Source organism: Pleurodeles waltl, chromosome 9, assembly GCF_031143425.1.
Source record: "Pleurodeles waltl isolate 20211129_DDA chromosome 9, aPleWal1.hap1.20221129, whole genome shotgun sequence".
NCBI classification, from domain to species: domain Eukaryota; kingdom Metazoa; phylum Chordata; class Amphibia; order Caudata; family Salamandridae; genus Pleurodeles; species Pleurodeles waltl.
This window is the reverse complement of record NC_090448.1, coordinates 947,731,144-947,875,322: the sequence shown is the minus strand read 5'-3', so window position 1 is coordinate 947,875,322 and position 144,179 is coordinate 947,731,144.

The window sequence follows — 144,179 nt, the reverse complement described above, 5'->3', positions numbered from 1 at the left end:
GTAGTCAAATCAAAAAAAGCTTTATAACTACCTATCAGTGACCACCGGTAGGTAATATATATATATATATATATATATATATATATATATATATTTGCTCACCAAAGATAAATCATCGCACTCCGAGAAGTTCCTCTATTTTAGCTTTTAATTATTTTGTGAAAAGTGCTTCCACCACTTAACGCGTTTCAACCTAAACAGGTCTTGATCACAGGTAACAACAATCTACATCCGCCACACTTATATAGTCCCTATAACATGTTTATAGCAAGAAGAACAATATAATAAGAAAATATCATGCTTTCTGGACTAAGAGCTACCTTCCTGCCAAATTTGGTGTAATTCCATTCAGCAGTTCAAGCTGCAGTCATGTCTAAATTCTCCATAGGAATTAACAAGCGAAACACACTTTATTTGACCCTCCCTTTTTCTCAGCCCCCTCTTAATGGCTCTCCCCAAATCTTTCCATGCACAACAAGACTGAACAAGGCATCTTTTTTGGAAAATTTTATAAAGATTCAATAATATGGCACCAAAGATGTACCCAGGTTAAAAAACTTTTTTCCTAGTGAAATTCGGTCCTAACTATACCTACTTACCTAGGTCGTTATAGTTAGGACCTAGTTAGTATATAGACTTGGACAACAGAGGGTAGGGAGGGGTTGGATTGGGCAGCAAGCTAACAGTTCACGCCAGGCAGGAAGTGTAGTGACTCCTATATATATATATATATATATATATATATATATATATATATATATACATCAAACCAAAGCCCTTTCAGGGTTAGAGTGATGCATAAATTATGCAAAAAACAAAGGAGAACTCTGGGAAGTTCCCAATTTTAGGTGGAGAGCTGCTCTAGTAAGGAGCACCCTGCAACACCAGTGACACTCTAGATTTATATATATGTATAGCAGATAGCAGGCGCCAGTAGGTAGTTATAGCTAAGACCAAAGGAAAAGCGTTTTTTGTTTTGCCACTAACTTTGTCGCTGTTCACAAATTTTTCAAAATTAGTATGTCAGTCAGTTCAGCTGCTGTCTTGAAAGTTTTGTGGTGATCTGTCAATCTGGGACCAAGAAAAAGGGGGGTCCCAATGTGCTCTTTCCCCATGCAATTTCCAAGAGGGATTTTGAACACAACTACAGTCCAAAACACTGGACAGAATAAAACAAATTTGTCAGGAAGGTAGCTCTTTGTTCTGAAAAGTGACCTCTTTGTTATTTTGTGTAAATCTGTTCAGTAGTTTTTGAGATATTAAAAGGAAACCAAATTTGTATACATAAGGTGAGAAACCTTTGCATGTTCTTCCGATCTTGTGCAGAGAACCGATTGGCTGCCAACACAGTCAATTTGGGACTTGGCCTAAGCCGAGTCCTCAACAAAGGATAAAAAATAAAAGGTGCACGGTGTAAAGACCCTGTCTCCTTAGTGTTGGTGCTGGGGTCCCCATGGGACCCTCCCAGGCCAAAAAATATTTTTTTAAACATTTTGACACATATTTGTTGAACAATACGCATGGGCTCCATGCTTGTTTTCTACAAAGCCCCTGGGTGAGTCGGTGGCATGCTGAATTATTCAGAAATACAGGCTCTAATGAACCCCAGGGACTACCATCTCTCTGGGGCTTCAATTAAGAAAAGGAGAGGGGCCATGCGGACACCCTCCTATGGGCTGAAATATGCCCCAGGGACCACCACCTCCACAGGGCTCAGACAATGTTTAATCTGGGGGGGCATGGACCCCCTGGGCCCTGGGGAACACCATCTCCCAGGGCAATGCATAATTTAAAGAGGGAGGGCCCATCTCCTGCCTATATAGGGCACACTTTTTGGGAAAATGTTGTGAAGATTTGTCAACCGACGCAAAAGATATAGGCAAATCAAAAAAGCTTTTCCTATGGAAACTATGGATCTGATTAATTTCAGGAGGGAGTACTCTGTCACAAATGAGATGGATATCCCGTCTACTGTATTACAATCTCCATAGGAAATAATGGGATCGTAATAGAGCAGACGTAATATCTTTTACATTTGTGATGGAGTAACCCTCTCCGCCAGGATCTAAATCTGGGTCTATAACTACCAACTGCACCCGATAAAAGGCAATATATATATATATATATATATATATATATATATATATATATATATCAATTGTAAAGCTCGCTTATCGTCTGAGCCCTGACACAGCAAGCCTTGGTGGGGTTACAAACCCTAGAAATCGATACCATGCTTCTCCACTCAGAGGCATTAGTAATCACCAGTCCCCCGAGGAGGAAAACTGCTGTGGCCTCAGTCATCTTGGGTCAAACAAATGTTTTAGTCATATGCCAACATCCACACCCAAAGAGTTTTGAAAAACTTTGTTTCCTTGTTCAGGGGTACTCAAAATGACCAATAATTCGCTTATTTTACATCATCATGATTCAATGCATGACAAACAATGTAAACAATGGACTTACAAAACTTGCTCAACTGTTCCAAGATGTGTCTGCTATCTTTGAACATGTTTTTTAACTATGTCCCATATCACCTAAGCCATTAACCCACCGATTATCTAAAAAATTACTACCAAATCATATGATTTCAACCTCATTCATATGTTACTCCTATCATTCGGAATAATTCTAGCCACAGTGGATTATATCGATTCCGCTCTACTTTTCATAGTTAACATCAAAAATGGACTATTCCATTTCTTCCGAGATCGTGTGGTACAACAATCCCATGTATTGAATCCTCATTAAATTTAAAACTGATCCAAGTGGATTCCATTACTTCAATTTCATCAAACATCCTATTGCCTAACATCATACTTTTTAATCAGCTTATCCATTCTTTTTATAGGAAATCAGCCATACTAGGGTAACATCGCACTCATTAATCAAATATTAATACTATTTGTAATAACTTATTCCCTAGCATTTTATAGCCACTGTCATACCCAAGTGGGTTCTATTACTGGGCCATTCCCTTCCTACATTTACCCATTGTTTATATATTAAACATCATTATATAATGTTACGCTATGCATGTTATTACATTTATTTGTGTTTTTTGTTTTTCACTCAAATACTGTCCAAGTGGGCTGAAAAAGGATATAATAGCTCTTTTACTTTTTATCTTTTCAGTCCACTTGTACAACAAAAGCAGTTTGTAAAGTCCATCCAACCTTAGTGCATCCCACCTGTAAAAAAAACATTAAAATCCGTAAGCTATACTTAATTGTCCATAGTTTTAATTAGTTTCAAAGAACGTGTTCTTATAGCTATACTCTAGAGACAGCTATTAATATGATGGATGAATTGCTAGTTCCTCATCTTTATTCAGTCCTACAGGATGTAGGGTATTCAAACCAATAATCAATCAATAGTCTAATGTCCTTAATTCCAAGGTTCTGTTCCCCACCTCATTCAAAAGAATCCTATCTAGAACTACAAATTTCAACCTGTTGACATTCTGCCCATGATACTGCTTGAAATGTCTTGCTACTGGATATGATTTATTGTTATGTGTGATAGCTCTCATGTTTTCCAATATTCTTTTTTTTGCTATGTGAATGGAGCTACTCACGTAGAATTTATTGCAAGGGTATTCCAAATCATATACGCTGTAATCCGAATTGCACGTTACATGTTTCCTGATCATAAATTGTTCAGAACTTCATGGAAACTTGACTTCCTTGCAATTGTCACTATATTTGAAGGCCTTGTAATTCCTGCAAATGAAAAAATCATTAATAGGTTTGTTACTTTCCACCCTTGGCAATAAGAATTGGCTCAAAGGCTCTTTTAGAGACTTAGGGGGTTATTCTAACTTTGGAGGAGTGTTAATCCGTCCCAAAAGTGACGGTAAAGTGACGGATATACCACCAGCCGTATTACGAGTTCCATAGGATATAATGGACTCGTAATACGGCTGGTGGTAAATCCGTCACTTTTCCGTCACTTTTGGGACGGATTAACACCTCCTCCAAAGTTAGAATAACCCCCTTGATGCATCTAAAAGTAAAGACACTAGCTATGGTTTCATCTATCTGTAAGACTGGCCAAAACTTCTTAAATATCCTTTTTATTTCTCCTGTCTTGTTATGGAAAGTTGTAATAAATCTCATAGATTCATCACTCTTCATATATTTTTTTACATCCTTCTTATTTGTTACCAGTAAATCATCTGTATTGATTTGCTTCACTAATGCCAGTGCTTTCTCAACAGTCATTACAGTTTATCTGCTTTCTTTGAATCGCTTGATCATAATCTCAGTCTCTTTCTCAAAAGCATTATCAGAACAACAGTTTATCCTTGCTAACAATAATTCCCCATCTGGGATACTCTGTATCAAATTCTTTGGGTGATTGCTCTTTGTATGAAGTAAACTATTTCCCGCTGTTTTCTTTCTATATGGAACACTCTCCATTTTACCATTCATAATACTGATCTTTAAAAGTGAATTTCCCTGGTGAATTTCAAATAAAGGGAATTATCATTCAGGGCAATCACAAATTGAACCGCTTACTCAATGCTGCCTTTCCAAATACAGAAAATAGCATCAATGTACCTAACTCAAAGGAATACGTTCCGGACCACCTGTTCCTCCCACCAACCAAGGCATAAACCAGCGTAGCTGGGGGCAAAACAAGTGACCATCGCAGGCCCCTGGGTTTGGCGGTACATTGTCTTGTCAAAAATTAAGAAATTGTTAGTCAAACAGATATAAATCATATCCAGCAACATCAGTGTTATACCATGGAATTGGGTATACATGGATACAAGCTGTTAACATCTAAACTCATCAAAAGGAAATCCTCCTCCCACCTGACCCAATTGATGATCCTCAAAAAATCCCTTGTACCTCTGATATATGAGGGCAGTGCCTCCACAAAAGGACATAGGAAGAAATCAACATATTTCAAGGTATTCTTGATTAAGCTGCCTATGGATGACCCACTAGGTCTTCCCGGAGGATTATTTCCTTCTTAATGCAGTTTTGTTCAAAGATAGATAGCTGTAGTTTTAGGAAATTCCACTTTCAGGAATTGATATTCCTCCCATTCAATTAGTTACATATCTCTCCATTCATCCAATTTCCCAAAAAACTCAAGTTCAGCCCACAACACCTCACTTCTATTGGAAACTGCATAACTATTGTCATCCTGTAGTTGTCTTAACCCTTCCTTTAGATGCATTTCCCTAGATTGCACAACCACATTGCTACTCTTATCTGATTTTTTTTATCACAATAGTCTTAATATTTTGCAATGATTTAATTGCCTCTCTGTGTTGTAATTGAAGATTATCAAATAGGGCCCTCTTTGTGTACCTTAATCTTTTCATTTCTTTAATGATGCCCCTCTCAAAAATATTTATGCCAACATTATTAACAAGGGGCAGAAAAATCGCCTTATGTTTAAATCCACTTGGACAGCCTATTTCCGTATTTATTCCCATATCCATTAAATTAAAAACAGGATCAGAGATTACATCTACTCTATCGTTGAACTCACACATAGGCGGTCATTCTGACCCTGGCGGTCAAAGACCGCCAGGGCGGAGGACCGCGGGAGCACCGCCGACAGGCCGGCGGTGCTCCAATGGGGATTCCGACCGCGGCGGTAAAGCCGCGGTCGGACCGGCACCACTGGCGGGCTCCCGCCAGTGTACCGCCGCCCCATTGAATCCTCCAAGGCGGCGCAGCTTGCTGCGCCGCCGAGGGGATTCCGACCCCCCCTACCGCCATCCAGATCCCGGCGGTCCGACCGGTAGGGGGGGTCGCGGGGCCACTGGCATGGGCATTGCAGGGGCCCCCGTAAGAGGGCCCCTACATGTATTTCACTGTCTGCTGTGCAGACAGTGAAATACGCGACGGGTGCAACTGCACCCGTCGCACAGCTTCCACTCCGCCGGCTCGATTCCGAGCCGGCTTCATCGTGGAAGCCTCTTTCCCGCTGGGCTGGCGGTCGGTCTGAAGGCGACCGCCCGCCAGCCCAGCGGGAAAGTCAGAATTACCGCCGCGGTCTTTCGACCGCGGAACGGTAACCTGACGGCGGGACTTTGGCGGGCGGCCTCCGCCGCCCGCCAAGGTCAGAATGAGGGGCATAGTGTGTAATACTGCTACGTCCCCTATCTATAAGACAGAAGGTGCAAACGTTTTACATTTTTGCATTTCCCTTGTTTGAGTGGCAAACCAATTTTTCAGTCTTAATTTCCTGCTAAAGCAGAACAAATCAATCCAACTTTGTTTATAATCAAATTGTGCCATTGGACAGAAAGATAGTCCCAAAGATAGTACCTCTATCTCTGGTTCCATTAAACAAACGCCAGAGAGATTAACCACAGTCACTTTATCCATCATTTTGATGTCAAATGGCCCCTAGTTTGCATTCCCATTGGGCCTCCTTTTAAGTCTCTCATTCCTCCTCTTGTTTTTCTTCCTCTTTCGGGACCGCGATGAGCCTTGGTTCCTCTTCCTAGTTGCCCTGATAGTTTTCCTTGGTCTATGAGGTCGAATTCCTTTAAAATTATGTCTTTTACTCCACCCATATCAGATTGTATAGATGCATCACTTTCACTGTCCTCACTTTCTCTCAGATCTTTTACTGAGTCGTCTCGTACCACTTCATTATCCATAGTCATTGCAGCACTTTGTTCATTCATCAATTTATTAGTTACCATTCTTCCAAATGATTTCTTTCTAAACTGATTGTATTTTCTTCCAAATTTGAGATCTGTGCCTTTTCATAATCCTTCTGATCCCTCTGAAATTTCTGTTGCTTTTTTGATTTCAATATTTCTTCCGCCTTGTAGGAAAGTCCTCGTTTTTGCCCTGGTTACCCCTAAACTTTTTGTGCAGACGCTGTTGGTTACTGGCTCTTGGCTGTGCCCTCATTGTAAAGTGAATATGCAAATTAGGCTAATTGTAAAGGGCAGTAATAACCTACCTATAAGTCCTGAGTATATGGTAGGGCATGTAAGTTTAGGGGCCCCAGCATAGGTGGTGCACCCTTAGGTGCACTGCTGAGGTGCCCAGTGTCATTTTAAAGGCAGGCCTGCCTTGCTGGCTGCTTTTAAACTAAATGTATATGCAAATTCGACTTTGGAATAAAAATACTTCCAAAGTCTTCAACTACCTTATTTTTACATATGTCACACCTAAGGTGTGCCAGATGTGCCCCTAGGGTTGGGTGCCATGTAACTATAAGCAGAGACTTTACAAAAAATGTTTTATACGCCCTGGTGAGGTAAAATAACCAAATTCATTTTTCCCTCACTGTAGTGAATGGCCTCCATAGGCTAAAATGGGGAGACTTTATTTTAATCAACAAAGTCCCCTTAAGTGTCAGATAACTCGAGCTTTGTATCAAATTAATTGTTATAATTAATCCCACAATTTACAATTGTTGGATTTAATATAACTTGTTCAGCTAAAGAGTTTTAAACTCTACCTAAAAAGTTGCCAACTTCAGCCCTGCAGTGCTCTGCTCTGATTGGCCAGCCTCTGGCAGCCTGGCCAGGCTGCATTGATGAGGTGTGAAGTAGCCTGGGCTGAACCCAGAGATGTGCCTGTGGGAGGAGTACTTCCTTCAACAGATGAAAAGCAGAAAGGGGCTGCCAATCTGGTCTACAAAAGCAGGAAAGGACATTTGGAGTAGCCCAGCACCTCCCTCACACCCTGCAAACCCAATTAGGTGCCCCCCTGATTAGATTAGGACAAGTCAGGAGCAGGGTGTGTTTATGGTTTTTAGCCACACCAGTGGATGGGCTCAGCCAGATGTAACCTCCAAAAATAATTTTCAGCCATGATGGATTTTTGAAGAATGTTGTTCCCTGAGCTCCATCCACACCTCAGATCCCTACAAGGAAGAACTGCAGGAGAAGGGCTGCCCTGCTGGGCCCCTGACCTGCACCTGGACACTGCACTCTGAAGGACTGCACGAGCTGCACACTTGGGCCTCATCACAAGAAGGACTTTGGCTGGCTTCAACTGCTTCAAGGAGGGACTCCCTGTTTGCTACAGGTGAAAAATTGCTACCCAGAGACCCCTGCACCACCTCCTGAAGAAACTGACCAGCTGACCACTGTCCAGTGGCCGTTTTGGCCTTTGCACCAGGTGCATTCTGAGAGTTGTAGTCTACACCCTCAAGGAGCATCTCAGAGCTTCCGGAACCTTGGGGTGGGCTGTGTTCCTCAAAAGGACCTTAACAGAACATCTGGAAGAAGACCCAGAAGTTTGGAGAACTTTGGAGAACGTTTGGAAAAAAGCTCCATAAAGGAACCGACCCGCTGCAACAACTTTAGCCAGCTTGCCTCAACCACAGCCTGGCCTGACTTGCAGGTTCGTCCCGGTGAAGAAAATCTCCAAAAAAGTGACTAAGTCCGAACTTAGAAAGTTGACCGGGACCTCCCATGAAGTGTATCCGAAGAGGGCTCCAGGGACGTCAGATCAAGATTCAGGGTTCCCCGGGATGAAGGATTTTCATCTAGAAAAAACAACTAAGTCTGAAGGTAAAAATCTCCACTGAGGGCTCCGGTAACGTGTATAAGAGGAAGAGTTCCAGGAGGTCTGATTGGACTGGCGAGTTGGTCTCGCTGAAGAAAATCTTCAAGAAAATGACTAAGTCCGAAGGTAAACTTTTTACTGATGCCCCTTGCGGGCTATAGCCGAGCAGGGCTCCATCGTCGCTAGCCTTAAATTTTGACTTTGCCCCGGTGGAGGTGCAACCAGATGACCAGGTTGGTGCTTTTTGTTTCTATGCTCTAGACAATAGTAATTCTTTAAAATTAATATCTCTGGTTCCCCTTATCTGAGTGTAATCATTTTGGTGTCATATTAAAGATGAAAATATAATCTATTGTTATAATTTGGTGTTGGATTTTTATTGTATTTTGTGTTTTACTTATTTACTGTTTTATGACATTTAAAAGCTTTACACATTTGTCTCTTAAGTTAAGCCTTGTTGTGGTTGCCAAGCTACCATGGGTTGAAGTGGGTTTAATTTATTGAGAACTAACTGGACCTAGGTGGAGGTTAGTGGCCCATTGCTAAGTGTAGGTACTTACCTGCCCTTACCACTAATCTATTTTCCAACATCTCTCAAGTAAAATATTTGGACATTTTTAGTGTTAAATTCTGCACACAGCTCTAGTTGTTTTGATTAAGATGATTTCAGTTGAAAAATGTTGTTATTGTGATCTTATGAATTGTTTTCTATGATCACGTGGTGGGTTTCAATTGAGTAAGGGAAATGGTGTCATCAAGTATGTTGACAAAGGCTCTCTGTGACAAAACACGTGCTGTGCTGTTAACATTTTAATAAGACTTTACCTTGGTGCCCACCATACAGAGTGCCTGTCTTCTCTATATATGAGGGAAGAAAGTGAGTACACATATATGTATTATATATATGTATGTATATATCTCTATATTTATGTTTATATTACCATCCAAAACACAACGCCTACTCTTCCTCAATACTGGATAAGTAGACAACGTCCAGAAGCTGCAATAATTTGGCAAGTGTTCTTTTATTATTACAATGGCAGAACAACTAAACTCAACTCAACGCGTTTCGCAGCGGCAGCAATCAGAGCGGTCCAGTAAAACATCAAAGGTAGTTCAGTGCGCCCGGGAGTGGTGAGACGCAAAGTTAAACGGACATCAATTTGGCTGACATAGCAGAAGGAAATAGAGCAAATTTAATTGGAGCAACGAGGACTGAAGCAGCAGCTATCAGAGGTAAGCGTTAGCCCCCTCAATTAATTTTCAAGGGTTAAACGTTATACCTGATTAATGGTGCGATTACGCTGCTGCTCGCGTCATGCTTTGCCGAATCAGCTGAGTAACTGGTCGGCGTGTGGGTGCAATGTTAATTAGATTGAATTACATTAAAGAAAGGACCCCACTCCTCTCAGCCGGTAGAAGATAATGGATAAAGGTTAGAGTACCTTTACTTTCACGTCCACAAGGAGGGTTTCGTTGGGAGCTTTTGAAGTCCTTTCAGGACTTTGTGATCGTATTTCTCCAAGACAGTGATGAGGTGGCAAGCGGCAAAGGACTTCTTTGAATGGAAGTCCGGTGGATAGGCAAGTGAAAATTTCAATTGATCATATTTATGAGTAACTAAAATTTAAATAAATAAGAGTGAAAGTAGTGGAATTTCAAATGGCAGCCAGTAGAGAGAATAGAAGGACGGAAGCAGCACAAAAACTTTTTGTAGGCCTTGGTAACAAACAGTCACTTAAAAGTGGTAATGATTATAAAGAGGAGCAAGCAATAAAACAGCTATGGGACAATTTGTGGAACGTTTCGAAAAGGGAACAAGCAAAGTGGTGGGAAGCCACCACGCTTCAGAAATATGTTGAGTGCAATCGTATCCCTAGAGGTTTGAGGATTTTTACTTTACCCAATACAACAAAACCTGACCCTGAGATGATAGAGGAATGGATGACGAATAATCATAATTGCTCCATAGAAATGTTGAAAATATTGATTAAATAAACCCACAAAGATGTGGAGAAATTAGCAGCACAAATTGATATAAATATTTAGACATTGAAAGAGAAGTACACTCCTGAAGTGTATGAGCAAGAAACACTAAGATTAAATAAACGCCTCACCAAATTGGAAGAGGAAACAATGGCTAAAAAACAACGTAAATTTCAAAGAGATGAGGCGGATTACGAACAGGGTCAGATCTTGACTTTTGGATGCAGATTCGACCATTTGAGGTGTAGCAGTGTGCTACAAGAAGTGAGACAACAATCAGTGAGACATCAAAGCATTACTCCAGGGGGTGCACAGGCATTGACGGTTGGAAGTGAAATGCAGTGCAGTGAAAGTGACACAGGGGAAAGTGATGTGTTGAATCAATCTGAAGTAGAATCGGTAAAATTCAACATTTTAAAGGAGTTCGACCTCATGGCACAAGGAAGATTGAATACTCAGAGAGGCCGAGGTGCACAAGAGTACAGAGGTCAAGGAAGAGGAGTAAGAGGAGAAAACAAAAACAAAAGAGGTGGCAGAAAACAAGGAGAGATCACGAGTTTCATGGGAATGCGTACAAGAGGACAAAATGCATCCAACCAAGTAACAAATTGACAGTTGTCTATTTATCGGTTATAATTCTTACCCAAAATCATGAAGAAGTTTTGGCACTGGGTTGGTCATTTTGCCCTACCGCGAATTTTGATTATACTCAAAGTAGAATTGACTTATTTCATTTTATAAGGAAATTGAAACTCAGATATTGGTATGCCACCAAGTCACCCAGTGAATTGGAAAATGTGAATCTGGAACCATCCAACTTACTTATAAGTGAATTGGATGTTTTACAAACAATGGGAGAACTAGAGGGTGACTTTGGGTGGAGTGATGATCCTGTAAAAAGTCTTTCTAAGGAAGGATTGAGAACAGATCTGAGGTGTGATACCATTGTTAAATTTCAACCTAAATCTAAATTTTGTCCACAGGTGTCACAAGGATCTATAGAATTGTTTGAGAAATGTATGCTATTTGAGTTCCAGAGAATTTACAAAAATAGAAATGCTGGTCATAGAAATCTTAGAAATTAGCAAATAAAATCTATTAAGGATTTGAGCGACATGAAAGACATTGTCATAAAACAATCAGATAAAAGGGGCAATGTAGTAATCTGGCCCTTAGACAAGTATTTAGAGGAAGGTTTGAGACAACTGAGAAGTCGTGGTCAATATGAGGTGACTACTAGACATCATTATATACAAACTCTGAATAGTTACAGAGAGAGATTGTGTGAATGGAAAGAGAAGACATTAATCACTAATGAAGAATATTATTTCTTAAAATGTGATTTCCCGAAAATACCTGTGTTGTCTTTATTACCTAAATTACATAAAGACTCTAAGAACCCTCCAGGGAGACCAATAGTGTCTTCAAGGGACAGTGCCCTTGAGAAAACCTCTAGATAGGTGGACTATTTTCTTCGACCATTTGTGCAGTTGTTATCATCATACATTAGAGATACTAGCGATTTTCTAACTAGAATTGGAGGCATAACATGGGAGAAACAATACTTATTAGTAAGTTTGGATGTTGAAAGTTTGTATACCTCCATTCCACACAAGTTAGAAATCCAAGCTAGTCAATATTTTTTGAGAGCCAGATCACTGTCATATTTACAACATACGGAAATGTTATTAGACATGATGGATGTTTGTTTAATGAATAATTTTTTAATCTTTGATGACCAGATTTCTAGACAAACCCAAGGAACAGCAATGGGAACCTGTTTCGCTCCCAGTTACGCAGGTCTACACCTGGGCTGGTGGGAGGAACACGTGGTATATAATATTCATCAGTTTGAAGAACATGTGGACCTGTGGGTACGTTTTATTGACAATATATTTTGTATTTGGAATGGAAGTAAAGTGCAGGCTATGCATTTATAGAAGAGTTGAATCAAAATCATTTGAACTTATGGTATACAGCACATATTCATGCCACTCAAATAGAGTTTTTAGATCTTAAATTAGAGGTGAGAGGCTCTAAGTTTGTGAGCTTGCTGTTTCGCAAGAAGACAGCATGTAATAGTTTATTGCATGCTAGAAGTTGTCATCCAAAAAAGCTAATAGAGAGCATACCATATGGAGAGTTATTAAGAGCAAGGAGAAATTGTAGTGAACAGGAAGATTTTTTGGAGGAAATCAAGATTATGAGAAGCAGATTTTTAGAAAGGGGCTACTCTAACAAAACCATTGAGAGTGCATGTGATAAGGTTTTGTCAACCAATCGAGAGGAAGCATTAATTCCACAGACTAAGAAAGGTTTTGATCAGTTAGATTTATTAAAGATTTTCACAATCAATCATGGGAATTAAGAAAAAGTTTAAATAAATATTGGAATATATTACGGGAAGATGAAGCATTTAGTAAGTTTGTGGATGAAAAAGCTCAAATAACGTTTAGAAGCCCCTCTTTGAAAGATCAGTTGTGTAGAAATTTAGTTCAATCTCGAAAGGCTTGTCAAAGCTCAAAACAGGGCTTTTATACCTGTGGAACTTGCAAAGCTTGCAGATATAGCACAAATTGCAGAGAAATAGTACTGAACAAAGAAATTAAACCATTTGTAAGAAGGAAACACCTAACCTGTAATACTGAATATTCAATTTATGCGTTGTATTGCCCGTATGATTTAGTTTACATAGGCAGTACAATCCATAGAGCAAAGAAACGGATACTAGAACATTTTCGGGCAGTTAAGAATGAAGATAAACAATATCCAGTGGCCAGATATTGTGCTAGATACCACGATAAGAAAATACATTTGTTGAAATTCTGTGTATTGGATAGTATTCCTGTTAATATTAGAGGTGGGAACAGAGAACAAGAATTACGCAGACTGGAATCGAAACTTATTATCAAGTACAGGACATTACAACCGAAAGGATTGAACATGGACGAGGAATTGGCAGCCCATTTAGGTTAAGATAGTATTAGGAAGCAATAGCAGGATTTCACTAAGTTTATAGTTTAATGGAATTATATTTTTTGGTACAGATGATATGAGATGGAGTTCAGAATGCACAGAATACTAAAAATGTATGTAAATGTTGTATTTTATTGACAGAGTGATTTGGGCCGGCAGCCTTGTATGATGGAAGCAGGAGAGCTATTATATCTTTTCCCGTATCCTGTACCTGAAAAAGTCACAAGTAATACACAGTTTATATATATATATAATTTTTACAGAAAGTCTTCGAATTTGTTTATTTATTTATTTGCATGTAAACACCTCTTTTCAAGGTTGGGGAGGATTCGGAATCTTTAAGAATTTCTTTTTTTCAAAATGTTGTTTTCAGTTACAATTTTTATTTAATTTTTATGGGGTTTATTTTCCATGTGCAGTGTTTACATATTTTGACATTCTCTTGTAAGTAAAACAGGATTTCAAGTGAGATTTTAGAATGAATTGGATCGCGCAGTAGTAGAATAATGGCAATATTATGAGGAAAATAGGTTTAAAGCACACTGTTTTAAAATGGCGACAGATTTAATCTGTGATTACATTTGGTCTGAAAATGTAGGCCTTCTACTATTGTCATGTATAGGTTTGTTATGGAAGTACTAGAAAAAGGACAACTGCAATAGGTTAAGATTTCAAACTCGTGAACAAGGAACAGGAGCTCCGAAACGCGTCGAGTTGAGTTTAGTTGTTCTGCCATTGTAATAATAAAAGAACACTTGCCAAATTATTGCAGCTTGTGGACGTTGTCTACTTATCCAGTATTGAGGAAGAGTAGGCGTCGTGTTTTGGATGGTAATGTTTGGGGTTCGCCACCCCTCCAGGAGCCAGCCGCACTGTGGGCGTTGATACGGCAACAATTGGTAGTTTGGATTTAAAGTATATATATATATATATATATATATATATATATATATATATATATATATATACACATGAATATATGTAGATATATATATATATATATATATTTATATGTATATATATATATGTGTATATATGTATATATGTATGTATATATAAATGTATATATATGTATATATATGTATATGTATGTATATATGTATATATATATATATATATGTATATATAAATGTACAGGGAGTGCAGAATTATTAGGCAAGTTGTATTTTTGAGGATTAATTTTATTATTGAACAACAACCATGTTCTCAATGAACCCAAAAAACTCATTAATATCAAAGCTGAATATTTTTGGAAGTAGTTTTTAGTTTGTTTTTAGTTTTAGCTATGTTAGGGGGATATCTGTGTGTGCAGGTGACTATTACTGTGCATAATTATTAGGCAACTCAACAAAAAAAAATATATACCCATTTCAATGATTTATTATTACCAGTGAAACCAATATAACATCTCAATATTCACAAATATACATTTCTGACATTCAAAAACAAAACAAAAACAAATCAGTGACCAATATAGCCACCTTTCTTTGCAAGGACACTCAAAAGCCTGCCATCCATGGATTCTGTCAGTGTTTTGATCTGTTCACCATCAACATTGCGTGCAGCAGCAACCACAGCCTCCCAGACACTGTTCAGAGAGGTGTACTGTTTTCCCTCCTTGTAAATCTCACATTTGATGATGGACCACAGGTTCTCAATGGGGTTCAGATCAGGTGAACAAGGAGGCCATGTCATTAGATTTCCTTCTTTTATACCCTTTCTTGCCAGCCACGCTGTGGAGTACTTGGACGCGTGTGATGGAGCATTGTCCTTCATGAAAATCATGTTTTTCTTGAAGGATGCAGACTTCTTCCTGTACCACTGCTTGAAGAAGGTGTCTTCCAGGAACTGGCAGTAGGACTGGGAGTTGAGCTTGACTCCATCCTCAACCCGAAAAGGCCCCACAAGCTCATCTTTGATGATACCAGCCCAAACCAGTACTCCACCTCCACCTTGCTGGCGTCTGAGTCGGACTGGAGCTCTCTGCCCTTTACCAATCCAGCCACGGGCCCATCCATCTGGCCCATCAAGACTCACTCTCATTTCATCAGTCCATAAAACCTTAGAAAAATCAGTCTTGAGCTATTTCTTGGCCCAGTCTTGACGTTTCAGCTTGTGTGTCTTGTTCAGTGGTGGTCGTCTTTCAGCCTTTCTTACCTTGGCCATGTCTCTGAGTATTGCACACCTTGTGCTTTTGGGCACTCCAGTGATGTTGCAGCTCTGAAATATGGCCAAACTGGTGGCAAGTGGCATCGTGGCAGCTGCACGCTTGACTTTTTTCAGTTCATGGGCAGTTATTTTGCGCCTTGGTTTTTCCACACGCTTCTTGCGACCCTGTTGACTATTTTGAATGAAACGCTTGATTGTTCGATGATCACGCTTCAGAAGCTTTGCAATTTTAAGAGTGCTGCATCCCTCTGCAAGATATCTCACTATTTTTGACTTTTCTGAGCCTGTCAAGTCCTTCTTTTGACCCATTTTGCCAAAGGAAAGGAAGTTGCCTAATAATTATGCACACCTGATATTGGGTGTTGATGTCATTAGACCACACCCCTTCTCATTACAGAGATGCACATCACCTAATATGCTTAATTGGTAGTAGGCTTTCGAGCCTATACAGCTTGGAGTAAGACAACATGCATAAAGAGGATGATGTGGTCAAAATACTCATTTGCCTAATAATTCTGCACTCCCTGTATATATGTATGTATATATATATATATGTACATAAATATGTGTGTGTATGTAATGTATATGTGTGTATATATATGTATATATTTATGTGTATACATATTTATATAGATATGTATATCTATATAGTCTTCTTTATCCAAGTTTTACCAATATTTATACTCCAATGTATGTCAGTAGCTCCCCCCCAATGCAATGTTTAATAATAGTGATTATAATAAAACATATTTAATACAGTTTTAATATAAAAAAAAAATTGAGTCTTTCCTTTAACATAGTTTTTATTATTGCATTTTGTGAGGTGAGAAATGTTAAAAGAAAGACTCAGACATAGTGTTCCTTTTTAAAAATAAAACCAACATGTCCTGTTAGCCTTAAAAACCTCCTCAGGTGGGCCAGGGCCAGGGCCCAGAGGGTGGTGCAAAATTGTTTTTGGGCAAGGCTTTGTGGCTCTTATCCCTGAGCCTCTCAGAGGCCCTGGGGACCCCATTCGCCGGAGCCCTTGTGGACAATTAAGGGCTGGGGTGTGCTGCCCCTCCTCCTTGACACTTAATAAGCTAAAGGTACCCCGTGGGCTGAATTGCATGGAAAGGGGAGGGAGGCAGTGCAGCCCCACCATCCATGAGCCTTAATAGCTCCCTGCGACACCATTCTCCAGGGCTGAATGCTATAGTAAAGGGAAGGGGGCACACGGCCACCCTCCCTGAGCTTTAATAGGCCTCCTTGACCCCATCCCTCTGGGCCGAATTGCATAAAAAAGGAGAAGGAGGCCATACAGCCTCTCACCTGGAGCCTCCATATCTTCGGCGCAATGGTCATGCTGGAGACATCCATAGCACTAATGCTCAGGTGCTATGAATGGCTCCAGCATGTCATAGCACCTGCAGCAGAAAATCTGTTATTGCTACAAGGTGTGGGGGCAGCCCACCTACACATTGGACCTAACCTCCACCTCCAATTAGCTCCCAACAGCTTATCTGCTCCCCAGAGGGCAGAAAAGAGGTCCCCAACTTCAGTGTGCCATTCTGGGGGGGGCAGAAAGTCCACTGAATACCAGAGAGTGTTTCTCCATGCCATATAGAAATGAACTTGGGGGTTGTTTACCAAAAATCTGCCCCAGGGGAGTCAGAAAAGCTGTTCTATACTGGGGCAAGTTATGATGCATGGGTGAGCTGCCCCACCACTTTATTTTCATGGAAGGCCATCATATTCACCTGATCTATGCAGAATCATTGTCATGTCTGCCTTTTAATATAGATATCTCGAGACCTTACCTTTGTAGGACATGTGATAAAGTCAAGTTCTTCAATTAATGACATAGATACATTATCTCACGCAACATTCGTCTGGGTCAAATGTCTACTCCACATCACATATAGGTTAAATAAGAACATAAGCAGATGCACAACCAAAATATGTAGTTTAAATTGACATCCTGTTGGCTTCTATGAGTATAAGGAAACATCTGGGACTGATACCTTGATGCACATTGATGCAGGGAGGCGCGTTTGGACAGCGGAAGGAGGAGGGACTGCCCAGGACGCCCTTGAAATTCGACACACGCGCTCCCGCTCTACGGGAGGCGCGTTTGGACAGCAGAAGGAGGAGGGGCTGCCCAGGAGGCCCTTGAAATTCGGCACACGCGCTCCTGCTCACGGGACGCGCGCGGGCGAAGCCCAGCCCAAGGGCGGGTCCGTCCTTGCCCGACATTGCCAGGAAGAGGCAGGGCAGGGCCCCCCTCTGGCATCTCCACTAAGGCCCTTGGATCTGGTGATACACAGGCATGTGGCTGCCAGGAGGTACTCTTTTAGTGTCTTTTTCTTTCTCTTATTTTTCTGCTGCTCATATGGCTGAGTTTAACTTTTAGACTACGTAAAGCAAATCAAAGAGCAGTACTTAGTTACTGTCACTGGGGCAGGCTCAAATCTTTACATATTTGACGCTGTGCTTATATTACAAAGCTGGTTTTATCTGTGAGTGCTGGAGGTAGGACTGGGCCCCTACAAAGTTTAATTTGAGCATTTAAAAGACCGGATTCGGCACGTGGGTGCTGGGGGTGGGATCCACCACCCATAAACCAGGTTTGAGTTCTCTTGTGTTTTTTCACCTCGTTATTTGACCTGAGGGACTTTTATAACTCGCCGGGATGGGGAAAAGGAAAGCCAGTGGTAACCCTACTGGGTTGGGAGGGGCGAAGAAAGTACCTCGACATGCTGCCGAAAACTGTACATTGACTCAAATTGATGATCTGATAGAGGAAGTAGAAAGTTTACTAGCTACTAAGCCCTCTAAGTCCCTTAAGAAAGGGATTACTGCTGCTACCAATGACATAAAATCCTTTTTCCCCCTGTGAATAGAGAGCTGCCGTTACCCTCAACACAAGGATCTAACTTAGAACTCTTTACGCCAGAAGCTTCGACCAATCCAACAGAGAGTCCCAAACTGAGTTTGCCTAGTCAGCAGGGTAGTGTTTTACCCCTTATAAATTGTTCTAATCGTTTTTTACCTCTTGCCTCCCTGGCGCCCTCTGGCCCAGAGAGGAGTGTGTTAAGGGAAACTGAGGAGCCACCGACGCATTTAACTATTCAGGGGGAACACCCTGTCGAGGCACAGTTAGTACAAATAAGAGCTAAAATTCTGAGCCTCAGAGTTTATCTCACATCTTTCAGCCACATGATACATGAGAAGCTGGACAGCATATCTGCTGTCTTTGGGGGTATAAGGAAATCCTTGTTAAAACCTGAGCCTAATCCTCTATCTAAGCAAATCCAACAAGTTGAAACATTTATGGCAGGAACACATAGGGGAAAGAGGGCTGGAGTGGCAACACAAAATTCCCATGGGGAAGAAAGTGTACTTCCTGTTGTGACCGGCTCAAATAAATGTGACACAAACTGGAGTAAAAGGGCAAGTTGGGTGGTGTATAGAAATTAATCTTTAGATAATAGTATTATAGACCCTCCACTAAGTGTCCCAACAAGCCAGACTAAGCACAGCCAGTACGATGTATATATGACAAACGTCCCTAAGCTAAATTATGGACTAAAGGAACAAGGGGATTCCCTCAAGAATAAAGTAACCCACTGGATAAGGTGGGTAAAGAAGTGTAGGTCCATTATAAGGGATGACATAGTAACTGTCCAGAGATACTCAAGAGAAAGCTCAGGAACAGACCTCATAGGGCTGACACTGAGCAGCCAGAGCCTAGCAAAGATTCTCTTGGCACTTGATCAAAGATCGAGACCTGGTACCTCATCCCAGGTGTCACTTGCTCAAACAATCCCCCAATCATTGGTTCATTTGTTTTTTAAAGAGAGACATAACATCCCAATGCCCCCCAGCACATGTACCTCAAGATGAGATTATAGGAGCAGTCCAACTTCAACCATGGATTGACGTGAAGCCCCCATAGTGAAGGATGGGAGAGACGACATACCCAGCAAAATGATTTTGGACCCCCGTATGTCAAGCAACCAGACATTGGGTACCTTGGGAGTAGAGCCAAGAGTATATTGTAGCGATCAAGCAGAGGAGATGGACTGTGGAGTAACGCCTTACTTAAGTGAGAATAAAAAGAAGCTGCAAGATATGGGGGATGGAACTGATTTACTAATTAAGCTTCTATCTTGGAATGTGGCAGGTGTGCTTAAAAAAATAACTAACCCTGATTGGTGCAGCCTCATAGACCAACATCATATTATTTTATTGCAGGAGACATGGGCCTCTTCTGCGATTAATAGAGCAGGTTATTGGACCTTTCAGAAGGCTGCTCTTCCATCACCATCTGGTAGGGCATCAGGGGGCTTGGTAATCTGGCTAAAACATGATTTGTTCCCAAAGGCAAAGGAGCTATTAACCCCCACTAGGGACATTCTAGCTGTTGAGATTGAACTCAGCAGTCCAAGGGGGCCTGTTCGCATAGTATTTGTGAATATATATGTTAGACCTGGCCCCCAAAGGTCTCAGATCGCTTTGATTAATATGCTTACAGACCTCTTGAATTGTTTACCAGGGGGGCAGGGCATAATTGTTGCAGGAGATTATAATATGCAACTGAACTGTAAAGACGACCACCAGCAAAAAGGAACCCAGTTTGCAGATCCATGGGACAGATCTGGGCCGGCCCAGGCCATAACTAAGAAAGTAGGGGGAGCATTGGATCTACTAGAGGATCTAATAAAAGCAAAGGGGTTAAGAATAGTAAATGGGAGCACGAAGTCAGACACCCCGGCATCGCCTACATACAGGAGAGGTCCATACTCGAGCCATCTAGATTATGTTTTAGTAGATGATGTGCTCTGGAAATCTCTTATTGATATGGTTGTTCTTCCACGTGATGACAGTGACCACCAAGCTCTGTGTACCTCCTTTTATACTACCTTATTTAATTGTAAAACATTGACAAAGTGGGCTAAGGGCAATGCCCTAACTATGACAAATGACTATAAAAATGTGAAATGGGAACTGGTGAAAGATGATGCAAACTTCCAGTTATTAATTTATAAAATAGTCACATCAACACTCTTCCCCTTGAAACATATTGATCTCGTACCGGTGGATCTGGTTAATTTGCACAGCATTTTGATCAATCGGTTAAGACCACATTTTCAGGTAGTAAGGAGGCGGGTAGAAACTGGGGTCAGAACATTGAGGTGGTTTTCTAACCCCTGACATCAGGCCAAAATAAAGCTATTGGGAGCACTGAAGGCAGGGAACTGTCGAGAGATAAGAGCAACCAGGGCTGCATACAAAACAGTATTAAAAAATGGTAAAAAAGAGTGGGAAACCAAACATTGGAACGGGTTGGTAGATTCACTTTATGAGAAGGATTTTAAACTGTTTTGGAAATTAGTGACAGATAAAGGTTGCTCCCAAACCGTGGAGACCTACCCTGTAATTCAGCCAGAAACTTGTGTGTCACATTTCAAAAACCTATACAGAGTGGCTCAAACTAGTAACATTACTGTTCCTCTATTAAAATGCAATGGGCCCTTTATCTCCTATACACCAACTGTTGGGATAGCTACACTACCTAAATTTGACTTGGATCTCTTTTCTTTAAAAGAAACAACTTTGGCTCTCCAATCAGTACATAAAGGGAAGGCCCCAAGGGCTAGATGGTATTCCGGGCGATTTATACTTGTCTCAACCGACAACTTGGTCTTTATATTTAAATGCGCTCAGTAATGAGATACTGAGGGGTGGTGGACTTCCCCCTACGTGGCAAGGAGCAATTATAGCCCCTATTTTTAAAGAAAGGGCCAAGGGAAGAACCAACTAACTATAGGCCAATAAGTTTAATTGATGTTAGCCAAAAAACAGGTTCTGAACAGACTACAGACATGGATAGAGGATTCCCATATCCTTTCCGACTTCCAGGCAGGATTTAGGAAAGGCGTGAGCACAATAGATCAGGCGTTCAGGTTCAATCTTCTTTGCTGGAAATACCTGTCACTCAGTAAGAGCCACTTGTATGTGGCTTTTATTGACCTAAAAGCTACCTTTTATATGGTCCCACATGACTTATTGTGGAATGTTCTGGAGAGCTACCAACTCGATAATGAATTACTAAGATTGATTAGGTATCTACACGAGGGGACTTATGCTCAGGTACGTTGGTCTCAAAGTGGTGACTTAACAGAAGCTATACCTGTTGATAGGGGGGTCAGGCAGGGGTGTGTCATGGCCCCCACACTGTTCAATCTTTTTATCAATGGTGCGGTGGACCAGCTGATGCACTGTAACTATGATGCTCCAAAGTTAGCAGGAGTCTCTGTCCCCATTTTAATGTTTGCTGATGATACTTTATTAATTTCAAGAACTCCAATGGGCTTACAAAATTAACTTGATGCTTTTTTAAATATTTGTTTCAGGAGAGGACTCAAAATAAATCCAACTAATCAAAGTTCATGGCTTTTAATCCACACAAATCATTTAGGGGGACAATGACTATAGCAGGCCATACGGTAGAGAAAGTCAGCCAATTTGACTATCTGGGGATTAGGTTAGCAGATGACCAACAGTGGTTGGCACAGATTGGGAAGAGTTTGTCAGTTCTTAGACAGTGGTCAGCAGTGATAGGGAGGGAAATTGCTAATATCTCGGAGGGGGAGATCTCACTTGCTATTACAGTTTCCAAAGCAGCGGCAGTGGCAGCTTCAACTTATGGCGGCGAGCTTTTGGGGCACTCTAACTCGAGGTGTTTGACGACAGTAGAAAACCACTTTATACGTAATTTTTTGCGGCTGCCGATGAGCACCCCTCTCATACCCCTTGGATTTCATTTAGCCTTAAACGAGGTTCATAACAAAATTGCTCTAAGACCTCGTAGTATTGGGTCCATCTCTGGACTTCTCTGAATATCTGTCCACCTACCAAGCAGCAACAGATGAGTTTCTAGTGGGCGATTGTGCATCAAAAAATTCTCTGGCTTAAATATATCAGAGACATGTGTAAACTCCTTAAAATGGAGGAGGTGTGGAGATATCCTCGAAATTTGACCAAGGAAGTAAAAGTGCGCATAACAAGGTGCTACTGGGAGACTATTCTGGTGCACATTTGGTCTAAAAAAAAACAAGGTAGCCGGACCCTACAGTTTCTGGATCATAAATGTAGCCCTAAATTTGAGGCCTATATGGATAATGTAAATCCTCCTTACATAAAAACCCTCTTTATTAAATTTAGATTGGGGATTCTCCCACTTAAGACATTTACTGCGAGATGGAGTAAGGAGGATTGCAATCTGACCTCTTGTCACCATTGCCAGGAGAAGCCAGAGTCACTCGCACACTTTATGTTTTTTTGTCCTAAATATCTGGTCCCGAGGAAGAAGTGGATTATCCAACTATGCAGGTCAATGGGGATAAGGGAATGCAATACATCTTTACGCATTTTGGCAACTGATACAACCGATAAGATAGTCTTCTCAGTTGCAAGATACTTGCAAAATGCATGGGCTATAATAACCAGAGAATTGTTATAATTGTGTATCTTAATAAATTGATTTTAGATTAGAATTATTTAACGTAGCAGCAGATTACTGATTGGAGTCAAGATGCAATGGCCCATTATATTTTAATATCTTAATATTTGAATATTTTAGGATTTTAAGATTTTAAGATTGATGTTTGTTTTGCACTGTTTTAACAACTATGTGATTTTATAATTTACTCAGTGTCTCTTAATGTATTATGTGCTCCTCTTTGTCTATTTCTTCCTCATAACTGCTTTTTTGTATAATTATGATATGGTGTTTATTGTATACTTTTATGGCTTTTAGCCGAAATAAAGTTATTATTGATTGATTGATTGATGCACATAATCTATGTCGGACATTCCTAAACTAATGTCAGAAATTCCAGTTTCTGATAAGATTTAGAATATAAGGACTACTACTTGACGGTTTGTCAGGAGAGTTAATTCGTACAGATTATTGCCCAAGATACTGCCAGAGATGGCCTTGCCTGCTGCCAGTGCGGACTGTAGATAATACATCTCCCCTGAAGACTGAAGCTGACAAAGCCAAATCTTGAAGAAAGACTGACTAATTGCTACTGAAGTGGGTGTTGGCCCTTTGCGTGGAACACTGTCCTCACGCCTCTGCTGATAAACAGAGCATTTGCTGTCAACAAGGTATACGCCGTGTTTCTTCATCCTAAGAAACTCTAGATTGCAAGTTGTTCTGCCTTTCATACTCTCATATAAAAGCACATAGATATATGTGTTTTGCTGTTAGGTTTTAGATAATATGTTTAATGACATTTTAACAATGATAGAAATGTTCATTTTATTCTTATTACTTATAACATGTCTTGTTACAAGTCTGATGCATTGAAACTGGTTTCGATCTCATTGTACAATACTCTCACAATACCCAAAACTGGGTCTTTTAGATTCACACAAATAAATCCCTAGTTTAGTCCAGGTATTGTGGCACATAGCACTCCAGCTTAACCAGAGGAACATGTGCTAAGCATCTAACAAGAATCATAAGTAAATAATATGACAAAAAAAAGCTGACATCAATTTAAAAGAATTGAGCACATTTTATATAAATTTAGACACCACAACAAACACAATTGTATCAGTATAATCGGAGTTATTGATTTTAGAAGGAAAAATAAATCAATGCTCTTCACTACGGTCAAGCTTTAATATTGCAGTCAATGGAGAAAACAACTAGAGCCAATCGGTTACTTGTAGGTTGAGTCCTGTGGAAACCAGATCCCACTGGGGTTTAAGGTGATGCGGGTCCCAGGACCATGGTTCACCAGCCAGTACAATTTCTAGACTCATAAGGCTGAAAGCTGGAGCCAGGGGTGCTTTAAAAACACACTAGAGGCCCTCGGTCCTTTGAAGATTGAGTTCAGGGTAACCCACTGGAGTTTAAGAAGTTGTGGGTCCCTGGACCAAGGTTCATCAGACAACTTTGCCTGGTTTGTAGGGTCTAAGTGCTGAGTAATCCTTGCTGTTCCTGGTGCTGAACGCAGGAGCTGTGGGTGCTGGTTTTACCACCTAGACAGTGCTGGTGAAAAACAAAAGCAAAAAATCGACCACTGAGGTGGATGGCTGAAGATGCTACAGAGTTCCCTTGAAGTACAGTATAGAACACATGTAGTGATAGCCTGACTATCAGCAAGCCTTGGCAGCGGCAAACCCAGCGTATGGTTACTTTGCCATCCTGGAGTATGGGTGGAAAAAAATAGCCACCTGAAACTTGCTGGTGGTCAGGACCACATTTCCCACAATGCACTAGATGATTTACTTTTGGGCAATCCCTCAGTAGGCCCAATGTTCAGTGATTCTTTGGTTCTGGGAGCATGTGTTTACCTGCAGCTGCAGGGGACTAGTACCTTTAGTCCAAGGGAGTTCTGGAGTTGCCTTGGGTGCTCAAGGAAGTTCGTCTTGCCTTCGGAGCCAGTCTCTGGTCCGGGACGAATCACAATTGAGCAGTTGCATGGTAGTTGCGACAGGTGCAGAGTATCATGCCTTTGCCTGGTGCAGGTCCTAAAGTCACAGACATGGGACTCTTTGTTGTCCTTGGTTGCAAGTTGAATCAGATTTGAAGTTCTGGTGCTAGGAGTGCCCCTTAATCCCACATGTATGGGCGTTAAGGGTGTGGTTTCAAGTAGCCGATGGACTAATAGCCCCTGCGGCTAATCTTCCACTAAGGTGGAGACATCCTCTATTTCAACACGTTTCGAAATGGCAGAACCCATCATTAGCTGTACCGCAGATAGTCCACCCTAGTAGTGTGACCAGCCTTCTGCAGGTGTACGCCTCCTGACTAACTAATTTCATCACATGGATGCAAATGTGACTGAGGTGAGGGCGTGGTTTTGTCCTGCTCTGCAGGACATTCTACTTGCATATCAGAGGTGTTGTGGGCTTTGAAGTTCACCTCCTTGATTTTGTTGCTTGAACGAGAAGTTACCTTAAAAAACAAAAGACAAGAGGCATCTGACAAAACAAGTATGCTTTCTTTAATTATACATTATGGCCTGGATAGCAGCTACAGAATCGGGGTCTGAGGACTGTCTGTTAATGTACATCGGATTGAAACACGTTTTATACTCTCTGAGTGCAATAAAACCATATAAGACATCTTTTCTTGGTAAAAAATGTGAACAGTTGCAAAGAGCAAATATACTTCCAGATAGTGGATGCAGATGGGCCTCAACCTTGTGTAGACACAATGTGGGTCAGTGATTAGGTGTCCAGATGCCTGACCTGAGGGGTGAGTGGTCACTGGCGTGCTGTGTGTCCTGTCTCCTGATTGGTTAAGTGTACCTAACTTCATGTGATATCTAACTATATGATGTTTTTGGGAATGCATGCATCCCTCTGACCAATCTCCGGAAACCATTGAGGTGTTGGTGCCTAAATGTGGGATCTGATGTAAGTTGTTCCTGTTTGTGCATTTGACTGCCAGCTAAATGTTACCAAATCTGTGACCTGCCAGTTATAAACCTCAGGCCTAGGTCTCAGAGCCTGTCTGACCACATAACTACGTACTAGAGTTGATGGAGAGTTCACAACGGGGGAATCTCATAATGGTGAAGTGACTTTGTGCATGAAAACATATCGCTGTGCACATTGACACGGATTAATCTGATATTAACAATGTGCCATATCAATAGCCATTCTGTCAGGGAGGGAGGTGATATCTCCTAGCCAGGCAGGCCTTTGTTTCAGACTAGGGGTGAATGGCACATATTAACAATAGTGCTTTGACCTTGCCACACATGGTGAGGGCGAAGTGAAATTGGATCTGTGTGAACTGTTCCCACAGTCTGCAATGGCAGACCTGCTATCATTGGTTTACTTGTGTCATTTAGGGTGGCAATAACAATGCATCAGGCCATGGTGACCCTTTAACTCCCATGTCCTGGGAGCCACTGGTACCATTTATCAGGGACTAATAAGGGGGGTATATCTTGCAGGGGATACTAATTCAGATGCTTCATTTTTATGGAGAGAGCAATGGCACTGGGCCTGGTTAGCAGGCTCCAGTGCTCCATCAGAGTCAAAAAACAACAGTTCGTAGTACAAATGAGGGTAGAAAGTGAAGGAAAGCCTGCATAAAGCCCATTTTCCTATGCTCTTTTTGTAATATTATCTGTAGTTGTTTTAGATTTACTAAGAAACAGATTGTCCCTGTAGTAAAAAATACTTTTTCCTTAAAAGTGTCCATTCTTCTTAATACAATGTGTGTGGTATTGTGAATACGGTTGTTGCTGTTTCCACAGTACCGCTGATCCTACTAGGGGATCTTTAATAAAGCAAAAACAATATTTCTATGTCGGTTACCCACTGAATAATGTCTTGCATGCTACAATAATTTCTCTTTCACATTGATGGCTGGTGCATTGAACCACGTTCAACTGTGACACCTGTGGGTGGAAAAGCACTCCTTGTAGAGTTACACCAAAGTCATAAGTCCTTCAGGAAAACCTTGAGGGTTTACACAGACAACCCCTTGCTGAACGTAGAATGTTGTCTACTTTTTATAGATCCATGGCTTTCTAGGATCACCCATGTGTTTTATCCTGGTTTCCACAACAAACTGGCAGTTGGTTAAAAGCACAAAAAATACTAAAAATGGTCTACTCGTTAAAAAATGCCAAAACTGTGGTAAAAAAAGGCATGTTTGATTCAGCTCTGCATGTTCCTGGACACTGGGGAGATGATGATTTTAGCACAAGAAACCTTTCATTGATGCCATTTTCGGGGAAATAACCAAACTTCTTTTGGGGAGCACTTTTTTCCTCTTTTTCTCAAACAAACAAAAATATACTTATATATTGCCTATTTTCTCTGTCCCCTCCAGGGTCATCCACAAACCCTGTGAACCTTTAGAATCCCCGGATCTGGGGAAAAAAGGAGGACATTTGGTGTAGATACCTTATGTAGAAAAAATGTTATGAAGACCTAAGCGCGAACTATCCCAAATAGGCAGAAAATGGCTTAGCATTCTAGGGAGAAACACCAAGTAGCGAAAGGGCCAATAGGACATGAGTACCCCTTTGCCCAGGGCCAAATAACCTGAAAGAAAATGGAGGTTATATGACCCACACCCAAACCTTAACAGACCCCAGGGACCCCATCCCCTAGAGATTCATGTAAAAAGATACAGCCCAAATGGCTGAACAGAACTACACCGAATTTGGCAGAAAGCAAGATCTTGGTCCAGAAAGTGCGCTTTTTGTCATTTAGTGTAATTCCATTCAGTAATTTTAGAGAAATTAAGTTTCAAAATGTATAAATAATCCACACCACACAGGATTTGTGGAAGTGACAGAATTCAAGAGGAGAGCTGATTTACTGCCATCATGTTGGAAAATGGGTTATTGGTAGGGCAGGTAGGTACCTACACCTAGCAACAAGCCACTAACCTCCACATAGGTACAGTTAGGTCTCAGTAAATTAATCCCAGCTCAACCCTTGGTAGCTTGGCAACGAGCGTCAAGGCTTAACTTAGGAGACAAAGTGTAAAGCATTCAAATATCACAAAACAGTAATTAAATAAAACACAGGAAACAGTTTAAAAATCCAAAACCAATTTATTAAAATAGTTTATATTTTTATCTTTAAAATGACACAAAAACGATTAAAATCGGTTCAGGGGAACCGGAGATATGAATTTTTAAAGAATTATTACTTTTCTAGCGCTTAGAAACAAAAAGCGCCAATCGGGTCATCTGGTTGCACCTCGACCGGGGCAAAGTCAAACTTTCAGGCCGACCGCGATGGAGCCCTGCTCGGCTACAGGTCGCGGGAGGCCTCGGTTAAAAAGTTACCTTCTGACTTAGTCTTTATTTTGAAGTTTTTCTTCACCGGGACGAACCTGCCAGTTGAATCCGACCTCCTGGAGCCCTTGTCCGGATACGCAATGTGGGTTTCCTCGGTGGAGACTTTTACCTTCGGACTTAGTCGTTTTTTCGAGATGAAAATCCTTCGACCGGGGTAAACCTGGATCTTGATCCGACGTCCATGGAGCCCTTCTCGGATACGATGGCTGGGAGGTCCCGGTCAACTTTTTACGTTCGGACTTAGTCTCTTTTTTGGATGTTTTTCTTTACCGGGACGAACCACGAAGTCAGGCCGGGTCGCGGTTGAGGCAAGCCGGCTAGAATTTCCGCAGCGGGTCGGTCCCTCTCTGGAGCTTTTTTTCCAAAAATTCTCAAATTTATTCCAAGCTTCTGGGGCTTCACCCAGATGTTCTTTTAAGGTTCTTTTGGGGTCCACAGCTCACCCCAAGGGTCCAGAAGTTCTGTGATGGTCCTTGGGGGTGCGGACTTCAACTCCCAGAATGCACCTGGCGCAAACTCCTTTTTGGCCACTGGACAGTGGTCAGCTGGTCGCTTTCTTCAGGAGTTGGTGCAGGGGACTCTGGTTTAGCAATTTTTCACCTGTAGCAAACAGGGAGTCCCTCCTTGAACCAGTTGAAGCCAGGCAAAGTCCTTCTTGTGGTGAAGCCCAAGTGTGCAGCTGGTGCAGTCCTTCTGAGTGCAGGGTCCAGGTGCAGGCCAGGGGTCCAGCAGGGCAGTCCTTCTTCTTCTTTAGTTCCTTTCTTGTTGAATTCTGGAGGGGATCTGAGGCGTGGGTGCAGGTCTGCCAGTTTTATCCTTGCTCCTGGGTGAAAAGCAGGGGGGCCCTGGTTCTCCAATCAGGGACAGGGTCGTCCCCCTGTGATGACCACTTCCTGGGAAGTGTGGCAAAAATCCATCCCAGAAGGCAACAGTCTCTAAAAATCCAAAATGGATGAATCTGATTTTTGGAGGAGAGATCTGGCTGAGCCCACCCACTGGTGTGGCTAAAAATCATAAACACACCCCTCTCCTGCCCTCTCCTAATCTAATCAAGGGGGCACCTAGCTGTCTGGGGTTGCAGGATGTGGGGATGTTGCTGGGTGCTCCAGATGTCCTTCTCTGCCTTTGAAGACCAGTTTGGCAGCCCTCCCCCTTCCTGCCTCACCATCTGCTGAGGGGAGATTCTCTCCCCCAAGCACATTCCTTTGTGTGAAGCCAGGCCACTTCACACCTCATTAAAGTAGCCTGGCAGAAGCTGCTGCAGGCTGGCCAATCAGAGCACAGCAGCAAAAGCAATGCAGAGCTGAAATTGGCAACTTTTTAGGTAAAGTCTAAACTTTTTACCTGAACTGGTTATATTAAATCCAACAACTGGAAGTTGTGGGATTTATTATAACAATCAATGTGATACCAAATTCTTGGTATGTAACATTTAAGGAGACTTTAAAATTTAAAATAAAGTCTGCCCATTCTAGCCTATGAAGGCCATTTACTTCAATGAGGGAAAAACGAATTTGGCTGTTTTTACCTCACCAGGGCTTATAAATCTATTTTTTTAAAGTCCCTGCTTATAGTTACATGGCACCCAGCCCTAGGGGCACATAGGGCACACCTTAGGGGTGACTTATATGTAAAAATAAGGTAGTTTAAGACTTTGGAAGTACCTTTAATTCCAAAGTCGAATTTGCATATAACTTTAATTTAAAAGCAGCCAGCAAGGCAGGCTTGCTTTTTAAATGACACTGGGCACCTCAGCAATGCACCTAGGTGTGCACCACCTATGCTGTGGCCCCTAAACCTACATGCCCTACCATATACTAGGGACTTATAGGTAGGTTAACTTAGCCAATTATAATTAGCCTAATTTGCATATCCATTTTACACAGAGCACAGGCCCTGGGACTGGTTAGCAGTACCCAGGGCACCTTTAAAGTCAGGAAAACACCAGCAAAAAGTGGAAAATGGGGGCAAAAAGTTATGGGGCCTCTGCAATCAGCCCTGTTTTCTCACACATCACATCAACAAAGATGTGATGACAGCCATTACAGGACTCTGGGACTCAACTGAAAAAAGTTTAAAAACCATACAAGTCTCCCATCTTTTTTTAATAACAGGCTAAGGTGGCCCATGGCTGAGGGAGGATAGCAAATTGTTTTTTTTTTAATGGGGATGGTGCATGCCGTCGCCCATCCTGATCCTTCATTAGGCTCCAGGGTCCCCCTGCCCCGGGCTAGTATTTTATAAATGGAGAAGCGACCACCTCCTTGAGCCTCATAGAGGCCCCAGGACCCACTCCCTGGGGCTGGCATTTTAAAATCAGGTATGGTGGTGCATGGCCCGCCTCTCTATGCCATGGTATGGCCGCAGAGGCCCCATCCCCTGAGTCCGGCTCAGGTACTGTCCTGTGGATCCCATCCCCTTTTCCGTGCTGGGCAAAGAAGTCTTCTTGTGCTCCCATCCCAGCAGAAAGCTTCTCTCTGGATGGGAGTACAAAACCTTTTTCCTGTTTGCACTCCTGAGCAGGAAAACACAGAATTGACCCGCTCAGCATGAGTAAACGAAAAGCTTCTCCCATCAGGTCGGAGCAATTCTGGCTTTTGTCACACCAGTGATGAGTGTTCGCAGGGCAGCTGCCAGGGCTGCAGAGGCCTTGGGGCTCCCCAGCAACCCCAAATGTGGAAAATGCTCTGGGGTGCCGAAGTCCGTGCACAGCTTCTGGTAGTCTGCTCATAGCAGTTGGATGTGGCTAACCGCATGCCATGCACAGCCAAAGGCATTATGGCCAAGATTTAGGAGAGTCTAGCACCTCCTTGCGCCACATTATCAGATCTGTTTATGACGCTAATGTGGCCCACTGAGGCCAAGTTCACCATGCAATATTTACAAAATGGTGCAATGCATGCATTCCGCCACTTTATAACCCCTTGTGCCACATTATACCTGTGCCAGACATAATGGATGTAAGGGAGGGGGGGCGTTTCCCCTTTAGGGCTACCGCAGAAATGGTACAGTGGAATCTAAGAGATTCCACTATGCTGTTTTTAGCAGTTATTTTCTGCGCCTGCACACAGCTGCCGTTAAAAGTGGGCATACCATTGTTTTCCATGGGCCCCTATGTACTTTGCAGGATTAGTGCCAAAATGTTGACACTATTTCCCCTACACTTCACCATGGTGTGCCATATATTAAATACAGTGCACACATGGTGGCGATGGGTAGGCGCTAAGGGGTGGAAGAAAAGTGGTGCTGCTTTGGATGCCATTTCAGATGTTGCAGTGATGTTATCAATGCTAATTTATGTTCTGTCCTTCTGATAAAGGTCTACAATATCACCTGTTTAACAAGTGTTCCCATTTTTAAGCTTCTTCTTAGTCAACTAATCTCTTAATTGTAAATATTTTAAAAAGGCACACATGGGAGGCAAAAGACATGGATCAAACATTTGAAAGTAGGGTTTAAAATATGTTCTCTCCAATAAATCACCCAATGACTTAAAGACTATGTGGATCCACCCTCTTGTAATTCTTACCCAATATCATAATGGTTCCAGATGGGAGGTAATTTATAGGCCTTAGAAATGTTAAATATTTTTTAAAATCTCCCATATATTCATATATAGGGCCTGATTTAGATCTTGGCTGTATTACCGACATGCTGCATCAGCTGCGGCCCCGGAAGACAGTCCGGTCGGCGGTATTTGGTACGCCATATTTAGATGTAACTGTCTAGCAGGAGGAGTACTAGTGGTAGTTTGCTGACAATGTAAGGTGGCGGCGAGACTCAATGAACTGTATACAATGGCAGTGACTACGGGAGAGAGGTAAGTGACACACACACACACTGTCCCTTAGCCACAGGTGCACTTTCATACTACACACTAAACAACACAACAGATACACACAATTACCCATTGCCAGTCTGACAAACCACAACCAGTACATGCCGAAAAGACACATTGACACACATCCATAACACAACATACACACACCACTGATACTGCACCCCCACTACCACAGCAAACAAGACACAAACACACTCATACATACCTGCACCTCACCTGGCCTATCGCATAGCATATACACATAGACAAACTGACTCACACACACAAACCTCAGCACAACATGACGGGTGCCATGGCAATGTGCACACATGGACACAGTTGACAGGTGTGAATGTAACATCATTATGGTGCCAGCATTCATTTGGCAATGAATACTGGTACCATAATGACAGTTGTGTATGTGTGCGATCTGTGCTGTGCACCAGTGTGCCCCCACCCATGTCTAACCCATTCGTGTCCCCGATATATTCATGTCACAGTAATTAAAAAAATTACTGTGACATGTATGTCTCCAGGAGTCCCCACCTCCCGCGCAGTGCCCACATACATTTCCTGGCAATGTGACATCCCTACTTTGTAGTTCATTGACATAGGGAGTTGTGTTTTCTCTGTGATTAGGTGGCAGCAACGATGGTACTTGTTGTCCTGTTGTGTCCAGTCAAAGATAGGGGGGAAAGTGATAAAAAGGTGAGTTTTCACCTCCTTTTCCCCCAGTTCACCAACTAAGGAGTGGAGGTTGGACCACTGCTTTTTCCTTGGCTTTTAGGCAGGCTACCGCTATGGTTTTCATGGCATTGCTAACACCATGAAAACCATGGTGGTAGGCAGGCTCATAATGCTGCAAGCGGTACTATGCTGGCCACCAGGCTAGAGATTGACCTCTTCAGCCCGGCGGCTGATACCGCCATGGCGGTATGAGTGGAGAAGTAGTGAGTTGGCTGCAGCCAACCTACCATTCTCAAAATGTAGCGCTATGTACTGCCAGCTTGATGGCGGAACTACCACCACATTTCCACTCACCGCCGGGGTCATAATAACCCCCTTAATGTCCTCATGCCTAAAAAAAATTTGAATTTGTCCTTGTGTAACCAGTACTCATGTATAGCTCTCAATAACTTAGGGCTAAAAGAAAAAAGTTTAGTTAATATAATTTACCCAGATTGTTCATTACATGAATCCTTTGATTTTAAACTTCCTCATTGAACCTGATCCTGTTGAAAGGGAGTGATAAATTATCTTTCCTCTGACCAACTGAAAGCAGTTCTCTTTTTAAATGATTCAATTTATATCTGGTTGCTAGAGAAATTGTTGATTAACATTTAATGCCCTCACCATATTTTTCGTCTAGATTGAAGTATAAAATAACATCATTAGTGTATAATTTAATCTTACAACATTGGGAGGCAGCTCAAACATGACATCATATTTTTAGAGTAAAAGCTTATATGTTTAAAGCTGGTAACTGTGAAGGGATATTTAACTTCCTGAGAATTGTCCTAAATGAAGTTCTAATTCATCAGGTCAAACACATTTTCTGAGCCTAAAAAATACTTAGTCCTGGTATCTTCTCTTTCTTTAACTAGCATATTGCTTCTATTAAAAAACAGAACCAAACTGCTAATTTATGTACAGATATAAAACCAGTTTGGTCCAAATCCACCAACTTCCACAAACCAGAGCTGACCTATTCCCTGGTACTTTCATGAAGATCTTATAGTCAGTGTTTAGGAGAGTGATGAGGCAATATAAACTACATTGTTTAATGATTTTATTTGGTTTAAAATCAGAGAACACCGTTCTTGAACAAATTAAGTGGTTCACAGCTGTACTTCTCTGAGCTGTTGTGGCACATGACTGAAACATTTCCATACCTCAATGGCATTTGTTATTCCTGTAAAAGCTTAATATTCTTTCCTATGTTATATGCACCTATGATAGTATACCAATGAGCGTTTTTGTGTCTCTTTGAAAAGGAAAATATTTATCGATATTTTCTGGGATTATTCAGCCTATTCACTTCATGATCAAGATCCAGATCACATTTCTAGACTTAGGGCCTCTTTACGAGTTTGGCAGTCAATTCCCTGCCATGGCAGAGGTCAGACCACCATCGGTTTGGTAGTCGGACCACTGTATTATGAATGATGCGGTCCCGCCGGCACCACCAGGCAGGATAAAAAGGCCAGCAGAGCCTGTATTTCTCCTGGACACATTAGGAGGTTGCACACCTCCAATGTGACTATAGTGGTCCAACCACCACACCTTAGCATGTGGAAATGGGTAATATAAAGGGAGCAACTCACCCAAAGGCAGAGTTACATGTTCTGTACCGCTATGGAGCCCATCACACGTCCTGCCACTGCTCACCAAAGGTGCACAAAATCCACACCACCCTGGACACAACAGACCATAAGTACACACACACCTACCTGTGTCACTAACCTTAAACACAGATCGGTGCGCCCTCATCCACATTATATGGGGGTCACGCAACAGGCATCAAGTACACTTGTCACTGTGTAGAAAGTCGAAGTCATTTACAAAGAAGGACACATTCACAACCATTAAACGTCCCCTTTGGGCAGGTCACTCACTGCACCTCAACACTACACAAAAACATGTCTGCACATCTGAGGCAGAGGGACAGTGAAGTATACACAACATTGTGTCACAAAACACCAACACTGCAACATCACATCTACCAATACAACTGACACCCTCACATTGCACACATGCCATAGACTGTCGTCAAATTCAAAACACATAAGAATGGATGTGTCATGGAACACAAACACCACTCCCATTTAAACTTACTGGTATTTACACACACATCACCCATATTGCTGTACAATGGAAGGACAATGGGATGCACAATACTCAAAGAAACAAATATAGATAGCTCACTATGCAAACAATACCTGCACAATGGTGATGGGGACATCAGGAGCACTCGTGTAAGGATACTGCACTAGAACACATCACACTTTGCACATGCCCCTAAAAAACATTTGCACAGGAACTGGACCCACAAACAATACTAGAGCCAAGTGAAATGCCTATCTGGAGAATATGGAAGTGCAAGTCAACAAAGCATATACATCTGCAACTGCATGGGACATACATTTAGATGAAGTAGCTGCAAGGTACACACATTCAAATTAACACAGGCACAGTGGACTGCAAACAAAGGTAGCACAATTGAACACCCTCCATGTCTGAACAAACGAAACTCAAGCAATCACACATGAGACTACTCTGAAATCCATATCAGGGGGACAAGTCTAACACCATATCTGTTGACATTGAACTACACAAAATGAAATACTTACCATATCAAATATTACACAATGTAATGATACCACAATTGCATTAACAAACGCATACCCATTCAGTCAACATCTACCTTTCTCTTGAGTGACAACAGCACTGCCCACAAAGTCAGATTTTCATAACATCAAATGGAAAAGCAATCAGGTTGAACCACACAACTGTAGGCAGACAACACAATTTACTTTGGAACAACATAAAGGTAGAAAAGGAAATCAGGACAAATATGTACCCCAAATTACAACACTTTGAGTTTATTAAACCAAAACTAATATGATCAAACACCATTGGACAGTAAATCTTAAAGTCTTTGCATAGTACTGTGCCCACACTTTACTCCTTTTACTCCCAGAGAACCTCCACAGGAAGGCACCTCAGGGATCATCCGGGGGGGGGGAGGGCAGATTTGGGACGGGTGGGTTTGGTTTTCGGCGGGATGAACTCTTTCTTAGAAGAGGGGGGCTTCTTCTTTTGGGGAGGTGTTGGAAAATGGATTATTGGTAAGGGCAGGTAAGTACCTACATTTAGCAATAGGCCACTAACCTCCAAGTAGGTCAAGTTAGGTCTTTATAAATTAAACCCAGCTTAAGCCTTGGTAGCCTGGCAAAGAGCGACAAGGATTAACTTAGAAGACAAATGTGTAAAGCATTTAAAAATCACATAACATGAATAAGTAAATCACAAAATATAATAAAAATCCAACACCAATTTATAAATATAGGTTATATTTTTATCTTTAAAATGGCACCAACACAATCAAAATTGGATAAGGGGAACTGGAGATATGAAGTTTTAAAGAATTACTGTTTTCTAGCGTACCTCGACCAGGGCAAAGTCAAAGTTTAAGGCTGACCGCAATGGAGCCCTGCTCAGCTATAGCCCGCGGAAGGCCTCAGTCAAAAGTTTACCTTCGGACTTAGTCATTTTCTTGAGGATTTTCTTCAGCGGGACCAGCCGCCAGTCCAATCCGACCTCCTGGAACTCTTCCTCTTATCAGCCTCGCGTGGGCCCTCAGTGGAGATTTTTACCTTTGGACTTAGTCATTTTTTCGAGGTTAAAATCCTTCGACTGGGGAAAACCTGAATCTTGATCTAACATCCCTTGAGCCCTCTTCGTATACACTGCCTGGGATGTCCCTGGTCAACTTTCTACATTCGGACTTAGGGCCATATGTACGAACACTTTTTCCCATAGACACAGAATGGGTAAAAACCTTTGATACATCTGGCCCCTAGTCACTTTTTCAGAGATTTTTTTCACCGGGATGAACCTGCAAGTCAGGCTGGGCCACGGTTGAGGTAAGCTGGCTATAGTTGCTGTGGCGGGTCGGTCCTTTATGGAGCTTTTTTCAAAATGTTCTCCAAAGAACTCCCAGAATGCACCTGGTGCAAACTCCAAACTGGCCACTGGACAGTGGTCAGCTGGTCAGTTTCTTCAGGAGTTGCTGCAGGCAACTCTTCTTAGCAATTTTTCCCCTGTGGCAAACGGAGTCCCTCCTTGACCTAGGCAAAGTCCTTCTTGTGGTGAAGCCCAAGTGTGCAGCTGGTGCAGTATTCCAGAGTGCAGTGTCCAGGTGCAGGTCAGGGGTCCAGCGGGGCAGTCCTTCTTCTCCTGTTGTTCTTCCTTGTAGGGATCTGGTAGGGATCTGACGTGTGGGTGCAGCTCTGCCAGTTTTATCCTTGCTCCTGGGTGGTAAACAGGGGGTCCTGGTTCTCCAATCAGGTGCAGGGTCCTTCCCCCTGTGATGACCAATTCCAGGGAAATGTGGCAAAAATCAATCCCAGGAAGCAACTTTCCTCAAAAATCCATCATGGCTGAGCCCACCCACTGGTGTGGCTATAAATCTTAAACACACCCTTCTCCTGCCCTCTCCTAATCTAATTAGGGCACCTAATTGTCTGGGTTTGCAGGAGTTGAGTGAGGTGCTGGGTTGCTCCAAATGTCCTTCCCTGCCTTTGAAGACCAGTTTGACAGCCCTCCCCTCTTCCTGTCTCACCATCTGCTGAGGGAAGTTCTCCTCCCCAGGCACATTCTTTTGTGCTGAGCCCAAGCTACTTCACATCTCATCAAGGCAACCTGGACAGGCTGCCAGAGGCTGGCCAATCAGAGCAGAGCACTGCAGGGCTGAAGTTGGTGACTTTTTAGGTAGAGTTTAAAACTCTTTACCTGCACAAGTTATATTAAATCTGTTGGAAAATGGGTTATTGGTAAGGGCAGGTAGGCACCTACACTTAGCAATAGGCCGCTAACCTCCACTTAGGTCTAGTTAGGTCTCAGTAAATTAAACTCAGCTCAACCCTTGGTAGCTTGGCAACGAGCATCAAGGCTTAGCTTAGGAGACAGAGTGTAAAGCATTCAAATATCACAAAACAGTAATTAAATAAAACATAGGAAACAGTTTAAAAATCCAAAACCAATTTATAAGAATAGGTTATATTTGTATCTTTAAAATGACACAAAAACGAATACATTCGGATAAGGGGAACCGGAGATATGAATTTTTAAAGAATTATTGGGTTTTTTAGCGCCTAGAAACAAAAAGCGCTAATCGGGTCATCTGGTTTCACCTAGACCGGGGCAAAGTCAAAGTTTAAGGCCGACCACAATAGAGCCGGTGGAGATTTTTACCTTCGGACGTAATAATTTTTTCAAGGTGAAAATCCTTCGACTGGGGTAAACCTGGATCTTGATCCGACGTCCTTCGAGCCCTCCTCGGATACGCTGGCTGGGAGGTCCCGGTCAACTTTGTACGTTCGGACTTAGTCTCTTTTTTGGAGATTTTCTTCACCGGTACGAACCTGCAAATCAGGTCGGGTCGCGGTTGAGGCAAGCCGGCTAGAGTTGCCGCAGCGAGTCGGTCCCTTTATGGAGCTTTTTTTCAAAAGTTCTCCAAACTTCTCCAAACATCTGAATCTTCTCCCAGATGAACTTTTATGGTTCTTTTGGGGTCCACAGCTCACCCCAAGGGTCCAGAAGCTCTGAGATGATCCTTGGGAGGTGTGGACTACAACTCACAGAATGCACCTGGCGCAAACTCCTTCTGGACAGTGGTCAGCTGGTTGATTTCTTCAGGAGTTGGTGCAGGGAACTCTGGTTCGCAATTTTTCACCTGTAGCAAACAGGGCGTCCCTCCTTGAACCAGTTGAAGCTTGGCAAAATCCTTCTTGTGGTGAAGCCAAAGTGTGCAGCTGGTGCAGTCCTTCTAAGTGCAGGTTCCAGGTGCAGGCCAGGGGTCCAGCAGGGCAGTCCTTCTTCTCCTTTGGTTCTTCCTTTTTGGAATCTGATGGGGATCTGAGGTGTGGGTGCAGGTCTGCCAGTTTTATCCTTGCCCCTGGGTGAAAAACAGGGGGTCCTGATTCTCCAATCAGGTGCAGGTTCCTTCCCCCTGTGATGACCACTTCCTTGGAAGTGTGGCAAAAATCAATCCTAGGAGGCAACATTCTTCAAAAATCCATCATGGCTGAAAATGATTTTTGAGGTTACATCTCGCTCAGCCCACTCACTGGTGTGGCTAAAAATCATAAACACACCCCTCTCCTGCCCTCTCCTAATCTAATCAAGGGGGCACCTAGTTGTCTGGGGTTGCAGGATGTGGGGGTGTTGCTGGGTTGCTCCAAATGTCCATCTCTACCTTTGAAGACCAGTTTGGCAGCCCTCCCCCTTCCTGCTTCACCATCTGCTGAGGGGAGATTCCCTCCCACAGGCACAGCCTGACCAGGGAGCCAGACGCTGGCCAATCAGAGCCCAGCACCAAAAACAATGCAGGGCTGAAAATGGCAACTTTTCAGGTAAAGTTTAAAATTATTTACCTGAACAAGTTATATTAAATCCAACAACTGGAAGTTTTGGGAATTATTATAACAATTAATTTGATACCAAACTCTTTGTATCCGTCATGTAAGGGGACTTTTAAAATCAAAATAAAGACTCCCCAGGAAAAACTAATTTGGCTGTTTTTACCTCACCAGGGCTCATAAAACTACTTTTATAAGGTCCCTGCTTATAGTTACATGGCACCCAGCACTATGGGCACATAGGGCACACCTTAGGGGTGACCTATATGTAAAAATAAGGTAGTTTAAGACTTTGGAACTACTTTTAATTCCAAAGTCGAATTTGCATATAACTTTAATTTAAAAGCAGCCAGCAAGGCAGGCCTGCCTTTAAAATAACACTGGGCAGCTCAGCAGTGCAAATATGGGTGCACCACCTATGCTGGGGTCCCTAAACCTACATGCCCTACCATATACTAGGGACTTATAGGTGGGTTGCCTTAGCCAATTATAATTAGCCTAATTTGCATACTCATTTTAAACAGAGCACAGACCCTGGAACTGGTTAGCAGTACCCAGAGAACCATCAGAGTCAGGAAACCACCAGCAACAAGTGAAAAATGGGGTCAAAAAGTTAGGGGGCCTCTGCAATCAGCCCTGTTTTCTCACAGGAGGGGCATGGATGCTTGCAGGGGGAAGGTGTGTCATATGAGGACCTAGATGTGGAAGGAATGGGTTGGGATGTGGGCCGGGCCTCTTGGATTTGGGATGGGTAGAGTGGAAGGAATGGGTTGGGATGTGGGCCGGGCCTCTTGGATTTGGGATGGGTAGAGGGAATAAGGGAAAGGGCAACCTCAAAAAGGAAACTCTCCTTCAGAAAATGGGGATGGTCATAAGAAGGGGTTGGGATTTGAAGGTTGAGGGAGTGGTCGCCTTGTGTGGGTGTAGATGTCTTGGGTGTGTGCGTGTGTAAGGTGAGCTTATGTTTGGGTGGTGTCTGTGGTATTTGCGAGTGTGGGTGTTTGTGTGTCTTAGGGGCTGGGAGGTGGATATCTTGGGTGATGGAGTTGTGGATTTTTGTGTGCCTGTTGGTGTAGTGTCTGCAGGTATTATGGATATGGTGGATGTGTATGTCTATTGGGGTAGTGTCTGCAAGTATGATGGCTGTGGTGGATGTCTGTATGTCTGTTGAGGTGGTGTCCGTGGGTATGATGGGTGTGGTGGCTGATGTTGTGCTTTTGGGGGTATGTTGAGTACCTCCATGCCGGTGTGTCTTGTGGTGTTTGTGTTTATGTGTGCTGCTTGTGTGTTGAGGTGCTTTTGATGTTGTGCTTTTGGGGGTATGTTGAGTACCTCCATGCCGGTGTGTCTTGTGGTGTTTGTGTTTATGTGTGCTGCTTGTGTGTTGAGGTGGGTGCGTGCGGATGTGCCTGTGTGCTTGGGATAGGTAGGGGAATGGGGACTGTGGATTGGGAAGAGGGAGGTGGAGGGGGTGGAATGTGAGGGGTGACTTGTTGACGTCAGTGAGGAGGCCAGAGCCTGAAAAGATCTCTGTAGGACACACTTGGCACTATGAATGCCTTCCAGGATAGCATTGTTCTGCTGAAGTTGGTTGGCCAACACTAGATAGCATTCACAAAGGCAGTCTGACCCACAGAGATGTTCCTCAGGAGGTCAATAACCTCCTCATTCATGGCAGCAGGGGTTGGGGCAGAGGTGCCTGTGGCAAAGGAGATTCCCACTCTCTTAGGTGAGCGGGCATGGCCTACTGGGTGGGGAGCCACAGGGAGGTTGGCAATAAAACTGGGGGTGGTGGACAAAGACGGTACAGGACTAGGTCCCGATGGGTCCGCCACCACTAGAGAGTGGCCACTAGAGGTTAGATCTGATGATGAGAATGTGGAACCAGTCTCCTCTATGGCACTCTGGTCACCCTCCGGGCCACTGGGACCCTTTGTGCCAGTTGGTCTTGACCGGAGGTACTGTGGCCAGATGCTTCCCCACTTGGTTGTACCCTGTCTCCTTCGCTTGCCTGGGCTGATGCTGAAAATACAAGGAGAAAAAGGGTCACCACATATTCCTGGTCACACTTGAACAACTGGTGTCATTAGCAAACCTTCCCATGATGTCAAGTAGACGCCACCAACAAACACTACCAAAGTGGCCTCTACACGTACCATACCATATGCATGCATTTCATCTGAACTGTCAACAGTTGCCCACAGGAAAATCCGAATCTCAGACAACTGCAATTCCATGGCTGAAGTTCTGCAATAACAGTAACTTTTGAACAAGTAGAAGATCACATCAACTTCAATTCTTTGCCTCACGGAGTATACCTCAGTTACATGTTGTCATACAATAGTAGGCCAATGCCAACTTCATTCCCACATATCCCACACAAGGTCATGCAGATGTATTTGTCACATACACTATAACACAATGTGAAATGATGCTCCCAGAACATGCCATGTTGCTGACAACAGTACAGTAGTCTGGAGAATGTGACATGGAATTACTCATGTCACACTGGAAGCATATTAACAATTCACACTTCACCAAGTGAAATTTGTCCCTATGGTAGTACCAGTGTTGCTCTGATATGGCAAACATTTGACAACTTGTGCAAATTGACAGGTAGATATCTCCCTAAAATCCACAACACAACGAATCAGCTAGTCCCAGGGAAATGCCACCAATGTCTGGCACCCTTACAATTACATACTCTGATTGCATCAATAGACACCATTAGTCCTTTGTATTTTAGGGAGGCCTGGAGATCTGCAAGCACCTGTAGAAGGTCCTCAACATGGTGCCCAGTGAGAAGCTACATCACTGTCTCCATTTTGGTCCTACAAACCCAGATGTCTGTGGATGAATGGTTGTACCCAACCACATGATCTTTCAACATAACTGTAAGTCACTCCATGATGCATGCCAACGGTTAGGTTACAGACCTTCCCCATTAAATCTAGTCATACATGCCTTGTCTCTCGTTGCTACTGCAGTTGAACATGCCTAATGACATGCAATGATGGCTGAGAGTATATGTCAACCAGCAATCAATGGTGACATACTGCGGTCTGTGGCACCACGTGAAATGTACCCCAATGCAAATGTCCTGTGCCACACTTACGCTGGCATGCACATATATGTGAGGGAATACAGAAATCATCCCATGAACACAGGCAGACCATGCATGAAACAGCAGCGTACACATGTCAAAATAGAAATGGACATATGCTAACAAGTAGGCACAAGAAATGTTGCCAACTGTTACGGCACACAAATCATGTCAATGGACATTCCCCACTTACCAAGGGAAAGATTGATCCATTGCTGACCCAAAGAATAATGTGTTCTCTGTCACATGCATGATGGTCTCTCCACATTACAGATGGCAGTGAGGCACAAGCACTCATCACAAGCTGAAGACAAGTAGCCTCTCGGTGGAAGATGCCAATATACTAATTTGGCTAGACACATGGATGAGAACAGTGATCCATCACTTCCTCTCCTTTGGCCTGCAACACTGAGGAGTAATGGTATGTTGCATTGAATTTACACCCACTACAAACAGTACTTGATTGATCAGTGTACACAGCCATATGTGGTCTCTGGAGAGCAAATTGTTTGCTGATTGAAAACAGTTGTGTTCTAGGTCCCTAAGTCAATAGGCAAGGCACATTAGTATGCACAACATGACATGTCTACACAAACAGTCACTCATCTACTGTGTCACACATGGCACATCCCTAATCGATGTGACAGGCCAGAATATGCCCTGTACTCACCACCTTATGGCTGCTGTGCTCCTCTTAAATGCCAATCAAGGTCTGTGGAGGTCACCACCAGAATGCAGGCAATTACGGGGTTCATGGTCCGAAGTGTGCTCCACCCCCGGTGGGAGGACATCCCCAGTTGGACCTCAGCGATCTTCTTCCCCCCAAACTAGAAATGTTCTATTTGTTAATACAACACAAGAGTAAAGCATGCAAGCCAATAAATACAGGGACATGGCTCCAGAGATACATATGCATGTGGAGACTAATCGACTACCCTGCTCAGGGCCTAAAATGACTAAGCAGGCCTACAGAAATCAGGGTCCCACGCTCCAGCAACATGTACTGTAACAGAGCCACAATGAAATACTACATACATATGTGACTTTGATGGGTAAACTCTTTAGGCCTGAATAAATCAACACATTCACACTCTGCGAGATTGACTCACTGCATATAGTCCCTACAGACAATTGCCATAGTAAAGACTTCATCATTACACTTGAGAGACAATGAAGGGGCTGACATGGTGGGTACCGAATATGTCTTCCTTGTGCATGTGTGGACATGTGGCCTACCAAATGCTGACTCATGCCACTTCAGGGGATGAGTTCTGTGGTATGTACCAGAACCACAGAACACTCCTTTGGGTATCCGTGTCTATCCTACAGAGACTGCATCCAACATACAAACACAGGCATTGTACAACTTCTGGTATGTGGTCAAGGTAATGACTCACATATCATGGCCTCCCAGTAATCAAAACACTGTCTGCACTGTGTGGCTCTCTTTTGTGCAAAACATATCTGTAGGACAAATATGACTTTTGTGAAGGTGACAAAAGAGCTGTGGTGGTAAGGGACCTGTCATTAATCAAAGGTACACATTGACAATGATGCATAAAGCACATTTGGACTACTTCTGGGATGTATCTCAGTGCACATTCCAATTTCAGTCAATAAACTGAGCGTCACATTGTCCACATGGCAGGATCTGCTGGTGTACAGGATGAGGGCACAGTGGCACAGTTGCATAGCCACAGTGACTCTACCCCAGCCTGGACTATGTCCCATATTGGGAGCTACATTTCACAGGCCCTGGTCTCTGCAGGCTGAGCATACAGAACCTACATGTCACTTCATTTCCATCACTTCCATGGATGACGGTACGGTCAAGTGTGGCAAGTAACTATGGCATTGGGTGTATTGACATGACGTGTGAAGCATGCCAATTCATGTTGACTCAAACTGCCGCTATAATGTGCAGATCATTTGCACTTGTGAGGATGGCCTGAAAATGACATCTTGCCACCACTGCAGGTAAAACAGTGGCTAGACAGAAACATATGGCTTTGCACATTTGCAGTCTTAGTTGAGCTTGATGCTGGCAAACTCAGGACTCTGCTGTATATGTAACTGGAGTGATCATGTGCACAGTGCATTATGGATGTGTCTGCTAGCAATGCCAATCTGGTGAGGCATCTTCAGACCCTATGAATACTTGTATATACACTCAGTATGGTGTCATTTCTGTCCTCAAATATTCAATTCAGAGTTAGCAAGTCAAGATGAGGCTTTGTTGACAGATACGTCTCTGATTTGGGAATGATCTGTGCTTGATCACTCCCAGGTGAGTATACTTCAGTTGAGAGTTGACAAACAAAGGAATTTGGGCAAGTGGCCACTGTGCTGGTGGCTAGAGTTAGAGTAACAGGGCCCATTGGGCTTTACTGTCATGTCAGTCCCTCTACCTCCCAACACTTAGCAAATGGTATCCTCCCAGGTGTGTACACTTCAATGGAGAGTAAACAAACAGGGTTCTTTGGACAAGGGAACTCTGGTCTGGTGTTTGGAGGTAGAGAAACAGTGCCTCCTGGTAGTTGCAGTCAGGTCATTCCCTCTACTTCACACATTTGACAAATAGTATCCTCTTAGGTGAGTAAACGTCAATTGGGAGTTGCCAAACTGGGGTCTTTGGACAAGTGTACCCTGGTCTAGTGGTTGGAGATAAAGACACATGGCCTCCTGGGAGTTAGTCATGTCACTCCCTCTACCACACAACTATACAGATGGTATCCTCCCAGGTGAGTGCACTTCAATTGAGAGTTGAGTAACAGGGGTATTTGGACAAGTGAACACTGGGCTGGTGGTTGGAATTATAGATACAAAGCCTATTGGCCTCAGCAGTCATGTCACTCCCTGTACTACACACACTTTGTAAATGGTATCCTCCGAGGTGAGTATACTTCATTTGTGAGTTACCAAACAATGGCATTTGGATAAGAAAACGGTGGGCTGGTGAGTGGAGTTACACTAACATAGCCTCCTGGCCTTAGCAGTCATGTGTGCTACATGACTGTGCTACACACACTATAAAAATGTTATCCTCCCAAGTGAGTACACTTAATTTGTGAGTTACCAAACAATGATATTTGGATAAAAGGACACTGGGCTGGAAAGTGACGTAACAGTAACAGATCCTCCTGGCCTTAGCAGTCATGTCACTCCCCGTACTACACACACTTTTCAAATGTTAGCCCCTCCCAGGTGAGTACACTTCAATTGAGAGATTACAAAAAGGATATTTGGACAATTGACCACTGTTCTGGTGTTTGGAGATAAACATGGCATCCTAGGAGTTGTAGTCAGGTCACCCCCTGTACTACACACACAATACTAATGTTATCCTCCCAGGTGTGTCCACTTCAATTGAAAGTTAAGAAACAGATGTATTGGGGCATGTGACCACAGAGCTGGTAGTTGGAGTTACAGTAAACAGGGCCTACTGGGAGTTGCAGGCATGTCACTCCCTGTACTGCACACACTAAACAAATGTTATCTCTTCAGGTGAGTCAACTTAATCTGTGAGTTACCAAACAGTAGTATATGGACAAGTGACCACTGGTGTGGTGTTTTGAGTTAGAAAAACAGTGCCTCCTGTGAGATGCACCAAGGTAACTCTCTCACCTATACACACAATATGTGAGAGGATGCCTCTTTTTGCATGGTTAGCCCCCCACTTTCTGCCTGATGTTGATGTGCCCTAGAAGTTGTAGTGCCCAGGGCCCCTGCTTACCAGGTTTCATTGGGCCAGAGCTCTTTTCCTCAATCTGTTGTGATGATTGGCACAATTGGATACACTCTTAAACATCACTGTAGGTTCCCTGATAAATGGGTACACCAGTACCCAGGGCATGGGATATTAACGGTAGCCCCCCGAGGGCGGCAGCACTGATTGTGGCACCCTCTAGGGATCTGCACCCAGATGCACCTAGTACTGCTATTTCAGGCTGAGTGTACTGGGGCAAACCTAAAAAGGAAAACTCGACATGGCACAATCCCTGTGTGCCCTGTCCACTCTACGCTGCATATGTTATGGGTAAGCCACCATTCTCGCAGGCCTTCCAGCCACAAGACAGGGTTCACCATATTATATGTGAGGGCATAGCTGCATGTGCAATATGCCCCCACAGTGCCCTTGCCAAACCAGGGACATAGTGAGTGAAGAGAGCAGCCATTTTAAGTACATATACTGGACATTTGTCAAACAAGAGTTCCCCAGCTACATGATGGCCACTCTGCTCCCTGGATCATTTGGTATCAAACAACTCAGGATGATAAATCCAAACTGGTACAGTATTGGATTTATCACTAAATGTACCCAGGGGTCACCTTAGAGATGCCCCCCCTGCAAAAACTAACCTAACTGGCATGGTTGCTGACTGGTTCCATCGGGCCTTCCACCTCCAGACAGCCAATATACAAACATGGGAAGAGCCCTGGCTCTCCCTTTTGTAAGACAATGCCCTTACTGGGTGGAGGAGCTGACACCCCCTCCTTCAGGAATGTGCACTCTCCTGGCTACCACCCTTGAAACTCGAGCTCCCAGGCCTGCTGCTAGCAGCATATGGCTTCCCCCTTTGTCAACCCCTGCTTTTGGAGGGAGCAAAGGCAGAAAACCACACAAGGAGTAGGAGGAGGGGTCTCACTGAGCATTCACCACCCCTAGGGTCTTGCAGGCAAAGTGGACCCCCCATTTCATTTCCCTCCATGTTGGACGGCAGGAAAATAGCCAATGAGGTTTAGGGTAGTGACCCGTCCCACAGGAAGTGGTCACTGTACTGGGTGTAGCCACCCAAGGGTAAATGTCCCACCAGGGATACCAGGTTCCCCCTAAAACACCCACTAAATTCAGTATTTAGTGGGCTCTCCTAGACCAAGAAATCAGATTATTCAGGAGGAAAAGAAAGCACCAAAGAACCCAACAGGACGAGAACAGAGCACCTGCTGCACCAGAAGAGACTCCAAGACCCCTGCTTGTTGGACCAGAGTCACGACAATCGCTGCTGTGGAGGAGCTGATCACTGGACTGTCTTCAAAAGTCCCAGAGGACCTCCAGGATTCACCTGAGATCTCCCTCCTGAGTGGAGGCACCACTCAAGAAGCAAAAATACCCAGCAAGAACCAGCAAACTGGTGAGGGTCACTACACGAACCGGACGATATCTCCACAACTGGAAGTCACAGCCGGACCCATCAACACACCAGGAACAGCCTGGATAAGACCTACAAGTGTACCATTCTTGATGGCACTGGTCCTTCCCATGTCCAAGTTGTGCCAATACTCCAGGTACTGGTCAGTGTACGTTGAACAGCAATAAAAACAGCTCACCCAGAGCTGCAACTGGGCCAGGAGGAAGCCCCAGTCGAGGGACTTCAGAAACACCCTGGACCTTCCTCCAAAGCGTCCCTGGCATCCCGCAAGGCCCCAGAAAGAAGACTTAGCTCCAATGGGTTCCATTGCGCACAGCATCCAAGACCTTCAGCTTACCCTGCATCCAGCCACCCTCCGCCCTGCATCACGGAGCCTGCTACGTGCCCTGGTCCTTAACCCCTTGTGACCTCAACAGCCTAAGGGGCCCCAAAGGCACCACCTTTAAACCTGAAGACAAGCTCATTTTTCAGGTAGCCCCTCCAAGTGGCCCTGTGCTGTGCCAAGAGACTTCGCAGCACTGCTTCCACCGGAAACGGGAGCCACCTGAGACTCTCCAGCTGGCACGGGTGCCCACCAACTTCATCCACCACCCTGCAAAAGAAGAGACTGGTAAGTCACCTGTGTGATTTTATATGCATTCCTATGTTGCGTAGTTACACACAGAAAGACTAACCTTATTAAAACTTTGAAAAATCATAACTAGAAAAGGATTTAATGTATCTGAACAATTTTGGTCTTTAAAACTATATAAAAGTCTGAAATATTTTTATAAATACTGGTCTGGCGTTATTCATTGAGTGAGTGTGGTGCATGATTGGATTTGTGAGTAAAACAAATGCTTAGCACATCTCCTGGATTAGCCTAACTGCTCAACCAGCTACCTTAAAAATTGGAGCATTAGGTGGTCTCCTTTTTCCCTCTGGAAACCAACGTGTGGTTGCCTGGATCCCTGCACAGTGTGCCTAGTTTTGCACACTACATAGAGGGCCAGCCTCCTGCACTATACACACGGTATCCTCCCAGGTGAGTACACTTCAATTGAGATTTAAAAAACAGGGGTATTTTGGCAAGGGTTCGCTAGGCCAATAGTTGGAATTACAGAAACAGGGCCTCCTGGCCTTAGCAGTCATGTCACTCCATCTACTTCCCACACTTGACAAATGGTATCCTCCCAGGTGGGTAAAACTCAATTGAGAGTTACCAAACTGGGGTATTTGGGCAAGTGAACACTAGTCTGGTGTTTGGAGCTATAGAAACAGTGCATACTGGGAGTTGCAGTCCGTTAACTCACTGTACTAAGAACACTATACAAATGTTGGGTTTTATATATCTGTATCCAAACTGCATTTAGGCTGGGGGATACACTTACCTTTGGGACATAGCATGAGTCCTGGGATTATTTTTGTATATTGAAAGACTTACAGGCTCCATTTGGGCATACAGCATGTGATGGACCTTAGTGGCTGTGATGTTGGGTCCAACAATACAGATTGACAGTGTCTACACCCAGACACTCTTGGTATTGAAAGTTTGTGGGTTACACTTACCGGAATCCACTCCCCCTGTCAAGCCGTCAGGATGCAGGATGTCCAAGACCTTCTCCTACCAGGAAAAGAGATGTAATAGGGCCCTGGGAGGGCCACTGTCAGCCTTCTTGGCTTGCAGCTGGTGCCTGGAGACTAGGGAACACTGTGCCCCGGAGGTAGTTCCACCTCTTCCTAATGTCCTCCCTTGTGCGCTGGGTGATACCTACAGCATTCACTCTGTCAACAATCATGTCCCACATTTCTATTTTCCTAGTGAGAGTATGTTGGACTTGGGCTCCAAACAATTGTGGCCCTACTCTCATGATTTCATCCACCATGACTCTTAACTCATCTTCTGTAAAATGTGGATTTTCAGAACGTGACATGCTGGAACAAAAAAAATAGGTGACAGTGACTTACTAAACACCAGAAGTGCAAAAGGGTGTGAATGGACAAAAGTGTGTGCAGGGTGTTCTATGGGATGTTAAAAAAGGAGTGCTTAATAAATGTACTCTGTTGGAAAAGGTTCTGGCTACTGTGTCTTGCTGTGTAAATGCAAACAATTGTGGTCTGTGAAGGGGTGTATTTTATGCAGGTGTGCCCACTGTGGCAATGTGTGTCAGCTGTGTTGTTTTCAAATTCATCCAACGTGCAGTTGTCTATTACTTTGCTGACTGCAAACTGCTGTGGTACAGACGGTCATTTGCTGACCACCATGATGGGATCGCCACGGTGACTGTGTGCTTGTAATATGCTCTGTGGTTGGTCGCAGTGCTGTTGGCTGTGGAGGTTGCACCGCCTATTTCCAGGCAGCCACGTTGCTGGCGGTCTGCCATTTTGGCTTGGCGGTCGGCATTCCTGTCTGTGTAACTTGTAATAGGGCAGTCTGAAAGACCGCCAACATAGGGGTCTGGCAGTCTGACCACGACACTTGTAAGGAGGCCCTTAAATCTATGGATAGTTAATACTGTGATAATTTTTTTTGCCTGAAACTGTTGATGAAAGGTTAAAAAAAACAAATGTCATCACACGACATGCATTCAAAATAATATCAATTGCACAAAAAGAGCTCTACTTTTAGGCATTGCCACGTCCTAAATTAGTGAAATGTTAAAACATATTGTGGAGCGATACTTGGAGGGTGTCTCGGTTGAGAGTGCAACTATAACATGCCATCAACTTAAAAACATACAAAAAACATGTCAATACCATGATGATGTTTCCTATGTGTTCCCCACTCCCCTTTCCCCCTCCCTATTTACTCCTATCTCTCCTCTTCTAAGTGACATGAACTCCCAGGCATTGAGATGGACAAAGCAAACCCTTCCCTTCTTGCTGACAGTGATGCAAATGTTAGCATTCCAGAATGAGTCCATTCTTGCAGTGGCAGCTGGCTCGTATTTACAACGGGGGTCAAGAGGCGGGGGTGAAATAATAATGACATTTTAAAAAAAGGTACTAACTTGAGTACGATCTTCTCTCCTCTCATCAGGAAACTGCACTGGCCAATCCTGGAACTGCTTTCAACCGGCATGAAAGGAGCATCAGGATTGGTGTTAACAGGCTCTCTCAGCGCTTACAAGAGCACTGGAGGCCTGTGCTTTCTCTAAAGAAGTTTAAAGTGCAGGTCAGGCTGGCCTTCACAACACAGCAGACCAAAAGGACATGGCACTTTTAAACAAGTGCAGAGCTCGCTGCTGCCACTCGACAGCAATTGCCCCGCCCCAACCTGCCCTGACGCTCGGTTCAGGATGTGGGGTGCTGTAAAATAAAATGGTAGTAAAGAAAGTTTATTACCATTTTATTTTCCGTTCTGGGGGCAATTTCTTTTAGCAGGGCGACGATCCTCCCCTCTCGTGGAGGAGGCACCCTTGCATCCTTGTTTTGCGCCTAGAAAGCAGTTCTCTCCATTTATTGTTCTCCTCCTTGGTATTCACATTTCTACCTTATTCTTTGTTTAAAGCATCCAAAAATCCTTGAATTTTTAGCAGATTATCTAAAGTTTCGTTTTTCTTCTGCTTTCCACAAAAAGACCGTTAGACCAGCCAGGCAACTTTTCAGTCTCAGAGGGCAACAGAAGAGAATGGGATGCCTATTTCTTTCAGCTCGTTCTGATATGCTCTCATGTCTTTCAGTCGTTTATTAGTGCTGAAAAAAATATTCTGGAGATTTTACAGAAATTAAACCCATTTCAGTTTTACAATAATTCTTCTTCCATGATCGAGACAATATGTTTTCCTCTCAATAAAAAAAGTTCAGAAAAAGACAATTACATCTTAGGGGGATTAAGTTTTTTGTGGGTTGAAAAGGCAACTGGGGATTGACAACATTTATAGATATAGATCGCTCGCAATCTGTAAAACGTCTTCTAACAATGTTGGTATCCATTTAATCATACGACCTTTTTTTTACTCCCTTCGGATCCATTTGATAATATTACTGTTTGAATGTTTGACCTTCGGTTTTCCGTTTCTGTGCAGTTGCATTCCAGATTTTTGAATCGTAAATTCAGTTGTGTAGTCTCCTCCATAACTTTAGCTTCTGATTTCACGACTTGATCTTCATTCTGAGCAATAGTTTCTCTGATCTTTCCAACGTTTTCAGATAACTCTTCCACTTTCTCGTTCTTTAACCCCACATTTTCCATGAGTTTGCATTGGGTAAGTTTGATTCCAGTTTTTTATTTACGAATTGTTTTCAATAAAGCTTTGGCTGAGTTTTCATTTTGTTCAACAAATTGTTCTATAGACATTCAGCCTAACTCATCGACTTTGCTTGCTTTCTTCATTGTGTCCACCCTCAATGTATTTATGGCTTTGCCTTCCTTTTTCTTTCTGTCCTAAACGTTATTTTGCAGCACTCCACCTTCAGTGACGTTCATAATTGTGAGACAAACTCTCAGGTGCTATATGCATTGAACTCTGCAATAGTTAATTACATTTTATTCTTGATACCTGCTACAATGTATAGAATATTGAATAGTCGTTAGTTTCTCTGCCCGGGAATCTATTTCCTTTATCCCCAGGGTGCTTGCTTACATCCAATTTCCTTCTCCTCGTCTAAAGGCTATAGTTTGAGAGTGGGCTAATTTTCATTGTCGGTTTCATTAATGTGTATGTGGCTGTGTGCGCACTTTTCTAAACTACGTACACAACTGAGTGGTAACAGGAGTCACTATGTGAGTGAGCGTGCTGCCTCTACAAAAGATTATCTGAAAGGGAACACCTCTTTCATTTTTGTACAAAATAGTTAAAAGGTAAATTGTAAATATTATTCGAGTTAAATTGGCTAAAATGTAAAACAAAATCAGAGAAAGTTCTGAATAGGGGTGTTAGGGTTCATACTATGATCCAGTACTTCAAGAGCTGCCACCTCCCTAACAGGAAAATGTATGTATGCAGACCTAGATTTTACAGCCATTACACTGTAGTAAATCCCCAGCACAGCTGGAGGCAATTTTACCAGTCCTGGTGCAACAGTAGAGGATTTAGAAGCAATTCATAAATCCTGTCTAAGGGAATTCCCCATCCACAGTCTTGTGGTGCACAATCAGAATAGTAAAAAACTCATTAGTCTTTGATGGATCTGGACATTTGGTCAGTAACTGTGCATTACATTGCAGCGTGAAAGAACTTTGTTACTCTCAAGTATGGCCTCGTAGCAAGTGAGAAAAGAATGACAGCAACACAGACCAATCATGTTGAAATTTACAGGTCAAATCCCAAGAGCAATTTCAAACATTCTAGGGGTGGCAGGGTTTGTCCTGGTTTTTATGCCTTTTAATACCGTTTTAGAACTGTACCGGCCTGAAAGAGTCAAACTTGCAACACACCCTTAGACATCCTTGAACATTCCTGAAAACAAGTCCACTACCTTTAATAGGCTATGAACCTTGATCAGTGTCGGGTATTGATGAGATTCAAAAACAGACCAAGTGGCATTTAAGTCTGAAGCACTTTTATTCATTATAAAAGACTTGAAAAGACTCATCCTATTGGACCTTTCCAAAACTTCTAATACATTTAAATACTAAATAAAAGAGGAATATAGATTATAACCCAAAACTGGATTCAAATAGAATCCAAGTGGTGCCCTTTTCTCCATACCTATCATCACCATTCTTGCAAAAGAGTGGGACACACAAACCAAAAGGATCAATACTTTCTTTTTGAAAATCTAATTGACTTTGGTTCTACGTTTATGAACTTTGCTGAACACACCTGTTACAAGTTTGAGGATAACACCCAGACTATCCTTCAACTGAAAAGACTGTCAGTTCTTGAGAGTTTGGAATTAAGAAAATGCCTAGAGGCAATTGGTTGGTAACAAATCTGAAACCTCAAACTTGCCCAAGAAAACTAGAGCTCCTCTAACTACGTCAACAGCAGTAAATTACTTTGAAAGACAGGCATGAACTCTAATCTCTCAAAGAAAAGACAGATGAATCACTTTCTAGCAAAGCACCTCCAACAGCACTAGAAACTTACAATCAATATTCCTCCACCTAGGCTACCTCCACTCGGTCCAAGCTTCAACAGCCCTGCTGCTTCCACATCTAAACTATTGCCAACAGACTATACATTGGATCAGCTCCATTTAGGTACCTCAGATAAAGACGAATCAGGTGTGTTTCTTTTCCCATCCCTCGTTCTCAACTGGTCCAGTCAAAAGGCTTACACCCATTACTTTCTGTTCTCAGTTAGTCGAAAAGAGCAGCTGTGGAGATTCACCAGAGGCTCTCTAGCAGCCAGTGACTCACAACGTGCCCTTCTCAATACAGGTAGACTGGAGGAAAAGATTAATTCTGATTCTGCTTTGTTATCACTACCTGCTAGCAGGGGCAATTCATCAGAATAAAGGTCAGGCTACTGCCGGCTGTCTTTAGACCAGGGGTCGAACCCGTTATGCTATTCAGTCCAAGTAGTGTCATCTAGGATGCTGCTGTTGTCAGGGAGTGCAGTTCTTTACTTCACATCAATTAATGACAATGCAAACTGGTTTGTCTTGTATTCTTGGGCTCTGTTCTCTAAAAGCAAAATGTTGAGAACAAGGCAGCTGACTGCCTTCTTAGCAAAGCTCTTGGTGGCTACTGTACTTCGCTCTGAATAGAACCTACAAAAATACATGCCAAAGAAAAGTGTTTTCACTACGTAGGAAAATAATTTCCAAATATATTATATAAACAATGTAACTGGTAAACATAGCAATTAGACTGCTTAGTATATTTATATAGTAAAACAAGGCATTCTATATTTAAAAAATGTCCCCTCATGGTGATGGAAAGCCTAAAAGTTATTTCACTGCTTAGGTCTAACTACATTTTCCATAGGACAGGATTACGTGTGTCATTAATAGTTAATTTTTGTCTCTACCTGGAATGATGCTAGCAATGTCAATCCAGGTGATTTCCTACTTATTTTGCAACATCTGGTTTAATGATGAAATTAGAGTTTTTTTAATTTGAGTCAAAAGGTAACTTTGTACAAGTGAGCTATGGGCTGCCTGCCAGAACTGGTACACAACCAATTCTGGGTGACAGATTTTCTCCAATCATTTGCTCCTGTAAACTATAATCTAGAAACTCAGCCACCACCATCTCAGAATTTTCGGATACCTCTGAAGACTCCACCTGAAGATGAAGGCCTTGCTGGAAAAAGTCTCCTGACCAGTCAATTAACAGTCTCCTAACTTCCACTCGAAGAGGAGGACTTACGCAATGGCTGAATAACTCAAAGACTATTTATTCTTACTGGCACCCAGCAACTGGAACTGCGTTCAAGAGTTTAGTGATTGTATGGTGCACGGACGCAAAAAACAAAAGGATTCCTGAATGTAAGGGGCCCAGTTGTTCACAGGGGTCAGAACCCTCAGGAGACCTGGCTGGAGAGACACCTGATGCCCGGATGCCTGATCTGAAGAGCTAGTGGCTACTGAACTGACTGGAAGGAACTTTCTACAACAGTTAAAGAAAAGTGGGCCTTAGTAATTTTTTTCACCTTAAGGACAAGGTAGTAAGGCTACCCTAAGTAGGCGAGAAAATCAAGTTTATCGCACTGATATTTTTGCTGCACTGAAAACAGGTAACTGGCCCTGTGATGCCCTGTCAAGCTAAAGCAACCGACCTTGCCTCTCTGAGGAATTTTCACTTAAAAAAAGTTATTATTAGTTTTGCAGTCCCAATGCGGGACCGCCAAACTCGCAGGGACGATGCCACCTCCATGACGTTAGTGCCTTCCACCCTATTACAATGTTCCCACCGGTCTGACCGGTGAGAACATTGTAATAGAGCATTCCTGCCAGTCAGACTGGCAGGAACAGTGCTACGAGATAGCACTTGCTCCCTTAAAGAAGCCTAGTGCTATCTTTTAGCACAGAGGGGGGCAACCAGCACCGTCAGAATGTGCGCTGTCTGTTTTGCAGGCAGTGCGCATTCTGAGGGTGCTGAGCAGGGGGGGGCCCTGCACACCCTCATCACCTTCCTTTCCATGCTGGTGAAACTGCCATGGAAAGGTTGGCAGTGAGGGTAGTTGTAATCAGCCAGGTGGTGCTGAGTTCAGCTCTGCTGTGGCTGAGTATAACTCACACTGCCATCAACACATCAGGAACCATGGTCCTATCGTTGTCCACCCGCCAGGATTGTAATTGGGCAGTCAGACCTCCCGGAGTTCGGTAGACCGCCACACTCATAATGAGGCCCTAAATCAGAAGGTAAAAACTTGGACTGTGGCAAGGTAGCAAATCTTGTCAACTAATATACCCTCATCAGCCTGAAAACCTGACTTACTTTGTCCAGCTAATAGCTTTTGGGGCAAACAAGGTGGTTTCCACAGGGACCTGATTACAAGGATCTGAGGTCCAGGAACTCTCCCTAGCCATTTTCCCTCTTGGAAGATAATTACAGCGACTAGGGGCCCGATTATGAGGCCTAAGGTCTCAAGACTGCCAGCCTTGTGGTGGTGGGTGGACCCCGGCTGCTGTGGCAGTCTGACCGCTACATTACGAGGTTGGTGGGCAGACACGCCAACCGACCGACATCCCCGCAAGGATCAGTGATCCCGACGGGCTGCAGTCCTGTTTGTAATCAGCCAGGGTTCAACTTTGCCCTGCTGATTACAACCTTGTTCTTTACCAGCCTTTTCATGGCGGTTCCACCACCATGAAAAGGCTGGCAGAGAACAAGTGCAGGGGGCCGCAGAGGTGACCCTGCACTTCCCATACCCATGGGCAGTGCAGGGGCCCCCCTGTCCAGCACCCTTGAAATGCTCACTGTCACTGTCTGCATTGCCGCCAGACAATTATGAGCCGGGAATAATGCTGTCCTGCCTTTCCCACTGGGCCAACTCAGCCCAGTGGGAAAATTGTAATAGAGCCAGTGGGGAGACCGCCATCTCGACAGCTGTCTCCTCACCACAGGATTTCCGACTGCCATACTCGTAATTAGGCCCTAAATCCTAAGATAAAAGATTTGATTGTGATGCCCCACTTGATGTATTTGAGTTCTACTTCATTATGGTTGGCCTGAAATCACACCTATTCCCAGTCATCTATGAACGGTTGTTTTCAGAGATGATTTTACTATTTCTTCATTATATTGTGTTCTTTACTTTTGAAATTGAGGGTTCTGCTCAAATTTAACAAACAACTCTCTTTGCGAATGCCTGTTGCTTGTTACATAGCTACCAGGGGTCAAGCAAAGATTCTCACAGCACTGTGTTTTGCCCTAACACTATTCTATTTATTACGTTGATAGAGGTCCCCTCTCCCAAATTCATAATTCATCTTCTCAAATGTGTGCCAGTTACCCTTCAGTTGTAAAGGTTATGAATTGAAAATGTCATTCCAGAATAGAAACAAAAATGGGTATACTTGATTATTTTTCAGTAAGAAACTCTTTTGTTTTTTATGTGTTTTCAGTAATTTATGTACCTTGCTTTTTTTTCTTTCTGTACATAAAAGTGGGTCCGTCTGCCCTGGCTGGCCTTACAGTAGTGGAAATTAAGGCCACATGCATAGTAAGCAATCTGAATGTGAGCCAGAATGGCAAAAAGGGCAAGTACAGGAAAGACCTCAGGACATGTTAAGATGACTGCCAAGTAGAGTTTACCATGCAGGAGATTGAGGATAAAGCTGAAGAGTCATCAGTGGAAAAGAAGGATATTCCCCCATGGAGCAGCTTTGCCTGTGTTTTCCAGGGCTGAGAGCACTGTGTCTTTCTGCAGTCTGTCCACCTCAGCACTTGAGGCTCACAACCTGGGGCTACCCCTGGATGATCAGAAGGCTGAGAGGCCGTTCGAATTGACATTCTGCCCAGCCCTGGTGCAGAAAAATGCTGCCTTGTCCATAGGGAAAACAAGAAGCAGCTGCCCTGGCTTCTGAGGAGAAAAACACAGCCCAAGTTCTTATTCAGAAAAAGACAGCAGCTGCCTTAGCTGTTCAGGAGAGGAAGACAACTGCTGCTCTTGGAAATTGGAATTGGCAGCAGAAGAGAATAAGTAATCTGCAGCCTCAGCTGCTGATGTGAAACAGACCCTCAAATGTGTGGCAAGTATGCCCGATGTGTATCATGTGCTCACTGTGCCATAAGACCGAAACTGCACAGTACTGAAAAGGCCTGAATACGCAGAAACTTTTCTAGGGTTGCTTTTGTTCCCCTTCAGAGAGGAAGTGGCCTGGCAGTTTGGGTTGGATTTTTCCTATTCGAAAAGGATTGAAACCTATGAAGGGTTATTGGTCTCAGGTTTTTGTATCGGTAAATCAGATAGTGGGCTGCTCGGATGTCCCTTCCCCTCTGCTTGGGCTGCTAGGTTATGTCAGGGACACTCCGCCAGCAGTGCGCAGGCTGCATGCATTACTTCTACTGTTTGCTAAGCGACGGGTGGCGATCCATTGGGGTAGGCAGAGGGTGCCCGAGGTGAGGGATTGGCTGGCGGATGTAACTTACGGGCACACGCAGCTAACCACATTCTGGGAGTTAATGCCAGCTGCATCTAGGCCCGTGACATCTGGGATCCGTTTGTGAGTTGGGCTCGGGAACATCAGAGTAGGGAATCAGTAGGAGATACTCTAAGTGTATGATCCCTAGGAAGAGGGTGGCGGTAGGGATACATTGCACTCCTCTCCTCTCACATCATGTAGAAAATGCCCGTAACACTAGCATGATCCTGATCGCTACCCCTGTTTTCTTCCGCGGCTGCCCTCTTTACACACTAACGCAGAATGTTGTGACCCTCCGAGCCCATGTGTCCAGTCTAGGGGCTTGTAATCTTTATTGATATGGACATGTTGACTATTGTAATATGTTCCTTTCTGTATGACACCTAATAGCATACTATATGTAACACACTAATGATGATAACTGGCAAGTTTGTTTGCTGTATTTTTTATATCGTAAAATGCTCAATAAAAAAAAAAAAAAAAAAAAAAAAAAGCTGCAGTGGCAGTCCTGTGTAAAGGTTTGAGCTCCCTATGGGTGGCCAAAGAAATGCTGCAGCCCATATGGATCTACTGGAACCCCAATACCCTGGGTGTCTAGGTGCCATATGCTAGGGAATTATAAGGGTGTTCCAGTATGCTAACTGAAATTAGTAAAAGTGGTCAGTAGCCTATAGTGACAAATTTAAAGGCAGAGAGAGAATAAGCACTGACGTTCTGATTAGCAGAGCCTCAGTGACACAGTTAGGCACTACACAGGTACACACATTCAGGCCACAAGCTATGAGCACTGGGGTCTTGGCTAGCAGGATCCCAGTGAAACAGGCAAAAACAAACTGGCATACATGTAAAAATGGGGGTAACATGGCAGGCAAGATGGTACCCTCCTACTCAACCTCCCCCCCCAAACGAGGGACAATAAGGCTAACCCTACCCAGATGGGTCTTCATTGTCTAAGTGGAAATATCTGGAGAGTCCATCTAAATTGGAATGGGTACTCCCAGGTCTATGTTCCAGTGTATAGTCCATTCCCTGTAGGGAGATGGACCACCTCAAAAATGTTGGGTTTTCACCTTTCATTTGTTTAAGCCATAATAGAGGTTTGTGGTCTGTCTGAACAATGAAGTGAGTACCAATGAGGTATGGTCTCAACTTTTTCAGGGCCCAGACCACAGCAAAGGCCTCCCTCTCTATGGCAGACCAACACTTTTCTCTAGGGGTCAACCTCCTGATGATAAAAGCAACAGGTAGATCCTGGCCCTCAGTGTTAAGCTGTGATAGAACTGCCCTCACACCTAATTCAGAAGCATCAGTTTGAACTATGAATTCCAAGGGCTTTTTAGGACAGGTGCAGAGCACATGGACTGTTTGAGCTCATGAAAAGCCTTTTGATAGCCAGCTGTCCATAATACCTTTTTAGGCATCGTTTTGGATGTGATGTCATTAAGAGGGGCAGCTATAGAGCCATACTTCTTAATGAACCTCCTTTAGTACCCTGTGAGTCCTAGGAAGGCTCTCACTTGGGTTTGAATTGTGGTTTGGATCTTCCACTACAGTGGTGCAATCTGTTTCCCACCTACCGGGTAGCCCAGATAAACCACTTTCCCCTGCTCTATCTGGCTCTTTGAAGCCTTGATAGTGAGGCCTGCCTTTTGCAGGGCCTCCAAAATGCTCCACAGGTGGACCAGGTGATCATCCCATGTGGAGCTAAAGATAGCTAAATTATCTAGATATGCTGCACTAAAAGCTTCAAATCCTTGGAGGACTGTATTCACCAACCTCTGAAAAGTAGCAAGTGCATTTTTCAATCCAAAGGGCATAATAGTAAACTGATAGTGCCCTCCAATGATGGAAAATGCTGTTTTAGGTTTAGCATCTTCTGACAACTTAATCTGCCAATACCCTGCAGTTAAGTCAAAAGTGCTTTGATACTTGGCAGAAGCCAGTGTATCTATTAGCTCATCTGCCCTTGGTATAGGGTGAGCATTAGTTTTGGTTACTTAATTGAGACCCCTATAGTCCACACGAAACATCATTTCTTTTTTTCCATCTTTACTGTGAGGTTTGAGGACAAGCACCACTGGGCTGGCCCATCGGTTTTCAGAAGGTTCAATCACTCCCAGATCTAACAGTTTCTGTACCTCTTGCTTAATTCAGTCCCTGACATGGTCAAGTTGCCTCTACATCATACTTTTGACAGGTAAACTGTCTCCAGTAACAATTGTGTGCTCACACCAGGTAGTTGTAAAAGGAATCAGTTAGAAGAGGTCAGAGAACTGATCTAGGAGACTAATGCAGTCACCCTTCTGCTCAGCAGTAAGACAATCTGCTAACACAACTCCCTCCACTAAGCCATAAGCTTCAGTGGTGGAGAAGAGGTCAGGGAGAGGGTCACTCTCTTCCTCCTGCCCCTCATCAGTGGCCATGAGCAGGGTTAAGTCAGCCCTGTCATAATGCGTTTCAGGCGATTGACATGAAGCACCCTAAGGGGGCTTCTGACAGTGCCCAGGTCTACCAAATAGGTTACCTTACCTTTTTTCTCCACAATGAGATGGGGTCCACTCCATTTCTCTTGGAGTGCTCTTGGGGCCACAGGCTCTAATACCCACACCTTCTGTCCCTGGTGGTACTGAGTCAGGACAGTCTTCTGGTCATGCCATTGCTTGTGGACCGCTTGGCTGGCCTGAAGGTTTTAATTGGCCTTTTTCATGTACTCAGTCATCCTTGATCTGAGGCCAAGTACAGAATCCACAATGTCTTGCTTGGGAGCTTTTAAAGGTTGTTCCCAACTCTCCTTCACAAGGGCAAGGGAAACTCTTACAGGGTGTCCAAAGAAGAGTTCAAAGGGGCTGAAGCCTACTCCTTTTTGGGGTACCTCCCTATAAGCAAAAAGGAGGCATGGCAACAGGACATCCCATCTCCTCTTGAGTTTTTCAGGGAGTCCCATGATCATGCCTTTGAGAGTTTTATTAAACCTCTCAACCAGTCCATTGGTCTGTGGATGATAAGGAGTAGTGAACTTATAAGTTACACCACACTCCTTCCACATAGCTATGAGGTATGCAGACATGAATTTACTACCTCTGTCTGATACCACTTCTTTAGGGAAACCCACTCTGAAAAATATTCCCAGGAGGGCTTTTGCCACTGCAGGAGCTGTAGTGGTCCTTAAGGGTATAGCTTCAGGGTACCTAGTGGCATGATTAACTACCACAAGGATAAATCCATTTCCTGAAGCTGTTGGAGGGTCAAGGGGGGCAACAATGTCAACCCCTACACTCTCAAAGGGCACCCCAACCACTGGGAATGGAATTAAGGGGCCCTTACGTGTGCCACAAGTATTGCCACTGGCTTGGAAGGTCACACAGGAGCGACAAAACTCCATGGTGTCCTCTGACATATGAGGCCAGTGAAACAATGGAACAAGTCTGTCCCAAGTTTTACTCTGGCCCAAATGCTCAGGCAAAGGAATATTGTGAGCCAAAGTCAGAAGAAACTCCCTATACTGCAAAGGGATGACCAATCTCCTGGCAGCTTCAGGCTTAGGGTCCCTTGACTCAGTACAGAGCAGGTATTCTTCCCAATATACTTTATGGCTATCAGTGATATCCCCATTTCGCTGTTTGACAGCTTGCTGTCTTAAACCCTCTAGTGTGGGACAGGTTTACTTTGCCACACTCAGCTCTTCCCTAGCAGGCCACCCTGCACCCAAAAGCTCAGCAGTGTCTGCTACCAGCTCATCTGGGGTAGGTTCTGCACAGGGAGAGGATTCTTCTTCTTCAAAAGGGGAATCTTCTGGAGAGGGAGGGATAGTGGGCTAGGATTTACCCTTTCTACCCATAGCTATAGGGAGCACTCAGTCCATTCTTCCATGATCCAAGTTTCCCTGTCCTCCCTGCTTCTGGGCCTGATTCCTTGTGAGAGCATTGCTGCATGAGCTTCCAAATCCACCTCGGCCAAAGCTGATGTCTCCAAATCATTGCCTAGTAAGCGGTCTACAGGCAAATCTGTGGCTACCACAACTTTCTTTGGACCAGTAACAACCCCCCCAATTGAGATTCACAACAGCCATGGGGTGGCTAAGAGAGTTGTTATGAGCATCAATCACTTAGTACTACTGACCAAGTAGGTGTTGTTCAGGGGCAACCAGTTTATCAATCACCATAGTGACACTGGCTCCTGTATCCCTGTAGGCCTCAACCTCAACAACATTTTTTAGGGGAAGTTGCTTGTACTTAACCATTTTAAGGGGACAAGCACCCAAGGTAGCAAAATCAATACCACCATCAGAGTCTAACACAGCCTCTGTGGTCTCCCTAACAAGACCAACCCCAACTACATTACCAATGGTGAGCCCAGCTACACCCTTTGATGGGCTATTTGTAGTATTCTTCCCACCACCACTTTTATTACTAGGGGCACTAGAGGACACAGTCTGGGTTGTGGTAGTGGAAGCCTTGGTGTTTTTCTTTGGACAAGTGGAATCACTTGTCCAATGGCCTTTACTTTTACATAAATAACACCATGACTTCTTTAGATTGTTTGAACAGGACTTGGACCCACCCCCCCCAGAGGATTTTTGTGGGCCTGATGAAGACTCAGAATTGGTTTTATCTTTGTCCCCACCCTTGTCAGAAGACTTATCATCCTTCTCCTTGCCATACATTGTTTACCACCTGTATGAGCTATTCTGCTCACTCTTGTTCTGACCCATTTGTCTGCCTTCTTTCCCAATTCTTGGGGTGAGGTCAGATCTGAGTCTACCAAGTACTGATGCAACAGGTCAGAAACACAATTATTCAAAATATGTTCTCTCAAAATAAGATTATGCATGCTTTCATAGTCAGTCACCTTACTGCCATTTAACCATCCCTCCAAGGCCTTCACTGAACAGTCTACAAAGTCTGTCCAGTCTTGAGAGGACTCTTTTCTGTTATCTCTGAACTTTATCCTGTATTATTCAGTGGTTAAGCCAAATCCATCTGAGAGTGCAGCTTTCAAAACTTTATAGTTGTTGGTATCACTCTCCCTGACAGTAAGGAGTCTGTCCCTACCTTTGCCAGTGAAAGCTAGCCACAAGATAGCAGCTCACTGCCTTTGAGGGACAAACTATACCATACAGGCCCTCTCAAGTACAGAAAACCACTTGTTTATGTCATCCCCCTCATTGTAAGGGGGGACAATCTTGTGCAGTTTTCTTGAATCTGTTTATCTAACAGGATGACTATCAAGATTGCAGCTGCTGCCACCATGGGGAACAAACCCCAACTTCTGTCTTTCCCTCTATACATCCAGGTATTCCCTGTCTAAGGCCAACTGCTGCTGTCTTGGCTTCAGTCTGGCCTCTTTCAACCTCAGCTTTCTGAGTTCCCTATCTAGGGTGGTACCCTCAGGGTGGGAGGTTTGGGAATTTTCTGACACAGGGGTGATGTGAGAATTATCAGAAGTGGACCTTTCCCTAATTACCTGAACCCTAGTGACCTGGCCTTTTGGAGTGAAAGATGCCCTACTGATGCGTGACCCCCTCCCACTATGAGCTTCACTAGGTGGCCTGATAACTGGAAGGTCTTTGGAAGTACCATCCCCAGTGTCCTCAGGGGCTTCCCCTGATTCTACCTGGGTACCCCCTACCCTCCTCTGCCTCCTGATCCTGGGTTTGACCAGTCTGGTTCTGGTCACTTTCAAGGAGAAGGCTAAGTCTGAGTCTGGCTGGGTACCCCCCCTCCTCTACCTCCAGATCCTGGGATGGGCCAGACTGGTTCTGGGCACTTTCTAGGAGAAGGCTAAGGAGAAGATCTTTTATAGGATTCTTACCAATACTTAAACCTCTTTCAGTGTAGAAACCCCTCAAACTTTTAAAGTTTAAACTACCATAGGTTGCCTGGGCAACTGTGGGAGTAAGTTCTACTGCAGACATGACTGTTAGAAAGGGTTTAGGACAGAGAGAAAAAAGTTTTAGAAACTTTTAAAGAAAAGAGAAATACTTTTTCAAACTTTTCAAAACTTTTTCAAAATATTCAGAAACTTTTTTGAAAGTTTAAAGAAAGAAAGTTAAACTGTTTAGGTTAACTGTGTATATTCTGAAGTATTTGGTAAATGTTTTTCTTATGAAAAGCACCATTGACAAAGTGGTAAAGCAGTTACAAGTACTTATCCAGCCGCTGCACCAACAATGTAGGAGGCTGGCCTGGCTTATAGTGGGTACCTGATGGTACTTACACCTTGTGCCAGGTCCAGTTATCCCTTATTAGTAGATTAGTAGTGTTCTAGCGGCTTAGGCTGATAGAGGTAGCTATAGCAGAGCAGCTTAGGCTGAACTAGGAGACATGCACAGCATCTACTATACCACTTATATCACTTAGCACTGTATCATAAGAAACACAGTACTCAGAGTTACTAAAAATAAAGGTACTTTATTTTAGTGACAATATGCCAAAAGTATCTCAGAGGATATACTCCCTTAGGAGGCAAGTAAAATACAAAAAATTTACACACAAACCAAAATCAGGTAAGTAAACAGTTAGAAAAGTGGTGCAAACACTGTAGAATACAATAGGATGCAATAGGAGACAAATAGGCCTAGGGGCAACATAAACCATATACTCCAAAAGTGGAATGCAAACCACAAATGGATCCCAGGCCTAGTGTAGTGTGTAGAGGGCGCTGGGAGTGTAAGAAAACACTAAGGGTGTCCAAGATACCCCACCCCAACACCCTGAAAAGTAGGAGTAAAGTTACCCTACTATCCCAGAAAGACAGTAGAGTCAAGATGGGGGATTTTGCAAGGACAACAACTGATTGCAAAGTACTGAAAATGGATTCCTGGACCAAATAAAGGAACCTATAAAGGAAGGTGACCAAGTCCAAGAGTCACGCAAGTGTCCAAGGGGGAGCAGGAGCCCACTAAACCCCGGATGAAGGTGCAACAGGGCTGCCTCCGGGTGGAAGAAGCTGAGGATTCTGCACCAACGGAAGGGGCCAGGAACTTCTCCTTTGGTCAGAAGATGGCCCACAGCGTGCTGGAGGATGCAGAGTTGTTTCCACTCAAAAATACCACAAACAAGCCTTGCTAACTGCAAGAGTTATGGTTAAAGAAAACAGGTGATGCCCGGGCCCAGGAAGGACCAGAAGGTCGCCCTTTGGAGGAGGAGACAGAGGGGGTGCTCAGCAGCACAGAGAGCCCAAGCAGAAGCAGGCAGTACCAGCAGAAGCACTTAAACAGGCTTTAAAGATATCTGAGCACGGCAGTTGTCTCTACACAACAAAAGAGGGTTCACAAAGTCGGTAGGCAACTCAGCGAGTTGAGCAATGCAGGACAGAGTTCTGGGGACCTGGGCTGTGCTGTGCATGAAGGATTCCTTGCAAAAGTGCACAGAAGCCCTAGCAGCTGCAGATCACACAGTACATAGGATTACTGTCTGGCGTGGGGAGGCAAGGACTTACCTCCACCAAATGTGGACAGAAGTACCACTGGACTGTCGGAGTCACTTGGGTCCAGCTCCTGTATTCCAGGGATCACGCTCGTTAAGATGAGAGGGGACCAAGAGGACCGGGATGCAGATGTTTGGTGCCTGCGTTAGCAGGGGGAGGAAGATTCCATCAACCCACGGGCGATTTCATCTTGGCTTCCAGTGCAGGGTGAAGGCAGACAGCCCTCAGAGCATGCACCACCAGGAAACAGTCAAGAAAGCCGGAGGATTAGGCTCTACAATTTTGCTGGTAGTTGTCTTGCTATTTTGTTGCAGTTTTTCAAGCATCCTGGAGCAGCCAGCGGTCGATCCTTGGCAGACGTTGAAGAGAGAGATGTAGAGGAACTCTGGTGAGCTCTTGCATTCATTATCTGAAGAGAAACCCACAGGAAAAACCCTTAATAGCCCTCAGAGGAGGATTGGCCACCTAGCAAGGTAAGCACCTATCAGGAGGGGTCTCTGACGTCACCTGCTGGCACTGGCCACTCTGATGGCCTCCACTGTGCCCTCACACCTCTGCACTCAAGATGGCAGAGGTCTGGGACACACTGGAGGAGCTCTGGGCACCACCCCTGGGGTGGTGATGGACAGGGGAGTGGTCACTCCCCTTTCCTGTGTCCAGTTTCGCGCCAGAGCAGGGTCTGGGGGGATCCTTGAACCGGTGTAGACTAGCTTAAGCAAGGAGGGCACCATCTGTGCCCTTCAAAGCATTTCCAGAGGCTGGGGAAGGCTACTCCTCCCCAGCCCTTAACACCTATTTCCAAAGGGAGAGGGTGTAACACCCTCTCTCAGAGGAAATCCTTTATTCTGCCTTCCTAGGACTGGGCTGCCCAGACCCCAGGAGGGCAGAAGCCTGTCTGTGGGTTGGCAGCAGCGGTACCTGCAGTGAAAAACCCCAGAGAGCTAGTTTGGCAGTACCCGGGGTCCATGCTGGAGCCCCGGGGATGCATGGGATTGGCACCCCAATACCAGATTTGGAATGGTGGGACAATTCCATGATCTTAGACATGTTACATGGCCATTTTCGGAGTTACCATTGTGAAGCTACATATAGGTACTGACCTATATGTAGTGCACGCGTGTAATGGTGTCCCCGCACTCAAAGTCTGGGGAAATTGCCCTGAACAATGTGGGGGCACCTTGGCTAGTGCCAGGGTGCCCTCACACTTAGTAAACTTGCACCTAACCTTCACTAAGTGAGGGTTAGACATATAGGTGACTTATAAGTTACTTATGTGCAGTGAAACATGGCTGTGAAATAACGTGGACGTTATATCACTCAGGCTGCAGTAGCAGTCCTGTGTAAGAATTGTCTGAGCTCAATATGGGTGGCAAAAGAAATGCTGCAGCCCATAGCGATCTCCTGGAACCCCAATACCCTGGGTACCTGGGTACCATATACAAGGGAATTATAAGGGTGTTCCAGTGTGCCAATTGGAATTGGTAAATTTAGTCACTAGCCTGCAGTGACAAATTTAGAAAGCAGAGAGAGCATAAACACTGAGGTTCTGGTTATCAGGGCCTCAGTGATACAGTTAGGCACCACACAGGGAACACATACAGGGGACATACTATGAGCAATGGGGTCCTGGCTACCATTCTGGTACTGGGGGGACAATTCCATGATCCCCTGGGTCTCTAGCACAGAACCCGGGTACTGCCAAACTGCCTTTCCGCGGTTTCCACTGCAGCTGCTGCTGCTGCCAACCTCTCAGACAGGATTCTGCCCTCCTGGGGTCTGGGCAACCCCAGCCCAGGAAGGCAGAACAAAGGAATTCCTCTGAGAGAGGGTGTTACACCCTATCCCTTTGGAAATAGGTGTGAAGGGCTGGGGAGGAGTAGCCTCCCCCAGCCTCTGGAAATGCTTTGATGGGCACAGATGGTGACCATCTCTGCATAAGCCAGTCTACACCGGTTCAGGGATCCCCCAGCCCTGCTCTGGCGCGAAACTGGACAAAGGAAAGGGGAGTTACCACTCCCCTGACCAGTACCTCCCAGGGGAGGTGCCTAGAGCTCCTCCAGTGTGTCCCAGACCTCTGCCATCTTGGAAACAGAGGTGTTGGGGGCACACTGGACTGCTCTGAGTGGCCAGTGCCAGCACGTGACCTCAGAGACCCCCTCTGATAGGCTCCTACCCTCCTCGGTAGCCAATCCTCCTTTCTTGGTAGCCAAACCTCCTTTTCTGGCTATTTAGGGTCTCTTCTCTTGGGAATTCTCCAGATAATGAATGCAAGAGCTCACCAGAGTTCCTCTGCACTTCCCTCTTTGACTTCTACCAAGGATCGACGTTGACTGCTCCAGGATGCCTGCAAAACCGCAATAAACACCAGCAACATTGTAGCGCTTCATCTTGCAGGCTTTCTCGACTGTTTCCTGGTGGTGCATGCTCTGGGGGTCATCTGCCTTCACCCTGCACTGGAAGCCAAGAAGAAATCTCCTGTGGGTCAACGGAATCTTCCCCCTGCTAATGCAGTCACCAAAAGACTGCATCACCGGTCCTCTGGGTCCCCTCTCATCCTGACAAGCGTGGTCCCTGGAACACAGGAACTCTATCTAAGTGACTCCCACAGTCCAGTGATCCTTCAGTCCAAGTTTGGTGGAGGTAAGTCCTTGCCTCCTCACGCTAGACTGCAAACCTGTGTACTGCATGATTTGCAGCTGCTCCAGCTCCTATGCACTCTTCCAAGATGTCCTTTGTGCACAGCCTAGCCTGGTTCCCCAGCACTCAGTCCTGCAGTGCTCAACCCTCTGACTTGACCTCCGGCTTCGTGGGACCCTCCTTTGTGACTCTAAGCCAGCTCGGTTCACAAATCTTCTAAGTGCCTTTTCGGGTACTTCTGTGGGTGCTGTCTGCTTCTGTGGGGGCTCTCTGAGTTGCTGAGAGCCTCCTCTGTCTCCTCCTCCAAGGGGCGACATCCTGGTTCTTCCTGGTCCCCAGCAGCCCCCACCTCCTGATAGAGGAGCAGGAAGACAATCGCCAGCAGGATGTGAAGTTCTGGCTCCATGGCGTCCTGGTTCCTCATGGGGTGTGGAGAGGTGAGTGATTTCCCCTTCTGTGTTCTGTTTCCTCTGTGTTTTTGATAGTGTTGGTTCCGCCCCGGAAAATGTGGCGGATTGGCATCTTGTGATAGGGTGGGCGGTACATTGCCTTCCGCCTGTATGTTGGCGGTGACCGCCATGCTGTTTGTTTCTACCACCGTGGTGGTCAGAGTGTTAAAGTGGCTGTCTATGTTGTCTGTTTCCGCCGTGGTCGTAATTAAATTTTTTTCCACCGTCCTGTTGGCGATTTAACTGCCGCTTTAACACCGACCGCCAGGGTTGTAATGAGGGCCATAATCGTCTGCATCAACCAACACTAAAACAGAAATTACACAGTATTTTATATTTGAAAGGGACATGGTCATATCTAAAAAAAGAAGGAAGGTAAAAATGTCCCTCCCAGTCATTTATTATTTAATTAAAATCTCCCTGACTTAGATGAGGTGTCTTCAATTCCTATTACTCTTAATCAGGCACCTCCAATGTATTCCTTGTTGGCACAATGAGTTGTTTGGTAAACAATAAACAGAGATGTGCTTTGCTCATGTATTGTATTGTAAATTATTGTATTATTGATCTAGCATTAACATATGCAATATAACCTTAAATCATAATTTTACTCCTCTGATGTTTAATGTGTTTACTAAAATAAATAAATGAGCATATTTAAACATCGATAGTCTATTCAACAAATATAAAAAAAACAATGATCTCTTGCGCATGTGGATAACACCACAGTTATAAATCATTCACACATCTTCACTCCTAGTGATTGCATTGTCGCAGAGTTCAAACTTTATCGTTGCAAATAAGCTGTTGGTTTGTCAATATTAAAACTCAGGAATACCATTTAGGCGGTTTGGCCACTTGGTCACTTTGTATTCGCCCTCTCCAGGAACAACGTAATTTCGTATCACACTTTGAGCCTCATTGACAAGTCCCTTGTGCCACCAATTCATCATTTTTTGACCCAGCGGTGGCGTAATGCCAAATCCATATTTACAAAGTGAATCTTGAGGCCTCTAGCATCACCTTTTCCCCCTGTGCGTCAGTTTCCCTTAGCTTTGGATCTAGCTGTGTCAGATACCAACAATGATATGCAAGGCAGGCGTTCCCTCTTGAAATATCATGCATGACTGATGCAGCCGTATTTACAAGGTTTTCGGAAAATGGTGCTCCCTTTGCAGAAGTGGCACAAAGTATCCAATGCATCATAAAAATAACACCTGCTCAGACAAGGACTAAAAATGACTTATTGGCACAGGTACAAAAGGAGAACATACCCAAATCACCCTGGGAAGCTTTAGGACACCGGGACCTACTCCTACTGAAGCTTAGGGCACCAGGAAGACCACCACAACCACCACCATCACCTCTACCTCCACCTTCACCACCATAGTCATCACCACCTGCACCATAGAGGCAGGGCAGGAGAAGGTAGCACATCTATCAATAGAGTACCTCATTAATTGGACTCAGGGAGGAAGAAGTAGTCACTGTAGGAGGCTGGCCTCGTTTGTAGTCGGTACCTTGGGTACTTACACCTTATACCAGGTCCAGTTATCCCTTATTAGTGACGTAGTAGTGTTCTAGCAGCTTAGGCTGATAGAGGTAGCTATAGCAGAGCAGCTTAGGCTGAACTAGGAGACATGCAAAGCTCATGCAACACCACTTATAGTTATACAGTACGTATACACAAGTGAAGACAATACTCAGTGTTACCAAAAATAAAGGTAGTTATTTGGGTGACACAGTACCAAAAATATCTTAGAGACAATACTACTTCTAGAGGTAAGTATTATACACAATATATACACCAGACACCAAAACAAGGTAAGCAATTAGACATAGGATAGTGCAAACAATAGGAAATGCAATAGAATGCAAAGGGAAATATAGGTCTAGGGTCAACACAAACCATATGCTAAGAAAGTGGAATGCGTATCACAATTTCCCCCTAGACAAGTGTGTGTATGCAGAATTGTTGGGAGAGTAAGAATACAGTAAAGGTAAGTAAATTACCCCACCCCAGAGTAAAGTACTGCAAGTTGCCTTAGGACACACTACACCTCGTGATTGGGATTTTGCAGCAACCAAGTCTGTGAACAACAACTGCTGGATTCCTGGACCTGAACACCTGCAAAGGAAGGGGACCAAGACCAGACATCGAAAGAAGTTCCAGGAAGGACAGGAGTCCCTGCCAACCCAGAAGAGGGTGCAAAAGAAGAGTCCCTGGTTAGTTGAAGACTCAAGGAATGCACCCTAGGACAATGCCAGTGGGTTCTTGCATGATGCAAAGGATGTCCAGCGAAGTGAAGATCCTTGCAGGTGTGATTTCGTGTTGGAAGTCGCCAATAAGCCTTGGTTATGACAAAAGTGCATTTTGCATCCAAATGGCACTGGATGGACCATGGAGGGACCTGGGCGCCTCAACTCTGTGTGAGGAGGAAGAGGGAGCTCTCAGCACTTTAGAGAGCCCTCAGGATACCAGCAAGTACCCCCAGGAGTCCCAAGACACAGGGACAAAGGAGGCGTAAAATGCGGTTGATGCAGCACAACAAAGTAAGGTCCCATGACTCCTGAGAACAACTCAGCGAGTTGACCTCACAGGATGGAGTGCTGGGGACCTGGGCCAGGCTGTGCATAAAAGAATTTAGCAAATAGTGCACAGAGGCCTCAGGAGGTGAAGAAGACGCAGTACACAAGGGTACCGTCGCTCTCTGGGAAGGCAAGGTCTTACCTCCTCCAAATCTTGTCAGCAGGACCTCAGGACAGTCTATATTGATGATGTCCACCCTCTCTGTCCTTAGGAGCATGCTCATCGCTGTGAGAGGAGTCCAAGGGTACCGTCATCATCTTGGAAGGTGCCTGCTTGAGCACGGAGTGACTCCGTCCACAGGAGATTTCTTCGTCCTTCTGGTGCAGGATGAAGACAGGGAGTCCCCAGAGTGTGCATACCATGGAAACTGTTGTAGTTGATGACTTGGAGCTGAGGTTGCAGAAGGGAAGTATCCCTTGTGGATACTTTGTTGCTGTTACAGTGGTTCCTGGAGCAGGCTGTGGTTGATCCAAGATTGGAGGATGATGAAGTAGTTGCAGAGGATTCATGAAGGAAACTTGCAAGCAGAATCTGAAGAGAACCCACAGGAGAGACCCTTAATTGCCCTGAGAAGGGGATTGGCTACCCTATCAGGTATGGACCTATCAGGAGGGGTCTCTGACGTCACCTGCTGGCACTGGCCACTCAGAGCCCTCCAGAGTGCCCCCACACCTTGCAAAGCAAGATGGCTCAAGTCTGGGACACTGGAAGAGCTCTGAGCACCACCCCTAGGGTGGTGATGGACAGGGGAGTGGTGACTCCCCTTTCCTTTGTCCAGTTTCGCACCAGACTGGTTTATGCAAGGAGGACACCAATTTGGCCCTTCAAAGCATTTCCAGAGGCTGTGTGAGTCTACCCCTCCCCAGCCTGTAACACCTATTTCCAAAGGGAGAGGGTGTAACTGTAGGAGGCTGGCCTGGCTTGTAGTGGGTATCAGAGGTACTTACACCTTGTGCCAGGTCCAGTTATCCCTTATTAGTAGAGAAGAGGTGTTTCTAGCAGCTTAGACCACTGAGGTTCTGGTTAGCATAGCCTCAGTGAGCCAGTTAGGCATCACACAGGGAACACATACAGGGCACATACTTATGAGCACTGGGGCCCTGCCTGGCAGGGTCCCAGTGACACATAGACTAAAACAACATATATACTGTGAAATATGGGGGTAACATGCCTGGCAAGATGGTACTTTACTACACAACCCCCCCAAACGAAGGACAATAAGACTAGCCATGACCTGATGAGTCTTCATTGTCTGAGTGGTAATATCTGGAGAGTCCATCTGCATTGGAGTGGGTACTCCCAGGTCTATGTTCCACTGTATAGTCAATTCCCTGTAGAGATATGGACCACCTCAATAATTTAGGGTTTTCACCTTTCATTTGTTTTAGCCAAAGTAGAGGTTTGTGGTCTGTCTGAACAATAAAGTGAGTGCAAACAGGTATGACCTCAACTTCTTCAGTGCCCAGACCACAGCAAAGGCCTCCCTCTCTATGGCAGACCAACGCTTTTCTCTAGAGGTCAACCTTCTGCTGATAAAAGTAACTGGTTGATCCTGGCCCTCAGAATTCAGTTGTGATAAGACTGCCCCTACCCCTAATTCAGATGCATTAGTTTGAACAATTAATTTCTTGGAGTAACATGGGCTTTTTAGGACAGATGCAGAGCACATGGCCTGTTTGAGCTCCTCAAAAGCTTTCTGACAGCTAGCTGTCCACAACACCTTTTTAGGCATCTTCTTACTAGTGAGATCATTAAGTGGGGCTGCTATGGAGCCATATTTTTCAATGAATCGCCTGTAATACCCAGTGAGGCCTAAGAAGGCTCTCACCTGGGTCTGTGTTGTAGGGGGAACCCAATCCATGATTGTCTGGATTTTCCCCTGAAGTGGTTTAATCTGTTCTCCACCTACCAGGTGTCCCAGATAAACCACCTTTCCCTGCCCTATCTGGCACTTTGAGGCCTTGATAGTGAGGCCTGCCTTTTGCAGGGCCTCCAAAACTTTCCAAAGGTGGACCAGGTGCTCATCCCAGGTGGAGCTATAGACAGCTATATCATCTAGATATGTTGCACTAAAAGCCTCCAACCCTTGCAGGACTGTGTTCACCAACCTCTGAAAACCAAAGGACATCACTGTAAATTGGTAGTGCCCTCCTATAGTTGATAATGCAGTTTTAGGTTTAGCATCCTCAGCCAATTTGATCTGCCAATACCCTGCAGTAAACTCAAAGGTGCTTAGATACTTGGCAGATGCCAGTCCCATTATCATACCTTTGAGAGTTTTATTAAACCTCTCTACCAGTCTATTAGTCTGTGGATGATCAGGAGTGGTGAATTTGCAGGTTACACCACATTCCTTCCACATAGCTTTCAAGTATGCAGACATAAAGTTGCTACCCCTGTCTGATACAAGCTCTTTTGGAAAACCCACCCTGGAAAAGATTCCTGGGAGGGCTTTTGCCACTGCAGGTGCTGTAGTGGTCCTTAGAGGAATTGCTTCAGGATATCGCGTGGCATGGTCCACAACCACCAAGATAAACCTATTGCCTGAAGCAGTAGGAGGGTCAAGGGGGCCAACTATGTCAACCCCTACCCTTTCAAAGGGGACCCCAACCACAGGGAGCGGAATAAGGGGAGCCATTGGTGTGCCACCAGTCTTGCCACTGGCTTGGCAGGTCACAAAAGACTTACAAAAATCATTTGTGTCCTCTGACATCCTATGCCAGTGAAACAGGGGGACAAGCCTTTCCCATGTTTTGATCTGGCCCAGATGCCCAGCCAAGGGTATGTCATGTGCCAGAGTTAGGAAGAACTCTCTGTACTGCAGGGGAATTACCATCTCCTGGCTGCTCCAGGTTTTGGGTCCCTTACCTCGGTGTACAAGAGGTTGTCCTCCCAGTAAACTCTATGTGAGTCACTGACATCCCCATTTTGCTGTTTGACATCTTGCTGTCTGAGACCCTCTAATGTGGGACAGGTTTGCTGTGCCACACTCAGCTCTTCCCTGGCAGGCCCACCTCCACCCAAAAGCTCAGCAGTGTCTGCTGCCAGCTCATCTGGTGAAGGTTCTGCACAGGGAGGAAATATTTCTTCCTCAGAAGGAGAATCATCTTTAGAGGGAGGGATAGTGGGTAGGGATTTACCCTTGCTACCCTTAGCTTTAGGTAGCACTTGGTCCATTGTTCCAGGATCCAAGTTACCCTGCTTTTGGCCTGAGCACTTGTCAAAGCAAAAATATGCCCAGTAATGCCCAGCATTGCTGCATGAGCCTCCAAATCCACTTCTGCCCAAGCTGATGTCTCTAAATCATTTCCTAGCAGACAGTCCACAGGTAAATCTGAGGCAACCACAACTTTCTTTGGACCAGTAAGCCCCCCCTTCCCTCCCCCAGTTGAGATTCACAACAGCCATTGGGTGGCTAAGAGTGTTGTTTTGAGCGTCTGTCACTTGGTACTGCTGACCAAGTAGGTGTTGTTCAGGGGCAACCAGTTTCTCAATCACCATAGTGACACTGGCTCCTGTATCCCTGTAGGCCTCAACAACATTGTTTAGGGGAAGTTGCTTGTACTTAACCATTTTAAGGGGACAAGCACTCAAGGTAGCAAAATCAATACCACCATCAGAGTCTAACACAGCCTCTGTGGTCTCCCTAACAAGACCAACCCCAACTACATTACCAATGGTGAGCCCAGCTACACCCTTTGATAGGCTATTTGTAGTATTCTTCCCACCACCACTTTTATTACTAGGGGTACTAGAGGACGCAGTTGGGGTTGTGGTAGTGGAAGCCTTGGTGTTTTTCTTTGGACAAGTGGAATCACTCGTCCAATGGCCTTTACTTTTACATAAATAACACCATGACTTCTTTAGATTGTTTGAACAGGACTTGGACAGCCATGGGGTGGCTAAGAGTGTTGTTTTGAGCGTCTGTCACTTGGTACTGCTGACCAAGTAGGTGTTGTTCTGGGTGCACCAGTTTCTCTATCACCATGGTAACACTGGCACCTGTGTCCCTGTAGGCCTGAACCTCAACACCATTTATTCAGGGAAGTTGCTTGTACTTATCCATATTAAGGGGACAAGCAACCAAGGTGGCCAAATCAAAGGCATCTTCAGAGACTAACAAAGCCTCTGTGGTTTCCCTAACAAGACCAACCCCAACTAAATTACCAAAAGTGAGCCCAGCTACTCCCTTGGATTGGCTATTAGTAGGTTTGCTCCCACCACCACTGCTATTACTAGGGGCTCTAGAGTTTGAAGTAGGGGTTGTGGTAGTGGGAGGTTTGTTGTTTTTCTTGGGACAAATGGCATCAGTTGTCCAATGGCCTTTGACTTTACACAAATAACACCAATGCTTTTTAGGTTGATTATTGGAAGAGGATTTGGACCCACCACCCCCACCAGAAGATTTTTGTGATCCTGATGAAGACTCAGTTTTACTTTTGTCCCCACCCTTTTAGAAGACTTACCATCCTTCTTCTTGCCATCCTTGTCACCCCCTGTATGAACTTTTCTGTTCACTCTTGTTCTGACCCATTTGTCTGCCTTCTTTCCCAATTCTTGGGGAGAGGTCAGATCTGAGTCCACTGGATATTGGTGTAACAAGTCAGACACACAGTTATTCAGAATATGCTCTCTCAGAATAAGATTATACAGGCTTTCATAGTCAGAAACTTTACTGCCATGTAACCACCCCTCCAAGGTCTTCACTGAACAGTCAACAAAGTCTATCCAGTCTTGTGAGGACTCTTTTCTGGTGTCTCTCAACTTATTCTTGTATTGTTCAGTGGTTGAGTCAAATCCATCCAAGAGTGCATCCTTCAAAACTGCAAAATTGTTAGCATCTCTTTCTCTAACAGTAAGGAGCCTATCCCTGCCCTTTCCATTGAAAGATAGCCACAATATAGCAGCCCACTGCCTTTAAGGGACCCCCTGTACCATACAGACCCTCTCAAGTTCAGCAAACCACTTGTTGATGTCATCCCCCTCCTTGTATGGGGGAACTATCTTGTGCAGATTCCTGGAATCATGCTCTCTAACAGGATTACTATCAGGAATACTGCTGCTGCCACCAAGAGGCCCAAACCCCAATCTCTGTCTTTCTTTCTCCAGGTCTAAGGATTCCCTATCTAAGGCCAGCTGTTGCTGTTTAAGCATCAGTCTGGTCTCTTCAACCCTCAACTTTTTGAGTTCCCTTTCTAACATGTTGTCTTCAAGGTGGGTGGTTTGGGAATGCTTGAACACAGAAGATAAATTGGAAACAACAGAGGGAGATCTGTCCCTAACTGACTGAACCCTAGCAACCTGGCCTCCAGGAATAAAGACTCCCCTACTATGATGGGAACCTCCATTACTACCAACATTACTGGGTGTCGTGCTAGGCGGCAGATCTGGTTCAGAACTCTCCCCACCTCCCTCAAGGAGATCCCCTGAATCAGAATGGGAACCTTCTGTTAACCTCTCATTTGAAGTGCCTGCTTGGGACTCATCATTCACAATAAGCATGTTAAATAGAAACTCTTTTGTAGGGTTCTTTCCTATCACTAAACCTCTATCTAAGCAGACACTCCTTAGGCTCTTGCAATTCAAATTGTCATAAGTAGTATTGACCATTTTAAGAGTAGAGTCTTCTACAGACATGATAGTAAAATGTTTAGAAATAGTGAGAAGGAAGAAAATGTTTCAGAACTTTTTAAATAACAGAGGAAAAAACTTTTTCTAACTTTTAGAAAACTTTTAGAAGTTTAGAGAAACTTTTCAGAACTTTGTAAAAGTTTAAGAGGAGAAAAGCAAAACTTGTTGGCTAGGTGTACATACACTGAACTGTTTTGTATATTATTCTCTTATGAAAAGTACACAATGACAACCGCTGCACAACCAATGTAGGAGGCTGGCCTGGCTTGTAGTGGGTACCAGAGGTACTTACACCTTGTGCCAGGTCCAGTTATCCCTTATTAGTAGAGAAGAGGTATTTCTAGCAGCTTAGACTGATAGAAGGAAGCTGTGGCAAAGCAGCTTAGGCTGAACTAGGAGACATGTAAAGCTCCTACTATTCCACTGGTGTCATATGTACAAAATCTTAAGAAAACACAATAAACAGAAGTACTAAAAATAAAGGTACTTTATTTTTATGACAATATGCCAAAAGTATCTCAGTGAGTACCCTCAGCATGAGGATAAGTTATATACACAAGATATATGTACACAAACCAAACTTAGGTAAGTAATACCAAGAAAAGAATTGCAAGCAGTGTAAAGTTACAGTAGATTGCAATAGAAGCACATAGGTATGGGGGCAACACAAACCATATACTCCAAAAGTGGAATGTGAACCACGAGTGGGCCCCAAACCTATGTGAGCTTGTAGAGGGTCGCTGGGACTGTAAGAAAACAGTGAGGGTTAGAAAAATAGCCCACTCCAAGACCCTGAAAGGTAGGTGTAAAGTGCACCTACTACCCCCAGAGAGCACAGAAGTTGTGATAGGGGGATTCTGAAGGAAGAACAAACACCAGCAATGCAACAACAGTGGATTTCTAGACCTGAGTACCTGTACGACAAGGGGACCAAGTCCAATAGTCGCGACAGTGTTGAGAGTGGGCAGGAGCCCAGGAAATGCCAGCTGAGGGTGCAAGGAAGCTGCCACCTGTTGGAAGAAGCTTGGAGTTCTGCAAGAAAGAAGAGGACTAGGAACTTCTCCTTTGGAGGATGAATGTCCCACCTCGCGATGAAGCTTGCAGAGGTGTTCCTCCACAGAAAGAACGCAAACAAGCCTTGCTAGCTGCAAGGATTGCGGTGGAGATTTGTGGGTGCTGCTGTGGCCCAGGAGGGTCCAGGATATTGCCACTTGGAAGAGGAGACAGAGGGGTGCCCAGCAACTCAGGGAGCCCTCACAGAAGCCGGCAGCCCCTGCAGAAGTACCTGAACTGGCACTTAGAAGAAAAGTGAACCAGAGTCCACCCGAAGTCACAAAAGGGAGTCCCACGACGCCGGAGGACAACTCAGAAGGTTGTACACTGCAGGAAGGAGTGTCGGGGACCCAGGCTTGGCTGTGCACAAAGGAAATCCTGGAAGAGTGCACAGGAGCCGGAGCAGCTGCAAATCACGCGGTACCCAGCAGTGCAGTCTAGCATGGGGAGGCAAGGACTTACCTCCACCAAACTTGGACGGAAGAGTCACTGGACTGTGGGAGTCACTTGGAAAGAGTTGCTGAGTTCCAGGGTCTAGGCTTGTCGTGCTGAGAGGGGACCCAGACGACCAGTGATGCAGTCTTTTGGTGCCTGCAGTTGCACGGGGAAGATTCAGTCGACCCACTGGAGATTTCTTCAGAACTCCTGGTGCAGAGAGGAGGCAGGCTACCCCAAGAGCATGCACCACTTGGAAACAGTCGAGAAAGCCGGCAGGATGAAGTGATACAAGGTTGCTAGTAGTCATCTTGCTACTTTATTGCGGTATTGTAGGCGTCCTGAGCAGTCAGGGGTCGATCCTTTGGTAGAAGTTGAAGAGGGAGATGCAGAGGAAATCTAATGAGCTCTTGCATTCGTTATCTGCAGAATTCCCCAGAGCAGAGTCCCTAAATAGCCAGAAAAGCAAGTTTGGCTACCTAGGAAGGAGGATTGGCTACCAAGAGAGGTAAGAGCCTATCAGAAGGAGCCTCTGACATCACCTGCTGGCACTGGCCACTCAGAGCATTCCAGTGTGCCACAGACACATCTGTTTCCAAGATGGCACAGGTCTGGGACACAGTGGAGGAGCTCTGGGCACCTCCCCTTGGAGGTGCAGGTCAGGGGAGTGGTCACATCCCTTTCCTTTGTCCAGTTTCGCACCAGAGCAGGGCTGGGGGATCCCTGAACCGGTGTAGACTGGCTTATGCAGAGATGGGCACCATCTGTGCCCATCAAAGCATTTCCAGAGGCTGGGGGAGGCTACTCCTCCCCAGCCGTCACACCTATTTCCAAAGGGAGAGGGTGTTACACCCTTTCTCAGAGGAAATCCTTTGCTCTGGCTTCCTGGGCCAGGGCTGCCTGGACCCCAGGAGGGCAGGAACCTGTCTGAGGGGTTGGCAGCAGCAGCAGCTGCAGTGGAGACCCCGGAAAGGCAGTTTGGCAGTACCCGGGTTCTGTGCTAGAGACCCAGGGGATCATGGAATTGTCCCCCCAATGCCAGAATGGCATTGGGGGGACAATTCCATGATCTTAGACATGTTACATGGCCATGTTTGGAGTTACCATTGTGACGCTGTACATAGGTAGTGACCTATGTACAGTGCACGCGTTTAATGGTGTCCCCGCATTCACAAAGTCCGGGGAATTTACCCTGAACGATGTGGGGGCTCCTTGGCTAGTGCCAGGGTGCCCACACACTAAGTAACTTTGCACCCAACCTTCACCAGGTGAATGTTAGACATATAGGTGACTTATAAGTTACTTAAGTGCAGTGGTAAAATGGCTGTGAAATAACGTGGACGTTATTTCACTCAGGCTGCAGTGGCAGGCCTGTGTAAGAATTGTCAGAGCTCCCTATGGGTGGCAAAAGAAATGCTTCAGCCCATAGAGATCTCCTGGAACCCCAATATCCTGGGTACCTCAGTACCATATACTAGGGAATTATATGGGTGTACCAGTATGCCTATGTAAATTGATAAATTTAGTCACTAGCCTATTAGTGACAAATTTGGAAAGCAGAGAGAGCATACCCACTGAGGTTCTGGTTAGCAGAGCCTCAGTGAGACAGTTAGGCATCACACAGGGAACACATACAGAGCACATACCTATGAGCACTGGGGCCCTGCCTGGCAGGGTCCCAGTGACACATAGACTGAAACAACATATAAACAGTAAAATATGGGGGTAACATGACAGGCAAGCTGTTACTTTCCTATAGTAACACTCTGCTCTCAGAGGAAATGTGTTGTTCTACCTTTCTGGGACTGGGCTGCCCAGACCCCAGGAGGGCAGAACCATGTCTGTGAGGTGGCAGCAGCTGTAACTGCGGTGCAAGCCTCAGAGAACTGGTTTGGCAGTACTGGGGATCAATGGCGGAGCCCCCAGGATGCATGGAATTGGCTCCCCAATACCATATTTGGAATGGGGTGACAATTCCATGATCTTAGAAACGTTACATGGCCGTATTCAGAGTTACAATTGTGAACCTACATATAGGTATTGACCTATATGTAGTGCACGCGTGTAATGGCGTACCCGCACTCACAAAGTCCTAGGAAATGGCCCTGAACTATGTGGGGGCACCTTTGCTAGTGCAAGGGTGCCCTCACACTTAGTAACTTTGCACCTAACCTTCAGCAAGTGAAGGTTAGATGTATAGGTGACTTATAAGTTACTTAAGTGCAGTAAAAATGGCTGTGAAATAGTGTGTGCACTATTTCACACAGGCTGCAATGGCAGTCCTGTGTAAGGGTTTGTTCGAGCTCCATATTGGTGGAAAAAGAAATGCTGCAGCCCATATGGGTCTCCTGGAACCCCAATGCTGTGCACACCTAGTTACCATATACTAGGGACGTATAAAGGGGGTCCAGTTTGCCAATTGAAATTGTTAAATGAAGTCACTTGCCTAAAGTGACAAATTTAAAAGCAGAGAGAGCATAAGCACTGAGGTTCTGGTTAGCAGAGCCTCAGTGACACAGTCAAGCACTATACAGACACACATATTAGGCCATATACTATGAGCACTGGGTTTCTGACCAGCAGGATCCCAGTGAGACATACAGGCAAAAATGGGGGTAACGTGCCAAGGAAGGTGGTACTTTCCTACAGTCACCCATTACCATCTGAGGGGTTAGTTCATCGTACGGCTGCTATGCCTCATTGCACCAATAAGACTACAGGCAACATTCAACAGGGTCGCCAACATCCCATCAAAGATAAAGCTCATGGCCGTGCTTCACATGCTGGCCTCAGGGATCTTCCAGACAACAGCAGCCTGAGTGGCCGGAATATCACTGCTATCATTCTCCTCATTCCTACCCTCTGTCCTGGATGCCACCATCTGGCACCCCCCCACATTTTCTTCCCCACCACCCAGCAACTGCAGCAGGAGATCAAACAGGGATTCAATGACATTACTGGCTTCCCACATGTGCTGGGTGCCATGGACTGCTAACATGTGCAACTTGTTCCTCCTGCTGCAACTGCCCATGTCTACCGTAACAGGTAAGACGCACGCTCCATCAACGTCCAGGATATTGTTGACCATCATGGTTTGATCACTAATGTGCTGGCCAAATACTTCGGAAATGTGCATGATGCATACATATTCTGGCACTCAATCATACATGCACCATGCTTCATGTGACATACGCAATGCAAATCACCCTGCCATGCATGTGAATACATCCAAAGCTAGTACTGCAGAGTTTGCATGATGTAAAGGAACTCAGCAATGCATGGCAGGCAGAAAATATGGCCAACATCACTGTGTGAAAGAGAGGTGTACCATGTCCACTGTGGGGGTGTCACCATGCAACACATATGGTCCATCAGCGTCTCATGGTTCCCACTCCTGAGCAGGTGAGGTTGAACTGTATAAATGAAGAATAATCAGCAAGCTAACTCCCATGTCACTAGTGTTGTGTAATGATACATTCATCACTCACCATGCCTCTGAGGCAACAGCCTTGGCTGAAAAGAGCACCTGCACACACAAACGAATCCTGCAAGCAATGAAGAACCCCCTACAACTCCTGATTGAAGTGTGAATGTGTACTTGCTAGGCAACGTGTGTACAAGTCTAGTTGGAAGGACCCATAAAGTGGATGGGTCCCAAAATATCATATACCAATTCCCCTTCTCAGAGATGTTGCTCAGTGCCAGAAATTGTGTAGCTGGACTGTAGAGGACCACTCCCATCTCTTCAGGATCTATGTGTTTTATACACAAATTGGACACAATGCAATCATGCATGTACACAGTGTTCCCCCATTGTGACATGCAACCATGGATCTGGAAATGGCAGTTGTGACACTGTGTCACTCAGTTGGTATGTGTGATGCATACTGTATGGATGGCATTATGTCAACTGCCATGGACAATATTGTACACTCAAATGCCTGTGCCAATGTAATGTAGGCCAACATCAACCTCTGGGGACAACCATGGACCCATTTTGGTATGTTACCACATATCTAGGGAGGGCCTTCAAAAATGTATCTCATCCAGATTCTGTCAGTCCACACCTGTAGTGTGAAAACATAACATTGAGTGGATAAGAGCAATGGGAAAAAGCCACCACCAAAGTCTGCAGCAGAAATATGACAGTCAGGTTGTTTAACTGTATGATATATCTGCTCATGCACTGCATTTGAGGTCACATAGATTGATTGAACAGGCCCCTGTAAACCTCATTAGACTGGCATGATTGACGCATCATGTCATTATAACTGGGAGAAGGGCATGACAATATCACTACACATAACACACATGAGCAGGACTTTACCCAATACAGTTATCATAAACATTGACACTTTCTCTCTTTTACATTTCAGCTGACCATGGATATGGGATACAGCAATGGGTAATGACCCCATATGCAAACTCACAGACAAAGCTGGAGAAGGCATTGTAGGAGGCTGGCCTGGCTTGTAGTGGGTACCAAGGGGTACTTACACTCTGTACCAGGTCCAGTTATCCCTTATTAGTGTAGAAGAGGTGTTTCTAGCAACTTAGGCTGGTAGAAGGTAGCTATAGCAGAGCAGCTTAGGCTGAACTAGGAGACATGCAAAGCTCCTACTATACCACTAGTGTCATATGCACAATATCATAAGACAACACAATACACAGATATACTAAAAATAAAGGTACTTTATTTTTATGACAATATGCAAAAGTATCTCAGTGAGTACCCTCAGTATGAGGATAGCAAATATACATAAGATGTATGTACACAATACCAAAAATATGCAGTAATAGCAAAAGGAAGTAATGCAAGCAATGTAAAGTTATAGTAGATTGCAATAGGAGCACATAGGTATAGGGGCAACAAAAACCATATACTCCAAAAGTGGAATGCGAATAACGTATGGACCCCAAACCTATGTGAGCTTGTAGAGGGTCGCTGGGACTGTAAGAAAACAGTGAGGGTTAGAAAAATAGCCCTCCCCAAGACCCTGAAAAGTAGGTGTAAAGTGCACCTATATTCCCCAGAGAGCACAGAAGTCGTGATAGGGGAATTCTGCAAGGAAGAACAACACCAGCAATGCAACCAAAGTGGATTTCCGGACGAGAGTACCTGTGGAACAAGCGGACCAAGTTCAAGAGTCGCGACAAAGTCGAGATTGGGCAGATGCCCAGGAAATGCCAGCTGAGGGTGCAAAGGAGTTGCCACCGGATGGTAGAAGCTGTGGATTCTACAAGAACGAAGAGGGCTAGAAACGTCCCCTTTGGAGGATGGATATCTCACGTCGTGAAGAAGCTTGCAGAGGTGTTCCCACGCAGAAAGACTGCAAACAAGCCTTGCTAGCTGCTAGGGTTGCGGTTAAGGTTTTTGGATGCTGCTGTGGCCCAGGAGGGACCAGAATGTCGCCAATTGCGTGAGGAGACAGAGGGGGCACCCAGCAAGTCAGGGAGCCCTCACAGAAGCAGCCAACATCCACAAAAGTGCCAGAACAGGCACTACGAAGAAGAGTGAACCGGAGCTCACCCAAAGTCACAAAAGGAGATCCCACGCCGCCGGAGGACAACTCAGGAGGTTGTGCACTGCAGGTTAGAGTGTCGGGGACCCAGGCTTGGCTGTGCACAAAGGAAATACTGGAAGAGTGCACAGGAGCCGGAGCAGCTGCAAATCACACGGTATCCAGCAATGCAGTCTAGCGTGGGGAGGCAAGGACTTACCTCCACCAAACTTGGACTGAAGAGTCACTGGACTAAGGGAGTCACTTGGACAGAGTTGCTAAGTTCCAGGGACCACGCCCGTCATGCTGAGAGGGGACCCAGAGGACCGGTGATGCAGTCTTTTGTTGCCTGCGGTTGTAGGGGGAAGATTCCGTCGACCCACAGGAGATTTCTTCTGAGCTTCTAGTGCAGAGAGGAGGCAGACTACCCCCACAGCATGCACCACCAGGAAAACAGTCAAGAAGGCGGCAGGATTAGCGATACAAGGTTGCAGTAGTCGTCTTTGCTACTTTGTTGCGGTTTTGCAGTCGTCCTGAGCAGTCAGTGGTCGATTCCTTGGCAGAAGGTGAAGAGAGAGATGCAGAGGAACTCTGATGAGCTCTTGCATTCGTTATCTGCAGAATTCACCAAAGCAGAGACCCTAAATAGCCAGAAAAGGAGGTTTGGCTACCTAGGAAGGAGGATAGGCTAGCAACACAGGTAAGAGCCTATCAGAAGGAGTCTCTGACGTTACCTGCTGGCACTTGCCACTCAGAGCAGTCCAGTGTGCCAGCAGCACCTCTGTTTCCAAGATGGCAGAGGTCTGGAACACATTGGAGGAGCTCTGGGCACCTCCCCTGGGAGGTGCTGGTCGGGGTGTGGTCACTCACCTTTCCTTTGTCCAGTTTCGTGCCAGAGCAGGGCTGGGGGATCCCTGAACCGGTGTAGACTGGCTTATGCAGAGATGGGCACCATCTGTGCCCATCAAAGCATTTCCAGAGGCTGGGGGAGGCTACTCCTCCCCAGCCCTGACACCTTTTTCCAAAGGGAGAGGGTGTAACACCCTCTCTCTGAGGAAGTCCTTTGTTCTGCCTTCCTGGGCCAAGCCTGGCTGGACCCCAGGAGGGCAGAAACCTGTCTGAGGGGTTGGCAGCAGCAGCAGCTGCAATGAAACCCCAGGAAAGGTAGTTTGGCAGTACCCGGGTCTGTGCTAGAGACTCGGGGGATCATGGAATTGTCTCCCCAATGTCAGAATGGCATTGGGGTGACAATTCCATGATCTTAGACATGCTACATGGCCATGTTCGGAGTTACCATTGTACCACTATACATAGGTAGTGACCTATGTATAGTGCACGCTTGTAATGGTGTCCCCGCACTCACAAAGTCCGGGGAATTTGCCCTGAACGATGTGGGGCACCTTGGCTAGTGCCAGGGTGCCCACACACTAAGTAACTTAGCGCCCAACCTTTACCAGGTAAAGGTTAGACATATAGGTGACTTATAAGTTACTTAAGTGCAGTGGTAAATGGCTGTGAAATAACGTGAACGTTATTTCACTCAGGCTGCAGTGGCAGGCCTGTGTAAGAATTGTCAGAGCTCCCTATGGGTGGCAAAAGAAATGCTGCAGCCCATAAGGATCTCCTGGAACCCCAATACCCTGGGTACCTCAGTACCGTATACTAGGGAATTATAAGGGTGTTCCAGTATGCCAATGTGAACTGGTGAAATTGGTCACTAGCCAGTTAGTGACAATTTGGAAAGCAGAGAGAGCATAACCACTGATGTTCTGGTTAGCAGAGCCTCAGTGAGACAGTTAGTCATCACACAGGGAACACATACAGGGCACACCTATGAGCACTGGGGCCCTGGCTGGCAGGGTCCCAGTGACACATACACTAAAACAACATATATGCAGTGAAATATGGGGGTAACATGCCAGTCAAGATGGTACTTTCCTACAGGCATACAACCATGCCCACCTCCAGACACGTAATGATGTGGAGCAGACTTTTGGCCTGCTCAAGGCCGGTTTTACTGCCTCTATGTTTCTGGGAGTAGACTGTTGTATCCCCCCCCAAGGTCTGCAAAATTATTTTAGTTTGTGCCATACTGTACAACATATATGTGCGCACAAATGTCCCTGGGCTGGAGATGAGCAACCAGAGGACCCAAGGGGGGGAGGAGGCAGCACATGATGGCAACATCCAAAAGACACTTGTAGGTACACACAGATGCACACACATTGTGCAGAATTTCTTCACGGAAGTATGTCAGTGAATGTATGATAGTGCTTCATCATGAAAATAAATGATAAATTATAAAATGTAACACATGTCTTGGAGTTTGCACAATTCCAGTAAAAAAACAACACATCCACATCCAGGAAACCAAAAGTAGACCACAACAATTGTCAACCAAGTGTGAACACTGTCATCATCCTCAAAGTGCCTGATATATTGCACTGATCTCTGAAAAGTGTGATGTGTAATGTTTGAATTGCCTGAAGCAATCATTTTGTACTAAAAGCACACATATCAGCCAAATATGTTTTGGTACTATGTTTTGAACTCTATGTGATGCATTAGGCCCAAACCTTATGCTTATGCAGGAAAATAGTAGTCATAAACTGAGACAATAGATCAGTGTGAGATATGTGACTGCTCAATGGCCAAATGACTATTTTGACTGGTGACAACTCATCACATCCACTGCATTTGCACTCACATGTATGACTCATAGTAAGTGTATCACAGAGGACAGTACACTTGTATGTGTATCACAATGTCAATCAAATCAGTAATCATCTTGCATGTATGCCAAACAATGTCATAGCATGTATCATACTGTTGGACTCTTGGCGAAGTGTATGAGTCAATCAGGATACATAACAATTTGTATATGGATGTGGGGCCATCAGCTTTCATGACTATTTACCAAATACATTCCACCTCACTGTGCAGCTGACAAAGGATGCAGTCTGCAGATGTGGGTGATCAATCCTCATAGACACACCCATTTGGAAGCCCAGCAGAGCCACATTAAGGTCCTAAACAGGACCTGGTACATTGTAGGCAGGACTTCCATGGTACACAAGTTCTACTTCAGGAGTCAAAATACGTTTGAGTGCCAATTACTCTACTCCTCACAATGGTTTCCAAACTAGTACTAGTCTGATGCACATTGCACAATACTTGTGTCAGACAAATGTCCCATTACTCAATGACAATGAGGAGCAGGAAGGACTGGACGATGAGGAAGATGAGGATCAGACTCAAAATGTAACATCAGCAGCAGCAACATGGCTGATGTACAATATACTAGAAAATCTGTTTGACACATGTGTGAATGACTTTCATAGTGTCACAAGGTCATGACTAAATAAATTTGGGTACCCATGTAAAACAACACATAAAACAGCACTTTTATTCTCCTGTTGTGTGGGTGTTTGGGAAGCCACAAGAAGGAACAGATTGACTCCCAGTCCCAGATAATATCAGGACTGCTTTGCCCCATGCAAGGAGGGGCTGACACTGCTGCCTCCCTTTGTAGTGCTTTTCTTCTCCAGACCAGGTCTGTCTTCGCCCATCATCGCCCGGAGGAGGCCAAGCTGTGCCACCCCTCTTTTGTATCCATTAAAACAGGCATGACATGATACTGTGATTTTGTACCCCTTGAGTATAAGTGTGATCATTTGTTTCTCCTAATTATGGAGACAGTTGGGAAATGGAAGCAGACATCTAGTTTGGCTAAATCTCATACTCCCACTTTTACGTCCCTGGATGTACTTCTACAATGTGCAATGTGGGTCATTATTCAAGAGATTGAACTAGAGGAATTTTGTTTATCTCTTTCTTACCCCACTCTTTCAGTCCTATCTGAGGAGCGATCTTGTGCCTCTGCACGGCTGTAACAGGGAAAGGGACTTCTTCCCTGGAATCTAACCCCCTGAGCAGCTCCCATCATGCTGTGAATATACCATCTCCAGGGGAACCTGTTAAGTCTATAGTTCCCTTGGAACCTGATATCCTGGTGGTCCCTAATATTCTTTGTGAGCTAGCCCCAGGGAAAAGGAAGAAGACAGAGGTTGGCAGAACGTCCAAATGCCCAATTTTGAGTACTGCACAATGATCTAAGGCACTTGATGAGCTCAATAAAGGAACTGGCATGCTGTGACCATTACTAGGCAAACTTTACGTAAAGTTCATAGCTGCTTTGGAAACTAAATTGCTTCCAATTGTTGGACGACTGTCTGCACTTGAATTGTGGCTATCCATTTGTAAATTACTGGTGCCCCCTTCTGATATATTGGATGGCAAAGACTGAGATTGCACGCCCATGGCCTTACCTCAGCATATCGCACCCTTGGATTCTTGGGCCATAAAAAGTGGGGGGGGGAACGTGAGGGGCGGGCTTCTAATATGAGGGGAGCATTTCTCCCTCATTGTGTTAATGCAATGCACGCCCGCTGGCCTTAACAAGCATGCTAATAATGCTGGTTGTAACAAGGACATTGGGTTCCGGAATGAGGATCAATTTCAGACCAGACTTTGTGACCCATCAGCCTGATGGTGCACTAGCGAAGGGACTAGTGCCAAGCCAAGGGTGGAACAGCAGCAGGCTTACGGGAGGGCAACTGTTACCTGGTGTAGAGAAGAATCTGCACAAGCTCAGTGATAGCCTCCCACCCCATAGGAAGATAAATTGGAACTGCCACCAGATTGTTCCCTGTACATGGCTATATTGATTGATGTCCCTAATTTGAATTTCGATAAAAATGAAACAACTCTTCAGCTGAAAAATAGTCTACCATTGGCTAGCATAATGCAAAGACTTTAGGCTGCATGCGTCTAAGGACAACTTGTTTGTGAGAAGAGTTGGGTGGATTAGGCCTCTAGCTAAATCAAAAAATAGGAACGGTGTCATAATTAACTGTGGGCACCCAGAGCTTGCTGACAAGCTGATTTAGTGGGATGACAGGCTACACTGGGGGAGATTTGGTACATGTGCAAGGGTTGCTTTGTTGTAGTTTTTTAGTCCCATTTAAGGGAGCCACGACCACTAGTGAGGGCAAGAAAAGGGCATGAGTTTGGATCAGTGTCAGCAATGAGTCTCTGATGTTCTCATTGCTCATAGATTCTAGAGTCTTATTGACCTTAAGATCCAGGACTGATGCCTTAGGGGTCATTGTAACAGCCACCGGCTAGCCCCCGGTAGTAGTTTGTGGGAGACCTACCTTGAGAAGCCTGATGCAATTTGTGGGGAGTGAAGGGAAGACGAACCCTGTCACAGATTATGTGGGTGTAAAAAAATGCATCTTCCTTTGAGTTCATTAACTACTGGTTCTCTTCCTAGCCCCTCTGTTCATCAAGCTTGGCATAACCCTGACAGGCCCATTTCTATGGCAATGTGCGGGAATTAGTGACCAAAGATCACAAGGCTGCTACCCTGCTATTGTCATGGAATATAGCATGTTTAAGGGAGAAACTTGCAGACCCGAAGTGGGGAATGTTTATTGATAAGCATGATCTAATTGTTATTCAAGAAACATGGGCCCTGCCTGGATAAACAGTACAGACAGGGATACTCAAACTACAGTATTGGGGCAGCCCCTTCTAAACAAGCATTTTCAATGCAACAGGTCTCACATTTGCTCGAGTTAGAGCTATTAGAGTTGTAAAGAAGAAAAAAAAGCAGCGTGATCGCACTATGTAAAATGCAGCGCAATCGTGCTGCGTGGAAAATAAACAGATAAAGTCATCCGGACCCCAGGCTGAAAACATCGAGCCTCATATGTTTTTAGTAGTTCACTGGTGCTGTGTAGGTGGGCTAAACGCCGGAAAAGGCATGACGTATGCATTCCTTTCACAAATGAAAGCAAGAGGATTTTAAAAGGCAAGCCCACAAAACAATGTAAGTGACTGACATGACAGGGACGTGGTGTGAAGCCCAAAGAGATTACAGAATGGACAGAGCACTTTGCGCTCGTCCATAAAAAGAACATCCTTCTGGTGGTTTGATAATATAGGTTAACAATACTCTTGACCTAGTAAGTAAAATGCTAGCTGTGAATAGCCAAGACATTTTGGAACTAGCCGTGAGAGGAAGAAGGAGTTTGTGGGTGCATATTAGAAACATCTATGATTGCACCACTCAGCGTAATAGGGAATCACCATCTTTAGTGGTGCTGGTTTGCCACTTGTTGAATAGGAGTGAAACTCACCCCTTTATACTAGCCGGTGTTTGAACCATTAGAGGGTTTAACATCAATATATGGTGCTGAGGATGAGGCAAGAGGAATCCCTGCTTTAGGGTCTCAACCCCTATAGTCTTGGCCTACGGTTGCTATTCAGCTTTTATCCCTTACACTGAAGCACAATATATGAGCGTGCAATGGGAGGTTCACCTCAGATATGAAGTGATCCCCTAGCTTTATGTATGGATCCGCAACAAGTAATATTGATTACGTTTTTCTGGATCTGGATCTCTGGCATTTTGCTGTGGATTTTGTGATTATAAGATTGATAGTGATAATAATGGGTTGCAACTTACATTGAAGTGTCGTTTTTCAGGGAGCATAGCAGCTGGGGGACTTAACTCAGAGGCTACCCTATACTTAAGCAATAATAGGAAGATGATTAAATGGGCAAAGTTGTGTCTAAACAGGGAGTCCTTGATGGTATTTATACACTTTTAATAGATGTGTGAGTCCACTCAGTGATGATTCCTATGACAATCTATCAGTAAGTGATCAGCACACAGTCATGTTCTCCTCTTTAAAACAATTATGTACAAAGGACTGTGCTGTAAAGGCCCCTTTACTGTACTGGCCCACATGGTATAACAAGGAATGCAGAGAGGGCAAGAGGCAGCTTATTAGGGCTATTAAGAGTGGGGCCAACAGATGTTTCAAGCTGCTCAAATGAAATACAAACAGTTAATCTCCAAATAAAAGCAGAGATAGGTAGATGAAAATTGGATGGCTCTAGTAGGGGTTGCCCACTGTAAGGATTACAAGACCTTCTGGCATTATTTGCTCATGGGTGCCCAAGATCTATTAGCCCTTTGGGGCTTGTAGTCCAACCCTGTCAATGGGTAGAACATTGTTAGACAATCTATGCTCCTTCTTCCATAGAGCTCAGCGAGGATGGAACAATAGCTCCTTAGCAAGATCCTGGGATGTTTGTAGGGGCTAATTCACTATATTTTTTGATGGAGGAAACACTCCAAGCCATCCAGGCTATGCCTCAAGGGACTGCCTCAGGGCCGGATGGAATCCCTGGGGATCTGGATTGATCACACCCACTTGTCCGGGGCCCTTACATAAAACGGCTCACAAATGAAATTGGTGAAGGTGGGGTTCTTCCAGAAACCTGGACAAATGCAGAAATAATACCTGTCTATGAAAAGGGAGATAACATCCAATCAGTTTAATTAACCATCTCCAGAAGATCTATTGTCATCAGGTATTGGGTAGGTTACAGGACTGGATGAATGAGGTTTTGATTCTTTCACCGGTGCAGCCATGGTTTAGATCTAGGGTGAGTATTATCGACCAAAACTTCTGGTTCGATCTTTTAGTCACTAAATATATGAGGCAGACTGGGGACCATCTATACTTGACTTTTGAGGATTTAAGGGCAACCTTCAACTTAGTTACACTTTGATCGAGATGATCACTTGCTGGATGTCCTTATAAGACTTCACAGTATCACCAGTGCTCAGGTGAGATGGGTATCAGTAAAAACCTGACCTAATGCATTCCGGCGCATGGAGATGTGCAACAAGGATGTGTCTTGGCGCCATCTCTTTTTTAGCTATATATAAATTATGCTGTTGATATATTGATATATTGCCTGAATGTGTCCATGACTCCCCGAAGTTGGCTGACATTTCTATCCCTGCATAGTTATTTGCTGATAATACTCTACTGATTTCCCGTACTCTAATTGGCTTCCAGAATCTTTTAAACATAATCATTGAGTTTAATGAAGCCCGTGGCTTAGAGGTTAATACCACAAAAACCAATGCAGCAGGATGATTTATTTGATTATTTCGGGATAAGGTCCGACAAACGTAGATCTTGGAATTCCCATATGAATAAAAGTGAAATCAGACTGGTACATTCTGCGTCTGCTATTATTAAGAGGGTTAAGGTGACTACCCAGAAATCCATCTCTCCAGTAGTAGAGATATATAGGGCTAAGGCCCAGGCTACTGTCCTTTATGGGGCAGAAGTGGGCAGTTCTCAGATGTTAGGGGCTTAATTGTCAAAGAAAATAATTTCATAAGATCTCTTTTTTCCCTTCCCCAGAGAACTCCAATTGTCCCATTATGTTTTGACTTAGGGCTTATGAGGGTGGGTGACTTGGCTGCACTAAGACTCCTTTTATATTAGGTTAGGCTATGGTCTACAAATGCGCTCCTCCACTTTCGGATGGCTGTGGAAGAAGTACTGAGCATGAGAAATTCCCATTTATTCCCTTGGTTCAAATTTGTTAAGTATCATCTTACCAAATTCGGTTTAGGGAAGTGTAGGTCAAACCTTAAATTGAAAGATTTGAAGGCCAAAGGATGAGGTATTACAGCCTTCTGAAAGATGAGTGTCCTCAAATATCATCATAAGGCCAAACAAGGGAGCTTTGTGGATGACTTTCTTGACCGTAAGGCACTCCTGGGAAAAGAGCACTATATAGATGCCATCCAACCATCGGTAGTCCATACACTCTTTGTCAAATTTAGGCTGGGAAATGTCCTAGTCAATAAATTTGTCTGCAAATGGAAGACTTTGTTATCTACCTCGGCTTAATGTCAGTATTGTGGTTATGCTCATGAAGACATAGAACATGTTATGTGTTTTTTGCCCAAAGTATAAAAAGCTGCATCAAACTTGAATGAAACCCGTGTGCTAAAATATTGGGGTGAGACGTTCTAGGAGGCATATAGGATATTGTGCCTGGACCTGTGGCAAGTTACCATCTTGGGTGTCAGCCATTATCTTTACGCTGTATGGCTGATTTGGAAAAAGGATAGATTGATACTTTTAAATTAATTAGTATTGCACTGTCTAGATTGTTTTCATCATATTGTTTAAAAAAACAATTAATGATGGACTGATTTATTATTATATTTAAGTTGTATTCCATGGTTTTTACCTTTACTGTACAGTATTGGGAAATTGTATTGTTTTTAATCAAGAAGCTGTGTTTCTTTTATGTGTTCTATGGTTCATGCCCGAAATAAACATATTACTACCATTATCACACATATGAGCACAACCAGTGTGCATGCAACCTTCCTGCCTAGTCGCAGTGTGAGAAAGTAATCTTTTTTTAATGTTTGCCCAACTTTTTCTGACTAATACAGGTGGTAACTGATCCTAACTGTGCCCTGGCTCTGCTAACCAAGTCTAGGACCACCACTCTGGATAAAAGGTACGTGGTAAAGTGGTACAATTTACAATTGGTAGTGACAGACTCCTGTAAGTCCCTACTAGATAATGGGGCAGGGTAGTTCAAACTACCTATAAGTCCCTAGTATAAATTAGGGCAGGGAGGTTTAGAGACCCAGTAGATTTCCTGCACTTCAGACTGTCTTTGAAAAAGTAAAATGTGTGCAAAACCGACTTTGGAATTAAATGTATTTCCAAAGTGGTAAACTACTTTATTTTACATAGAAATCACCCTTGAGGTCTCCACTAGATAGCCCAGGGGTGGGGTGCGAAGTAACGATAAGCAGGAACATCGCAAAAAATGTCTTAAATGCCCTGGTGAGGGAAAAATAGCACATTTCATTTTTCATCACAGTAAATACTGAGCTCCATAGTCTAACATAGGAGCGTTCTCCATAAGCATAAGTATTGCTGGTAAAGACCCAAATGTGTCATGAAAGGACTCAAAACATTGGTAATGAGAAATCCAACACCTTATCACTTTTGAATTTATCATAACAAATACAGAAAAGCAGATATAAGACTTTCTTTCCTGTAAGCCAAATCCCAGGCTGCTAGTGGCCTTTTCTAGGATCGTAAGTGATACAGATATGAGCCTAGGTACCACAGGCAGATGACACTGGTGTTGTAGGAATCCGGTGCAGTGTGTGGTGGACACCTATTGTGTTACACCTTATTCTGGGTCCAGGCAAACCCCTGTTAGTTAGTGTTACAGTGTCTAGACAGCCAGGACTCTCTAGGGTAACTTTGGTGAGCAGCCAAGACTTATCTAGAAGGTATGTGTAGCACTTGCAATAACACAGTAGTCATGCAGTAACTTATCACACATGAAAAAAACACAGTGTTGCAAAAATAAAAGTACTTTATTATAGGCAAACCAAATTAGACTCCCTCTGGAGGCATGAATACACAAAATATACATAGGTAAGTACACAGGAAAAGCATAAATTGTCAGGGGCCCTATAGGGAGGCCAAACCATATACTAAAGAAATGGAATGCCAATGGGTGTCCTCCACCAGAGTGTATGGAGTAGTTAGACAAGGGCTGGGGGAGAGTGGAATCCCAAAAAATAAGTACCTAGAAGGTCCCCTGTGACCGGGTGCAGAGAGGTAAGTTACCTGGTTTTCCCATAGGCTAACATGGGGATGTCATGGTTGGAGAATACAGAGAGAGGAGATTATTGTTGCAGAGGTGGAGTGCTGGGGCTCCTTGGAGCAGGAGTCAACAAGTCTTGGTTGGTGCAGCAGCCATGGTGCACAGGGGTTCTGTCCCAGAGGCAGAGATAAGGGCTCACGTCTCCCACATTGGACAGAAGACAGAGGACCCAGAGGATCCCACGGAACCACCACCTGTGTTGGAGAATCTTCACAAATCCAGAGGAGAGAAGATTTCCCCAAAAAGGGGGTTTAGTCACTCTCTGGGGTGACCACCTATCAGGAGGGGTCACTGATGTCAGCTACCTGGCCTACTCACTCAGATGTTCCCAGAGGCCTCTGCACACCTTGGTTCTAAGATGGCAGAGCCAAGTGGTCACCTGGGGAAGCTCTGGGCACTCTTTCATTTGTGTAATTCGGCCAGAGCAGGGACTCTGCCCATCAAATCAGCCCAGTGGCACGGGGAAGCTACCAATCCTCAGCCCAGTGGCACCTATTTCCAAAGGAGAGAAGGTTGCACCCCTTTCCTACAGGAAATCCTTTGTTCTGCTGTTCCCTGCTTGAGCTGGTCAAGCAGCAAGAGGGCAGAATCATGTCTGGGGGGCTGCAGCAGCGTGGGCTGAACGCAAAACCTGGAATACTGGTAGTAGCAGAGCTGGAGGATCCTCTAAGGAACTCCCAGAGTGCATGGAATCATGCTACCAATATTAGAATCAGTAATGAGGTATTATTCCAACATGTTTGATACAAAATATGCTCAGGTTTGGAGTTAACATTATGTAGCTGGGCCACAGGTAGGGGCCAGAACATAGACAAAATGGTTTCCCCGCACTTACGAAGTTCAGGGCAATGGAACTGGAGTTCGTAGGGGTACCTCTGCTCATGCAGGGATACCCACACATCAGGGACCTGCATCCTGCCCTTCGGGCTGAAAGGTCCTACCATAGGGCTGATTTACAATTAACTGGTGTAGTGACCAGCCGTGAAAGGGTGTATGCACTATTTCAAGCAGCCTGGGAATGGCAGGCCTGCAGACACAATTTGCATGGTCTCCCCTGGGTGGCATACTAAATGCTGCAGCCCATGGGAGTCCCCTGGTATACCTAAGTACCATCTACCAGGGACTTACAGGGGTAATCCAGTATGCTAATTGTGGGGTGTAAGAAGTACCAAAAAACAAATTTTGGAGGAGAGAGCACAATCACTAAGGTCCTGATTAGCAGGATACCAGTGAAAACAGTCTGACATTAGAGAAAAAGTGGGGGAGGGGTGAGAAAGTAGCCTTTTTCTAGCATGGTTACCCCCACTTTTGGTATGTGTCAGTGTGTTTTTACTGTGCCACTGGGGTCCGGCTTGCCAGGACCCCAGTGCTCATAGTGAAAACCCTATATGTCAATGTGTTTTGCCTGTCTCACTGGGATCCTACTAGCCAGGACCCCAGTGCTCATAGTTTATGGCCTAATGTATGTGTTGTCAAAAGTGCTTGACTGTGTCACTGAGGCTCTGCTAACCAGAACCTCAGTGCTTATGCTCTCTCTGCTTTTACATTTGTCAATGTAGGCTAGTGACTTAATTTACCAATTTCAATTGGCACACTGGACCCCCCTTATAAGTCCCTAGTATATGGTACCTAGGTACCCAGGGCATTGGGTTCCAGGAGATCCTTATGGACTGCAGCATTTCTTTTGCCACCCATAAGGAGCTCAGACAAACCCTTCCACAGGCCTGCCTTTGCAGCCTGCGAGAAATAGTTCACACACTATTTCACAGCCATTTTTACTGCACTTAAGTAACTTATAAGTCACCTATATGTCTAACCTTCATTTGCTGAAGGTTAGGTGCAAAGGTACTAAGTGTGAGGGCACCCTTGCACTAGCAAAGGTGCCCCTACATAGTTCAGGGCCAATTCCCGGGACTTTGTGAGTGTGGGAATGCCATTACACGAGTGCACTACATATAGGTCAATACCTATATGTAGCTTCACAATGGTAACTCCGAATATGGCCATGTAAGGTATCTAAAATCATGGAATTGTCCCCCCCATTCCAAATCTGGTATTGGGGAGCCAATTCCATGCATCATGGGGGCTCCACCATGGTCACTATGGACACCCAGTACTGCCAAACCAGCTCACTGAGGCTCGCAAAGCAGCTCAGTCCCAGAAAGGCAGAACAAAGCATTTCCTTTGGGAGGAGGGTGTTACACCCTGTCCCTTTCAAAATAGGTGTAACAGGCTGGGAGGTGTAGTCTCCCCCAGCCACTGGAAATGCTTTGAAGGGCACAGATGGTGCCCTCCTTGCATAAGCAACTCTTCACCGGTTCAGGGACCCTCAGTCCCTGCTCTGGCACGAACTGGACAAAAGAAAGAGGAGTGACCACTCCCATGTCCATCACCACCCCAGGGTTGGTGCCCAGAGCTCCTCCAGTGTGTCCCAGACTTCAGCCATCTTGTTTTACAAGGCATGGGGATACTTTGGAGACCTCTGAGTGGCCAGTGCCATCAGGTGACGTGAGAGACCCGTCCTGATAGGTCCATACCTGATTAGGTAACCAAGCCCCCTCTCAGGGCTGTTTAGGGTCTTTCTTGTGGGTTTCTCTTCAGATTCTGCTTCCAGGTTTCTATCAGGAATCCTCTGCAACTTCTACTTCATCCTCTGACCTCGGATCGACCTCAGACTGTTGCAGGAACCGCTTTAACAGCAACAAAGTATCCAGAAGGGCAACTTTTCCTCTGCAACTTCAGCTACAGCCAGCAACTGCAACAGTTTACGCAGTGTGCATGCTCTGGGGATTCCCTGTCTTCACCCTGCACCAGAAAGACCAAAGAAATATCCCGTGGAGTGACGGAGTCACTTCCCTGCTAAAGCAGGCACCTTCTAAGTCGACTACCGGTTCTCTTGAACTCCTGTCCTGGCAACAAGCGTGCTCCTTGGAACACGGAGGGTGGACCCCATCGACACAGACTGTCCTAAGGACCTGTTATCCCAATTTGAAGGAAGTAAGACCTTGCCTTCCCCGACAACAACAGTACCCCTGTGAACTGTGTCTTCTTCACCTCCTGAGGCCTCTGTGCACTATTTCTAAAATTCCTTTGTGCACAGCCTGGCCCAGGTCGCCAGCACTCTATCCTGCGACGCTGAACTTGCTGAGTTGTTCTCTGGCAGCACGGGACCTTCCTTTTTAATGCTGCACCAACACATTTTGCACCTCCTTTGTCCCCATATCAGGGGACTCCCTTTGGTGCTATCTGGTGTTCTGAGGGCTCTGTAAAATGCTGAGAGCCCCCAGGTCCCTCCTGGGTCCAGATAGCGCCATTTTGATGCAAAACGTGACTTTGCCGGAACAAAGACTTGTTGAAGAAATCTAGCGCCAAAACTCACCTGCATCCAACTTCTCTTCGTGGGATATCCAGTGCATCATGCAGGAATCTGCTGACATCTTCATCAGGTGCATTTCTGCAGTCTTCATCCAACTGGGGACTCTTCTTTTACACCCTCTTCTGAGTTGGCAGGGGCTCGTGTCCTTCCTGGAACTTCTTTCGACTTTTAGACTTTTTCTCCTTTCTTTGCAGGACTTCAGGTCCAGGAATTCACCATTTGTTGTTTGCAGTCTTGCTTTGTTCTTGCAATAACTCTAATCACGACTTGTAGTGTCCTTAGGAAACTTGCAGTACTTTACTCCTGCTTTTCTGGGCTCTGGGGTGGGGTAGTTTACTTACCTTTAATGTATTCTTACTCTCCCTGCGATTCTCTACATACTACACTTGTCTAGGGGGGGATTTGTGATTTACATTCCACTTTCTTAGAGTATGGTTTGTGTGGCCCCTAGACCTATTTTCTCCCATAGCATTCTAAGCGTTTCCTATTGTTTGCACTATCCTATGCCTAATTACTTTCCTTATTTTGGTGTTTAGTGTATATATTGTGTATAATACTTACCTCCAGAAGGAGTATTGCCTCTTAGATATTTTTGGCCTTGTGTCACCCAGATAAACTACCTTTGTTTTTGGTAACACTGAGTATTGTCCTTACTTGTGTGTAAGTACTGTGTAACTATAAGTGGTATTGCAGGGGCTTTGCATGTCTTCTAGTTCAGCATAGGCTGCTTTGCTATAGGTACCTCTATCAGCCTAAGCTGCTAGAACACTACTACATTTCACTAATAAGGGATAACTGGATCTTATAAAGGAGTAAGTACCCAAGGTACCCACTACAAACCAGGCCAGCCTCCTACAGGGTAACCATGCCAGAAAGAGGGGACTTTCCTACATAACCCCTCCCAAACGAAGGGCAATAAGACTAACCTTTCCCAGTTGAGTCTTCATTGTCTAAGTAGAAATATATGGAGAGTCCATCTTCATTAGAGTGGTTGCGCCAGGTATTTTTTCCACTGAAAAGTCCATTCCCTGGATGGAGATGGACCACCTTAACAGTATAGGGTTTTCACCTTTCAGTTGCTTAAGCCATAGGAGGGACTTGTGGTCTGTTTAAACAAAGTGAGTGCCAAACAGGTATGGCCTCAGTTTCTTCAAGGCCCAGACCACAGGAAAAGCATCTCTCTCAATGGCAGACCAACAATGTTATCTGGGGGGTTAACCTTCTACTTATAAGGCTGATCCTGGCTCTCTTCATCAAGATGGGAAAGTACTGCCCCATTTTTACCTCTGAAACCTTTGTCTGGACAATGAACATGAACTGTTTTGAATAGTCAGGGCTTCTGAAAATTTGAGTAGAGCCCATGACCCGTTTTAGGTCATCATAGGCTTTTTGGCAGCTAGCTGTCTATAAAACCGTTTTGGACATTCTTTTGGATGTTACCTCATTCAAGGTGGCTACAATAGAGTCATATCCCTTTATGAACCTTCTGTAATACCCAGTCAGGCCTAAGAAGGCTTTAACTTGGGTTTGAGTGGTAGGGGCAACACAATCCATTATGGTTTGGATTTTGCCCTTTAGTGGCATAATATGACCTCACCCTAGCAGGTGGCCCAAATAAACCACTTTGCCATGCCCTATCTGGCATGTGTATGCCTTGATATTGGGGCCTGCCTTTTCTAAGGCCTCCAGTACACTTCCAAGGTGGACCAGGTGATCCTCTCAGGTGGAGCTAAATACAGCTGTATCATCTAGATATGCTGCACTGAAGCTTTCCAGGCCTTGGAGAGCTTTGTTCACCAACCTTTGAAATGTTGCAAGGGCATTCTTCAAACCAAAGGGCAGCATCACTGTGAAGTGATAGTGTCCACTAGGTGTTGAGAATGCTGTTTTTGGCTTTGAAGCATCAGATATCTGATCTCCTTCAGTCAAGCCAAACGTGCTGAAATACATGCAGCCAGGGTGTCTATCAGTTCATCCTATCTAGGAATTGGATGGGCATCAGTCCTAGTGACTGCATTGAGGCTTCTGTAATCACCACGAAATCTAATTTCTCGTTTTCCATTTTGGGAGTGAGGCTTGGGTACTAAGACTACAGGACTAGCCCAAGGGCTGTCTGATGGCTCAATGACTTCTATCTCTAGCATCTTTTGCACTTCTGTTTGATGCATTAGCTGACATGATCAGGCTGCCTATAGATTTTACTTTTTACAGGCGGACTGTCACCTGTTTCAATTTCATGTTCACACAAGGCTGTTTGCCCAGGGGTCAAAGAAAGGAGTTCTAAGAACTGAGTTAAGAGATTTTTGCAGCCATCTTTGTTGCTTGTCAGAGAGGCAGTCAGCAAGATGTCAGCAAGAAGTACTCCCTCCACTGAACCATCAACTGGGTTGTGGGAGAAGAGGTCAGGGAGAGGGTCACTCTCTTCTTCCTGACCTTCATCAGTGGCCATGAGCAAAATCATGTCAGCCCTATCATAATAAGGCTTTAGGCGGTTTACATGAAGTACCATGTGGGGGCTTCTTGGAGTGCCCAGGTCCACCAAATAGGTGAACTCACCTTTCTTCTCTACAATGCTGTGGGGGCCACTCCACTTGTCTTGGAGTGCCCTGTGAGTCGCAGGCTCTAAGACCCACAGTACAGCCTTTTGGTCATGCCACTGCATTTGCAGTTCATGGCTGGCCCCAAGGCTTTTTAGTTGCCCTCTTCATGTACTCTGCCATTCTATATTTTAGGCCTAGTACATAATCTACTATGTCTTATTCAGTGGTTTGAGAGGCTACTCCCAGCCCTCCCTTACAAGGGCAAGTGGACTCCAACTGGATGTCCAAACAGAAACTCAAATGGACGAAAGCCCAATCCCTTCTGAGGAACTTCCATGTTGGCAAAGATGAGGAAAGGCAATAGGACATCCCATCTCCTTCTACGTTTTTCAGAGAGTCCCATGATCATGCCTTTCAAGGTTTTGTTGAACCTTTCAACTAAATCATTTCCTTTTTGAAAGTAAGGGGTGGTAAATTTATAGGTTTCATCACACTCCTTCCACTTTGCTTTCAGGTATGCAGACATGACGTTTCTGCCTCCTCCTTAGGAAAACCCACCCTGGAAAAGATTCTTAGGAGGGCCTTGGCCACCCCGGGGGCTGTAGTGGTCCTAAGGGGAATTGCCTCTGGGTACCTGGTGTTTTGATCCACCACCACCAGTATAAATCTATTACCAGATGCAGTTGGAGGATCTAGGGGACCAAAAATATCATTCCCTACCCACTCAAAGGTTACCTCAACCACTGGAAGTGGAATTAAGGGGGCTTTTGGAGTGCCACCTGTCTTACCACTGGCTTGACAGGTGACACAAGAGCGACAAAACTCATTTGTTTGTTCAGACATATGGGGCCAGTGAATGTGTGAGATAAGTCTGTCCCAAGTCTTGCTTTGTCCCAAATGGCCTGCAAGGGGAATATCATGTGCCAGTGTCAAAAGGAACTCCCTAAACCTTTGAGGGATGACTACCCTTCTGGTGGCACCAGGCTTGGAGTCCCTTGCCTCAGAGTAGAGGAGGCTAATGTCCCAGTAGATCTTATGGGTCTCACTGATAACCCCTGGTTCCAGAGCAGCAGCTTGCTGCTCCAGGCTCTCTTGAGAAGGACAGGACTTCTATAACAGGCTGAATTCCTCCTTGGTGGGTCATCCTGCACCTAAGAGTTCAGCTGTATCAGCTTTCAGCTCCTTTGGTGTCAGTTCCAAACAAGGGGCAGCTTCCTATCCCTGAGGAGTGGATTTCTAACCTCAAGTCTGGTGCAGAGTGCAATTCCTTTGCCTTTCTGCCTCTCTTTTTGAGAACCTCATGGGCCATTTTTCCAGGCTTCAGTGTTCACTGCTCTCCCTGTCTCTTGGCCTGTGCACTAGTCAGTGCAAAGATGTGCCCAGGGATGCCCAGCAATATGCCTGGGCTTCCAACTCCACTTCAGCCCAGGCTGAAGTCTCCAAATCATTGCCCAGTAAACACTCCACAGGCAGGTCAGAGGATATCCTATCTTTTTAGAGCCAGTAGCCCCCCACCCTAGCTAAGGTCAACAACAGCCATGGGGTGGCACTTAGGTGGTCATTATGAGATTGGCTGTCTTTTCCGAAGACCGCCGTGGTTATAGCCACCAACAGACCATTGCAGAGGTGGAAATACGTCTGCCAGATTATGACACAAACACAAAACTGACAGAAACCAGCCACAATAACAATTCTACCAGACCCAACGGAGGTGAAAAACTGTCAGACCTACCACCCTTCTCGCTACGCCAATAATACACTGCCCTCCAAACTATGGACCACGAATCACCACAGCAGACACTCAATGGCGGTCAGCCATTGGCGGTGCACACTGGCGTGGTGCAATTGGGCACACAACACCAACAGAAGCCAACAATGGCAAGATTGAACACACACACAACATCCACCACACAATAGGCATGTCCCCACAGAAGAATCCCCGTTTCACAGATGAGGAGTTGAGGGTGATGGTGGAGGAAATCTTCAGGGTAGAGCCACAGTTGTTCGGTGCACAGTCCCAGCATATATCCATTGCCAGGACGATGGAGCTATGGTGGAGGATCATGGACAGAGTGAACTCCCTGGGAACATATCCACGCACAAAGGACAACAAACGCAAGAGGTGGAACGACCTACAGGGGGAGGTGCATGCAGTAGCCTCCAGGCACCAAACTGCCATCAGGAAGACTGGCGGTGGGCCCTCATCTCCTCCCCCACAGTTGACAGAATGGGAGGAGAACAGTATTGGCAATCCTGCATTCTGAGGGCCTCACTGGAGTCACTGGAGGGCTGGCCACTGGTAAGTCACCATTACTACCCTACCACCACCGATACCTGCATGGCACGTCATCCCCTCACCCTAATGCCCTTCACCCCATTCCACCCCATACAGTGAACCACCCCCATAACCACCCTAAATTGTGTACCCCTGCATGCCCTACCCACTGCAAGCACATCTCTCCCAGCTCTGCATGTACACACAACAGTAAAGCATGGGCAGCTTGTAGTACTACCAATCCCATAATCCACCAGCATACACTAACCAAAGGTGGGAGGACAACACCACACCCATAGGGAAAGCCAGAAATGCTGAATATGTGACAGACAATGACTAACAAATCTTTTACATGTCCACAAGTACGCTAGCTAATGTCAGCAACGAGCATGTACCACGGCAACCCAGTCCCCCACCAAAGATGCCCTCAGCAACGCTGGATGTCCTGATCTGAATGACCTCCCTGGCCCATCTGGCACCACTGGTCAGTTGGCTTCCACATCCCACATCCAGTCCACTACAGGCCTCCCCATCCGACTCCAACACCACAGCAGCCACCTAACGTCCCCAAACTTCTGTCCCCAGGACACATTGGTCACTTGTGTACCCACCTGTTCAGGGACCTGAGTCAACACCACACAGGCAAGATGATGAAGGCCCTGGTGTCAGTGGGAGTGGGCACACCATTCAGAGGACACAGGCACAAGGGGCCAGGCCCAGTGGGAGGTTAGATGTGGAGGCCCAACACAGGGAACCGACTGCCCAGAAGGCACTCACACATATTCTGGGGGCCTAACAACAAGCCCAGGACAGGATGACCCAGGTGATGACCATCTTGCATGAGAACCAGAGGCTGCAGGGGGTACATTACTAGGAGGTCATGCAGCAGTTGCAGGCCGTATATGCCAACATGGCCACCATTGCTGGGGTGCTGGGTTACCTGGCTAACACGATGCGTGAGTACACAGCACACCAGTGGACACCTTCCACTAGTCCGTCTACTCACCAGCCAACAACATCTGCTGCAGCTAGTCAACAGGAGGACCTGCCATATCACTCACAGATCACAAGCACCCCTCCCCCTGCAGAAGGTGAACTACCCCGCCAACATTCCCTGCAACCCCGACAGATACCAGAGATTGTTGCCTAGACACAAACCACCGCCAGGAAATTAGCCCCCTCCCGAATGTCTCCCTTGTGTTCCACTGAAATACCTTCTTTACTTTAGACTGCCATTGCTCCTTTTCCTATGGCCCCAGGGATACAGGACCTTTGCAACAAACCAACTTGGCCACTACACTCAAGTTTAAATCCACAATCACCACACGCTATTGCACTATCCCATCCTTTTTGTCACTTCAATAAATATGGAATGTCTTAAACTGCAATATCCTGTGCAAATGTCCTGTAATGTGTGAATCCATCCAACAAATGTGTAAGCAGTCTGTAGTCATCAAATCAGTACACATTTGTGCCCACACCAACATATGCAAAAAGGGAAAGCATAAGTGACAGTCAATTGAGACGTAAAGGTAGTGTTGACACAACACAGCAGTCACACAGCACTGAACTGTAATGGAGGTATGAACAGAAGAACAGTCTTACCTGAGTGTCAGTGGAAGTACTGCTGAATCATATGTATACTGTTGTCCACATCCTCCTCATCACTGTCTTCAGTGTCCTCTGCTGCCACAGGTGCATTGTCTCCCCCTCTCCTCCTGCAGGTAGGGCACATGGAGTCTGAGTGCCAAATTGTGCAGCATGCTGCAAGCCACCACTATCTCTCAGAACTTCTTAGGGGTGTAGAATAGGGATCCACCAGTTATATGGAGACACCATAACCTGGCTTTCAGTAGCTCAAATGTGTAGGAGGGTGGCCTGGTTTGTAGTGGGTACCAAGGGTACTTACACCTTATACCAGGTCCAGTTATCCTTTATTATGGAAATGTAGCCAGTGTCTAGAAGCCAGGCTGTCTAGAGGTAGCTGTAGGCAGAGCAGCCAAAGCTGAACTAGGAGACATGCAAAGCTCTTGCACTACCACTGTAGTCACACAGTGCTCACACACATGAAAGACAATACTCAGTGTTACAAAAATAAAGGTACTTTATTTTAGTCTCACAATGCCAAAAACACTTTGGAGACTATACTCCCTTAGACGGTGAGTAAATTACACAATATATACACTAGTAATTAAAAACAGGTAAGTAAATAGTCAGAAAATAGTGCCTAGACAAGTGTACTGTGCGGAGGGGTGCTGGGAGTGTAAGAAAACAGCAAAGGTAAGTAAAATTCCCCACCCCAGAGCCCAGGAAAGCAGGAGTAAAACACAGCATGTTTCCTAAAACACACTTGAAGTCGTGATAGAAGACAATACAAGAACCAGAAGAGACTGCAAGACACCAACAATGGATTGCTGGACCTGAAGACCTGTGGAAGAAGGGGACCAAGTCCAAGAAACACTGAAGAGTCCAGTGAGAACAGGAGCCCCTGCTAACCTGGATGAAGGTGCAAAAGAAGAACCACTGGTGAGAAGACACAGTCAGTATTGAACCAAAGAAGACAGAGGCAGGGTCCGGGTTGGTGCACCCCACCCTGGACAGATGCATGCAGTCTGATTTGCATCGCGGGATTCCACCAACAAGCCTTGGCTCACGCAAAACACGCAGTTGGTGGAAAATGGCGCTGCCCGGGACCAGGATCAACCTCGTGGTCTCTACCCAGCAGGGGGAGACAGAAGGGGCTCTCAGCAACTCAGAGATCCCTCAGGAGACCAGGCAGTGCGCACAGGAGTCCCACAGCATGGGGACAAAGGAGATGCAAATGGAGGCCCATACAGCACTACACAAATGATTCCCATGCCAATGGAGAACCACTCAGGAAGCTGTGCATCACAGGATGGAGTGCTGGGGGCCTGAGCTGTGCTCTGCATGAAGAACTTCTTGGAAGGTCGCACACAAGCCTTGGCAACTGCAAGTCACGTGATGTACGGGGGTACTGTCTTGAGTGGGAAGGCAAGCTCTTACCTCCACTAAATTTGGACAGCTGGACGTTGGGACTGTCTAGGTCACTTTGGTCTAGCACCCATGTCACTATATTCATGCCTGTCATCAGGAGAGGGGACCCAATCCACCGGTCATCACTGCAGAGAGATGCCTGATGAAGCAGGGAAGTGACTCCGTCACTCCACGGGAGATTCCTTCGGTCCTTCTGGTGCAGACTGAAGACAGGCAGTCCTCAGAGCATGCACGACCTGGAAACTGTTGCAGTTGCTGGCAGGAGCTGAAGTTACAATGTTGCAGAAGTCGTCTTTGCTTCTTTGTTGCAGCTTTGTAGAGTTCCTGTAACAGTCAGCGGTTGATCCGTCAGAAGAAAATGAATTAAAGGATGCAGAGGATTCCTGCTGGAGTCTTGCACTCCAAATCTGAAGAAACAGCCAGAGGAGAGACCCTAAATAGCCCTGAAAGGGGGATTGGTCACCAAACCAGGTAAGCACCTATCAGGAAGGATCTCTGACATCACCTGCTGGCACTGGCCCCTCAGGTGCTCCCAGAGTGCCCCATCACCTTCAAATCCAAGATGGCAAAACCCAGGGACACACTGGAGGAGCTCTTGGCACCACCCCTAGGGTGGTGATGGACAGGGGAGTGGTCACTCCCCTTTCCTTTGTCCAGTTTTGCGCCAGAGAAGGGACTGGGGGGTCCCTGAACCAAGGCAGACTGGATAATGCAAGGAGGGCACCATCTGTGCCCTTTAAAGCATTTCCAGAGGCTCTGGGAGGCTACCCCTCACATGCCTGTAACACCTATTTCCAAAGGGAGAGAGTATAACTCCCCTCTCCTAAAGGAAATGCATTGATCTGCTTTTCTGGGATTGAACTGCTCAACCCCCAGGAGGTTAGAAGCCTGTCTGTGAGATGGCAGCAGCTGGGGCTGCAATGAAAACCTCAGAAGGCTGGTATGGTAGTACTAGGGGTCCACTGTGGAGCCCGCAGAGTGCATGCAATTGTGCAACCAATACTGTAATCATGATTGGGGTACAATTCCCAGTTGTTATACACCTTACATGGCCATATTTGGGGGTACCATTGTGAACCTGTACATATGTATTGACCTATGCCCAGTGCACGCATAAAATGGTGTCCCCGCACTCACGAAGTCCAGGAAAAGGGGCCTGTTTGACGTGGGGGCACCTCGGCTAGTGCAGTTGTGCCCTCACACACAGGTACTTTGCACCCAGTTTTCAAGGTTGGAAGGCCTGATATATAGGTGACTTATAAGTGAGCTGGTTTACTGAAAATAGCCGTGAAATAGTGCATGCACTATTTTACACAGGCTGCAATGGCAGTCCTGTAGAAGCCTTTGTATGGGCTCCTTATGGGTGGCAGAAGAAATGGTGCAGCCCATAAGGATCCCCTGCAACTCCAATGCTTTGGATACCTATGTACCATATTCTAGGGTCTTATAAGGGGGTCCAATATGCCAATTTTGGAGTGAAATACTGGGTTACCAGTATGTAAGTACAAATGTGGAACCAGATAGAGCATAAGCACTGGAGTAAGCAGGACTCCAGTGACACAGTTAAGCACACTGACTAAAACAGTGAAACAGACTGAGAAGTAGGCCACAAACCATGAGCAGTGGGGTCCTGGCTAGCAGGATCCTAGTGACAGTTACAACACACTGATAAACACTGAGAAACAGGCCAGAAATGGGGGTAACCATGCTAGAAAGAGGCTACTTTCTAAAAATATGTACATTGAATAACCATCCTGGTACGCCCATGTGCTTCATTGTACCCAATTTCTGCCCCATCCTCCAATTCCTAACTGGTTTTAACAGCCAGGAAAGGTTTGGGTAACTGGAGTCACCTCGAAGTAGTGAGAGGCACACATTACTCATGTACTATGGCACAGAGTACAACTTCAGGTAGCATACAGTGACATACATTGGGTGAAAACTCAAGCTCACCTATGAGCCACACTCTGTGCCTCTGTAGTTGTGCCATCACCTGTGGAACGCTGCTATTCCTTAACACATAGGCATCATGCACAGATCCAGGAAACTTGGCAGTGATGTGGGACTTGTATTGAGCAGCATGGCACACCATCTGGACAATTATAGAGTGGCAACTCTTCCTATTCCTGTAGACCTGCTAATTTGTCCTTGGAGGGACCAAGGCAATATGGATCACATCAATGGCCCCAATCACATGTGGTATGTTTCCTATGGCATAGACTCCAGACTTCACAGTGGGCAAATCTTCACTCTAGGTGAATGAGGTGTAGCTGCTCATGTGTTTTAACAACAAAGCCAAAACTCTTCGAGCATATTTGACAACATTGGCTGTGACATTCCTGAAGCCAAGCCCACAGTCACCAGGAAAGAACCACTTGCCAGGAAGTGGAGCACTGGCAGTACCTGTACTGCAGGGAGTATTGCTGTAGTGCTACGGATAGCAGGAATTGGATCTGACTCCAATTGTTAACACAGTTCAGTAATTGTGGCCCTGTCCAGACGATAGGTCATAATGATGTGGCGTTCCTCCAGCCAAGCTCACTAGGTGTCTGTACACGGGTCCTTGCCTTCTCCTCCGCAGTAGTAGGTATCTAGATAAACCAAACATAAGATGTGTTTGACTACAGGAAGTATGTTCACACAATATCATAGTACACAGAGCTTGTATGTATGTAGCAGACTGAAATTGTCTTGGTGTGTATCATTGGCGCCTATGATGCACATTACATTTTCCACCATAAGTACCAGCATTAGGAATCGACAACCGCCTGTCCTGTATGCAGGGACAGGTGGAAGTGACCTCACTCCACCTGCATTTGGTGTCATGGCAGAAGGTGGTCTGCACCGCCATGCAACTCCTCATTGGTTAACATGGAGGTCTATGGAGCACAGGAACCAATGATGATCAACGCAGGCGGTGACGGTGTTCACCGCCGCAGATATGACATCCATTTCTTCTGTCCTACTTCACTTGATTCTTTACTCTCTACAGATCAACACCTCCACTATGTGTGCTGCTGTGTCCTGTGTCTGTAACCCATGATGGCCCGTGCAACAGGGGAAATGGCCCAGCCTTCACATTGGAGGAGTTGGAGAAGCTTGTGGATGGGGTCCTACCCTTGTATGGGCAGTTGTATGGGCCTCCAGACTAACAGGTGAGCACCTTATGGGTACGTTGGATGCGACATGGCTGTATGAAAATATATGTGTGTGCTGGCAGTGTGTCATATGTGGAGCGTATTTTTGCTTCATGCAATGGGTATGCAGAGGTACGGGTCATGTGTGGGCTTGCTGTGAGATCTATGCAGTATGTAAGCCATTTCTGTTACAGAATGGAGTGTTGATTTCATGATGTCCATTCATCTTTATTCCCTATGCAGGTCAGTGCCAATCAGATGAAAGGGTTGTGGCGTGCCATCGCCAAGGACGTGCAGACCCTAGGGGTCCATGGGCAGTGGAGCACCCACTGCAGGAAAAGGTGGCAGGACCTGAGAGGCTAGGCCCAGAAGACCATGGAGGCCCAGCTGGGTATGGCCACCCAGCAAGGGAGGGGTGCCCGTCACACCCTGATCCCCCTAATGGCCCCCATACTGGCGGTGGCCAATCCTGAGTTGGATGGGCATTGGGGGCAGCACACCAGCCAGAAGGGGGTGAGTACACACTACGTGGTATTCTTTTTTATTGCCTGCCATGGTGTTTGGGTGCAAGGTTCTAGTCGGTGGATGCCCCAATATGCCAGTTTAGTTAATCTTGTGGAGTCCGGCTTAGCAATGTAGGGTGGTATGTATATTTGGTAAAGGCAAGTAGCTGGCATACCATGGCAGACATGGCTTAGTGAGTCCCAGTAGGTGTGCAGATGGTAGTGTTTGGGTTGATTTCTGCTGTTTTTCCAAGTAATGGTTTGCCATTGTGGTTCATACTGCACAGTGTTGGTCCCAGTGAGTGATTTTGATGTGTATTCCATATGTGCTGTATTGGAAAATACCATCTTTCTTGGCATGCTATCCCCATTCTTACATGTATGTCAGTATGTTTTTGCCTGTCTCACTGGTATCCTGCTAGCCAGGACCCCAGTGCTCATAGTTTGTGACCTGAATGACTATACCTGTGTAGTGCCTAACTGTGTCACTGAGGCTCTGCTAATCAAAACCTCAGTTCTTATGCTCTCTCTGCCTTTAAATTTGTCACTGACCACTTTTATCAATTTCAATTGGCATACTGGAACACCCTTATAATTCCCTAGTATATGGTATCTAGGTACCCAGGGTATTGGGATTCCAGGAGATCCCTATAGGCTGCAGCATTTCTTTTGCCACCCATTGGAGCTCAGACAAACCTTTACACAGGACTGCCATTGCAGCCTGCGTGAAATAACGCACACATTATTTCACAGCCATTTTTACTGCACTTAAGTAACTTATAAGTCACCTATATGTCTAACCTTACTTGCTGAAGGTTAGGTGTAAAAGTTACTACATCTGAGGGCACCCTTGCACTAGTAAAGGTGACCCCACATAGTTCAGGGCCATTTCCCAAGACTTTGTGAGTGCAGGGACACCATTGCACTTGTAGGGCAGCCCAGTCCCAGGAAGGCAGAACAAGGCATTTCCTCTGAGAGCAGGGTGTTACACCCTCTCTCTTTGGAAATAGCTGTTAAAGGCTGGGGAGGGGTAGCCTCTCCCATCCTCTAGAAATGCTTGGAAGGGCACAGATGGTGCCCTCCTTGCATAAGCCAGTCTACACCAGTTTAGGGAACCCCCAGTCCCTGCTCTGGCACGAAATTGGACAAAGGAAAGGGGAGTGACCACTCCCCTGTCCATCAGCACCCCAGGTGTGGTGCCACAGCTCCCCCAGTGTGTCCCACACCTCTGTCATCTTGTTTCCAGAGGTGTGAGGGCACTCTGGAGGCCTCTGAGTGGCCAGTGTCAGCAGGTGACATCAGAGACCCCTCCTGATAGGTGCTTACCTGGCTATGAGGCCAGTCCTCCTCTGAGGGTTATTTAGGGTCTTTCTAGTGGGCTTTTCCTCAGATAACGTCTTGCAAGAATCCAGTAGGACTCCTCTGTACTTCTCTCTTCGACTTCTACCAAGGATCGACCGCTGACTGCTCCAGGATGCCTGCAAACCTGCAACAAAGTAGCCAGAAGACTACCAGCGACATTGTAGCGCCTAATCCTGCTGGCTTTCTCGACTGTTTCCTGGTGGTGCATGCTCTGGGGCTGCCTGACCTCACCCTGCACTGGAAGCCACAAAGAAGTCTCCTGTGGGTCGACTGAATCTTCCTCCTGCTTCAGCAGGCACCAAACTTCAGCTTCACCGGTACTCTGTGTCCCCTCTCATCCCAAAGAGCATGGCCCCTGGAACACAGGTTGTGGACCCAAGTGATCCAGACTGTCCAGTGGTCCAAATGTCCAAATTTGGAGGAGGTAAGTCCTTGCCTCCCTTCTCCAGACAGAAATCCTGTACACCACGTGAATTGCAGCTACAAGGGCTTCTGTGCACATTTCCAAGAAATCCTGCATGCACACTGAGCCTAGGTCCCCAGAACTCTGTCCTGTGATGATCAGCTCCCTGAGTTGATCTCCGGTGCAGTGTTGAGATGACCGCTGTGTTCAGACTTCTTGAACCAGTGTTCAAGGATTTCTGCGGGTGCTTCCTTCCTGTCCAAGGGCTCTCTACGTTGCTGAGGGCCCCCTTTGTCTCCTCTCCCAAATGGCGACATCCTGGTCCTTTCTGGGCCCGGGCAGCACCCTTTTTCTCCAACTATGACTCTTGCAACTAGCAAGGCTTGGTTGTGGTATTTTGCCAAGGAAACAACTCTGCAGCCTGCAGCATGCCGTGGGACATCTTCTGCCAAACAGGAACTTTCTACCTCCTTCCGTTGTTGCAAAACCTGCAGCTTCTTCCAACCAGAGGCAGCCATTTTGCACCTTCATCCGGGGTTTAGGGGGCTTCTCTCTCCCCTGGACACTTTAGCTACTCTTGGACATGGTATCCTTCCTTTGCAGGTCTTCAGGTCCAGGAATCCATCTTCAGTGCTTTGCAGTCTGTTGTGGTCCTTGCAAAATCCCTTATCACAGTGAGTATGTTTCTGGGGAAATAGTACTACTTTACTCCTACATTCCAGGGTCTTGGGGTGGGGTATCTTTTACACCCTATGTGTTTTCTTATACTCACATGGACCCTCTACACACTACTCTAGCCTAGGGGTCCATTAGTGGTTCGTATTCCATTTGCTTAGTATATGATTTTTTTGCCCCTAGGCCTATTGCATCCTATTGTATTCTCCAATGTTTGCACTACTTTCTGACTGTTTTGCTTGCCTGATTTGGTTTGTTGTGTATATTTTGTGTATTTTACTTACCTCCTAAGGGAGTGTATCCTCTGAGATATTTATGGCACATTGTCACTAAAATAAAGTACTGTTATTTTTAGTAACATGAGTATTGTCTTTCTTATGATGTAGTACCTATATAATATAAGTAGTATTGCATGATCTTTGCATATCTCCTAGTTCAGTCTTGGCTGCTCTGCTATAGCTACCTCAAGCCTAAGCTGCTAGAACACTACTACACTCTACCAATAAGGGATAACTGGACCTGGCACAAGGTGTAAGTATCATTGGTACCCACTATAAGGCAGGCAAGCCTCCTACATGCTGTTGTTGCTGTAATTGACCCTGTGCTCCCTTTCTTTCTCCCCAACCCTCTCCTTTTCTAATGCTGTCCTTGTGTGCATTAGCATCATCTAAGAAGTATCAGGCGCACCGGCGAGTGGGAAAGCTGCAAACCACAGGATGGCAGAGTCCACCGACATAAGGGGACCAGTTGGTTGGACGGCGAGGGGCGAACCACAGGGGAGACAGTAGCTCTGACAACTGAGTCAGATTCGCCCTCCAATGGAATCTCTCTCGTGGTGGAGGAGCCCTCTGGGACCACTCGAGCTACAACATCTTCCTCCACCCCGTGACAGCACCATTCTCCCAGTATCCCACAACCAAGTTGCCCGTGCCTGCTCACCCAGGATGATGGGTGTCTCTATCACTCCAAGCACCTCAGGCTCTGCACCAGTCAGCCCTGCTGCCCTTACTGAGGAGGCTATTGGCCTCCTGAGGTCCATCTCTGTACGGCAGCCAATCATAGTAAATGCCATCCAGGGGCTGGCATCCCAGATGCAGCAATGCAGTGCCTACCTGGAGGGCATTTACGGTGGCACGGTTGCCCTACAGAGATCACTTCAGGCTCTGGCCTCCTCTTTGACGCAACAAGTGTCTATGGTTCTTCCGAACCCCCCTCCAACTACCTGTTCCCAGACCCAAAGACCCCTCCCCCACTCACCCCAGGCATACAATAAGACCAGCATGCACCCAAGACAACAGACAGGGCTCATTTAGACAAGCACAGGAACCAAACTTCACTCCACAAGCACACACACACAACCAACACACAGAAGCACATATAACAACAGCTTATGAGTCACCTATATGTCTAACCTTCATTTACTGAAGGTTAGGTGCAAAGTTACTAAGTGTGAGGGCACCCTTGCACTAGCAAAGGTGCCCCCACATAGTTCAGGGCAATTTCCCTGGACTTTGTGAGTGCCGGGACACCATTACATTAGTGCACTACATATAGGTCAATGCCTATATGTAGCTTCACAATGGTAACTCCCAATATGGTCATGTAACATGTCTAAGATCATGGAATTGTCCCCCTATGCCAAATCTGGTATTGGTGTGCCAATCCCATGCATCCCCTGGGCACCACTATGTACCCCGGGTACTGCCAAACCAGCTCTCTGGGGTTTTCTCTGCAGCTACCGCTGCTGCCAACCCACATACAGGGTTCTGCCCTCCTGGGGTCTGGGCAGCCCAATACCAGGAAGGCAGAACAAAGAATTTCCTCTGAGAGAGGGTGCTATACTCTCTCCCTTTGGAAATAGGTGTTAAGGGCTGGGAGGAGTAGCCTCCCCCAGCCTCTGGAAATGCTTTGAAGGGCACAGATGGTGCCCTCCTTGCATAATCCAGTCTACACCATTTCAGGGAACCCCCCTCTGACGTGAAACTGGACAAAGGAAAGGGGGGTGACCACTCCCCTGTCCATCACCACCCCAGGGTGGTACCCAGAGCTCCTCCAGTGTGTCCCAGACCTCTGCCATCTTGAATCCAGAGGTGTGAGGGCACAATGGAGGCCTTTGAGTGGCCAGTGCCAGCAGGTGACATCAGAGCCCACTCCTGATAGGTGCTTACCTAACTAGGTGGCCAATCCTCCTCTGAGGGCTATTTAGGGTCTCTCCTGTGGGGTTTTCTTAATATAACGACTTGCAAGAATTCACCAGAGTTACTCTGCATCTCCCTCTTTGACTTCTGCAAAGGATCGACCGCTGCAGAATGCCTGCAAAACTGCAACAAAGTAGCAAGAAGACTACCAGCGACATTGTAGTGCTTAATCCTGCTGGCTTTCTCAACTGTTTCCTGGTGGTGCATGCTTTGGGGGCTGCCTGCCTTCATCCTGCACTGGAAGCCACAAAGAAATCTCCAGTTGGTCGGTGGAATCTTCCCCCTGCTCCAGCAGGCACCAAACTTCAGCGTCACCAGTACTCTGGGACCCCTCTCATCCTGATGAGCACTCCCCCTGGAACACAGATGGTGGACCCAAGTGACCCAGACTGTCCAGTGGTTCAACTGTCCAAATTTGGAGGAGGTAAGTCCTTGCATCCCCTCTCCAGACAGTAATCCTGTGCACCGCATGAACTGCAGCTGCTAGGGCTTCTATGCACTTTTGCAAGAAATCCTTTGTGCACAGTCTAGCCCAGGTCCCCAGCACTCTGCCCTGCATTGCTCAACTCCCTGAGTTGACCTCCGGCTTCGTGGGACCCTCTTTTGTAGTATTGAGACAACCGCCATGTTCAGTCTTCTTGAACCAGTGTTCAAGGACTTCTGCAGCTGCTGCCTTCTTGTGCATGGGCTCTCTCTGTTGCTGAGGGGCCCCTCTGTCTCCTCTCCCAAGTGGCGACATCCTGGTCCTTCCTGGACAGCACCATTTTTCTTCAAACGCGACCTTTGCAGCTAGTAAGGCTTGTTTGCGGTCTTTCTTCAAGGAAAACATGCTGCATCCTCCAGCACTCCGTGGGACATTTTCTGCACAAAGGAGAAGTTCCTAGCACCTTTCGTTGTTGCAGAATCTTCAGCTTCTTCCATCCAGAGGCAGCCCTTTTGCACCTTCATCTGGGGGTTAGTGGGCTCCTGCCCCCCCCGGACACCTTCACGACTCTTGGACTTGGTCCCCTTCCATTGCAGGTCCTCAGGTCCAGGAATACGTCTTCAGTGCTTTGCATTCTGTTGTGGTCTTTGCAGAATGCTCTATCACGAGTTTTGTGTGTTTCTGAGGAAGAAGCATCACTTTACTCCTACTTTTCAGGGTCTTGGGGTGGGGTACTTTGGACACCCTTAGTGTTTTCATACACTCCCAGCGACCCTCTACACACTACACTTGCCTAGGAGTCCATTTGTGGTTTGCATTCTACTTTCAGAGTATATGGTTTGTGTTGCCCCTAGGCCTATTGCATCCTATTGTATTCTACAGTGTTTGCACTATTTTTCTAACTGTTTACTTACCTGATTTTTGGTTTGTGTGTATATTTTGTGTATTTTACTTATCTCCTAAGGGAGTATAGCCTCTGAGATATTTTTGCCACATTGTCACTAAAATAAAGTACCTTTATTTTTAGTAAATCTGAGTATTGTCTTTCTCATGCTATAGTACCTATATGATATAAGTGGTATAGTAGGAAATTTGCATGTGTCCTAGTTCAGCCTAAGCTGCTCTGCTATAGCTCTTTCAGCCTAAGCTGCTAGAACACTACTAATCTACTAATAAGGGATAACTGGACCTGGCACAAGGTGTAAGTACCATCAGGTACCCACTATAAGCCAGACCAGCCTCTTGCATACACCACATGCCCAGTCACCACCACCACCATTACAACCTCATGCAGCACACCCACCTGACTTTCAGAGACCACCACAACATACATACACATGTCCTGTTTGTCCTCTCCCACCCTGTCTGACCCCCTCCAAAGACAAAGAAACGTTCTGTAGGAGGCTGGCCTGGTTTGTAGTGGGTACTTTGGGTACTTACACCTTATACCAGGTCCTGTTATCCATTGTTAGTGAAATGTAGTAGTGTTCTAGCAGCATAGTCTGATAGAGATAGCTGTAGCAGAGCAGCTTAGGCTGGACTAGGATACATGCAAAGCCCCTGCAATACCACCATAGTTACACAGTATTTATACAAAAGTAAAGACAATACTCTGTGCTACCAAAAATAAAGGTAGTTTATTTGGGTGACACAAGGCCAAAAATATCCTAGAGGCATTACTCCTTCTGGACATAAGTATTATACACAATATATACACTAGACACCAAAATAAGGTAAGTAATTAGACATAGGATAGTGCAAACAATAGGAAATGCTATAGAATGCAATAGGAGAAAATAGGTTAGGGGCAACACAAACCATTTACTAAGAAAGTAGAATGCCATTCACGAATTTCCCCCTAGACAAGTGTAGTGTGTAGAGAATTCCTGGGAGAGTAAGAAAATCACAAAGGTGAGTAAAATATCCCTCCCCAGAGCCCAGGAAAGTAGGAGTAAAGTGCTGCAAGATTCCTTAGGACTCTACAAGTTGTGTTTAGAGTTATTGCAAGAACCAAGCAAGACTGCAAAAAACAAATGGTGGATTCCTGGACCTGAAGACCTGCAAAGAGAGGAGACCAAGGGCCAGATGTAGCAAACTGTTTGCGACTCGCAAACGGCAAAAATCGCCATTTGCGACTCGCAAATGCGTTTGCTATGCTGAAATCCATTTTGCGAGTCGGAAATGGAGTCGCAGTTACCATCCATTTGAAGTGGATGGTAACCCACTCGCAAATGGGAAGGGGTCCCCATGGGACCCCTTCCCCTTTGTGACTGGACCCAAAAATATTTTTTCAGAGCAGGCAGTGGTGAAAAAATCTGAAACGAAAGGTTTCGGTATTTTTTTCTAAGTGCAGCTCGTTTTCCTTTAAGGAAAACGGGTTGCACTTTGAAAAAGAAAACTGCTTTATTTAAAAGCAGTCACGGACATGGAGGTCTGCTGTTCCCAGCAAGCCTCCATCCCCGTGAGTGCCCAGATTCGCTATGGGGGCGCAAATTGCGACCCACCTCATTAATATTAATGAGGTGGGTCTTTGCGACCCCATAGCGACTCGCAGAAGGTGTCTGAGACACCTTTCTGCATAGCAAATTACGACTTGCAATTTGCGAGTCGCACTGACTTGCAAATTGCAAGTCGCAATTTGCTAGTTTCCTACATCTGGCCCTAAGTCCAGAAGTCGGAAGAAGTTCCAGGAAGGACAGGAGCCCATCCCAACCTAGAAGAGGGTGCAAAAGAAGAGTCCCCGGTTTGGAGGAAGACTGCAGAAATGCACCAAAGGAAGCTGGTTGAAGGTTTGTGCATGATGCAATGGATGTTCCACAAAGAGATGTTGGATGCACACGAGTTTCGGATTTGGAGGCAGAGGGGTCTCCCAAAACTGAAGGGACCCCCCACAGATGACCAGGCAGCACCCACAGAGGTCCCAGGACACGGGGACAAAGAAGGTGCAAATTGCAGTTGTTGCCGCACTACAAAAGAAGGTCCCAAGCTGCAGGAGGACAACTCAGCGAGTTGAGCGTCGCAGGATAGACTGCTGGGGACCTGGCAGGCTGTGCATGAAGGATTCTTGCAAATAGTGCACAGAGGCCTCAGGAGGTGAAGATGACGTGGTGCACAGGGGTACTGTTGCAAATGTGGAAGGCAAGCTCTTACCTTCCCCAAATTTGGACTGGAGGACCTCAAGACAGTCTGTGTCAGGGGAATCCACCACCTGTGTTTCAAGGAGCATGCTCGCCACCAGGAGAGGAGTCCAAGAAGTTTGGTTGTCAACTTAGAATGTGCCTGCAAGAGCAGGGAAGTGACTCAGTCACTCCACAGGAGATTTCTTCAGTCCTTCTGGTGCAGGGTGAAGACAAGGAGTCACCAGAGCATGCACACAGTGGAAACTGTTACAGTTGCTGGCTGCATCTGAAGTTGCAGAGGAAAAGTAGCCCTTCTGGATACTTTCCTGCTGTTACAGAGGTTCCTGCAGAAGTCTGCGGTTGATCCGAGGTCAGAGGATGAAGTAGTAGTTGCAGAGGATTCCTACTGGAAACTTTGCAAGTAGAATCTGAAGAGAAACCCACAGGAGAGACCATAAATAGCCCTGAGAGAGGGATTGGCTACCTTATGAAGTATGGACCTATCAGGAGGGGTCTCTGATGGCACCAGCTGACACTGGCCACTCAGAGGCCACCAGAGTGACGCCACACCTTGGAAAACAAGATGGCTGAAGTCTGGGACACACTGGAGGAGCTCTGGGCACCACCCCTGGGGTTGCGATGGACAGGGGAGTGGTCACTCCCCTTTCCTTTGTCCAGTTTCGCACCAAAGCAGTGACTGGGGAGGTCTCTGGACTGGTGTAGACTGGCTTATGCAAGGAGGGCACCATCTGTGCCCTTCAAAGCATTTCCCAAGGCTCTGGAAGGCTTCCCCTCCCAAACCTGTGACACCTATTTCGAAAGGGAGAGGGTGTAACACCCTCCTCTCAAAGGAAATGCTTTGTATGCCTTCCTGGGACTGAGTTGCTCAGACCCCTGGAGGGCAGAATCCTGTCTATGAGGTGGCAGCAGCTGTAGCTGCAGTGCAAGCCTCAGAGAGCTGGTTTGGCAGTACTGGGGGTCCATGGGTAAACCCCAGGATTCATGGAATTGGCTCCCCAATACCAGATTTTGAATTGGGGGACAATTCCATGATCTTAGACACCTTAAATGGCCATATTCAGAGTTACCATTGTGAAGCTACATATAGGCATTGTGCTATATGTAGTGCACCCGTGTAATGTCATCCCCGCACTCACAAAGTCTCTGGAATTGGCCCTGGACTGCGTGGGGGCACCTTTGCTAGTGCAAGGGTGCCCTCACACTTAGTAACGTTGCATTTAGCCTTCAGTAAATGAAGGTTAGACATATAGGTGACATAAGTTACTTAAGTGTAGGGAAAATGGCTGTGAAAAAGTGTGTGCACTATTTTGCGCAGGCTGCAGTGGCAGTCCTATGAAATGGTTTGTCTGAGCTCCTTATGGGTGGCAAAAGAAATGCTACAGCCCATAAGGATCTCCTGGAACCCCAATGCCCTAGGTAACTATGTATCATATACTAGAGACTTATAAGGGGGGTCCAGTGTGCCAATTGGAATTGGTAAATGAAGTTACTAGCCTATAATGACAAACTTGGAAGTAGAGAGAGCATAAGCCCCATTGGACCTAAAAAACTTTTCCTTTCCCGTCTTGACCTCTTCCCTCCTCTTCCCTCCTGTCCTGCCACTAAAAGGAAGCTCTTCCTCTCCCCCTGCCCAGTACCTCCAGCTTCCAGTCCACTCATGTCCCTTCCCCTGTAGCTACACCAGCCACTAAGGGGCACAAGAGTGGCACTCTGCCCCCCCTCTAAGCTATCACCTCTGCCCCCTAAGCAACGGAGCAAGGACCCTCCCACTCCCAAATCCAAGTCCAAGGACCCCCTCCCAAGAACCCCTGTGCCCCCTCCCACCCCTCACCCCCTTAGGTGCCTGCCTACCATCAGCATGATGCCCCTGCATAGTGGACTGACTTTGTCTGTCAGGAGTCTAGTTGGGCCTTGGATGTTGCCCTGTGGCTTTTCACTAACAATCGACAGGCCAATGGCCCTTTCTGTATATATACATACATATGTATACATATATATATATATATATATAAATATATATATATATATATATATATATATATATACATACATATACATACATATATATATATATACACATACACATATGTATACATATATATACACACACACACACACACACACACACATATCTCTCTCTCTCTATATATATATCTATAAATATCTATCTATATATATATATATATATATATATATATATATATATATATATATATATATATATATATATATATATATCAAAGGTATGTGTCTTGGCTTTCTTTGCTCCTGGCTTATGTTGCTGTTGAAGTTCTCTACAGATAGTTCTCGGTGTGTGGTATGTGTGTATGGTGTGTGTTGTGCATGTGGGTGTGTCACACTCCCCTCATTCCCTTGTGTGCTAGGCGGCTGTACTCACCATCGTCGTTGCTGCTCCTGGACTGCCATCACATGGTACAGCATCGGCATGACTTCCACTTCAGGTTGCATAGCGGCCACTGACTCCTCTGTGTCCCTGGAGGTGAGTTTCTCCTTTATATGATTAGTTTCCACCAGGCTTTTCCTGGCAGTGGTCCCGCACTGGAAATCCTTGAGGTCTGCTCTGTCATAATATGGTGGGCGGGGTATGGTGTTCCGCCACTCTGAAGATGGCAACTGCCGTGGTCAGTGGATGGACCGCACCAGCGGTTTGGGTGGTACTTTGGCTGTCTATGGGAGGAATCACTGCCATGGTCATAATTTAGCAGTATTCACCGCCATACTAGAGGCAGACCTACCACCATCGCCGGCATGGCGGTCAGCTGACCACCAATGCCATAAGGACCACCTTAGTGTCCTTGTGAGCATCAGTGACTTGGTACGTGTGACAAAGTAGGTGTTGGTCAGGGGACACCGGCATACACATAAATTCATTGTGAACCGGGCAACAGGCCTGCGTGATCCCATGAAGCCCTTTCTCTAATGGAGATGGGTGACTGATAGGAAAGGAAAGCCAGTCCGGTTTACCTCTAGTAAGTGACTGATGACCTCTTGACTGTGAGCGTTAGTTTGCAGGAGTTGATAATTTTTTTGCCTTGTTTTCAATTGGAGAAGTCCAATGATTAAGTAGGTCCTGAAGAAGCGTCAGGGGATCCTGTTGGACCATAAGAGACGCGAAACAGGTCGACCGCATTTTGACCACATATTGAGGGGTTTCGGGTAATCACCGTCTTCCTCTATTCTGATTTTTGTGTGAGTGTCTGAGCATTATCTCTAGTTTCACTCCCTTGTTACCTTTTTAATCTTGACACTTTCCCAACAGCAAGTAATAAATTATTTAGTGAGGGTCTTGAGCCAATTTTACTCTTTCTTCTTGTTTTTCCTTCCTCTTTTTCGGACCCATATTTGGTTCCCCGGCATCATCGATAACAAAAAGATCTCTGGCAAAGAGCCCCCCCTTGGGGGGTGCCCGTCAGGCATTGCAGCGCCGGCCTGACGAGGAGCTGTCCGATGATGAAGCATGACACCAAATGTGGTGTGTGAGGACTTTTGCTCCTGATTATTAGGACTCCTTCTCTTTCCCTCCCACTAGTTTTGGAACAGTGTATTATATTATATTATCAGTTGGTCAGGGGACACCAGTTTTTCAGTCACCATTGTGACATTGGCACCTGTGTCCCTGTAGGCCTCAGCCTCTACACCATTGATAAGGGGATGCTGACTGTACTTACCCCTATTAAGGGGGCAAGCAGCTAGGTTGGCAAAATCAATACCACCCTCAGAGACCGAAACTGCCTCAGTGGTCTTCCTGTTTAACCTAGAGCCAACTGCAGTTCTTAAGATGAACCCAACTACACCCTTGGACTGACTACTACTACCAGTGCTATTGCTAGGGGCACTAGAGGTAGAAGTAGTAGAGGACGTAGCAGGCTTGGTGCTCTTATTAGGACTGTTGCTGTCACTTTACCAGTGGCCTTTTTGTCTACACAAGTAACACCAAGGTTTCTTATTGTGGGATGGGAAAGAAGAGGATTTAGACCCACCTCCAGAAGAATTGTGTTGGCCTGATGAAGACTCCTTCTCTGTATCATTTGATTTGTCCTGGCTCTTGGAAGAATCTTTCTTCTTCTGGTCACCCCCAGTGTGAGTTTTCCTACCTACTCTAGTGAGAACCCATTTGTCTGCCATCATTCCCAGTTCTTGAGAGAGGTCAGATCTGAGTCCTCCAGATCTCGATGCAGTTTGCCAGAATAGCAGTTGATTAGAATGTGCTCTCTCATGATAAAATTATACAGGAACATTACCCCCATGTAACTAGCCTTCCAGAGCCTTGACAGAGCTGTTCACAAAATCTACACAGCCTTGGGCAGACTCTTTATGTGCTTCCCTAAACTTGATCCTATATTCTTCTGTGTTTTACCCAAACCCATCAATGAGAGCATCCTTAGGACCTGGTAATTGTCTGCATTTTCCTCCCTGACAGTGAGGCATTTGTCCCTCCCCTTGTCAGTAAAGGAAAGCCACACGTTGGCTGCCCACTGCCTCTGAGAGATCTTCTGAACTGTACAGGCCCTCTCCAAAGCAGTGATCCATTTATGGATGCAGTCTTCAACCTTATAAGGTGGGACTATTTTGCTAAGACTACAAGAGTCATAGGCGTCCTCCATGACTCTGGTTTCTCTATAGTTGTTGTTGCTGCCACCATGGGGTGCCAACCCCAACTTCTGTCTCTCCCTCTCCACTGTTAAGGCCTCCCAATCTAAGGCTAACTGTTGCTGTTGCAGCCTCAGTTGGCCTGTTCTTAAGTCTACTGAACTCTTTATCTAGGGGCTCCCTTCCTGATCTAGAGTGGTTAGTCTCGTCAGAAGCTGCTGAGGCATGGGAGTAGGCAGATGAGGAGGATTTATCCCTCATCCTGGGGACCCTTTGCACCAACTCCCTAGGAGAAAAAGTGGGCCTACTTGTATGTTCCCCCCCTTGGCACTACCATGAGTGTTCCCTAGATGTCCATGGTGTTCCCCAGAATCTTCCTGACCATCCCTCAGTGGGATCTCAATCCATCTTGTCTAACACTGGAGGGTCAGTCTCTACCTCCTGCTCTTCCTAGCCCTCTGTGTTTTGGAGATCAGATTCAATCGGCAAGTCCAGGAGTAGAGTTTTGTTGGGACTTCTCTCTGTCCTCAGCTTTCTAGAGGCACATAGCTCCCTCAGTTCCTGAAAGGTAAGGCCCTCATACTTAGATTCTTGGGTCTGAGTTGTGTCCTCTGCTGAAGACATGTTACTGAGAGAAGTGTGAGTGCACCTACCTATTCTAAGGTTCTAGACTTCCTAAAACGTTTAGAGAAAGGGCTATGCTAAACCCTCAACTTACCTAACATAAAAAGTCTAGATATCCCTGCTACTAAAGTGTAGTGTGTCCCCAAGCGCTAGTAGTGACCTTTTGTGTGGAAAGTCACTGGTGACAGAGTGGTAAAGCAATTGCAAGTGTCTTATCCTACCGCTACACCACCAATGTAGGAATATTGCCCAGTATGTATTGTATTGTATTGTAATTGTATTTATATAGCGCTTACTACCCCTGACGAGGTGTCGAAGCGCTTTTCAGTGAGTAGCATGGTACTCTGGAACCCAACAAGAATTAGTGATGGATTAGTATCGGGAAATAATGAGTACAGTTTTAGTATTATTATGAGTTAATTTGAGCAGCGAATATGAGAGTTTGTTAGATTGACTGGAGTATTGGAGGGGTGGAGGAGAAGTTTTAAGAAGTGTTAAGTGGGAGTATTTCCTTAATTTACTCAACCCAAAGGCTTGGGATGAGTAAAGGGGGATGGAGGAGGGAAGAGTATGTGGAAGAGTTAGGAAGAGCATATTAGTAGGGTGCGATAAATGAGGGAGAATTTAGTAGGGTTGTGTGGGAGGTCACAGTAGTAGAGTGAGGTTTGGTGAGTTAGATGTGGAAGCGGAGGGAAGAGCTTAGGCAGAGTTATTTAGGAGATGAAAGTAGAAGAAAGGATTTGGGATGAGTCAGAGTGAGAATGGAGGATAGTTTGATAGAGACATGACATATGATGATGAGTAGATACGTGTGATAAGATGAGAGCAGGAATTCATAGATATCTAGTATAACAACCCACCCAGGAGCCATGCAATGACCCAGGAACATGCCAAGCAAAGAAACAACATATACACATACATACATATATATATATATATATATATATATATATATATATATATATATATATATACACACACACATGAATACACACACATATGCACATACAATACATAATTAGAACCATGGGTAAAATATACTTAGTCAAACAGGTTTAAAGAGTGTGTGTGTATTTTATTGTTATGACATAGTAGCGATACATATTTTCTATAGAAACTATACAAAACTATAAATATACACATAATCTGAAAAAAATATTTATCAACATAGGCATATGCAATTCATAGTTGTTTGAATATGGTGGTTATGAAGCAAAGAACCAACTCTTGAGTAGTTTTCTGAAGACAAGAAAGTTATCTGTGGCTCTTATAGTTGGGGGTAATGAATTCCATAGTTTGGCTGCTTGAATGGAGAAGGATGTAGTACCTATAGTCTTTTTCTTGTATGGTGGTGTTCTAAGGCGGGGTGCCAATCTTGAGCGGAGGTTTCTTTGTTGGATGTATTTGGTTATTTTGTTTCTGATAAAAAGCGGTCCTGTTCCATGTATAGCTTTGTGGGTGATAGAAAGCAGCTTGAAAGTGCATCTTCTGGCAGTGTAGTGCTCTCAAGGCAGGGGAGATGTGGGCTTGCGGCTTTACATGTAATAGAAGCCTGGCTGCGGAATTCTGGATACGTTGGAGTTTTTTCATAACAGATAGAGATGATCCATGGTAGAGGCCATTGGCATAATCCAGTTTGGATAGTACAAGTATGATAGTGGCTTGCACCTTGTGTGAAAATCCGAGGTGGGGGAAGATGCGTCGTAAAGTCTTCAAGGTGATGAAGCTTGTTCGTGCTGATTTGTCCACTTGGGCATTCATAGTTAACTTGGAATCCATGGTGATTCCAAGGTTTTTAACTTCCTTGATTAATTGAATAATTGAGGAGGTGGTCCGAGATCATCAGGCCAGACGCACAGAGGGTCATAACTTTTCCAGTTACCACACATGAGTATTTCTGTTTTGGAGGTATTTAGTTTGAGATGGCTCCAGGTCATCCACTGATCAACAGCTCTGAGGCAACTGAAGATTTGTGAGTTTTCAATGTTTTTGGGGCATTCTAATTTAAGTAGTATTTGTGTGTCATCTGCATAGTTGTAGCAGGTGAGAAGGAAATCATTGATCAGTTCTGGTAAAGATATCATGTAGATGTTGAAAAGAAAAGGTGAGAAGATTGACCCTTGGCGGACCCCTGTTTTTGTGAGGTAGGGTTCGGACGAGAAGTTGAGCGAGTGGTAGATATTCAATCTTTTTTTAAGATAGGAAGTAATCCAGTCAAGAGCAATCCCTTGTATGCTGGCTTTGTGGAGTCTTTGAATTAGGGTGTCATGGTCAACCATATCAAAGGCAGCCGAGAGGTCCAAGAGAACTAGTGCAGCAACTCCATTTCGGTCGACTGTGTTTTTAAGTTCATCCCAGATTGCTATGAGTGCCGATTCAGTGCTTCTTCCTGGGTAGGAATCCAGTTTGGAAGTCTGAAAGTATAGAATTGTCTTCAATGAATTGTGACATCTGGGCGAAAGCTGCTCTTTCTATCAATTTGCCCAGGAAAGGTCCATTTGTGATTGGTCTGTAGTTGTTGGGGTCTTGCGGGTCTAGCTTTGGTTTCTTTCATAAAGGTCGTATGTATGCCTTTTTCAGGTCTACAGGAAAAGTTACACCTTACAATGGATCCAGGCAAATACCAATTAGTTAGTGTTACATTGTCTAGACAGACCGGGATCTCTAGGGTAGCTGTTGTGAGCAGCCAATACTTTTCTATAAGGCATATAAAGCACTTGCAATACCACAGTAGTCACACAGTAACTTATCACACATGAATGGAACCACAGAGTGTTGCAAAAATAAAGGTACTTTATTATAGGCACACCAAACCAGACTACCATTGGCATACCACCCTCTGGAGGTATGAACACACAATAATCACAGGTAAGAACTCAGGAAACGCATCAATTAGCAAAGGCACTCTAGGGAGACCAAACCATATGCTAAAAGAATGGAATGTAAATGAGAGTCCCCCAATAGAGTGTATGAAGAAGTTAGACAAGGGCTGGGGGAGAGTGGAAACCCAAAAGGTAATTACCTAGAAGATCCCCAATGACTGGGTGCAGAAAGGTAAGCTACCTAGTTTTCCCATAGGTTAACATAGGGACGTCATGATTGGAGAATGCAGAAACAGGACTGGAACAGTGGAACCCAAGGGTGGATTCCCGGGTGAGGAGGACCTGCAAAAGAAAGGGAGAGAGTCCAGTACACACAGGAGTGTCCAGGTGGGGAAGGAGCCAATGCCCACCCTTCTGTAGCTGAAGATCCAGTTGACAGTGATAGATGAAGGTCAGCTGCGGGGTCCAAAGGAGTCCCTGAAGCCACATACGAGTTGTCTCCCCATGGTCGCTGTATTGCAGATGGGTCAGTGGTCAGGAGGACCACCAACAAGGACAGGCAAATGCAAAAGGAGATGCTGGAGGACCAGCAAGATCCTGATCCTGGGGACTCGACCCTTGGATGGAACTACAGCTGACCCTCGGAAGGCAGGAGAGCAAGTAGAAGCATTCAGAACCCCGCAAGGAACCCACTGGCAGCAGGCACAGTAAGTCGCAGTGAGGCTTATCAGCACACCTTAGGAGGAGTCCCAAATCACTGGAGCAGCAAGGAGGAGGCTGTTGTTGCAGAGGTAGAGTGCTGGGTCTACTTGGAGCCTGCAGATCCCTTGAAGCAAGAGTCAACAAGCCTTGGTTGGTGCAACAGTCTCAGTGCACAGGTGTTCTGTCCCAGTGGCAGAGACAAGGGCTCATCATCTCCCACATTGGAAAGAAGGCAGAGAGGACCCAGGGGATCCCTCAGAACCACCACCTGCATTGAAAAATCTTTGCAGATCCGGAAGACAGAAGATCCCACTAGCCGGACGTCGTTGTCTTACGTGCCTGCGTATGCAGGGGAATGACTCCTTCACTCCAAGGGAGATTCCTTCTTGCTTCTTGGTGCAGCTGAAGTCTTGCCATCCCCAGAGGATGCACAGCCATGGAGATGTTGCAGAACGCCAACAGTGTTGCGTAGGCTCTCATTAGTCTTATGTGACTACTGGATTTGAGCGGCAGGTTCACCTGCGGTGTGGGGGGCTGAGTCTAACCCACTACAGCTGACACCTGTCGGCCTAATCCAGGTTTTGCTCTGGCTATCTAGCAGTGCGTCATCTCAAGAGCAGGATGATTTGGCAGCCGAGCGCATGACACCATTGACTCCTCAGGGAAATCGTGGTCACTCAGATTGCATCCGTTTCTCTCTTTTACATTAGTCTCACAACTGCAAATACAAGGACAAGTAGAGGCAGTATATGTTTCAGTATGGTTTTAATAATGCAACTGCATCTTAGATAAGAAAGCATGTACTGCAATAAGCAGGGTGAAGAAGCATGACAGGATTACAATTGTGACAAGAAGAGTGAATCTTAAAAATAACACTACCATATTGTCACTAAGTGACTAATATAATTCCTACCTCAGCTATATTAGAGCACAGCATGTTAAGCTCTAGTTCTGCCCTTCAGGTTCCCCTGGGAAGACATCATCCCTCATACCTGAGCAAGAGGCCTGGAGTCTGCATAAGCAGCTGTAGCAAAGTGTCCAGCAATTATCACCCAGTCATGGTCATCCGGTTGGAATCTCCTTCTAACGTACATGGGTCAAAGTAGTGTTTATATAATAAAACAGCTGGTGTTCTGAGAAAATGTCTCTACGTAAGGATGTGTATGTTTCTATGAATACCAGAGACAAAGCATTCCCACGTTTACCGGCAACTTATCTTACTGCAGCCTTGAGAAAAGCACAGAGTGAAAAAAATGTCAGACAGACAGAAATAAAACAAGACTGCAGATGTGGCTATTGTTAAAATAATAAATGAAGCTGAATAAAATATATCTAGGTTAAAGTGCACAGCGGCAAGCGTAGTGTGCTAAAATAACGTGCATGGAGCTATAACTAAAATGACTACAAAAAACCCTCCCCTTGCCGGTTCAAAGGTGGTTCAAAGCCTAATTATATATAAAAACTAGTAAAATGCAACATAAAACATATAAAAATGTAAATAATGAAAAGTTAAAAAGACACTTGAGCATATATAAAAGGACAATTTAAAACCTTAACATGTGGCTTAAAAAAGGCCGAATTTCAAGAGTCAGAGTCATTTTGGAAGTTGCCAACTCAAATCCGGGATAATTGAAGACAAAAAATTCTTCCACTTCGGCAGTTGGTAAAGTAGGAAGTTTATCACCAAGGAAAACCAAGGAGCATTCGTGTTCCAAAGCCTGAGCTCCAGCCAAGGCAGCAGCATTCCGTGGTGTGCCCAACAATGAGTTTAGAGCTGCATCCTCCATGAAGGGCAACTCATAAGCAGCTTCTCGTAGCAAACACACCCTCAACGTGCATGCCTGGTAATAAGTCCTCAGCAAGAACATCAACCGGTCAGCGTCCAATGAAAGCAAGTGCTGCGTAGAAAGACATACTTTCATAGCATGTTAAAACGAGCACCAGAAGCAATGAAACACGAGCTGCACACAATGCAAATCCGGTCTGAATGACAGAGACCAGTCACACTCCAATTGCCCCAGGATTGATGCTCCAAAGTACTGCATCATGTGTTCATGACACAGCTGCGTTGGTGGGAGCACTTTCAGTCCTCCTTGTTACATCGGGACAGCCATTGCACAGAAAAAGTAGCAATAGCAAGATGCCACCTCTTAAAGCCAGAGTTATTGGAAATCCCCCAAAAATAGTGGAGAATATTGAGTGGATGGCTGATGGTATTAAACCGAATATAGAGGAAAAGGTGTGAAAAAACCCAGAACCAACAGCCCTAAAGAAGTTTGCAATTCCAGTAGTACTGGATGCATTAAATATTTGTCCCACAAGCTCACCAAAGTGTCTCTGAAAGTTAGAACTCAAAAGGGACTGTATCTCTGCTGATGACCTTGCTACCTGAGGTACGTAGGTCTCATGTGCAGATGTGAGAGCCATAAGTTTTTGGAACAATAAAGCCTTCAATCCGCTCAACTTGTCAAAATTCACATTGGAAGTAGCAATATAGGGACTAATCTCAGCTACTTCCCTCTGTTTTACAGGAGGAAAAAGTACATTCCTGCAGCATGTAACAATCTCAGAGACAGAAACAACAAACTAATCCGACTTGCATCCCACAACAGTTTTCACTGTTGAGGAGAACATAGCTCCCATTTGAAAGCACCTGGAACGCAGGTCCATCAAGAGGACTGGAACTTCCTGCAGATAGCAAGCCAAGTTTCCTGCCAAAGCATTACACGCCCCATGCAAAGGCAGCAGTTACAAACCATCGAATGGCTGAAGTCTTGCATTCACTACTGCTAAGAAAGACCTTTCGTGCCACTGAGACATTGTACAAGAAGGGCAGCTCCCACACCTTGGATGTAACTATCTCCCAGCCTTTCATATCTGCCTACTGGGATGTGTTTTAAGTAGGACGTGAATTAGAGTGTTGAAATAGGCAGATTAATGACCCTGTGTATTGACCACTCAGCAGATGGTATTTCAGCCACAGTAAAAGGCAACTTTTCTAAATTTTCAATATTTAACATGACATAAGTCGCTTCTTTCTTAGCCATTAGTAGTTGTTGTTGAGTTAAATTAAAGGTGGAAAATATGTTCCTTGCGCTAATGTGTTGCCAGGGAATGTGACCTGCCATCTATGTTTGAAGTGTCCAACCCAACTTCATAATGGGCCTTAGTTGACTCTGACCATGGTGTAACAGAGACAAATTACTTTGCATTATGTCTATTGCAGAAGAAACAATGTTGTTTCAGGTGTATATTCGGTCAGACAGGGTATTAATCCCATTATCTACAACAGCCAGCTAATGCCTTCTATAAGTTTTCCTGATCTAATTGCCTTAACCGGGCAGCAGCTTCTTGTTGGGAAAGCTTCCAAATTTAATTATAGACTGCATATAAGAAGCTCTTTCTGCGTTGTTTTCTGGGGTCTAACAGGAAGTCCTGTAAGGCAGTGTTATTAGACTGGAGACTGAGGTGTTCTCTAACAGCATCTAGTGAGGACATTTTCAACCATTGCTGGCATAGTTTCCCTACACTGTATGTCATTACTATACACACATGTTAGGATGACACATCGCGAGGGTCAGGTCAGGTCAGAACAACAAAGGTTGTTCTAAAACCCCTGTGGAGTTTATAAAACCTTTATGACACCCATTGGTATCTATTGGCCATAATAACCACCTGCCTGGATGTAACAGTGAAGCATTAAACATGCCATTCTGGACCCATTCATCGAGCTGATCTTCAGTTGCCTTGGTATACTTTGCCATTTGCAAAATTTTGCAGGGGCAGGAATACTGGGCGCATTCAATTCCTCAATTTTTGCTATGCCTAAGCAACTTGATTGTTGTAAATTTAAAAATATCATTTAAACAGGTATCAGGCATGCTCTAAATAAAGCTTCCTTTCCTCTTATTTGCCAATTTTTCATTCCCCACAAACTTTTTAAGTCAATTGACTTCAGCCAATATTCATAGCCTTCTTTAGCCAACCGGGAAACGAAGGAATCCGAATAAATGAATCTCTTATCTGTCAATAATATGTGTACATTTTCTAGCAATGGCAATTTGAAATAATATGACTCAGCATTTTTAACATTGTGCCCAGAAAAATATGAAAACTTTTCAGAATATGTTTTAGAACTCCCTTGTGGTGGAGTTGGACAATTTACCCATTGTGTGTATTTAAAAGTAGTCTTTGGGATACTTGCTCTGTGAATGAAATGGTGCCAATAATATTTATAGTCAAACATATCACCATAATTATCTTTAGATTGATAAACATCTTCACTGTCAAATACAGTAAAATACTGCAATTCAGTCATCATAGAATCTACTGTTTTTACATCCCAGTCATCTGAAGAAACTCCGGGTATTATTACATTGTTCATTAAAATTTTAAACACCTATGGTATTTAAATGATCTCTGTGGGTCCATATGGATCAAATGTGAATTATCCCACACAATCTCGTCACAAATTGGAATAGAGGAAATGTTCACAAAAGACAAGTCTCTGAGGACCTTGTGAGAAGAAAAATTGGATTTTAGGACCTCATCCACCAGTTCAACTGTTGATCTTTCAGGAAGAAAATGACCATTTATTAATAGAAAGAAAGTTATGACAAAGTCTATCCAAAGGAGGAAAGCTATTGCAATCAAGGAAAGCCACAGAGAGTTCCATGGGAAAATAAAGTAATTTGTTTCAAGCCAGTTTATCAGCTTAGGTGTTTTTGACAGTTCAGATTAAAAAGGCGAATGAGTCCGGGAAAGTGTTGTTGGCAATGGCAAATTATCCAGAAACCGTTCGTGCAAAAACTGGAGCTGTATTTGTAGGAGGAGAACTGGTAGGAGTCTCTCGCGGTGGTTCATTGTAAATGACGCCATCCATCTGTGTTGAAGTTGTGTCAAATCGATCAGTGCTTTTAGTGTTGTTTGTTGTAACAGATATTAGTGGAACTAATGCAATATCATTTTCCACCCTCCCCTAGCTCAGAGAGGAGTCAACGTTGCTGCTCAAAACTTGTAGAGGGACATCTTGACCAGTAGCGAGAGGGATTCGGGAACTACTGGCTGCTCCTCTTGGTTTGCTGTGCAGAATCGGCCACATGATGTATAGATAAAAAGCGGTTTTCTTTGGCACCAGCCAACAGTGGCAGAATGACTGTTCTGGTACCCTGGATTCCCAAGACTGGGACCGGTGCACAATAAGAAGGACTCGAACTCCTTTTTCACAGCAACATTTTCACATAATAGATCCCCAGCTTTAGGAATCCAGCCGGTAGGTGTTATTGGTACAACCTTAATTCCTGTGGAGGCAGCACTGGCAGAAGCAATGTTGTCATGGAACTGTTCTAATTCCTGCAAGACAGTCACACGTTCATTTATGTCAAAAGGTGTTTCTACCTCCTCCACGCCAAGACCATCAGGATCTGGAGCATACATTTGAGTTCCAAACAGGCACTCATATGACGTACGACCCCCTAGGGACCTTCTAGGCAGATTGGTAAGTGCTCCCTGGACTCCATACAGGTGATTAAGCCAACTACGACTCATACCTAAGACTCTGGCAGTTAAGGACTACTTTAAATCACGGGTTTTTCATCCCACAACACTATTTCCCTCGTGAAAGGGAGACGAGAAATGTAGTTGGACCCCTAACGAAGCCATGGCATCCCTGAAGGCCTTTGAGGCAAAAGCAGGGCCCTCGTCCGAGTGGAAAGCCGCTACTGCTTATGTGCCGATAAAGACTTGCAAATCTTTAATAACAGTCTGAGCGGCAGCCGAGCATTGTGGCCACACCCATAGAAATCGGGAGCAAGAGTCAACAGTGACTAAAATGTATTTGTATGCTCTGTCAGGGGACCACAATGGCCCAAGTACACACATTGTAACCGTCTGTTGGAAAATAGGAGGGGTGTCTGCGGTGGGTGTTTAACAGTAGAAGCTTTAATTTGTTGGCAGATGTCACAACAAAGGACATACTGCTTGGCCTGTTTGTATAGACCTGGCCCCCAATAACGTGCTTGCAATAATCCTATTGTAGCCGCCACACCAGCATGGGCAGATGCTAACCCTTCATGTGCTGCTTTAATCAACTCAGATCGTATATCTTTATTGGGAATTACTCTAATCCCCAAGCCTGGTATTTTGTACTGTGGATTCAAGACAGCCTCCCATTCGGTAGGAATATTTAGCAGGAAATGCTTTTGGATAGGGCGTGCCTTCAGCTGTGGCTTTCACAGCAGCCCATATGTCATTGTCTGGTTTCGTTCCAGAACAGGTTACGGCAGCAACAGCAGCAGTAGCTAATGCTGATTTGGCAGCTTCATCAGCCAGCGTATTTCCAGTAATGTGTATTCCAGTGCGCTGGTATCCAAGTTTATGTACAACATGGACGTCTGGAAGCGTTTAATTTAGATCCACTACTTTCCCCCACAGAAGTCTGTGTTTGAAGGTGTTGCATTTAGAATCTCTGAACCCATTCTGGCACCAGTAATGCAGGTATTCATTGAAGGACTGGACACAGTAATATAAATCACAGACGATCAGTGTTAGCTGTGCAGGATCCGTGTTACCCAGTGCCATCACCAGAGCCTTTAGCTCTGCCAGTTGTGCTGTGCAATCCCGTAGGATTTGTGTGTATGTATGTTGGGGACAACATTTATTGTCCTCAATGTAGCCACTTACGACTGCGAAAGCAGTGGAGTATTGATGTTTTGTGCCAGTTGCAGGATGTGATGAGCCATCAGTGTACATGACTCTTTGATATTGATCAATAGGCAGTGTATTTGCTGGAACTGGGTATTCTAGTTCATATTGCAAAAATTCTTGAGTTTGTAATTTTGGGTCAAAAATGTAGTCAACATCAGTGGCTGCCAAAGAGGTTGCCCATTTAATCCACCGTGGATGTAATGCTTTTAAGTTTGGAACGCTCACTTTAGTAACAGCATCAACGGCTGGAATCGGAGAGACGACAATAATGCGTTTCCCCTGGGCTAGTGGTCTTTCTTTAATGACGGCCATCTGAACAGCAGTGAGAATTTTCTCAGTGGGAGCAAAGCGTTGTTCTGCTGCTGAATACAAATGTGATTTATATGCTATAGGGGCTCTTTCACTCTCATTGAAAGTTACAAAGGTGAAACCAATGGCAACAGCAATTACTCTGATGACCAGATGTTTTTTGTTGTCCCTTGTGTGTAAGTGTTGTGCTGCAAGCATGTCTGTTTGCAAAGCTCTGAGAATGCGTGTGTGTTCGACTGTCCAATAGGGATTGGAGTTTAATTGTATTTGGAGGTTGTAACTGTGCGCATTTTTCTAAGAATTGAGATGCTAGGCTCTTTCCTTCACTTGATAGCTCATATCCCAAAAACAGGACGCTAAGGAAGGCTATTTTTGTTTTTTTAAAATTAAATGTGTAGTCAAACTCAGCAAATCCCACAACAATGCGGGCTACCAGTCTTAAATGCTGCAGTAATTCATCATCCCTGAGATAGATATCATCTACATGGGACAATGCTTCAGGGTCAATGTCGTGCAATATTGAAGTCACACGAGCTGCAAACATTCCTGGACTGTTCTTGTACCCCTGGGGTAAACAACAGAATTTTTCTGGGAGCCTAGTGCGCTAAAACTTGGTAAGTCTCTACTCTCAGGCGCTATATTTTGGCAGAAGAAACCATTGGAAAAGTCCAGTGTTATTTTGTATTTTTTGCTCACTATGTTGTTCATGAGTGCTGTGCTATGTGAGTTTTGTATAGCGTATGTGCGTGCATGACTGTTTAAATGTCTTTAGTCTAAGAGTATTCTATACGAATGGTCCACCTTAGCTACTGGGAATAAGGGATTATTCATTGGTGAGATACAGGGTTCGATTATGCCCTGGTACTCCACTTGTGTGAGGATTTCCCTCGTGGGTGCTTTTGCATCATGTTTTATTGATATTGGGATTGTGGTTGAGGTTTATTTTTAATAGGGATTACATAAAGGGGGAGTCATTATCCCATCCTACCTGGTTGCGATATAACGTGGGTGCTTGCGCCAATGCTCAATCGATGGCCTAGGACTCTGCAAGCTCCTTCGGAACAAGAGGTGAGAAAGAAGGTTTGATAACATCTTCCCATATGGGTAAGTACAGACAAATTCAGGTGGACAATCCCTTTCTGCCAGTTGAATATCATATATATTTATGACACGGTCCCAAAAGATTGCGTTGACTGTGCTGTCAATGTCTTCTTCTAACTGTAACGTTACTTTTATACACCCTATCAGGCGTGGAGACACGCATGTCCGCAGCTTCCACTTGTAAGAAGTCATGAGTTGCTTTCACCTCCAAATGCTCTAGAAGATTCTGGCGAACTATCGTGACCTCTGCCACGCTGTCTAATAACGCTAATGCCCACTTCTTGTTCTTCAATAGGCCCCTCTTCTTGAGTGGCATGTCCAACTGCAACTGCTGCCACCTTTTTCTTTTTGAATTGGGGTTTTTGTTGGGGCAGTTTCTCTTTTTTAACAGAAACTTCAGTTGAACGTTGTGACTCCTGTCTTGGGTTTACGTACTCAGATCTTCGCTCTGACCGCCCACCTCTCACTGCGTTTTTCCGGTGAGTCCTGAAAGGAACAAGATTGGCGTGTATCAGTATATTGATATCTGTCAGGCGTTTTTATAGTATCTCTATTTCTGAGATTATATCTATTCTTTGGGGTCTCCATATGTGGAGATTCTCCCCTTTCTTTTTTAGGTGTTTGAATTTTTTTATCCCAGCGTTTCTTAGGACCCTCGGGAGCTTGCTTGGTAGAATCTTTATTAGATTTACCCTCCAGTTGTGGTTTTGTGGGTCTGGCCCCCAGACTATCTCGACCAATGCTAGCGTAGGTCTCTTCAATAATCTTTGGCAGCTCACGTTCTTGATCCTGTGGAGGAACATCCCGAAGCTGCATGCGCACCACTAGTGCGACCGCTTCCCCTTTAAGGTTACTTAATATAATTGATGAAACTGTGGCAAAATGCCCATTAGTTGAATCCCCAAGTCCAGGGTCGGAGCAGCCCTGTATTCGTCTTGAATTTGCTTCAACACTTCTGGTAAATTGGCAAGTGCAGGTGTACCGTGTGCGGCAGTATAGAGCGTGGCAAATACAGTGCTGCAAGTATTGCAGTTATCTATAGTGGAAACCATCCCAAATGGCAAGCACATAGTTAATATTCTATGCTTCTCCTGAGGTCCCGTACGGGGAAATACTGCTTTAAATGCATTTATTTATTGAGCTAACCAAGACAGAACTTCTGCTCATTTGGTGGGTACTTTACCCATGATCGAAGGTACAGTCACAGGATTAATGCCTGGCGTGACTGCATATGGTTGCCCCGGAGCGGCACATGATGGGTTTGTGTTTAATGTGTGCATTACAAACTGTACTAATCGTCTATATATTTCCGTCAGCTCAGCGTATAAGTAGCGGACTTCAGCTACTGTCAAGGTTGCTGCATCAGGATGAGGTGTATAAGTGGCCAATAAAGGGCAGGTAGGACCATCATTATTTAGAGGACCTAACCTAACATGTAAAATTGTGTGGAGTAGGGCGCCATCAAACTATTTATTTTGTTCTTGATAAGATAAAGGTGTTTCTAGATATGCATATGCTCTGTATTGTACACGTATATTTGCAGGTGTATAGTAATGAAATGTATTTGTGTTCCCATCCGCTGTTGGAACTGTGACCCAAGAATAGAAAATGTCTGTTCTTTAGGCTGCGTGAGCCTCAACAACAAATGTGACTGGACCCTTCTGGGCCGTTAGGCCATGTGCCAGATAATGTGCAGTAAAGATGGTTGCATATTGACTGCAATTCCTACTCATTGTGGGTTCGCCAGAGTGAATGGTAAATTTCATTCAGAGATAAGCACACCAAATGGGGATTATCCTTTTAATGGTTCAAGCTTGAACAACCTACAGCGTTAGTTAGGTACTCCCTACTTAGCTGAGGAGGAAAATCCTCAATACCACGGTGTCCCAGTATATAGTACTGAGGTGTCTTTGTATGTAGTGAGACAGAGATACTCAGGAGGATCCGAAAATTAGAGCCTGACCAAACGTTGGCGGTGCCATGTCACGTAGGCTCTCATTATTCTAATGAGACTACTGGATTTGAGCGACAGAATCACCTGCAGTGTGGGGGACTGAATCTAACCCACTACAGGTGACACCTTTTGGCTTTATCTGGGTTTTGCTCCGGCTAACTAGCAGTGCCTCATCTCTACCCAAGAGCAGGGATGATTGGGCAGCCGAGCGCATGACAGAATTGACTCCTCAGGAAAATCGTGGTCACTTAGATCGCATCCGTTTCTCTGATTTACATTAGTCTCACACACACACAGACAAGTAGAGGCAGTATATATTTCAATAAGGTTTTCATGAAGCAACTGCATCTTAGATAATAAAGCATGTACCGCAATAACCAGGACGATGAAGCATGACAGGATTATAATTGTGACAAGGAGAGTGAAGCATAAAAATAATGCTACCATATTGTCACTAGAGTCACTAATATAATTCCTACCTCAGCTATATTAGAGCACAGCATGTTAAGCTCTAGTTCTGCCCTTCAGGTTCCCCTGGGAAGACATCATCCCTCATACCTGGGCAAGAGGCCTGGAGTCTGCATAAGCAGCTGTGGCGAAGCGTTCAGCAATCGTCATACAGTTGTTGTCATCTGGCTGGAATCTCCCTCTAATGTACATGGGTCAAAGTAGTGTTTTTATAATAAAACAGTTGATGTTCTGAGAAAATGTCCCTACATAAGGATGTGTTTGTTTCTATGAATACCAGAGACAAATTGTTACCACGTTTACCAGCAAACTTTCTTACTGCAGCCTGCAGAAAAGCACAGAGTGAAAGAAATGTCTTATTTAAGAACGCAGTGCTGGCCTAGGCAAAGAACATCTAGATAGAGGAAATAAAACAAGACCCCCAAATGTGGCTAATGTTAAAATAATAAACAAAGCTGAATAAAATATATCTTGTTTAAAGTGCACAGCGTCAGGCCTAGTGTGTCAAAATAACGTGCATGGAGTTATAACTAAAATGGCGACACAACAACAGAAGCCATGGAAACAATGCTGCAAGGAGAGTTCTTCTCAAGCGGTGCAGTCTTGTTCTGTTCCTGTGTCACCCAACAGTGGTTCTGGAGGCCAGGAGCAGAAAATGCCTTTGCAGAGAGTTCCTGGTGGAGTCTTGCATGACAAATCGGGGGACCCACCCTCAAGGGAGTCCCTAAATATCCCAAAAGGGGGGTTTGGTCACTCTCGGGGTGACCAGTTATCAGGAGGGGTCACTGATATCAGCTACCTAGTCTACCCATTCAGAAGCTCCCAGAGGCCTCTGCTCACCTTAGTTCCAAGATGGCAGAGCCAAGTGCCCACCAGGCGGAGTGCTGGGCACCACTCTACAGGTAGAGCTGGACAGTGGAGTTGACATTCCCCTTTCCTTTGTGTGTTTCGCGCCAGATCAGAGACTAGTGGTCCCTGGATTGGTGCAAACTAGATTATGCACGGAGGGCACCAAATGTTCCTTCAAAGCAGTCCAGTGGCATGCGGAGGCTACCTCTCCCCAGTCCAGTAACACCTATTTCCAAAGGAGGGGAGGTTGCACCCCTCTCCCATAGGAAACCCTTTGTTCTGCTGTCCCCTTCTTGAGCTGGTTAAGCAGTAGGAGGGCAGAATCATGTCTGGGGGGCTGCAATAGCGCGGGCTTCCCGCAGACCCTGGAATACATGTAGGAGCAGAACTGGGAATCCTCTAAGGAACCCCAGAGTGCATGGAATCATGCCACCAATACAGGAATTAGTATTGGGGTATGACTCTGACATGTTTGATACCTAACATGCCAAGGTTCAGAGTTACCATTATGTAGCTAGGCCACAGGTAGTGACCAGCGGCCAGTACATAGACAAAATGGCTTCCCCTTACTCACAAAGTACAGGGAATTGGAATTGGAATTTGTAGGGGCACCTCTGCTCATGCAGGGTTGCCCACACATCCAGAGACCGGCTAGTCAAAGTCCCACAGTGTGGATCATCCTGGACTGCACTCATGACTATGGAGTAACTGAACGCAGCCCAAGAGGCTCCCAAATGTTGCTCAGTGTAATGGGTGTATTGCAGGTACCTTGTTGACGCATCAATGCTGAACAATCCACATGGAAAATCTCGATGATCAATGCAAATATGTGAATGTCAACATCAGGCTGTAGAAGAGGCTCACATATTCACACAATCTGCTGTTGATTTGCATTAAAGTTATCACAACACATTCATGCACATCCATGGCACAGTCCAACATGGCCAATGGGAGCAACAGAATGCAGGACACATTGAAACAGATGTGCCGAGGTCACATCAATTGATACATCCTTGTTTAGGCTCGAGAGGGGATGTCTCACACGTTTGGGACTGAGCCTGGCACACATTAGTCCCATTAGCTCTTACAGGGTTAAACTACATGGGCATTGGATGTGTACACCCACTGCTATGCAGAAGCAATATCACCTTGATGCAGACTGTAGCAATGGTGCGATGTACGCTGCCTTGCTGTTCTTAGTATATCAATAGTAAATGGGAACACCAGGTCAGATACCCCGGCATTGCCCACATATAGGAGAGGATTATATTCCAGTCACCTTGATTATGTATTGGTAGACGATATTCTTTGGAAATCGCTCATAGATATGGTCGCCCTCCCTCGTAGTGACAGTGATCATTATGTTCTGAGCACCACCTTTTCTTCTACTCTATTCACCTGCAAACCTATGACAGCATGGGCCGAAGGCTATGTCCTAGATAAGACAAATAATTTTAAAAATGTGAAATGGAAATGGGTGGAGGGTGATGTTAATTTTCTACTATTAATTTACCAAATAGTTGTAAAAACACTGTCCCCACTGAAGCATGCAAACAATATATTGGTGGACTTGATCCACATGCACGGCTCTTTGACCAACCAGTTAAAATCGCAGTTTCAGGTAGTAAGGAGGCGGACACAGAATGGGACAAGATCGTTAAACTGGTTTTCCAGCTCCTGCCGTCAGGCCAAATCACAACTATTGGGAGCACTGAAGGCAGGGAAGCCCAGAGAGATAAGAGAATTTAGGATTGCGTATAAAGTTGTACTAAAAAATGCAAAAAAAGAGTGGGAAACCAAATACTGGAATAGGTTGGTAGAGGCACTTCATGGGAAGGACTCCAAATTATTCTGCAAATTAGTGGCAGATAAAAGTAGCTCTCAAGGCATGGAGAATTACTCTGTAATCCAGCCAGAAATGTGGGTGACACATTTGAAAAACGTATATAGGAAACCTCATACCAGTAGTGCAGCTATCTCTCTATCATAACCTAACAATTCTTGCCCTAATTCATTAAATTCATCAACTTCTGGGGGACTTCCATCACCTAAATTTGCCCTGGACCTTTTCACCCTGAAAGAAACTACTCGGGCTCTTCAATCAGTCCGTAAAGGGAAGGCCCCTGGGTTGGATGGCATCCCTGGTGATCTATTTCTGTCCCGACCTACAACTTGGTCCCTGTATCTAAATGCGCTTAGCAACGAGATATTGAGGGGGGGGACTTCCCCCCTCGTGGCAAGGAGCAATAATAGTCCCTATCTATAAGAAAGGACCAAGGGAAGCCTACTTGATGTTAGTCAAAAAATATTTAGCTAGCAGGTATTGAATAGATTACAGGTATGGATAGAGGAATCCCATATTCTCTCCGACTTCCAGGCAGGCTTTAGAAAAGGAATGAGTACAATAGACCAGGTATTTAGATTCAATCTCCTTTGTTGGAAATACTTGTCACTAAAGAAATGTCACCTGTATGTAGCCTTCATCGACTTAAAAGCTGCTTTTGATATGGTCCCAAGGGACCTATTGTGGAATGTGCTGGAGAGCTATCAACTCGATGGAGAACTATTAAGTTTGATAAGGTACTTACACGAGGGGACGTATGCTAAAGTACGCTGGTCCCAAAGTGGTGACTTAACACAAGCTATACCTGTTAATAGGGGGGTGAGACAAGGGTGCATCCTGGCCCAAACATTGTTTAACCTCTACATTAATGGCGCGGCGGATCAACTACTAAACTGTAACCATGATGCTCCAAAGCTAGCTGGATCCTCTGTTCCCATTTTAATGTTCGCTGATGACACTTTATTAATCTCGAGAACACCTATGGGCTTGCAAAATTAATTAGATGCTTTTTACCAATTCTGTTTTAAAAGAGGACTTGAAATAAACCCAACCAAATCAAAGTTCATGGTTTTTAATCTGCATAAATCTTTTAGGGGGAAAATGACTACAGCAGGCCAATTAGTGGAGAGAGTTAGTCAATTTGATTATTTGGGGATAAGGCTAAGTAATGACCAAGGATGGTCGGCGCAGATTGGAAAGAGTTTGACAGCCCTTAGACAGAGGTCAACAGTGATAGGGAGGAAAATTGCCAATATTTCAGAAGGGGAGATATCACCTGCTATTACTGTTTATAAAGCAGCGGCAGTTGCAGCTTTAATCTATGGTGCTGAGCTTTGGGGACACACTAATTCTAGGTGTTTGACTACAGTAGAAAATCGTTTTTTTAAAAACTTCTTGAGACTGCCGATGAGCACCCCTCTCATCCCCCTCAGATTTGATTTAGCTCTAAATGAGATACATAACCTAATTGCATTAAGACCACTCACGTATTAGGTTCGGCTTTGGACCTCTGAGCATTTGTCCACTCTCCATATAGCATTAGAAGAGTTTTTAGTAGATGATTGTGCACTAAAGATCCCTTGGTTTAGACACATTAAAGATATGTGTAAACTCCTTAATATGGAAGAGGTGTGGAGTGCTCCTCAGAATCTGACCAAGGAAGTAAAAGAGCGCATAAATAGATGCTATTGGTAGAATATTTTGGTCCAAACATGGTATAATAATAAAGGTAGTCGGACCCTGCAGTTTCTAGACCATAAATGTAGTCCCAAATTTGAGGCCTATATGGATAATGTTAATCCTCCCTATACTAAAGCGCTCTATATTAAGTTCAGGTTAGGGATCCTCCCGCTCAAGTCATTCACTGCGAGATGGAGAGCAGAGGACCGGAATTTAACATTTTTTCATTTTTGTAAAAAAACTACAGAGTCACTCGCGCACTTTATGTTCTTTTGCCCCAGATACTTGGCTCCGAGGAAGAAGTGGATTGCCCCGTTATGCAGGTCATTGGGGATAAGGGAATGGAATATAGCATTACGTTTAATGATAACTGATACAAATGATAAAATAGTTTTTTCAGTTGCAAGATCTCGGCAAAGTGCATGGGCTATAAGAACTAGAGAATTGTCATAATTGTATGTTTTAACATATTGGTCTTAGTTATTTATTATAATATCCTGCTATTTGATTTGACTGGAATAAGATAATGAGCCATTAACCTTTTATATTTAACATGACAGGATTTTAAGATTTTAAGAATAATAATAATGCTTGTATTGTACTGTCTTAAAATTATGTGATTTTAAAATTCATTTAGGGTTTTTAAATGTATAATGTGGTATTTCGTTTATTCTTCTTTTCTACAAATTGATATGTTGTTTAACTATGACATGGTGTCTAATTGTTCACTTTTATGGCTTTTTAGTCGAAATAAAGTAAAGTATTGAGTATATCAGCATGAGTGACAATCATGTGCAACACAAATCATTTGAAATGGACTAGTCAGGGCACCTCCACAAGCTACTCAATTGGGAAATGGCACCTTAATTGCCACAGTACCCAGGTTCTGTGTGGTATAAGAACTGCAGGTGCACAATGGACCTTTGCACATAGTTTGTGGCCTCCCGGGGGTCCCTGGAAATGCCTGAAGGTGCTGCACATGTATTTGCTGACATTCATGACAAAGCTGTGCTGTAGGGACACTTACAGTGGCTGTGGCATCAACAGAGGGTGTACCTTCTTGTGCAAGGGTGCGTGGGCACATGGCAATATTAACCTCATTCTGATTTGGACTGTACGCTGTATGAAGATGTGTGGCTAAAGGCTAAGTTAATCTCTAGAGGTGCACTGGCGGTGTGTCCCTTGATGGTAGCCCCCTGGAGGGGGGAACGGAGGCATATGGCACCATCCATAGATCCCTTTATATGTATGTCCAGGCTATCCCAGCAGTTGCCTGCATGGGTGACTGTAAACCCCCAAGTTGTCTGACAGCTTGTGGTCTGCACCTTGGGACGCAGCAGATATTTGAGACATCTGCTCTGTCCTAGATATGGGTGCACTCACCCCATTTCAGAGCAAGTTTCAGCATCCCTGGGGGTATATTAAGCAATGATTTTAGGTGCCAATACAAAGTTGGCACATAGGTCAGCCATTCAAAGGAATGCCCATTACACAAACATCGGGATTGTGCCCTATGCATAGTCTGATCCTAGTTATGCATGCACTTTCACATATGTACACTCCATACACACCCACTGGATACTTAGAATGACAGGTAGCAGGTAAACCCAACTATTCACCTGCAAAACAGTGATTCCTATTACTTTCTACATGATTCCACATCACACTATACATGATTCCATATGTTTTCCTCATTGTGCCAAAAAATGGACTCAAGAGCTCAATACGTGTTTTTTTAGCCATGTGTCAGCCAAAAATGACGCTTCCTATCCGCCGCGTCTGAATTATCGAATGTTGCTGCGTAATGCCTTCTGTTGTTTTTGCTTCTGTGAAATCCAAGCATTGGCACAAAGCGGCAAAAAAATCAATGCATCAGCTCAAAACATGCCGCATTCGGCCAGGAAGTGATGCAATGGATCTGTGACGTTACTTTCACTTTCTCTGCAATTCACAGTCCTCGTGTCTGTGCTTGGGAGAGGTTGTGTTGTGGTATAACTGGAGAGAGGAGGGCTGGTGTTGGAGCCTGTCGTGGAGTCTGCTGTCCTCATGCCTCAATTGTCCTTTTTATTTGTATTTTGTATTGTGTTTTGTCAGGTGTACGTCTTTGGGGTAGTATAGTTCTTAGGGGTAGTTGGGGGTAGTTTGGGGATTTGTTTTGTGGGTTGTGCATAGTGTGTTTGGGGAGGGACATATCGGGGAAGGGATGGGCAAAAACAAAGAGTGCTGAAGAGTTTGGAGGGTTCTTTGGCTGGTGATGCACTACCTTCCCAACATGGTGGCCATGGGAGGATATGTTGTAATAGGGTATAAGCTGCGGTGGAAGAAGGTCCACCTCCACTTGCAGCGGCTATTCGAGGTGAAGCGAAAAACCCACCAGCTGAAGCATTGATGCACGGACAAGATCAACAGGGAACATGACCTTATTGACTCCCTCAGAATAAAAGTCAGTGGAACTGTTGATAAGTGCACATACTTTGTGATGAAGCTTTGGATTGCACTTTCATTTACATGTCTGGTTGCCTTAGGACCTCATTTACTAAGTTTTGATGCACGGCAGGGCCAGCAAGTTGAGCTGCTGTGCTGCCCTGCACCCAAATAGAAGGGCAGCAATGCACCTTATCTACGAGATGTGCTGCATTCCTGTCCTTGTCCTCTGAGCTAGTGCACAAATTGCTTCCGAGCGCCAATGCAGGCACCCTTGTGCCATGGTGAAAGGGGTGCATGGTTTAAAGGGATGATTGTTTATATGCAGCAATTTTCACCTTCATGCACATAAACTGTCATTTATAGTGCTTTCCTTTGTCTATGTGTGCTGTAGAATGCAGCACACATAGGAAGAAGAAAAAAAATGGAGCTAGTATGTAATTTCTCACCATTGTGCCTCTGTGACACCACCCCTGAGGTGGCGCAGGAGTCTGATGTATTCCCATCCTAGCAAATATGGGCTGGCACACTGTGCCACATAAACTTCAAGAAAATGATGCTCTGGTGGTGCAGTGTGCCGCCTGGGC